The sequence below is a fragment of the Helicoverpa zea genome, chromosome 2 (genome assembly GCF_022581195.2).
Source record: "Helicoverpa zea isolate HzStark_Cry1AcR chromosome 2, ilHelZeax1.1, whole genome shotgun sequence".
In the NCBI taxonomy this organism is placed as follows: Eukaryota; Metazoa; Arthropoda; class Insecta; order Lepidoptera; family Noctuidae; genus Helicoverpa; species Helicoverpa zea.
In genome coordinates this window covers 3737792-3881970 of record NC_061453.1, presented here as the reverse complement: position 1 = coordinate 3881970, position 144179 = coordinate 3737792, and the positions used below count along the sequence as shown (strand labels likewise).

Here is a 144179-nt window from a genome sequence, read left to right as displayed (position 1 = left end):
TTTATTTGAAAACTTTGAAATACTCAAATCCTTGTATTCCAAGCAGTGCGTAATTTTAAATCATATTTCGAATGTACCCTGAGAAAATATAAGGAGAATAATTTATAACGTTTCAGCTGCGTATCCCTCCGTGCAAAAGGAAAAGACGGGGACATACGTTAGTATGTGACTTGGAAAACGTTCATGGAGTAACATTATTTTAAAATGAATGCAGCTATAGAATCTCTTTGTTTGGTATATGACATCAGCTTCATTGAACCAAGGATTTGTTTACGGTGTAGTAAAATTATGTACGACTCTACATATATTTCATGGGTCTCAATACATTACAGTCATCGGTTTAACCGTAAATCTGTAAAATATTGATTCATCTGTAAAGTACACTATGTCGATTTTTACATTGTGCACATCTTTAGTCCTAACCTTTTCCCTTCTATGTTGGTGTCTGCTTCCAGTCTAACCGGCTGTAGCTGAGTACCAGTGTTTTACATAGAACGACTTCCTCAGACCTCCTCATCTTAGCAACCTGAGCAATCCTCTACCCCCCCCCCCCCTTTTTTTTTAACGACGTCAAAAATCAGTGGTGAGGGAGTGTCAGACTGATAAACAACTGTCGTGTTCCGTCGTAGGCCTTTTATGTACCAGGGCCATGTGTACATTTATCACATTTCCTAACATAATCGTAACTTCATAACAAGCGTAGACAGAATGAAAATAGCTGACTTCTTTCAATATTTTGCCAGTCACCCTACACTTAAACCCACAGTTTTACCATTTTCAGAATGTTCTAATTATATACTACCTACTACAGGCAATCATATCTCAGATCTAGATTTTGAACAGCTACGAAGAAACACTTCAAAATTAAAATAACCTTTCACTCTAACTTTCACCACATGCACCTTCGTACTCACTAAGGGAGTGTCGAGTAACATGTAAACAAATAATTCTTGAGCTAGTTACACACATACTGAAACACCACTTTCAGCTTAGTCCCGCAGTGTAACCCAGCGGAGCCACGAGCCACGTGTAAGATGATTAGATTGCACTAAACAGAGATGAGAAGGCAAACAATGTCACCTAACTTTGTAAACTTGAGTTGAATATTATCTGCTGATATACAGACATCTAGAATATTTACTGTTACATGTACTATTTAGTTTGTTACATTGTTTTTATTTGAAGTTCTTTTTTGGTGTATAAGACGGTTCCGTTGTGTGAACATGGCACGATTTATAGATGCTGTAGTTCTTTACCTTCTTATAACACCGAATTTTTTTAATAACGGCCAGTATCTTTGAAAAATTGTCATATTGAAAAGAGTGACTTTTTCAGACTGCAAATTAGAAGAATGATGATGGTGGGTGCTTTTTTGCAATTTCTAATTTATTTAGCTTTTATTTATTTATTATACTTTTTGCATATATTTTACAATGTACAAAGGCGGACTTAACGAATTTTTCATGATTACTTTTTCGATACACACATTACAGTACATTTTGGAAATATCTTCGATCCAAAGGCATTATCTCCCAAAGCTATCAAGAAAGAAGTAATTGTTTAATTCAAAGACTTGAATGCTATTATGTGTGTGAGTGTGTGCTTTATACTTTCCAGAAACTCCTAATACCTTCAGCTTAGCGAAAGACACGCAATTTTGAGTCACACTGAATCATCCAGATTTTATTCGACATTTAGCTCAACAGCTCTTTCTTGGAAGCAATTTAATTTTCATTGTTCGTAGAAGAAAGCTTTATAAATATTGTGCTATGTATTACGTGACTAGAGCTAAATAATGGCCAATCTTTTCTTAGTAAAGAACATTTTGCGCCAAATAACTTTGCTTTTCTGAAGTTAGCCATCTCACGCATGAGTTTTGCTCATAGTTTTTAGTGGACACAGGCCATTTTTTTTACAAAGAAAGCTTCTTGACAGGATCTGTGTGAACAAATGCACAAGGAGTCATGGGTAACTTCAGAAATGCCAAATAAGTTGGCGCGAACTATAGTCAATTGACTTGATTTTAGGATTTCCCATAGTGGGGTTGCATTTCGAAGACAATCCCTCAGTCTGTTAGAATAGCCAAGGATTATGGATCTACATAAAATAAGGTCCTTAAACATGTACGTCTGGTCTGCATCCATTCTGTTTACTTACATACAATCTTCTTATCAAAATGTTAGGAACTCACTCCAAAAGTATTCCGCCATAAAATATAGAAAATCACTAGAATTACATAACATGGCAAAGCACACAGAAATGGGGAAATGCAATGATTTTTCGAGATAATTCTACCGTGAGATATTGTAAGCGTGCGCCGCTTAAAAATAACAAGATAAGCAGAATATGGTAGCGGTGAATCCGACTGTGTAGACTTCAAAAATATAGGTCAAAAGGTTCTCGTTTTAGCTGGAACTGCGTAATATGAAACTATTATTTTGTTATAAAACATTTTTAAGTACCTGAAAAACTATGGAACTGCTTTTAATCGCTACTGAAATACACACAGAAAATGCACTCCCTATCATTAAAGCAATCAATCATGTTACAATATAGGAGTACCAGCACTCTATGCCATTGATAAGATAACCCTCGATATCCTGCACAGACGTCGTATATGAGATGATGAGGTGCTCGGTAACTAGGAGGAAGGAAATCCTGCATCGCATTGTGTCAGATAGAATCTGTTTGGGTTAGCACACTCCAGCGAAGTCGTAAAATTTTGACGACGTGGCGACGAAGTGTCTCGCTGCAAAAGAATTGGATTCAGACACCGACACCTAGCGCCATACCTACCTATAGTACCTACTCGCACTTAGAGGGTGTTTTGTTGATGATGAATAACCGTTTAATGTAGCCTGTAATAGGGTCAATGTTACTAAAATAAGAAAATAATAAAGCACTCCGAATTGGACCATGACTTGAGGCCAATAACACGAATAATGAAGAGCCACGTCGTTACGTCAATCAGTCTGCGTGTCGGGTTTATCTAGTTGTCAATCTGTCTCCGAGTGAGGGTGCACAGTGACGACCTTTCGTAAGGTGCAGAATCCAAGTGTACAATCGATAGGTAGCGTGTGTTGTGTTGCGTGGGCGGTGTGCGGTGTGGTGCCGGTGCACGCGGCTGCAGGCTCGGCGGCGCGGTGCGGCCGGCGGCGGTGCGGGCGTGCGCGCGCAGCGGCGGTGGCGGCGGCGGGCGCGGGCGGTGCGCGGGTCAGTGGCGTGCAGCGCGCGCCGCGGACGCCCGCACCGCAGTGTCGAGCAGGAGCCCGCCATGCCCGGCCCGCGCCTATCCCGCGCCGCCTGACAGCATGGCCTACCCGACCGCCACCATCACACGCAGCCACGCTCTGACGACGGTACGCATCAGTGAACGCATTTTGCGAAACGTGACCCCCAGGCTCGCAGCGTAACTGCCGCCTCCTTCCACGCTCCACGCTATTCCCGATCAGTGACAGTGTTATCGGAGTCCGGCTAGCCAGTGAGGGTCGGTCAGCGCAAAGGTTTCGTCTCAATTCGATCGTCTGCAGACCGAAAGGAGTAGGCGCGAGTGGTCGCCGCGCGCCCCGCTAGATGGCGCCTGGAGTCGCTCCTGCGGCGAGCGCTCTCCGCCCGCGCCCCGCCGTCGCCGCCTTTTGTTTCGCGCCGTTCGTGTACATAAAATAATAATTGGCAGGCCGGTGGTGAGCACCGCCGCTCGGCGCCGAGCCGTCGCTGACGTCAGCGGAGCCCGGGCTCGCGCCCCAGCCGACGGGCCGGCTTCCCCGACCTTCCGCCACCGCCGTCTGCCACTCGCTCGACACACGACACTGACACGTCAGGCTCTACACTAACCCTCCGCCCCTCTTACGTGCCAAATCCAAAACTACACGTTCACATTAAACCGACTGAATTTTGAAGACGTTTACAAATTTTCAGTAATTTTAATACAATCGTGGCGTATCTGAAGGTCCGTGTCGGGTACGAGCGATATGATAGCTATGACGCACCGAAAATGTGTAGGTTTCATTCATGTAACCTACAAGGGTTGGCAATTGATCTGCACCTAGCAACAACGGCGGCGGCTAGGGTGATCGTCTTCTTAATTCTTTAGCTAAATGTTCGGTGGATTTATTAAGAAAATGGCGAGAATTGAAGCAGTAAATAGTCGTGGATTGATTTAGTTAAAGGAGTGCGGTGGGTGCTGAGTCGCGCCGCGCCCATGCCCCCAACTCTGGTGAGTGATACATTGTAAGGCTTCGTGGCGTGCCATTTTCGCGAGGAATACCGCGTAGGTGTTTTTATCACCCTAAGCCAATAACTTAGATGTTTCGAAACAACAGTGGATGAAGTGTACTTGTATTTACAATGTTGTCTGCGTCAATACGTAATGTTGTGTTTGTCGAGCTTGCCTTTGCTTTATGCCAACTCCGTAGTCATTATTGAAGCATTGAAAGTCTAATTAATTTAATCATAAACACCGTCTCATACTGTTCTACTTTATTTTAGCTAAAAATTCAAATATAGCCTTTTTCACGTTATTACGATAGGCTATCATTCTGGCACCTGCGACGTTATAGGTAATATACGACATAGTACTTTTTATATGAAGTATCTGTGTAATGTTGTTTTCGAAGAAATATTTCCCAACAAAATAATCAATAGCAATTGTGACAGTAACTAAAAACATAGCTTAAGATCAATCATGAGGTCAAATTAAGTAATTTCTATATTGGTAGACATTCTCTATTATCATTCCACATTAGAATATTAAAGATATATGTGTCTATATACCTTTAATAGTACTAATCTTTATTATAAAGGAGGGCTAACTTCACGCCACTCCGAAAAACGTTTCTAAGATTCGGCTAAAGATGGCGTTAGAATACGCTGCCAAAAGAGAACGGGCGACGACTCGATATGCTTTTATATACTAATACACCAGGTTTCAGTTTGTTTTCAGGCTAAATTACCAACTAAAATCAGGTTTTTCTGCGAATTTTTCACAAATATTGTGTACAAATATTAAACTCTGCCGTAATTACTTTAGTGATAAGTGATTATGTTTTTAGACTTCAGTTTTCACTTTTTCAGTTCGTTTGCGAGAAAAATCATTGCTTGTAGCATTAGTTCTGTTTGAAGTAGGTGATTGTAAGCCCACAAAACCTGTAAAATATCTAAAACAGGGTTTTGGTAAGGTTTGTAGACTATTTTCACCTCGAATTTTCTAATCAGAGGCAAAACAAAACTGTTCTAATCTAATCAAAGGTATTTCCTAGAAGTCAATGAACCATCTACTTTCTTTTAACTAGTGTTTCTTTTAACTTTCTTTTAACTAGTGTTTCTTTTAACTTTCTTTTAACTAGTGTTTCTTTCTTTTAACTGTGCAGGTCAAGTAACTTATGTAGGAACATCTTATTAGTTATTTTTGTCATGTATACAATGTATATGCTACAAATATTTATGTTATGTCTTACCTAGGGGAATTAGGTTCCCGGGTAACTGGGTTGAGGAGGTCAGATAGGCATTCGCTCCTTGTAAAACACTGGTACTCAGCTGCATCCAGATATACTGGATGCCGGCCCCAACATAGTTGGGAAAAGGCTTGGCAGATGATGGAGAAAATGCTGCATAAAGCAGGCTTTACAAACTTCATCTTTCTCAACTATGACTATTTCCTTTCTAGTACCATAACACCATTGTCATAATTTCATTGCTTAATGTATTTGCCTGAAACCTTCTTTGATAGACTGTTAAGTTCCACCCAGAGTGTATGATGTAGGGATCGTTAAATTGTATTTGTCTCTAGTTAGATATGTTAATTTTATTGTTTTCATAGTCTAACTATCAGTGTTGATGTCTTGCGACAATATAAAATGTGTGTCGTTACTTTCAGCACTACTAGTTGATGTTACATACCATACATACTTAAAAGAGGTATCTGATCTACAAATGAGCCATATTTTAGCCTCTTTCTTTATATTTAGGGAAACAAACTCTTAAAAGAGCATTTTTCTTGGAAAAGTCAAACATTAAAGCTTTGTATATAACATTAGACCACAGTTGATTGTTTCATCAAGCTTACTTACTGTTTTATTTGTCAAAAGCAATATCCAAAGTGTTTCTCTCAAATAAGTAAGATGCAGCATATTGTTACTTTCTAAAAGATTGCCTTTTCAGAAAAGGCACCGGATACCTAAGTTTTACATTCCCATAGAAGCATAAACTGTAGCAAAAACTAATATCAAAGTTATTTAGCCTCAAACTAAGCAGAGCTTGGACAATGGGTACTAGATAAATTATAAACGCACTTAAATACTTTTCTTTTGTAAATAGCATAGGAACACCCAGATTGCATCAAACACCCATTTTCCTACAAATGTTTGAGTTATGCGTGAATCGAATCTGTGGACTACAGCATAGCAGGCAGATTTATAAATCTACTACGCTATCTAGTCTCACTAGATTTTAAACAATTTAGATATTCAAACGGTGGCACTTAATAAATTCTTGTCAAAGAGCGATCTGATATTCAACTGGGAAGCAACTCAGTGGAGTCACATTTTAGCCCACAGCGGAATTAGGACAAGATGCAACCTTTACGAATTGGGTCAGTTAAATACGATATTGTCTGTAGACAAAGTTGAGATACGCTCGTTTAGCGGTTTATCGATTATGTTCTCGATTTTGCCATCGATAACTGATCAGTCTCACTATGGGGTACCGACTTTACGGAGTTGACATTACCGTTCATAGTTTGTATAGACGTGACTATAGTTCGGCCATTCAGAGAATGCGTTCCTGACACGTCGCGATTGAACTGACGACGTAACTTTGCAATGGCGTTGCAGTTACGATAAAAATATTTTTGCTGGTTGTTTACCGTTTTAACAATTGAGGAGCATTAAAACAACATTATTATATCAATAATCAATGAATGTTATAATTTTGTGCCAAACTGAGTGTCAAATAACTTGGTAAACAATATTTTTCTAAATCTATACTGCGCTATTACAAGGTTATGTCAGCGGTTTATATTTTGTAGTGCTGTGCTAAAAATAACAGGCAAGTATCGTAATCTGTTCTTATACAGTTATAATATAAAATAATACGTTTTGATTTTCTTTTTAAGAATTGGAAAATAATGGACTATAAGACTTAATTATAACTTTTATGAAATATAAAAATAAAACTATGACCAAACCGCATTTTTATACTTAGATTAAAAATGGTAACCCCAAATGGCGTTATGGGCCGCCATTTTGTGACGCTAAAACAGTCGTCCGTTGTCGTTTCGTGCGCATAGACCACGTTTTTCAAGTGTTTTCGATCTGTTTTTATTTGATTACCCGGCTTTTGTTAGACCGAGATATCAGGATTGATTCTGTTATTGATAATAATATAATTATACATGTAGGCGAAGATGATGATGAAGACACCACCTCCTCAAGCAAATCGGAGTCTGATTAATATTCTGTTCGCACATTCAATTCAATGTACTTGTAACAAAGAATAAATAAAACAATTTTATTATATGAATATTACCTTTTTTTGGTTTCCACTTAAATAACTAAAATATAAAACAAATGATTCCGCCAATTTAAAACGAAAATAATCTTAAAATAATGCGGCGGTTCATTTTGAAGGAACGGTAACGAACTCAGTGTTATGTTGTGCCCATCACTAGTCGTGACTAACTGATAGGTGTCAGGAACGCATTCTCTGAACGGCCGAAGTATAAATTATGACTGACAAGCTTATAAGAGTCAACAAAACGATGAGTGATTCTCGTGTGTGATCTCTATTATAACATCTTCCGATTAAAGAAACCAATATATTCCTTAAATAACTTTTTTATTCAAGCAAACAAATGCAAATATGTCTAAAGCTTCTCTATCTCTATGCAAGCAACCAAATCTAAACACGTCTAAAGTTACTTTATGTCTCTTTCATAAAAAATACAAAAGTCATAAACGGTCATAATGAATAACAAAAATAATTCTTTTAGACAAACCGAACTGCACACAAACCCAATGCACGAATTCATTAACTTTCACTGTCCATATAACCGCTACAAATACAAATACAAATAACAATAATGTTTTCAAAACAAACAATCATGGCTAATAACTTATTTCCCTATTGACCTGAATAATTTCGTCTGAACTCGTCCAATCCCCATTCAGTGGTGAAACAATAAATCACCTGTAACTACATTACAAACGAAAATCGTAATTAACTGCACGATGGCCACATTACTATTTTATATAATTAAGACCTGCACACTGCAAACTTTTAGTCAGCCAATAGTTTTTTTTTAGGCCCATAAATCAGTATGAAGATGATTGGTAGGCGCACATTACAAAGATCAAGTATTAAGCTATGTCAGACTGACTGCATACTTTGATTGGCATCGAGATTTTCTGAACAAAAAAAATGATCGCCGACCACCGGGTCAACTGCAGTGTGCGGGTACTTTAAATGTTTAATCGACTTTGTTTTACTTTTAACAGGAAATATTTAACAGCATTATTAATGGCGCTGTCGGAAATGTTATTGACAAAGCTTTGTTCAATAAAAGTGAGCCGTGACTTATCTGCAATCGTTAAATATTGTTAAAGGAACATTGAGACTGCTGTGGTGGCATTTTGGGGTAATACTCACTATTGAATTTCTTTTCCTTGTATCGATAATCACAACATAATCTTCCTCTGAGTTAAAGTTTTCACTCTTAAGTACCTATCTGATAGGTAATGTAAAATTTTATTGAAAAGCTTAAAGATCTGTGGCATGGTGGTTCTTAGGCTGCTGAGTAATGGAATAATTATTATACCTACTTCTGATTTCGGAGGTCCAACGCTTATCTCTTAAGCTGGATTGTCCACTGGTTTCCACGTAACACCGAATACTGACTGTATGACTGCTCTCCATATAACATATTACATTACACCTCATACCATGCATCGATCAGTTTCCTTACAAATTCTATGTGCGCCATTGAGCTTGTGACTCACCTACACGAACAAGGATGAATTGATACAAACACAGCCAGTATCTAGAACAAAATGTAAGGAGATAATGGTCGTGTAGTGACAATCAGGGTGAAAATAACGGGATGTGACCAATCATTGCGTATTCTACTGAGTGTGTATCCGTTATTGTCGGTCGCTTTGTTGTATTAGCAGCGCGTATATAGGACGAGTCAATTTTATAAGGGGAAGCTGGGGTCAGTTGAATCATGGGTCGTTTGTAACAGATATCAAAAGTAACTTATACGGAATGTAATATGGAAAGTATAAAAGTTACTAAACACGTTCCTTGGTATAAGAAAATCTTAGCACGATCGTTAGAGAAGGTCCATATATGTTGAGAAAGGACTAACTATTTCCTGAGAGGTTTGGTATCAGTATTTATTATATTTGACTCCAAGGTGCCATTTAGTGAATTTACTAATTTGAACTATTTTGACATTCCCAGTTTCTGGGTAGTTGTCATCAAAGTCAGAATTATATCCGTACAAATAAATGTGATTTGTTTAAGGATAAAGCTCTACAAAACATCCTGTATGTCAGAGTCGTAAATCACGGCTACTACCTATCGAAATGATATTCCTGTATTGATAGTTGTGTGCAACAGTGATCCTCCCGATAGCAAAGGTAACTTCTTTTATTTTATTTTTTGCAAACCTACATAATTTTTTGGATAAACTTAAATAAAACTACTTTTACGGATTTTATCGCGTTATATTAATATTATTTAATCCCGACGTTTCGGATCCTTTACAGCATCCATGGTCACGGGCAGACTGCCCGTATTATATATATATTAATATAACGCGATAAAATCCGTAAAAGTAGTTTTATTTAAATGTCTAATATTCGCGTAAGTGTCAGAAATCAATATGGATAAACTTAATCACAAACTGATTGATCATAGTTTTTATCATCTCTTGCTATCTTTCATGTGTGCAGAGTTTCTTAAATCTTGCAATAAATAAATAAGCAAATTGTTTATTAAACTACAATATTTTGTTAAGGTTAACAACTATACCAACTTTCCAAGACCGTCTGATGTTTGACAGATTGCTTACCAAGTGCACCGGGTCACCTAGCAGGGATACAATATGCGTGTATCTCAATCTGTGCTAGTTACAATAAATGCTAATATATTGTGCAATCATCCTGCTAGTTCAACCTGTGAGGTCATTCACCTATAACAATCATCAATGTATTCTTGAACTTACTATCGAACTTCAACTTTCAAAGTTAGCGTGCATTTACATCATTTTCGAAGATTTCATCCTTAACAATTGCAATATCGTGATAAATTGTAATAGAGGAATATTAGAACTTTGTTTTTTAGGTATAAAAATATAGTGATTGATTGCAATGAATTGTGTTGTAGAAATACTTCAAAACATCTATTTACTATAGGATCCTCAGAGATATCATAGTATATAGAAGCACATAGATGACCACAAGATCAGCTAAGCTAATAAATATGATGTTTTTGCAAAATGGTCAAAATTAGATCAAACGATTAAAATATTTATAATTTACTTTATTGTCTACACTGAATTTTTAAGGTATTCCCAAAAATAGAATTGAATAAATAAAGGTAGAATTTTTAACGATATATTAAACTCGTCTTAGCAGCGGTTTTATTCCCACGAGTACTTTTATATTAATTTTGGTGTAAGATACCATATGTTAAAAGACTCACGTTATCACCTATTTAAAATAATAAATATTATTTCGAAATCATATTGGTCATGGTCATATTATTTTAAAATATTTACAAGTTGTACACTTATGGCCAGTTTCTGCGCCAACTGGTTGATTTCAATCATTTATCGGCTGAGGGAAATGAGCGCATAAGCTACCCAGAAACCAGTCATTCATTGCATAGTCTATATACAAAAGAAACGCATTGCAAGGTAGGTATTGCATTTGTCTTTGATTATTATTTTAATGTTTCAGTTACCTATGACATAATGACGATGTACTGTAACATTATGATGATTATATCATTATGATATACTCGTAGATAAGTACTCTAACTGCTTGCGAAAAGCTACACTTATAAATGCAATAATAAGTGAAGTTACAAGCACAATTCCCAAACAATACAATTAAAAGCAAGCAAAAGCAACTTTTATCAAGAAAACATATCAAAACTTCTGAATAATAGTCGTTCTGAATAGAAAACACGAGGATATTTCCTATGCAACGATGATTCGCAAGCTACCCGCTTTTTTGCAATAAATGCTGGCCGGTTATTATACGGTGGCCTACTTCGAACTTGTTTGTTTTTCCGTGTAAACATGTATAGAATCGAAGAACGAGGATCATGGGATATTTGTTGCAGCGGTGTTTTTATAACAACGGTTGGAGCTTAAATAAATAATTTATAACTCTTGAAAAAGCAGTAGTTACGATTGTTTAAAGGAAATGATAAAATTGTAGTGGTAGTAGGACAGTAGTGGAGTGGAGTATTGTTTTTTAATTATGTCAATATTTTACTCACGTTTGATGCACGCATTAATTTTAGAAACGGACTACCCAGTAACAATAATTAATGACAAACTACGAACGTAAAATCAATTTACATCACCACACGAGTAGCCAGCACTAATTTCAAAACACGAACCGATTGACACACCTCCCAAACCCCATATTTTCAATACTAATTCGCCGTTAATAACCGCCGGCGCTCTAAAATCGAATGTACTAAAATCTATTCGGGTATTCTGTTTAGAGGTAATGGAGCGAGCAGACAATACGCCCGTAGCCTTTGCTCCAATTAGTCGGTAATGACGACTCTATAAGCCTGCAGTAATGGTATGTTGACGTTTGACGTTTCATTTATTGACCACTACTGATTTGCTTTGGCTTTGCCTGAGTAATGGCTCGATCGATAGTCGATAGTAAGCAACGCTTGGCGCGATTAGTCCATGGATTGGACCATTTTGTCATCAGTCTGTTTCTCCGTGTTTCGGGAATTCCTTTAACTTGATGAGTTCCGACTGACATGTAAACATTTTATTTACTTTTCCGCGTTTGTAAATTAAACAAATTGAACATCAATTTCATGCATCATAATTAAGGGCAAGTAAGATAAAAAAAACAGTTCTAAAAAGTACTTAATTTTATGTGTCAGAATATTTTTCTACAATTTCGTTTTATTGAAAAATATACCATAACCTGAAACCTTTAAAATTGCATTCTGCTTACATCACAACTGTAGCTGGCTGGCTACATAATCCGATAAAGCCGCAACACCGCCGATTGAGGACAATATTAACTGACCAATCGATTTACACTCGTGCGGTCCTCGGCGAACCAATGCACTGATTGTCGGTCACCAACTGGGAGTCAATTGATAAGCTACATTCGAACACTGGATATCGATATTGTTTGTGTGTAATTTAGGCTGTTAACGTTATTTAATCGATAACAGCTGAGTTTGTTTTTGTTGCAATTCTGAGCATTGCCTCTATCTCTTTCAAGAAAGTACGAAGTAGTGCCATAACTGATGAATGCGACATTTTTAAAAAGCCCCAGTATTATATATCCAGCTAGCAATTTTAACAATTGTTTTTGTTCATCGAAAAAAGGGCGGAAAACTAAATTCAAAACCTTTTATTTCACTATTTACAAATTATCACTAGTAACGTCAGCATTCTTCAGCTGAATTTAGTTCGCAAATACCCCATATTCTGCACGATTTGCACTCACTCACAGCCAATCTACGATTCAAAAATCCTCATTACCAGTCCCCTATTCTAATGTAAACAACTGACACTCGTAGAACAATTATCGAGCGATATCCGGGATTACATGACCCGGAGGAGTATTAAGTTAGCGGCTGATTCTATTTGCATAAATTGCGCTTTCAATTAAACTTGGATCCGCGACTGATGCAGCGAGAGAGAATACAGCGGGTGATCGGAATAGGGTCCGAGTGGAGTGGAGTTTTGGTTTATTTTAGTTTAGCGTGATATACTTGAGATTGTAAACAGTGTAAGTTCGTGTTTGAGTCGGTTATAAATGTTATAGGAGTCCATTCTTGGAGGAGTGATGGTCAACGAGACAAACTAAGTCCAATTTCCATTAAAACACGTTTTAATTTAGAGCTTTCAAATAAAAGGAATATCGGTGTGAAAATATAGGAGCTACATTTGACTGTAGATACGTATAGTTCCTATATTTTCATGGGATCATTATAAAATGCACTATTCAAAGCAGCAAAAAACATGAAACTAAACTTACCTTCATATTTTGCTCATTATCGTTCTGAAATTCTGATAAGCGAAAGCATAAAGTTCTAAAAGGTTGGAAAATAATAGTGTATATATGTAGCTGTGTACTACTGACTACTGACTCCAACTTGATCATTCGTATATACCTTTATACATTTTTACTATTCCTAAATTGAGTAGTTATAAGTGTTAGCAAGACGAATCGATTAATTTAAATGACTCAACTTTCAGCTGTTGAGGCTCGTTGCGTGGGTTTTAAAGAAGTTACTTATGGTATATTTATACCATTATGCCATTTCTAGTTGAATAGGTAGACAGTACATGTCTATAGTAAGTCCTAGTATGTGATACTTGGGACTATTTCATATTTTTGAAATAGAAATAGGTTCATGAAACACAACCAAGTTCAGAATTCGGTCTGAATTCGGTGTTGTTTTAACTAAAAGCTTATAAATTGCTTGGCTTATAAATAAAATTCTTATAGAAATATTCACGAACAATTTATCTATGTCTGTAAAGACTGGATAAAATCCAACTTAGTAGGTACACAAATCTTCTATTCTAGGTGTATGTCTGTTTAAAGCTCATACTTACTAAACATTCTTCGGTCTTGCTACTAGACTCACAGACCAAACCATTTTTTCCCCTAAATTCATGCTGCTTTGCACCCTTGATGACAGTTTAATCCGCTAATAACAGTAGCGTGCAGTGACATCTTGATTGCGCTAAGTAATTAAAGTCTGTTTGACAACAGCCTAGTTACACGTATCCACACGTATCTAACGGCCTAGCGTTACATCTGATACTGTCATGGAGTCACTTTAGAGTCGTGGAATAAGTCACTAGAGTTGTGGAAAGTAGTATGGTAAACATGGTTGACTGCTGACAGTCATTTGTTTTTCTTGTTTATAGGCTATAGGCTGATGCAAGTAAACATCATCATCTCCCGAGCCTTTTCCCAACTATGTTGGGGTCGGCTTCCAGTCTAACCGGATTCAGCTGAGTACCAGTGCTTTACAAGGAGCGACTGCGTATCTGACCTCCTCAACCCAGTTACGCAGGCAACCCGATACCTATAAATAAATATTAATAAAATGGTAGAAGCACTAGTTACTCGTATCTAACGGCCTACCGTTCTATCTGATACTGTCATGGCGTCAATCGCTGGAGAGTCGTGGAATGTGATGTGGAAAAATTGTTGATAGTCATTTGTTTTTCTTGTTTATAGGCCGCAAGTGAGTACATTAACAAAATGGCAGAAGCAGCGACACGAAATAAAAATGTATTTGATTCGCTTCTAAACATGATAATCCCGAAAGTATCGATATCTTAGCATTTATAGTTACTATAAAACTCGATTTGCACCGCATTTAGGTATTGGATCGTCAAAACATATTTCCATTAACTTCTTATGCAGTTTACTAAAGTTTCAGACTGAATTCGTTGCCTTTTATTAGGTACTGTTTATTACAAGCTATTCAAATAGGTTATTTTTTTTAAGCAAACCCTTGATAACAGTCATTAAATTTTTATACTAAAAACAACTACTTACTCCAAAGATCAAGCTCAATTCATCACGCAGTCAGCCGCATTTACCCCAAACTCGGCCGAACGTTTGATCAAATATTGTATCAAACATTTGTAGTTCGCCAATTCACTTCAGAGAGTTTCGTGCAATTGTTGCACTGGGACTATCGTAGACAGATATAGTACAAACATTGGACATGAATTGGGAGACTGCGGCTTGTAGTCAAATAACATAACAATACGCCAATATTGCTTAGCTTGTGTTCGGTGAATGAAATCGTATACCCGGTTGTGATAGGTTGGTTATGTTATAATTCTTGTGTGGTATGGTTTAGATATCTGACATTTCCATAAGCTATGGATGCTAGTTACAGATTTTGCTTTTAGAGTAAAATGAAAATTATTTGCACATTATCATGTATCACATTTACAAGCACTCAACAGTTGTAAAAGGTATTTTTCTGGTATTTGATTAGGTTCAGTAACGTTCCAATGATTTTCGGTCTTTCTTAATTTAGTGCTTAACTAATGAAGGATATTTAATTTTAAAAGTTGATGTAGGTACATTATATTCAAAAGGGTTTTATTATTTCAAAAACGTTATAAGCTCTGCCTTCGTGCATTTACAAAACCTCTACTATCTTTTCTATAAAAACAATTTGACAAAAGACAGCTACACCACGAACCAAAACACAAAAACTCAAAGCTCACAGCACGAAGGCCGTACTTACCTAATTATATTATGACGACCACACGCTGCAACGATTTAATTGTCCCACTGATGTCTTTGTCTATTCTGCAACAGCCTTCGCCTATTTATTGGCAAAGTATTGATCGCTGCTGTAACCTTCTATACTTTACCTACAACAGCCGGCAAATGTACTACAGAACGTCGACCTTTCCTACACTCTATAGTATAGACGGTCGACTGAGTTTTTGAACTGGGAACATCATGGCGGAACTAAGTCAAGAGTCAGTTTTAAATACATAATGAAAACAAATGAATTTCTATGTGGACCTATAGGTGAATGAAGCACATATAAAATATGTTTAATCTATATAAACTAATGTATACTATAATATACAATACCACGTGTTTTCTGATTTGTGATAACAATCTAGATCACACCGAAATCGTCATCATCATCCTCTTGCCACAAATGTATCTTGGATAGGCGCAGTATGTCTTCTTCTTTCATACCTACTACTCTATATGTCGTCTTTCTAAAAGTAACATTGTTTCTAGATACATACCTATCGACTTTTACACAGTCCATCTATCTCTTTGGTCATCCCCTTCCTATATATCCATCCACCTTCATACTCATGCCAGATCACCCAGACATAAAAACTTCATAGACAAACAAATTGCTATGAAAACTCCGCTCCTAAAAGGTCTTAATTTTACAACAGCATAAAACAGCCATACATTTTATTACCAGACCACTGACGTCGAAATAACCGTCATGTTCGCGTCAATATCTATTAATTAGTGCAGTTAGTACAATAAAGTGCGCTCCTATCGGTAGTGCTTGACGCAACTGCCCGTCAATTGTTTGTGCGAATTTATTTGTTTATGATTGACTAGCGACCCGCCCCGGCTTCGCACGGAATAACAGTATTTCCCCACTATTTAATGTATGTTAATATACATATAAACCTTCCTCTTTAATCACTCTATCTGTTGAAAAAAACCGCAACAAAATCTGTTGCGTAGATTTGAAGATTTAAGCGTACAAAGGGACATAGGGACAGAAAAAGCGACTTTGTTTTATACTATCTAGTGATGATGTCACATTTTTGTGATATATATATGTATATGTAGGGTAGCAAAAGTAAGCTTTGTAAGATTTGTTATTGGCGGTTTTATGATTTTAGAGTCCTTGTGAACATATCACTGTTCTAAAAAGAGTGTCTATGGAGTTTCTCCATGAGGCCAACTTTAGAACCGTGCAACTTGTGCGACATTTCAAAAGAGCCTGTAAAGGCCTTTTTGAAATAATTGAATTTGTGCTAATTTTGAATCGAGTTTTATTTTAAACATGATATATTCACGTTAATATCTATTAATTAGTGCAGTTATTACATAAAGTGCGCTCCTATCGGGAGTGCTTGACGCAACTGCCCGTCAATTGTTTGTGCGAATTCATTTGTTTATGATTGATGACGTCACGGTTTGTGATGTAGTTTGTATGTAGGTATATATGTTAGATATTGTGATGCAGGGGTTAAAAAATTAAGGTCTCATGTAAGATTTGTTATTTTCAGTCGAGATTTTTGATATTTTTATCAGCTCAAACTTCATTCTTCATTCACATAAGTAGTTGATGTGTATATCATATTAAGGACATTCTTTTTTAAAAACAGAGATTAATGTCGAAATTACGAAACTGAACCGAACTGAAGTAAAATATAATATAAGATACTAAAAATAAGCTACTAGTTGCTCAATTCTAAAGAACAGATCAGTCTAACTGAAATTCGGAAAGCAACTTATTTCATATAAGTATTTTATATTAGTACATTTCAATTATTTCATAACAAATTCTACGCTACACAACATTATGAAACAATTAATTTATTAAATAAATTAAAACTTAACTTAACAAAAAAAGCGTGGCAGGTCATAAAATATTGAGTTTTTTACACAATTACCCACAACTGCAATTTAATTATTTAAAGTGACTTTGTAGCGAGCATAACTACAACCCATGGGATTTTTAAATATACTGTGTTGTGTAATATTAGATTGTAATAAAGCCAGACATGGTTTTTGCGAACTATAAGTATAGTTTGCAAAATGTCAAAAATGGTTGCATTTTGTTGTATTTTTTTCTGTATTCATTCACAGTGAATTTCATTTCAAATTTCATTTCATTATTCGGCTGTCATTGAATATCCTTGGCAGTCGTTACGGGTAGTCAGAAACCAGTAAGTCTGACACCAGTCTAACCAAGGGTTATCGGGTTGCCCGAGTAACTGGGTTGAGGAGGTCAGACAGGCAGTCGCTTCTTGTAAAGCACTGGTACTCAGCTGTTAGACTGGAAGCCGACCCCAACATGATTGGGAAAAAGGCTCGGAGGATGATGATTCATAGTAAATTTCATAAAAACTGAATTTAAATTGAATTGGATTGTGGAGATTAAAATAAGTCTCAACTTCGTTCTGTAGCATAACGTTTTTGGGCGCATTCAAGATACTTGCTAGACGTTAATTTGTTGCAGACATGGTTTCTTCTAAAACCGGCGCGGGCTTTGCAATTGTTGAGCATATACAATTCCTCTAAGTCTGTACATTTCACTGGAAAACGTAACCTCAGTGAATAGCTTAATTCCCATTGTAGGTACTTTGCCAGTCCCTGCATCGCATACGCTTTGAAGTTTACATTCTAAGTTTTTCTTCTAACCAAAGCTATACTACGGTGACCGGGAATTCGCTATTGTAATTTTATTAGTCTGCAATTTTACGAGTTCAGTCGCAATAAAAAAGAATCCTCAAATAAGTCCATATCATGCCAAAACTGAAACTTGGACCACCATTTCCCTAATTCACTTTACACCTGACAAAACACTGAACGTGCCTCGTTATCCGATATTTTCATATTTTTAATGCCCAAATATTGAAGTAGCTTTCCGTCATGCGATTGCGTGTACTTCATATTTTTATTCACGAAAACGAGGAAATCGTTGTATAAACATTGCTCATTTAAACCTCCCCTGTCTTGAGAAAGCTTTCTAAGTTGGGTGAGCACGCACAATGTTGTAAATAGTGTACTGTAGAAATTGGCACCTTAAAATAAAGGAGTTTTTTTCTATAATTAGTACTATCAGTTTCCTATAGTTCCACTTGGGTCCTGAAGGAATTACTTCCTGCACCCGGATAAAATGAATAACAGTAGTTTTCTATCAATAAAAGCATTTTCAAAATCTCCATTAGGTTTATATATACCTATTTGTATTAATTCTATTCCATTTGATTACCATTTGTAATGAAGAGTTCAAAGTTCACACGAAACTGTAAAACTACCAGATTTCTGACACCAGAGTGTCCTATCATTATGTTCTTCAGTAGAAACTATATAACGCTAGATTAACTGACCTGGTGTGAACCACCAATATTACACCACCTAGTGTAATTTTACTGGTATGATGACACGTGTATTTAAAAATAATACTATATTACATTTCACGATGACTAACTGATATTTATTGAATGAAAACTAATAATAAATTCAGATATATTTTTAAACACTCACAACTTTGAAAATGAACTTCAACTTAAGCTTCAAATATAATTCATATGCATGACTGCTCCACACTAAAACACGACATCGAAGCGTGAACAGCAGTAAGCAGCATTTTCACAAAAAAAAAAGTAAAAATTTCCACATGAGTGGCCAACACTTAACAATATTCGAGCCAGTAAAATTACAGAATAACATCGCCTATAATATTAACACGGGCCAATTAAAATGCGTGCGGGGCGCCCTCTAGCGTACTTTAGAAGGTTTACCGGTCCGGACCGGACGCGGTTAAAAATTAAACTTATGGCATAATCTCTATTTTGTGTATGTATCATGAATGTGCTAAGTCGATTGTATGGGTAATTTCTTAAATGGGTCAGTGTGAGATGTAGATAGCTCGCTTTGCATCCAATAAATGAAAAAATAAAATTATGTGTGTCAATCTCCTTGAACATCTTTATTTTTTTAGAAAAAACCATCAATTTATCAAGTGTAGAAGAAAATATTTAATAGATCTGGAATGGATTTTCTAATCTAAGCTGTTAAACAAAAAATATTTTGTAAGTCTTATGTCAAAATTTTTGCACTTTTAATTCTGATCTGTATGAAAAGACTGATGAGACTGTGCCTACGTAATTTGCAAAAATACGAAGATATGCAATCGTGGTTATGTTATTTAAGATGTAATTTCGATAAATTAATTCCTGTTTCCTTGCACAATGCACTTCTAACAAACAAATTGCCCATCAAAAGTTTACTGCAGATTCCTTGCATCTACTATAATTAAATTGCTTAACTACTTTCCTGTATCTCATTTCCGAAGCGTACAATACAAAAGAAAGCTTACGACCTTGTCATACCATTAAACTACCTACTATCGTATGCTAGATGACCCAAATGACGTAATGACGAAGCCTTCGCTTTCTATAACGGTCATGGATTCGATTCCCATACAGAAACATACAAAATATACTACAGTTTGGTCTACATTTTATATTTTTACCTCCAACAAGTTAATTTTCCTCAGCGAGATGCGTTGAAAACTAAAGTTTTATTATTTGCTATTTTCTACATGAAAGTGAAACGCTACGCCGTAGCTCGTAGCTCGTAGTTCGTAGACTGTCTACGAGTTCGTAGCGTACAAATTAATCATCGAGCCATTAATTCATTTATGTTGGGTTATTTTCATCGATTCACTTTCGTTGGCAACTTACAGCTTGCTTGGTAATAAAATTGGTTTCATTATGTTGTTACAAGGCTTAATGGTTTTTTTTATTTTCAATATGGTTCTATTAAGGAAGATGGTTTCTTAGAACCGTTTTGTGGATACTTCTGCTGATTTGATACAAAACCTCTTGCTGTACTATTCCTTCGTATATTTCAGTTTTCCATATCTTTCAGTGAGATAATGCTCACGCAACAACATGTTTACTTTACCGACATTATATATTTTCAACTACCAAGTACACAATAGGACATTTCCCATAATACAACCATTATCATATCGAACAGTTAATGGCGTTCTATACAAAAATACACAGTGTGACAATTCTTTGAACAGAGTCAAAGATGACGAGACGACCGCGTGACGTCACTCGCGGCACTCTGCGGCTGCGGCTATCGATCGGATAAGCTCGTGTCATCTCGCTCTCTCCCGTCATCCCATCTCGGGCTATCTCGCTCGCACTCACGTGCCTCCGCCTCGGTAGAAAGCTGCGTTCCAAAATACGCTACTAATATTTATTTTAACGCAACCACCCGGGCTACACGTGGTGGCTTGCTACCTGAAATTTCACTGATTTTACATTGAAATTGTAAAATGTATTTAGATTTTCATTTTACATACTTCCTGACACACATACTCAGGCTCACATTTTCTCTCTTAGATAATTGCAAAAGCTTACATTACTGTATGAATTAGAAAAATAATGATTTCTTGTCCAAAGGTTCGGAGTCGTTTATTACCGCATTTTGCACTGTCGTTTTCGATTCCAAACTGGATACAGTTTTAATGTGACGGATAATGACCTGCGTTGGTGGCCTTGAATTCTGTACACCCACACATACATATACAGGTGTACTATATATACACGTCTATGTATTTACTACATGGTCTTATTTACTGGATAACATGTTTAATAGCTATAGTGATTATGGTATTTGCGTTAACTATAAAAAGCATAAATACAGAAGTGACTTACCCTTATTTTTTCTTCTTTCTTAATTTGTTTATACAATTTTTTTTAAAGAGTTCTTTGAATTTATCAGATAGTTCTAAAAATTGGTTCAGTAGTCTAAAGTTCGAAACAAATCACTCTGCCATCCAAAATTAGCTACTTCTACTAATGATGGTCAAAATATAGGAAAAAATACTACAGCTCTCATCAAATACCTTCATTTGATGCATAGCACATGCGCAATAATGTTTTGCTCATAAATACTGTTTTTCAGTGACCAACTTAGTAGCCAACTTTACAATAGGTTACAAGTTTATGAACAAGGTGGAAGCGCAAAATTACTGACATACAAACACACCTAGCCAATGAGATACATAACACCTTTTCCTTTAACCGGGTAAAAAGTAAGGCATTTATCCATTCCTGTCTGAGATCAGAGCGCCACAAATGCAAAGTTGCATATTTTTAAGTTATTCTATCTTGTGTTACTGGGCCGAGTGCCAATGTTCGCTATTCGACTTAGTTTCTACTCTATTTGATTCCAAGCAGTAAATTGTCTTACCAATACTCTATGACTTATTTTGTTTGAAGCATCTTGTCTACCTCTGTATTAGTCCTTCTCTAGTGAGTATATGTTTGTGACATTTTTACCGCAAAATGGCTGAACCTGTTAAAATAATACATGCTATATACCAAAAGATTTTACCTAGCTAAGCAGTTAAGCTACAGGATTTTTACATTCAGAAATTTTCTATACTTAAATATTGTACTATAATCTCTATTAGTCACAAATAATGCTTCCGTCTAATGCATTGAACGGAATGTAAAATCAAACACTCGAGTTTAAAAAAATACAAACCCATCATTACTTGAAGCTAAAAGAGAAGTTATTAATAACTTCCCTGTTCTATGTGATAAACACCGACCGTCTTACCACAAAAACTTTTAAACGTCAGTTTATGCCTTGTCTAAAAAAATGTCAAATTATGACGTTGACATATGGTTCATTTTGCAGCCAAAATTTTATTAGACAAGTGTAAAACAGGGTTTAAAGTTTTTGTAGTAAGGCCACGATTGTTTAACTATTGTGCCTGTAACTACACTACTAACTTTTACCAACAGGTTACAAAAAAACAAAGACTACAATAAGTCAAGTCTATGAATGATTGGCACTTTAATATATGTTTTGATACTCAGAAAATGTCACTAGTAACACCATTAAGGATAACTACATAACCGAAGAGTTACCACTTCGAAATGTCACAAGAAACGTGAACTTTCACATTTAAAGGTAATTTTTCGCCGGTTAGATATCTGGTTTATCACCTTAATATGGATTCGAATCTAATGTATGATTTTTTATTTAGTTATAGGTTTTTGTATTTGACATTTGAGAATTCTGATCGTTAGACTTCGAGCAAAAAGACAAAATTTAGCTGTTTCCCGCAGTTACAGCAATGTCTTGAAAGATTACTTCCAAAACCTGGACGAAACGTACTCTCTGTCCCTTTTCAAACTCTAGGTAATCCGTGTATCTCATTTCAAACGATTCAGGGGTTTTGGTGGGAAAGCGGGACTAACAGTTATTTGTTTATAACTATTATATTAGTGAGGATTAAAACGAAAACTTAAAAAAAAATCTGAAACCAACATTGTGTAATAATTTTTCTTCTAATAATTTTCTTGTCTTTCCATGCGCTGAAATGCCTCCAATACTTTTTGCCATTGAAAACCAAAATACCTCTTGCTCAGACTCTCATCCAACCCATCATAGATTACGCTGATGCCTGTTATCTGGATGCCACAGAGGAGCTTTTAAATAAACTTGAGCGCTTGCAAAATCTTTGTATACGTTTTGTTTTTAATCTTAAAAAGTATGATCATGTTTCACACTTTCGCAAGGAACTCAAGTGGCTCCCAATCCGTCTTCGCAGGAACACTCGCATTTTATGTCTTCTTTTTAATATCCTCTTTAATCCTAAATCTCCAACCTACCTGCGGGAACGTTTCTCCTTTCTCCGCTCACCTGATGCGTCCTGCAGGACTCATCTCAAATCCCTTCTTAAAATCCCTTCCCACTCCACTGACTTCTACTCCTATTCTTTCACCGTGCACGCTGTACGGCTGTGGAATAAGTTGCCGCCTGAGGTGAGGAGCTGCCAGACTGTTGCTGCGTTTAAACGCAAGTTGAAAGAACACTATCTTTCCTCTCTGTCATAGTTGCATATAGTATTTATTGTATGTATATTTATATATATGTATTTAAGTAGTTTATGTTAGTGATTATATATTGGTTATATCTTCTTTCTTTTTACACTGTCTATCTGTACCTATCTCTTTTTATTCTAACTCTCCCACAACGGGCCTGCTGGAAGAAATTTCTTTAGAGATAAGCTGTGCCCTTGTACTATTGTTCCTATTATTTATTCTTCTTTGTGTTTTATGTGTACAAAACCATTAAATAAATAAATAAATAAATTGTGTAATAATCAAAATCCGGTTTCGTCTGGTCATTGAACTATAGACACGTGGATACAAACTCTGATATTGTATTGCGGTTTCATATTAATTTATTAGGTTAATGTAATTTATCGAAAATAAATTAATTTAACATTTATGTAAGCACTAGCTTCTATCAGCAGTTTCATCGTGATGTGGGAACAACTCCACGCACCCGCATAAAAGTAGCCTATATGTAGATATATAGAACCTTCTGCGGTAAACACACTATATAACATAAAGGAAAATTTTTAAATCGGAACAGTAGATTTATGATATTAGTATATAAATTTATTTTATTTATTTAATAGTTTATGTACATACACAGAATACAGACAAGAATAAAAAAATAGAACACATAGTACCTCTACATAGGCACAGCTAGGAAGAAGGTACCTATATATTTTGGGAGATGAGATCGTCAGAAAATCAAAGACACAACTAGGAAGAAGGTACCTATATATTTTGGGAGATGAGATCGTCAGAAAATCAAAGACAGGACTCTTTGATTTGACTTTCTTACATTTCCTTCTACGGATTACTCAAGTTGCTGTTGAGCAGTCTGTAGTCAATATTTTTATAGAATGGTGATATATCAAGGTATACTCCTAATGCAAAAATGGCATTGTTTACACCACCCTTTCATACTCCACAGTTACCGGTGCACAACTGTAGCCACACAGTGCAGCCCACGCCTTCTCTATGTTACCTAGCAAGTAATGGCTTGAACTCGTGACACCCGCCCTATTTACCGCTCTATATACTGACCCGATGTCACTGTACATCAGTTTATATTTAGTTTATTTTTTGCAAGGTTATATGAAAATAGTATGTTTATTTTTTGTTTATGTAGTTGTATTTCTTAATTGATATTTTCCTCAACTCATCCGGGATTTCAGTCAATATTTTCTAGCATCTGCTGTTATAACTAAGCATTGACTTTCACAGTTTAATTCTTGTGCATTTAAAATTAAAAATACGTGTGGCTCAGATCCTCTTTTGCAGTCAGATCTTAGTAAAGTAATATTTACGCACACAGTGTATCCATACCTGATTTCATTGCAGTTCCTTCATAAATGACCTGAAAGAAAGTCCGTCGGTACCTACAACCTCTTTAAAAATTACCTACTTTCAAAAGACTTTTATATTTATTTAACAGCACTGGAGTATTCCCTGGGTTATTAGAACTACAAATTGTGCAGTACACGTGGATGCCACTGAAAAGGTTAAGTATCAATGCACTTAACTTCTATTTAAAGGTCAGTAGTCAAAGGCTCTTAAAAGCTGCTGCAGTTACGGAAATTATAAAATATATTTTTAACGTAATTAAATAGTCTCACAATTTTGTCCCACAGCTAGTCTATTAATTTATTGGTAGAATATTTAGTGCATACAGAAGCAGTAAGCTTAATCATAATTATTAACAAAACATTAATTGGAATAGAACGTAGATTTTTTAGTGCAGTTTTATGCAGCACATATTTTTTTTTAATCACCGTCATCACCATCCTCCTGGCCTAATCCCAATTTTATTTGTGGTCGGTGCAGCAGGATTTCTTCTTCTATACTCTTCTACCTAGGCCGTCATCTCACAAATAAGAAAAAGTGAATAACATAAGATTTTTTTGTTATGAAAATAGTTACAAATAATAAGGGAATCGAAACTGAACGCGTCATAATATCAGCAATGACCAAATACATTGTTTTCCATACCAAAGAAATGTAAAATCAACTATACACACGTCGACTCGTATAATTTAGTACAGGGTCATTCATGAAGTAACGTGACTGTACCTACGTAGTATATTTAGTTCACATTACAAAGTCAGGCGATACTTGAATCAGCTGCAGTATTTGTTCTTCTTAGAGTTAAAATTTAGAATATTCCTATCCACTTACGTTAAGGGTACACAAAATTAATGGCTCATTTCCAAAGGAAGAAGTTTACACAAGCTAATTTACAGATTTTGGTATTTTATTTTTATCGATGTCCGATGTCAGATATCCGAGAGAAACTGCACATTCTGCTGCCGTTTGGATCCAAAACGGTTTCATGTAAATACGTACAAACCAGTAGTGCAGCTTTTTTTTTTAACGACGTCAAAAATCATCAAATGACCCCTCCCGCTGTGGATTAGCAGCGGTGAGGGTGTGTCAGACTCTTACTGACTAAAAACCATCGTGTTCCGTCATAGGCCTTTTATGTGCCAGGGCCGCGGTATCTCTTTCGAACAACCCGCAGACCAGTAGTGCAGCTGCCTTCGACTTCACGCAGTCGCGGCATGTACGGTCTTCAGCAAGTATTAAAAACGTACCTTATTAAGTGTTTGGTCATAAAACAAATGAAAGTTACGTCATCAAGACTATAAACTACTATGACGTTGTAGTCCTTGAATGTCCTCAAACTGCACTGTACAATGGCATACACAAGTATTATTAAGTTGAGAGTAAATATCCCGCATGACGTACATACATGGACACTCGATTGCGCTGAGCACTGTAATCCACCGAACAGGGATCTATCAGGAAATACCGATTTCTATGGCAATGTTCTTATACTCTTGTTACAGTAGGTACTTTTTTTCTTATGACAAGTCAGTGTTGGTCATATAACAAATGAAAGCTACGTAATTTTATTGAACAGTAATTCAGACTTACAATGAAGTACTGTGACGTTGTAGTCCTTGAATGTCCTCAAACTACACCACTGTACAATGGCATACACAAGTATTATTAAGTTGAGAGTAAATATGGTCATAAAAAAATGAAAGCTACGTCATCGAACTACAATTTAAAGACTGCAAAGTACTATGACGTTGTAAAGTCCTTGAATGTCCTCAAACTGCACTGTACAATGGCATACACAAGTATTATTAAGTTGAGAGTAAATATCCCGCATGACGTACATACATGGACACTCGACTCCGCTGAGCACTGTAATCCACTTTGCGTCGTCTGACACTTGGCGCTGTGACGCGCGAACAGCTGATGGTCTGAAGCGCCACTAAAGGGTTAAATCGTATTTGTTGTTGCATAGAAACGGGTTTATAGGTCGGTAGGTTTGTGAAACCGTAGGAGTTTGGTTTAATTGTTGGTGGCTCTTTTGCTATTGTAGTGTTGCTGTAGTGTTCTGTAAGTTTTGAATTCATTGATGAATAGTACCTACTCTTTTATACATGCCAAAATAAATGCATAAAAACTTTTTTATTGTAATATGTACGAAAGGAAAGTAGTTAAGTAAGTGGTGCAAGAGCAAATAACAATTCGCTACATTTTACTGATTACTTAGAAGTTTGTAAGTAGTCACACAAAATGCAATCACTGCAATTTGACCCAGTTTTAGTTATCAAGTCACAAAATAAGAAAAGTAGGACAAAATTAAAAATGGAATATAGAAAGACCGACCAACATCGCCATTCTCATCTTCGTTCCAAATTCGAAATGTAAATAAAGAATTGCGATTCTATAATCCGCCATCCGACAGGCCCGCTGTCATTGGTGGTTCCCTTACCTGACGGTATCGTTGGCAGCTCTGTAGCGGTCATTTTTGGCGGGAAATTGCCCCATATCCGACGATCGTCGATACCTCGTCGCGACTCGTTTTGTCCATCAAACCTGTTTGTATGGACAGTGTGTCTATGAATTTTTCGTCCAGTGATTGACGTGTTTGTTAGTGGTGTTTTTTTTTTGTTTTTAGCGAGAGTATTTTGAATTTTCGAACGTTGCTTTTATGCTGTTGACTAGTGCACTGTGATGAATGTGGGTCAACTTATTTGCACCAAATTTTTTAGAAGATTAATGACACAAGGTTTTAAGTAGTAACAAATGTTTTAACGTTTTATTCATTTGTTTTGATAAGAAAGCCAGAGAAACTTTTAGGATGTTACTTAAAAACTGTAATGATGGGACTTTGGATACAATAGATGATTTTTTTTCGTAAATAATTTATATAACGATCAAAGCTGAAGGTCAGACAGGTTATTTTCTACCTAACATATTTCATCCAATTTCAAAATCAGTAACTCAGTTCCGAATCGCATTCCTATTTTACAAAAAAAAAGTACTTAATCCCTGACTATTCTGACAGTCGCGTTTCGATTCGCGCAGTGAATCCAATGCTAGTTAGCATTGTAGATGCTGTTGCCTACATGTCGATGTGTTTACAAGCCTGACTGGCGTGCCAACCGCCAGTAAGTCGACTGGCAATGCCAGGCCATTCACTAATGGAAACTTAACGTAAAACTAACGACGTTTTATGTTAAATATAGAATATAGATAATATAAGTTTCTGTCTTCAGTCTATGGCCTACAGTTTTTTGGAAATAGCTATAAATTGTTCTTGTAGGAAATCTTTTTCGACAACGATTGTTGTATGAATTACATGCTTTTAGTATATATTTTTTTAAATACTTTAGTTAGACATTTTACAAATTAACGTCGATGATAATTACCGCAATCAAAAAAAGAAACACGTTTAATTTTTCACACATTCGAAATTCAAACGAGTTCGTTTTTATCAAAAACTACGAAAGAGTTTCTAAACCACTTTTAGTGCAACCAGCCAGCATCACTACAGTTAAGAACTAATCAAAACAACCTAACTTTTTAAACATCGAACACGGTTTGCTTGCAATAGAACCTACACGGTGGAAAACAAAACGTTTATCTGTGGTTAGTGTAGCGGGGTTAATGCGAAGTCGATGCAAACGATGGCGATGCCTCACAGTCTAGACTGAGCTTAGACTGCATTACCTGGGCTAGTTATGTTATAATTGTACGTGATTAATATTGTGTTTGAAGATTAGGTGGGTTTGTATGATGAAGCGGGCTTTTAGTTTTGTATAAAGAATATTACGAGAAATTGTAATTTTAGAAGTCTATCATGTGTTTTTTTCATAGTTACTTCTTACCATCAAATTGTACTAAATAACATCATTATAAAATACATTCGTGAACAAACTATTTTTTTAAAGGCCTACGCTAAAGAAGCGTAGCCGCTACGCAGTCTTCATATGCCTACGCCAAGCGTCGTAGCACTTTTAGCTGTGATATTTCAGTCAATTTTACCATTGAATTTTTATCAATACATCAAAATATTTTATTGTTTTGTTTAGAGGTACATACCTACAATTGTGAATAAGAACCGCATCATTTTTGTGATCGTATTTTTTTTCATAATCGTCTACATGTTTTGTCCAAAATGTCATCTCTTCTTAATGTCAATACTCTTTGTTTGTTAAGAACATACTCATTATCAACTTGTTCAGCTACAAAAGCGTAGTGCTAAAACAAACTAGATCTTGGCTGTCGCATATTATCGAGCTGTTTCACCCAGTTGGCGCCGTGTAGTCTTTCGCTCCGCGTTGGGTAAGCGGTCACTGACCCCGGTTTCAGAAACGCCTCATATACTCTGGCCTTCAATTCTAAGACTTCTTTGGATAATTATTTTTAGTATAACCGGGTATAAGCTGTATTAAGATAGGATTTTTTTGCATATTTGTGAAAATTAATGTTGACTATTATTTTATTTATTAGTGCCACATTTTCATCGTCATTTTTGTTTTTTTTTTATCAATTGACTGCATTTGTGTTTCGTATTATATTTTAGCGCTGATCGAGTTCTTAATTACCTACCTGGGTTATAAAAGTCACTTGATCTTCTGCATGAATGGACTTCATAAAGCTATCGCGATACAGCAAGCTATCTCAAAAATATATCAATACGAATCAAAGTTGGTTTTACAAGCTTTTATTTAACTTGCAATGTACATATGTTTATGTGTTCGGGTGGAAATTTACAACTCAATTTTTCAGCATTAAATAGCTAAACTGCTACACTTTTTACATACAAACATAGCACACAAATGCTAGAAAAATCTTTATAATTTCAATGAAGATATTTGCATGTTTCATATGAACTCAAACTAGCAACTTTTAATCAATCACAAACTTTATAAAAACCTATAAATAAACAGAAGTTGAAAACAACTTACAACATAAAGTGAGAATACAATATAAATTCAAACAAAAGCTAGGTACCTGCCCCATAACGTTACAACGTGAATGCAAATCGTAACTCAGATTAAAAATAGACTAACTACATAAATTAACATAGTAATTCTAGGTTAAGACCGCCATCCGATTTGTATGTACTAGTGTACAAACGTTAACATCTTACATTAGAACCTTATTCTGTTGCAATATAACTACGTTTGATAAATCATATTGCCATGATTGATTCACAACACAAGCCAGTTAAACTTCAATTATAAAATAAATAAATCTATTGGTTTAGCTATAGTTAACACAAATGACTCTGAAGAAATAATTCATCGTCAGCTCATCAGCAGCCTTTTTTATCATCCCACTGCTGGGCACATGCCTCCTCTCACACGGAAAAGGATTAAGCGTGAAGAAATAAGTACTAAGTGTAAAAAAATAGCAATTGAACTGAATATTTTTTCTGCTCAAATGTTATTTGTACACGACAGAAAGAAACAAAACACCCTGTAATAAAAGCATGTTTATTAATCACGAGGCTTATTACAAATAATGGGTTCATAATTATTACCCATAATCACAAATTACCTACACATACCGCATTAATCCTCTGAACGATTCGATAACCCAACATGTATCAGGCTTTATTTAAAACGCCTCGCTCCCCGAGTCTATAAATACATCGTGAAACCCGGTTAACCATGGTAAGTGAGTTACTTACGCCTAACTGGTTAACGCTTCATAGTCACCTCTGTGTATCAATGCGGTTGTGAAGCTCAATGCACATCGGATTGCCTTGTAATTTTGTAACACAATGAGTTAATTGGGTATGTGATTCGGTGTGGGCAGTTGTGCGATTGAAATGGGAAACTAAACTAATGTTAGAGGCTCGGAATGTGCTTCGTTACGTATAAAGATTTTGTTACATAAAATATGATAACTGAAGAACGATTTTGGTGCAAACTTTACATAAACCACCTACTAAACAAAGCCGCGAACCAAGCCTTAACATTTAGTTTGGACAAGTGAGCCCGATCTTGAGGTATAAAATTTCAATGAAGAGTGACTATTATAAACCCATAGAATTTTTTTGTTGTAAACACGATAATCTCAGAACGAAAAAAAGGTATTACGTGTTAGAGCTCATTCATCGGAGAAAGCTATAGGCTACTTTTTATCAGGGTTCATGTAGAAGTTCCCACGGGACGCGGGCGAAACCGCTAGCAGAAGTTAGTTTCCAATAAAAAGAAATCAAATGCGAATCGCTGTGTGGAACACTTTTTAGTTTTGTGTCGTTGTTAATTAAGCGATTTTATACGTTTGAGAGTTTTTCAATAATAGTTTTAATTGAGATTAGTTTGATTTTATGCGAGCAGTGCTAACCTGTTTTATTTGTGGTTTTGTTTTGATACATTGCGATAAAACCATTTATCGTTCCGATATTCACCTCGTTGTTAGCCAGTAGTTTTAGTTAGTTAATTAAACTTTTTACACTAGACGGTTATGCATTAAACCTTTGGTGTTTGTTGCTTGAAAAATATTCGAGCTGCTTTGATAAGCCACGGTCTGTTTTGATTTAAAGTACCTACATGTCACGTATTAATAATTACAAGCAAAGATAAACATGTAAAACTTTTCCTTGCTACTGAGGTCTGTAACAAATGTGGCTCATACATTACGAGTTCGACTGTTATCATTGTGCTCAAAGCCTTTTAAAACGAATACTGACAATTCTTGTCCTACACGCCACTTAGCTTCTACCATCCAGAAAACACACAAAAAAATTATCTCATACAAAAACGTCAATAAAAGTTTCCTTTATTCACATCAAAATCAGACTTCCATGAATCAAACTACAACCATCCGCAGAGCCAAAACGCCAACTCAATCCCACGCTTTCCCGCATTAGTAGATACTCGAATGCGGTACCTATCCCGGGAATGGGGGGTGACCTCGAAACCGCCGTAACGCCATGGCGCCGCGCCGTCGCCATCTCCCAAGGACCGAAGGACGACTGGCTAGGTTCCAGACAGTGATAGCTGTGACGTCACCACTGTCCTATTGGTCCTGCCTGTTTTGATTCGCGTAGGATAAAGCTAGTTGATTGTTGCGTAATGTAGTAATGTGGGAGTAAATGGAATTGGTTAGTATGTAATGTAACTGTATTAATGTTAGTATAGTTAGTATTAATTGGTTAGTATTAATGTAACTGTGAATTATGTGGGTGTTTGGAAGTTAAATATGGTTTATAGGAAAATTAAAGTTACCTTAGTAAGGAGGGCAATACCTGTGAAGAAAAAAAGTCACATTCATCTGTCTAGCCTTTTCCTAACTCTGTTGGGGTTCGTTTCCAATCTTACTGGATGCAATATATTGATGCAACTGTAGTAAGTAAACTAGTATATTTTTACTAAATTAATTTAGATGTTTAGTGAAGCTTTAAAAAGACTTTCACTCTCTACTAAGTGACAAAAATAAAGTTATATTGAAAGAATAACGTCATCGTCTCCTCGCAATGACACGACTTGAGCTTCCGCATTTCATAGTGCCCTAGTACACTCATTAATACTGATAGTGAGTTACAGTTGCTATATGATAGTGCGGCTGCACTTCATTTACGTTCTGTTTTTCACATAAAATCATGTCATGAGTCATGGAGTTCTAGCCATTCCTTGCGGTTCCATCCGCATCTTAAGGACTTCTTCCCATCCTTTTCTGTGTACCAATCATTTAAATCGCTACAATATTTTTGTTTTGAAAGTGAAACAAAGTTTTATAATGTTAATTAGAATTTTCATTAAAAGCCTGTAACATGTCCTGATCAATATATTACATTGTAAAACTACAAATAGCATTATTAGCAAAAGTTTACAGTTCAAGTTACACATTTGACCGTCTCCTATCAGACTGTGATGTGTCGCAACGCGACGCCCACGCCACAACCACTTCTAGGAAACAAGTTCGCTGTTTCTACGAATGTATTCATTTATATGTATGTATATCCGATATCGTAAATTCGTTTTATAGTCTCATTCTTTCAGCTGGATACGTTAATAGCAGTTTTCAAAAATATATATATCTTTTTATTTTATAGCAGTCAGGAAAAGAGCAACTATCACAACATATGAATTTGTAATTTACCGAATTAATACGTCGGTGATATAATTTGTAATTTAAAAACCGCAACCCAATTTTGAATTTCAATATTTTAATACGTTAAGCTTTAATTAACACTGTGTTCAATTAATATTTACACTCTTAATGATTTTTACCCATCTCGACTACAACAAATAATGTAAAGATAAAGTAAAGACCGGACAGAACTGGCAAGTTAAATATTTGTATTATGATTCTTTTCCTAACAAGTAATCCCGCTAATCCTACGAATAAAATATCAAATCTACGCATGGATGACATTTTTGAAAATCCTCGAGAAGGGTCGAAAGATCATTACAGGGGAATTTTGGTTGTTTTTGAATCGTTATTACTGTTTTTTAGAAAAAAATCAACACTAAAACAGTACATTATTACGCCCTGGCTAGCTAGTAACACTCCCATGGTCCAAAGGAGTGTCATTAGAGAGATGGCTGTACTTTGACGGTGTGCAGGTGGATTGTTAAATACTAATAAACACTGATCATTTCAGTAAAATCCAAATGTTTATTGCCATTTATTAAGTGTAACGTATTGATACACAATAAAGTAATTTAATTACGTCCACCACTAATACGCATCACTCAATTAATATCGACATCACACGTTATTCGAGCAATTGAACAACCAATTAAACGTCGATGCTATACATTAATTAATAGAATGAATACTGCAGTTCACAACCCGATTCGATTTAAATGATTCTCGATATGAAATATTTTAAAATATTTCGGTGAACAATCGAAAAATGAACATCTTTTTTTAAATAAACACGTGGACTCTTTTGTGACTTTAAAATGTAAACCAATCGGTGATCTTTTGAGTGTAAATCATACCCACTTTTATATCAATAAGTAAAAAGTAAAGTCCTTTACTTTTATCTGACTAACACCACTAGTATTCTTGTGAATAGAATACTAGGTATTCCGATTCATAGAACTATATCCCTTTTATCTAATATTGCATCTGTGTCACCCACTCCATAATCTTGCATTATATTATATCTGAATTCGGTTCACAACCATTTACAAAGTTCAACTTCAACGAACGGGTTCAACCGTTCTCTAGCCAAAATGAAACAGGGTTTCAAGCTCCGGTTCGGGGGAGGTGGCCCGGTTCGCGTCGGCGCCCGGGCGTCGGACAGGGGCGCCGTCTCGTCTGTCCCATCTCCGAAAAAACCAGATATACCGGCGCCTTGGAAGACTCCCAGATTTTTTGCTTATAGATGTAGGCCTCGAGGTCACCCGCTTGTTATGTTAATGGGGGCTGGGAAAACCCTATGGTGTAGGAAATATTATAATTTGTCAGTGTCGCTGCGTGATAGGTCATTTTTCTCGAGTTAAAGACGTTTTTTGTTTGTTGTTGTCATCATCGTTTAGTTTGCTGCGCCGCTTAGCTCCATGGCGCGAAAGTTAATCGCGTTTCCTTAGATGTAAACATAATATAACTGAAGTGAATGCTGTTTTTGCATTTTCCTCTTCCCTTTTTAAAGCATTACATTTTTCACCTGACTGCTAAGAAGGTTTACCTTTTTTCTTATTTGACAGCATTTGCATTATAACGTCTCGCTCCGTGGGAACTCACTGCGCAAGTCAATAAAAAGGAAACTACGTCCTTTTTCAGGCTCTGTGTATGTACCAAATTCGGTTAAGGTACATCGGTGAATTAGTCTTGGTGTGAAAGATACAATTTTAACAACTGTCAGACAGTATGTACTTTTCGTCACAAAATCCTACACATTTACGCAGCTGCCTAGCTGTAGCGTACTAAATATTATAGCAGTGAACAACAACTTTAATTCATACAGTTGCATTTAATCTCAGAACAATATTTTGCCTTGCTTCCGCGTCCCGAGTAAATTGAAAATTCCTCAACCACGTACTTTTGAAAATGTGTTCCGAAAGCATAAAATCTTGTACTCTAGAGCTTTCTTTATTTTCATTTGTGTTTTATTATAAGACCCTCGGTACATAAGAGTGTTTATCATACTAACATATTGTACGAGTGTTGTAAAATATTTTGAATACTTGAAACAAAGCAGTTATGTTTTTCATCTTCATTCTGGGCCTGATTGCTGTCTCATCGGACTATGAGAGTACATTGTCTCTGTATGTAGTTATACCATGTGTAGCTGACTGATCACCTTTCAAAAAAGGTTTTACCCATTCATCTAGTGATAATATCCATTGCCATCTGTAGACCAACTAAATAGGAAAATAGGTTTATAAACATGTTGATTTCGATTTTTGAGATTTTCGCATGCTACGTAAAGTAGCCATTTCATAGACAAACAAATTAATCCTAATTTACATGTTCTTAATACCTGTATCCTTAATACGTTCCTTTACTCGCAATGTATTTGTTACCAAGAAACATTGTTTTATTGAAAGTTCACCAGCTTAACTCAGTTCATTGACCCCGCTGTGAAATTTACTTACAAGATTGATTACTTGTGTAACTGGTGCCGGTATTGGTGCGAAAATACTTACTTTGTATGATACTCGTGGTTGGTACAAATGTCTGTGACTAAATAATTTAGATTCGAATTTACTCCTTTATTACTTATCAAGAAAGAATGTAAGCTTCATTTTTGTTTCGAACTTGAACTATTAGTTAGGTTAATGGAACTTCCTTTGATCGCCATTTTTGTTGCTAATATTTATTTTTTAACAGTTACACTTACTGGCGAATCAGGCACCTTATATTTGATTTTAAACTAACATTAGCTGGCAGAATGCATTTTTAGTCTAGCGCATGTCTAGTCCAGACTTTTAACGTGGTCCTTGACATCAAAATATTTGTGTTATGTTTCAGTAAACACTACATAAACTAAATCAGTATTCGAAGCACGCTTGAGTCTGATATAAGCTTCGACAATGACTTAACAAAAGATAAGTAAAATAATAAAGCACTGTTGTAATACTGTTTGTATACATAATCAATATTTCATGATCAATGTTCATCATATTATGTAGACATTTATTAGGTACTAGAACATTGAATGTATTTTACACATTTGTACACTTCTATTTGTACATCCCCCTGCCTCGATCATAATTTTGATTTGAATTCCATCCAGCGTGTTTTCTTTTTTCTATACATTTACCTATGTATATTTTTCATATCACGATTTACATCCTTTCCAGCCATATCGTCTAGTCTCCAGACGAGACAGCTCTAAAACCAGTGTTTCTCGACTATAGATGGAGGAATTTCCACAACAACTACAAACGTAAACATTATTTTTGCCAAAAGAGCACTTCTAAATTTTATCTGGAAGATTTAACATCTGGTGCACACGGTGAAGACAAAACTTGAAGTCAAACAGGTAGTCATAGTCATGGGAGATTGTATGTCATATATTATGTACCACCTAAAATAGAATGCCCAAGGAGGGTTGACGTCAGGCCGCTCGTAAAACTTTGTCAGACCCCTTGCAGCATGGTTAGTGAAATAGACATGCTGTGATGACCCCAAGCAATTTAGTTGTATGTGGAATTTTAATAGTAGATCAAATGCTTGAATAATTAATTGATAAATCTAATGTTGTAGACTTCTTGTCAAAGTGCATCGGGTTGCCCGGCAACAGTAAAAGGCTAAGCAGATGATGATTATGCTAGTGTTGTAGACTAACAGCTAGTTTCTTCATCAAAAGTTAAAGCCAAAGTAAAAGTCAAAGTAATGTCTAAAGTAAAAGTAACGGTCAAATTCAATTTTTCTATTAGTTTTGCTGTCACTTTAACCTTGAAAAAACGTATTTGACCGTTACTTTTACTTTAGACATTAATTTAACTTTAACTTTTGATGAAGAAACTGGCCGTTAAAGGATAACATAAGCGTCCAAAAGCTTTAAGTTAGTTAAAAAGTTTCCCTTTTGCCCCAGGATGTAAAAAAAATATATAGGTGTACTATATATCTATACCTCCAACAATACCCATAAACTATCTCTGTCCTGGAAATCCTCCAATTTCTAAGTCCTTGCGATTACATCAGACGTACTTGAAACACTTGAACACACAACGAGACAGTTCGAATTTATGTGTTGTCTATGATATTTTTGAGAGCGAAGGGCACAGACAAGGGCTTTTTTGAATGTTGAGCGTGAATGTACAGCGTTTAAACAAATATGACGGTTTTGTCACACTGTGTGGATTTGTGTTTCTGGAATATTCTATGTAAAAGAAGTTATTAAATCTAGGAGAACTGCCTCGATGTAATTACTGGAATCAGCCAGAATCAGCCACTGGAACCAGCCAGCTAATGCACTCGATTCGATTTCTGAAATTCGTGGTTATTATTTGTTGCCTTCTGCCACCTGGGGCCCGATTCTCCTAATTTTACTTAAGACCGCACCGCGGATTTTTTGATTTTAGATAGCTCCGCCCACTACACTTCCGCGTCTATCGCGTCGCGCAAGCTATACTCTTCACTCAATGTGTAAAATTTGAATTTCGCGCCAATCGCACACGCCGAGGTCAGCGCGGGGTCAGGAGAACCGAACAGGGAAGATAGGGAGCCGCAACTTACCTAAGTTTTTTTATTTTTTGATCGGATTTTTTTTTTGTTGTACTTACAAAAATTATTTGTAATGAAAACTTTTTATGAAGAGTAATATGATAATTTGGACGCGTATGGTTGTGTGTATGTATGTGTGGTGTGTCGTGTATGTGTGTTTGTATATCCAGAACGGATGAATCGATATGTATTTAGGTTTTTTTGTTTGAAATGAAATTAATCGGGAGTGTTCCTAGCTTTATTTGGTGAATATCGGCCCAAGATGGCCGCCGCCACAAAATGGCGAATAACATATTTTTTTTACAATTCCTTCAGTATGGATATCAAATGAAAGGGCTTGATTAGTATGTAGAATCATGTATAATATTATTTAAAGTCCAAGATAGCCACCGCCAGAAAATGCTGAATTGCATTGTTTTTTTATAGCTCTCTCAATATGGGTATCAAATGAAAGCGTTTGACCAGTGTTAAATAATTTATACTAATGTTATAAAGAGGGAAGATTTGATTGTTTGTTTCTGTGGATTGTATAAGCTCTGAAACTGCTTAACTGATTTGATTTGCTTTCACAATTAGAGATTTACACTATCCCCAGTGAATGTAGGCCATATTTTATCCGGGCACAGGAAGAAGTTCCCCGGGAATGCGGCTAAAATCGCGTTAAACAGCTAGTAAAAATTAAGTGGTTAAGGAATAAAAGCGTCGCAGATCTTGTGTGTTATGTATGCTATAAATGTATGTAGTGAAGCTGTAAGGTATCAAAGAAGTAATGAAGCTAAGTAATTCATTTTTAAACATATTTATTAAAACTGAAATATAAATAATAATATAATGTAAAAAAAAAAGAATTTATAGTATAACACGGTCTCCATAGATTTTTTGTTCTCAGAGTGCTTATAGTAAGTTCAACTCAGTCTTGCGCGCGGTTATGTGTGGGTAACCCTTGTACATATACAGTGACTTTGTGTGCGTGACAAGAGGTACAGTCGGGTACAAATACAGTTATTTAGGGGTTACGGCTGTTTAAGGAAAAACAGTTATTACGTAATTTAATGTTTATTTATCTGTGTAAATATCTATTGAAATTATTAAGTTAGTTTTTGATTTGTTTAATACCCAATAAAAATATTTATTTATTTATAATGATTCTGAATCGCTACTTGAAAAATCAAGTCCACACTTTTATTTATTGTCCTCGTACCCCGAGCTAGAAAATATGTAAGGAGTATTTAATTCATCTTAGATATTTCACCTCATTTATTTCTTAGATACTGTCAATGTCAATTTGAAAAAACTTATGAGAAAATAATGAAAAACTGTAAGATGTAATAATAAAAAGCTTTGGATGTTGTTTCATTTTTTGAAACGCTACCTGACTCCTTAAACATTTTCTTCGTGAACAACTAGACATTTTTGTAAACGACTGTACCCATAACAAAAAGCGATAAGAACACGTCATGCTCGGACGACGTCACTGTCACACGAGCGAAAGTTGTATATTTACAAGCCGACGCACACATAGGGCCGCGCGCAAATCTGAGTTATCGTCACAAATTATTTATACCTACGGCCGGAGCGACAACATGCGCAGGTCCGACCTCGACGAGGGCTATCGCCGGACTGGCTCGTCTCCGTACACATTGTGTATCAATCGCTAGAGCACGGACATAAGGTACAGAATTGCGTAGCGTCTATCATGATCGCTGCCGCTCAAAAAATCCAATATCTTAAAACTTTAATTAAAAATGTTTGGTAATAGTTATGGAAAAATGACTTTGACAGAACGTTAATATTGATGTTAAGAATATATTAGAGTAATTTTGAAACATAAAGATAGTGTAACTTCCTTGTAATTTCAAAAATAGTACTTTTTTAGACGTGTTTTCGGAATTAATTATGATCGAGTAAAATTATCAGTATCGTGTTTTCGTTCTGGCAGAATCTAGATAAAGATATCAATTTACCTATATCAAAATTTCAGATCCATTGGTAAGCGGGTAGTCCTATAATTTGGCATGGCAAACGGCTATCAAAATCACGGTGGCGTCTTAAGCGACATACGATTCACGTTCGACTCGATTCGACTGAAATTCAATCCCGACTCGATTACGATTGAAGCGGATGTGGCATTTCGCTATTTTTTCTTTGATATAAATGTTTTATCCTTTTCTGTCATTCAATAATGAATCATTTTGTCTGCAAATTATTTACGATTGCAAAATGATTGTACAGCAAACTACCGTATAGACCAAAATTACCAAAATAGCAGACCAATCGCACACCAATTAAATGTCAATCGAATACGATTGGTCTTTTATTAGTAGCAGAATGCCCGATATGGTTAAAACTGCTATTGCGATTCGATTTCTATTCGATTTTGACATTATTAACTTAGGAGAATCGGGCCCCTGATAGCTAGATGCTTGTCCAATTTAGCTCGATACCTATATGAATTGTTAGAATAGTTAGTAGAACTAAAAAGACTGTTTAATTTGACAACAATGAAAAATCTACTCGTATTACCTATTAGAATATATTTAACGCAAAATATGATATCTAGTAACAAAATCACGCATTATATTTAATTCAGGATTGTATGCAAACATTGTTTATCCAAATATACATTTCGATATTATATGACATCGAACTGACAATCTGACATGCTGTCCAAATTGTAAAATGCAACATTATTTTATATTGTAATTACAAATAGGTACGCATTATTACACTCTGAATGCATATTGTTAATCATGTTTATCTAGTTGGAAGTTAAATATAAAAAACTATAATCACTAAAATTCTTCCTATACCTATTATGCATAATACTACAAAACAAAAAAAAATTTAACGTTCACTAGGCATAGCACTTACCTACTACAAATATTCGTTCAATGTGACTCTGCGCTAAACTTTCTTTTCTCTTTTGTAAGATAGAGAAAACTAAACTAAAAATGATACGCAATGGTGCAAACACTATTTCTTTGTACATAAATACGTACAAATCCACCAGCTAAATAAACGAAAACCCACAAAATAACTCAATAAGCACATTGACCGATTCTCTTACTGTCCAATGCGGTTACAACATAAATTATTCAATTACATGAAGTGACCGACTTGCCAAAATGTAACGTTGCCGCGTTTCGGTCAAAATGGAAAGTGGCCAAATATATCTCATTGTAAATCCTTGAATAAACGAAACTTGGCGATACCATGGCTGCTGTTTGCCATAACCAAGTATTATCTTTAATATTGTGTACAACTTGGCACAGAAACCCATGTGTTAACATTACTTAGGGACATTATATAGGTATCTGGGATACGAGACTGACCTCGATTTATGAAGAAATTATTGTAACTACATATTTTTATGACAGATGATGTATTTATACGCAATGCTGTATTTATCTATTGAGGCTTACGTATTAGAAATATGTAGGTGGTATGTTCTCAATAATTTTTCCGTTTTGGTTTCGAAGATCAGCCTATTCCCAAGCTATAAAGTAACGCCATCTAGTGAGCTCGCAACTTCAAGACCAACTTAACAAAAAAATATGCTTCAAAAGCCAGTTTTTTTTTTTTTCAAAAAGATACATGGATGAGATAATACATACAAAAGTGGGTAAGGTATATTCGTTTTCAATATTAAAATAAAAAAAAAAACGCATGTCTAAATGTTTTTTTTTTATATATTCTCATTTTTATAAATGCAGGTAGTTCACAATAAATATTGCTTTAGTTGAAGCCCCGGGTAGTTGACAGTTAGTATTCGTTAGTTAAGTGACCGAGACTTTGTGACACTCCGTATCGGCAGTAAATAATAATATTAGAAGATTAGAAAAAAGTAAACAACGCTTTAGTTTTAGATAAGTGCTAGTTATCAGATGAACGTGCAGACGACATGTCGTAAGTTCTATTGTTGTTATTTTATTAAGTGTTAACAAATGTTGTTTGGTTTTACGGAAACCGATGGATTTTGTATGGTTTGTTCATTATAAAATTCTGATAATTTCAAGCTTATGATTTATATCGTTATGATTCATGTGTAAGCTGCAGTCCCGAGATCTTAAAGTATGTGGTGTCTCGTTTTTAAACCCCGTCTCAATAAGAGGGCTGTTATAAGTTTGACAGCTATGAAATGTGTGTCTGTGTTTGTGATACCTGTATAGTAGTTTTTCATCGCATGCACCTATTTGGATGCAGTTCTTTTTAGGTGAATGCTGGTGCTTAGTAGTAGTAGTTGGGGGGCTTACTAAAGATAAATTAACACCATAATGTCAATAGCGATCTATTGAAGTTTCTTTCTTGTAGGTAATGGTTTGCCGTTATCTTTATACTAATTAAGTAACATGTGATATTTCGTTTTGTTTCTTATTTTTGTTTGACCATTCGAGGATTTGTTATCTGAGGTCTTGGCCTCGTTAAGACGTGCCAAACATTGCATATAGGGTACCAAATTTCTTGCCTAGCAATATGTCACATTTTTGAGCCTGATAAATTGAATTAAGACAAAAATAAATTCTCAAGGTCTGATGCTCATAGTGAATTTTAATATTCTAATTAGTACCCAAACAAAAAATTCCATACTTTCTCAACCTCTATCAAACATTTTATTACGAGTCCAAGTTTCCTCACTTCGTTCATAAAACTGTCATCTTCAAACAAAGACGTTCAAAAGCAAGCAAAAAGGCAAGCACACACTTTACCGCTGTGCTAACACGACGGCGGCCCAGTAACATAAGACCTACATCCCCCCTTCTCATATCCAGACGACAATAACTCTAGTGGTCTAGCTAATGAGGCGAGCGAAGGGCAAGATGCGCCGATGTCCTTAGCCGCGGCCGATCACTCGACCTCTCCTCCCAACCCTCTCCTATCTCCCCTTACGCCCTCCTTCCCCCTCTCTCGTCTCTGCCTTTCTATTGTGTTCATAAGGTTTTTGGGTGCCGCCAGTTCTTTCATCAAAATTGTGTTAAGTTTTCATAATGTTAAGTACGAATGAGTGTGATTTATCTTTTACCTTTACATTTTTAATGCCTTTGGTATTAAAATTGTTTGAAGTATTTTACGTTTATGTAGCGTTTAAGATGAGCTTGTTACATAGCGGGCAAGGTTAAAGTTTGCTTTCTGCGGCCTCTCTGTGGATGGGGCTTACTTTTACTTTAAATACTTTTTTATTGAAACTAAAATACTTACTTAAAATCACAAACTGCATAAAGCAATGCATATGCTAGGAATGTAGTACATCAGATATTAAAACCAAAATATTATATTAACTAGCACATAAAACAGCAGTGTAAATTCACATAATGCACTATAATTAATTTATTCAAATCTTTTCCTACGTTATCACACACGATTTGTTATTCCAATTAAAAATGTCTAAGTAGGTGGCAAAGTATATGGTATTAGGTGAACTTATGGTTTACTTGGAATCCATTAATTACTGACTCTATGTTATTCAAATGAAAATACTAATTACTAGTTGTGGTACGTACTATGTTTTTCCGATTGGCTCATTATTGTATTTTTTCGTGATATCTATTATTTTTAAAGAAATTCTACAGACGTACATAATACAACTACATATTTACCTGTGAATGTGTTTGTAATTACTGCTCAGTATCACACGTGTTTTATAAAGATTATGTATTTTAACTATGCCACCATTCTTCACTTCTTGTGTTATTAATTTGGGAATATACATACTATTTTTTTACTACATACTTTACTGCTTTTCCTTAACTTTATCTTCATGATTTATGATGTTTTTCCACAACTTTGTGCCTCTGCTAATATGATTGACGAATGAATAGTATCAGTTGACGAGCTGTACATATTGAATAACTTACAAAATTGATGATTTCTTATTTTGAACCCGACTTCTAAATACAGTTATTCATTATGCAGAATAAGTCCTTTATATACTGAACAGTTATTTATTGAAAATCAGACGTAAATAAAATCACTTTCTTATAGTTCGGCCGTTCAGAGAATGCGTTCCTGACACATCGCGATTGAACTGACGACGTAACTTTGTAATGGCGTTGCAGTTACGATAAAAATTTTTTGCTGATTGTTTACCGTTTTAACAATTGATGAAATAAATTTAAAACAACATTATTATATCAATAATCAATGAATGTTATAATTTTGGTCCAAACTGAGTGTCAAATAACTTGGTAAACAATATTTTTCTAAATCTATACTGCGCAATTACAAGGTTATGTCAGCGCTTTATATTTGTAGTGCTGTGCTAAAAATAACAGGCAAGTATCGTAATCAGTTCTTTTACAGTTATACTTATATTATAAAATAAAAGATTTGTTTTTCTTTTTTAAAATTTGAAAATAATGGACTATAAGATAACTTTTATGAATTTAATACAGCTAATTTCAGCTAATTATTAAAAGCTTATATTAGTATCTTAAGGTAACAAACTGCGTAAGTTAAAACTTCAATACCAATCTGTGTTTAATAATCTTAGCAAATTCGGATTTGTCTCACATAGCTTAATCTCATAGACACCAATAAGTAAGTAGTATAATATGTGCGCAGTCCTGTTTACTATATTATGTCTATGGTTTTTATTTGATTATCCGGCTTATGTTTAATGGACTTGTAGCGACATGAAACGCATACAACCTTTTCGACTCGCAACCTTCAATAGTCATGAAGAAAAATACAATGAAGTTCAAATGTCAAATTCAAAATTTTAAATTTTCAAAATCAGATTTTCGTTGTCGCAGGCGTACACATATAAATAGGGCGCCGCCCGTATAAATAAATTAGTCGACATAAATTCTTCGTGCGTAACTCATCTCCTTAAGACTGTTTCTGCTTTTCAAACTGACATCGGCGCTAAATAGGACTTCGATTGTGTTTTTTATTGCGTTCTTTTTACTTTTGGTGCATAATAATGCCTAAACGTGGACAAACATTGAAAAGTGGAGCCCGTGAGTTAATCATCAAGCTGCAAGATTACTTTGAGCGGGAGCGGCAAAATTGCGGACCCCTGATACCTGTCGAACAAGTACAAGAACGCGTCTCTCAGGCGCTTGGAGTTAGCAAACGAACGATAACAAATATTAATAAAGAAAAGTTCGGCTCGACTGGCATGGAAGATAATATTTTACGTACTCCGAAGAAGAAACGTAGAACTAAACCCGTGACAGATATTGACACCTTTGACGCCGATGCAATCAGAAATCATATATATGGTTACTATTCCAGAAATGAATATCTCAACAGGAAGAAGCTTTTGGCATCCTTAAGAGAAGCTGGACTGTTTAGGGGGGGTAAAACTGCTTTAACCAAAATCTTAAAAGATATAGGTTTTTCGTATAAAAAAACAGACAAAAGAAAAATTTTATTAGAACGATACGACGTAATTTTAAAAAGGATAAGTTTTTTGAGGGAAGCAAAAAAAATTGATAACTGGGATAATGTCGTGTTCATTGACGAGACATGGCTAAACGCCAATCACACGGTTTCCCGTTCCTGGACGGATGATACACAAGCGTCAACGTCAAAAGTACCAATGGGTAAGGGGGCCCGTCTGATAATATGCCACGCAGGTTCTGCAAAATACGGCTTTGTGGAGAACGCGTTACTGGCATTTCAATCAAAAACCACAAATGACTACCACGAGGAAATGAATGCCACTACATTTAAAGAGTGGTTCCAGAACGTGCTTTTGCCCAGCCTAGCAGAGCCTTCTGTAATATTCATGGATAATGCCTCCTATCACTCGGTTCAAATACAGAAACCCCCTACCCAAGCTAATAAAAAAGAAGAAATGGTGGCTTGGTTACAAGCAAAAGGCATTGACGCAAATATGCAGATGCTAAAAGCAGAGCTAATTAAATTAGTTAAAGAAAATAAAGCGGCAAATGTGCGATACGAAATCGATGAACTGGCTCTGGAGTACGGTCATCGCGTTCTAAGAATTCCACCGTATCATTGCCAATATAACGCGATCGAGCTAATCTGGGCTCAAATAAAAGGTTACGCCGCCCGCCACAATACTTCCCCGCCATTCAGCACGAAAAAGATGATGACCCTATTAAAAGAAGCCTGCGGGGAAGTCACAAGAGATGACTGGGCAAGGGTTGTTGAGAAGACTAAAAACCTGATTTTGGAACATTTTGACCGAGATATCAGGATTGATTCTGTTATTGATAATAATATAATTATACATGTAGGGGAAGATGATGATGAAGACACCACCTCCTCAAGCGAATCGGAGTCTGATTAATATTCTGTACGCACATTCAATTCAATGTACTTACTTTATTGCATAGAAATTGTAACTTTGTAACAAAGAATAAATAAAACAATTTTATTATATGAATATTACCTTTTTTTGGTTTCCACTTAAATAACTAAAATAAAAATTTAAATGATTCCGCCAATTTAAAACGAAAATAATCTTAAAATAATTTGGCGGTTCATTTTGGAGGAACGGTAACGAACTCAGTGTTATGTTGTGCCCATCACTATATAATAAGTATACCTATCGAGAAGTTACCTACTCACATCTGCTGGGTCCTTGGCACTCCCACTTTCGGGAACGATAGAAACAAATCGGGAACTGTATAGAGAATGGAGTTTCTATTCAATATTATTAAATTAGGACGCTTACCTGAAAACATTGATTAAATGTTTCATAAGATTTGTTATGGTAGTCAGTCTTTCCTAGTTGCGTTATGCGTACAAAATTTATTATGTTTTAACTATGCACCGTAAAAATATAAAGGTAATTATATACTATTAGTTACTTAACTTTATGACCAACTGATTCATCTGGCTGTTATTTAGGCACGAGCTCTTGTAACAAACTTATTCACAGGCAAAAAAATAAATCTTTCAACGTACTACACAGAGTATAACGACACTCCATCTAATGTAAAAGGTTGAACTACCTTACTATCTATCATTGTTTATTTTCCTCCCCAACTTAGATGGTAGCCCTGATAACAGTCGAAAACTAGCGTATTAATTAATCTAATGTAGTGAAACATCCCCTTTCTGCCGTCACGTGTATACATATATACATGTATGTATGTATGTATGTATATACATACTGACCTAGATTTTGCATGTCTACTCGCCACACGTAACATATTATGTGTCAGTACAAGTCGTAATACAATTACTATTGCAAAGAATATGTTGCTGTTTCCGCGATTTTAGCTTATTTAGCTTTTCTTTTTAATTTTCTAACTATGATTATTATTTTATCATGATACAAAATAATAATCAACATACGTTAATAACATAGTTTAGATGCAGATACCTGCATCTGCTGCATCTTATTAACGTATGTTGACTTCCTCAATTAAACAGCTATTTGATACTGAAAGCTATTTTCAAATTGGACCACTTATTCCTTACAAACTTTCCAGCTTCAAAATATGAGTACCAATAGATAGAATTTTTAAACATTTTTTTTAGATTATAGGTAGCTTTATCTAACTGCTCTTATGGCGAACGTGATTTGTATTGCTCACCACATGAAGTCCAAGTAACAAACCGTCAAAAAAACGTATGAAAACCCAACAATAAATATTAAAAACTCCACCAACAAAAACAGTAAATTATTATCAAAGAAACGTCCAAACATTCGTAAAGCGTAGCGATTAATTTTGTAATTTAACATAGTTTCATATTTTAGCGCGACATTGGAGTTTAATTGATAATGATATCATTAACCGCTCGAGCCTTCCTAGTCATGCACAGAACTGTTTAATGATATTGTATCACGCTATTGTACCAAATTATAATTATACTAGCCTATGCTGGCCTAGTACATCTAGCTTCTTGATTAAATTATTCGGTTGGCTTGGAAGTAAACTTTACTTCCTTGGTGCTGTGTTTATCGTGTTACACAGCCTACTTATCTACCTATTATTTACAATGTAGGTATTGTATGTTTACTATGTTTAATGCCAATTTTTTTGCGAACTGGAATACATATACGGAATTTGATCTTTACTCGAAGAACGCGGACGAAAAAACGCCCTATGCTATACCCATTACACCTATTATAGTACCAATCTAAAGTATGCACTTTGAAGCAGGTGCCAGTAGAATGCCAGTAGGGTTGCATTTCTTTTTCAACCATACCACTTAACTAGAAACCATGAGCGCATATTTCGAAGCCCTTAGGCTCGTACCGGTGCTGTTCTTATCACAAAAATGACTCCGTTTTTTTTTTCAACAAGAACCGCCGTCCACCTCACCTACCAGGAGTGCACATATCAAAAGAGGTACAAATACTATCAGTTGTGTTAGCACCCATAACACAAGTTAATAAATAACTTACCATGGGGCTAACCGACCGTGTGTGAAAAGGTGTCCAGACATTATATTTATTTATTTATACTTATGTTCTATCATCACGTTCCAGGTTGGCGGCAGCGCAGGAGGCGGCGGGGGCGCAGGCTCGCGCGGCGCCAGCTGATACCATGGGCGGCGCGCACCAGCCCGCTACTCCAGGGCCCAGCTCACTCTTTATATTTGCCGACGAAAATCCTATTCGGAGGTTTGTGTTCTAATTTTTTGTTATGTACATCAAGTCATATTATGTGTTTCAAGACGGTCTGTCATCAGACGACCTTCGTTTTCATCAAACCTTGATGCTCTGCGCTTTTATATATTTCCCGTCAGTGGGTCGTCTTAGGGGTTTCAAATTAAATCTAACTTACGAGTTATTATATGAAAGCCTGTGGCTGCATAGGTCAGAACAGAAACAATGAAAAAAGGTATTCAAAATAATGTAGGAGAGGATGATAATGATTTGAATTCTGGCCTCAGTCTTGAGTGTTTGTTTTAGGTAGCTAAATTAGCTATTCTTGCGTTGTAATAAGTTATTGCAGTGCAATATGGCAATACTGGACTAACACAAATACGGACTAGGTACACCTGTGTACATAGCACATGAGGAGAGTAATTAGTTCAATATTTGCGAGCTTCCTGTAGCTAATCCTCGAAGTACGAACAATTTCTATTACAGTCACCATTATCGTCATCAAAGCAACTATTTATTTCCCTACTCTCTTCTACTCTTTTCCTACATATAATACACATTCTACATCTACACTGTTATCTACATCAACTGCATTCCATCATAGAATGTTTCGCACAACGATGCATGTAAATAAATAAAAAAATGTTATTTTAAAACCGTCACGTACACGGAAAACAAGGGTGAAAATGAAAAAAGTTTTTCAACTTTTTTTATAGGTATGTAGGCGTTGATAATTGGGTGTCATTCAACGGGACTAGTTTGGCGTTCGATATGCGTGGCGCGCTTTCCATGCGGAACGCAAATAAATACATTCGGAAACTTTTTGTGACGCGACCGCGTTCATTTAGTTTTGTTTGTTAGCAGTGTTATTTACTTTTCTATAATGATAATCTTGTTCAATTTATATTATTTTAATAACAGTTTGGGTTAAGAATGAATCTTGATGTTGAACGTATGATGGTAATGAAACGAAATTTTAGTTAGAAACCCCAGGAAAATGATACTTACTCACTGGCAGAGATATTAGTCAAAACAGTAAATAAGAAACACCATATCTTCTTCACAATACACAATGACATAATTTTAAATCCAAAATTCAACTTTATGTACTAAGAAAAACTTAAATCAACCCGCAAACATTCACTATCGTGTTCATATTACGACTTAACCCTGCGTAACATCTGGCCAGAAGTTAGCATATAGCAGCAGGGAGAGGGTTGCTATTGCCTCCACTTGTACATATTAAACGCACACCTTATTCGCCCCCTTATGCATTTTGTACTAGAGCCTTACGCTAGGTACCTGTAATTTGATAACGAAAAGAGATTGTATTGCGGGCTCTGCTTGTTTTTTGTATGGTTCGCCCGTTCTTGACAGACAAATAAACGGTGTATTTTATCAATGACTTAGTAAAATAAAAACTCTATAAATAATTTCTATAAAAAGGTCTTATGCTACAATGATGTAGGCCAGGTCACTTAAAATAATTGTTGCATAACGGTATATGTACTCCTTGTCTATATTAGGCACGTGTTTTGTTGAATCAGTTATTAGAAGATTAGATACAATTAATAAGAGGTTTCCTACAAGAAAACCTCAGGCTACCACTGGCACATTTTTAGGACAAATCAATCTGCACAACTACAATTCTATATTTTTTGCTCAAAAACAGCACAAAGTTCCATAAATAAAAGGAAATAAAGCATCAACAACAAAGAATCGATTTAATTCCATTAAAGGCATTCAACCTCAAAAACATCAGTCATTTAATTTTGAAACCAACCGCGTTCGAAATATTTCCGTGTCGTCACGAAATTCATGATCGAAACTTTAAATTATGTATATAGGACAAGGGAACCAGTATATATTTATATGTAACTTAATTAGGGTGAAAAGTCGTTCCTTGTTATTTGGTTTCAATGTTATTAGACGTTAATAAAATGACAGGAGTTTTATAAGTAAAACTAGGTGGTGAAGTAACTAAGCATTAACAGCAGGTGTGATACAATTCTTTATTAAAATATATTTTTTATTCCATTAAATAAAATATATTTAATTTACCTATCATTCGTTGTTCATTTTTACCTAGATACACCTACTTTCAAAATAATGAAACAAACAAAAAATAAACATCATTATAGTTTCATATTTACTTTCATGAAAGATCAAGTTCGACGGACGACACGAAAAGCGTGTCCATTTTATACGATATTGAAGGAAACCTTTTAAAGTATTGTAACTTGTCACACCTCACCATGCTTATTATGTTCATCGTTCACGGCAGCCGTCGAAAACGTAGTACAGATTCAGTTTTAATTATAGTCCATATATTAAACTTATAAGTGTTTGTGTAGTTTGAGAAACGGATTCAAGACTTTGAAGGTTCTTTACCAAAAGTAAATTAAACGTTAACATAGGAGCACCAGGCACTGATAATAATTTTAAGTATATTGAAAACGCTTCTCAAAAACCTCAAACAATAAAAAAACTGTCGCCCTATAAAATATAGTGAACAATTTTACGTCCCATCACACCATTAAGTTGGAACGTTCATACTTAACTGCATTCTCTAATGATCGCATACTAGTCGATCGGCGCTTATTATCGTGTCTAATCGGACGGTAATACGATCATATTTTGTATTATAACGCCGGCGCCGGCTCCTTGCTTACGAGAGGAAATTATTTACGTGTCATTAGTTAAAGCTTCTTTGGTAATTTTGTAATATTATGTTGTCGTTGTAGGGAGTATGTTGTACGTTGTTTAACTCTCTGTATGCGTAAATTGTGCGCGAGACTCAATTGATTTTCATTCGTCTTATAAATACCACCAAACGAGCGATTACACGAATCGAAATCAGTGCATGAAAATGAATAGGTAGATTTGCCTCTCGTTATGGAATCTAATTAAAGTGTCCTTCCACCACGGTATATGTATATTATTCTAGCTATTATTCAAAAAATCGGCTAAGAGGACGTCATATAAAACCTATTCTTCAAATTAATCAATTAATTTAGACGTGCCTTTGTTTATTTTTCGAATCACTATAACATTAATTGACCGTGACCCACAGTCTATAAAATTCTAATCCTAATTAAATCTGAACTTTATTTCCAGGTACACAAAGTTCATCATCGAGTGGCCGCCCTTCGAGTACGCGGTGCTGCTTACCATCATCGCCAACTGCGTGGTGCTGGCGCTGGAGGAGCATTTGCCTAACGGCGATAAGACCATCTTAGCACAGAATCTGGTAATTTCAACCTTATTCTTATAGTCGTAGGATATATTTTCATTTGTTTACTATCATGAATTCTTTCCTACGCTGAACTACAGAACCTTACTTCTTAAAAAACCTGTTTGACTTACTAGGTATATGAATACCCTAAAGACTATTGTGACTAATGTGTTTGATAAATGCTGCGCGATTTTTTTTATATTGTACTTATCTAAATTAATTTTAAACCTATCGGGTATTATATGGGCTAATTTTGATTTATTCTTTGTATCTGTTAAGCAATACCCCCTACTATAACCTTCGAATTCTGCATAATTGCAATAACGTATGTAAAATGCAAAGAAAATACCATCTGCACCTCTTGAGATAACCGCAAAATGATCTGTAAGAAGTATTAAATACACAACATAACAGACATTAACAGGGCCATACGATCATTGCAATTATCATAAGAACCCTTACTCAAACATGCTTAACCAGGGAATTAAACATAACGATGTCTATAAGCTGTCGATCCAGTTCCTATGAAAACAACACAGTTCCTAAAAGCAACAATTAGTTTTACTTCTTTTTTTACATAAACTTTCCAAGTTCAAGTATTTTCCGTTGTTTTGTATCTGCTAGATTTTCTTCCAATTACGTCACTACATTCAAGTTCTCCAATCAAGTAGCCAATAGCTAGACTGCTGATTCTAGATGCTAATTTTAATGTACCTAATACTGAACATTGCTTTCTCTTGTTACAGGAAAAGACCGAGGCGTACTTTTTAGGAATATTTTGTGTAGAAGCCTCGTTAAAAATCTTAGCCTTAGGTTTTGTTTTACACAGGGGATCGTATCTTAGGAACGTTTGGAACATCATGGATTTTTTCGTTGTAGTAACTGGGTGAGTCCACTTTTTTTACTTTTGTCATTCGAATTAGAGTTAATTTTACTCGTTAAGACGTATTTTTGGAGTTATGTAAATAAATGTCTAGTCTAGGTGAAGAAACTTCTCAAATGGCTGCATAGTCAGGGTTATGTTTTTACCTTAATCGAATACAATTATATCTTTGAATTCAGTTCAATGTAAAAAAGGAAATAAAGGTATAAGAAAAGTATTCAATGTGCCTTGTAGTTAAGTTGTAGGTATTTTACAATAGTCAAAACATTCTGTTTTTAAGGAACCTACAAACAAAAAAGTAAAAGCCAAAATGTTACACTGAGCTATTAGCAAAATTCAGTTTTTGGAAGCCTTGATCTCTTACAAATAAGAGTCCGAACATTATTTACATAACTTCTATTTCGTCACATTACTTTTCACTCTAAAAAGCATCCTCGATTGCTCAAAATATAACTAGCAGAACCATTTGGAGCATCGACGCTGCTTTGAGTGAATCCACAAACTACTCTAAATTCTACAAATTACCATTGACAAACTATTAGGCCACACAATTGGTTGACACTGTAACGTAGGACACTAGGTTCTGTCGAACACAAAGAAGGGTTGACATTATTGAATATTCGATAACAAAAACTAGGTCGATGACGATATTCGCCGAATACAACGTGGACGTTGACCTGCGGATGCTGCGCTCGTTCAGAGTGCTCCGACCGCTCAAGCTCGTCTCGCGGATACCAAGTAATTCACAGTAATTGGCGAAAAGTTCACATAATACCTCTACCTTATTTGTTATAGACGTTACTCGCTAGATGTTTTCGAATTTTGAAACTTTTTTGAATGTAGAACTACAGCTAGTTATGGACAATAGAATTTTTGATATTATTAGTAAAAATACGTAGCGTCGTATTCTCGAACTGTTTATTGACATACTTAACATAGATTAGAAAATGTGTGAATTTTAATTAATATGTGATTTATTGAAAATGTTTAATGTTTTAAAGCTACGTGTTGCATAATAGTAAAGATTTGCTATACATTTTGTGTATTGTGTAGGTTTACATCAAATATAAAAGCTAATACGTAAGAAATTAGATAAAGAAATGGTCTTAGGTGTGAATAAATATGGTGTATTTAGATTAAAATGCGTAACATTAACATGATTACTTAGCAAATAACAATCTAACTAATTAGATACACGATATTTAGATTGTAGTTATTTTTACATAAAAGGAAGGCTGTGCTTTGACACACTTTATTTTAGTTCATTTATTTTCAAACGAAATTGATATATAACGTAATTAAGATAACACAGTTTCAATTTAAAGACAATCAACTGTAATTTTTCTGTTCATCCTTTATACCAAGAAACAATCCATTGTAAACAGACCTACTTTAGGAACTGTCTATGGGCTCTTGGAAAATAAATTGACGGTCAGGAAAAATACTCGCATCTACTGCAATTGTATCTGTGTTATCCAGTAATCAGATTTTATTTTAACATCACGGTTTATTATACTTTTGTTTTTAAAAGCACAGTCTTCAGTAGTAATTTATTACTCAGCTAGTTGCTAGTTCAAGCTATAGTATCGAGTGATATGTGTTTGGCAGTATCATCACGCAGCTGCCGATCGCGCCAGCCGACGTCGACTTCAGGACCTTGCGTGCCATTAGGGTGCTGAGGCCCCTTAAATTAGTATCGGGCGTTCCTAGTGAGTTCTAGAACATTCATAGATTAGTTAATCGTATTGTAGTTCCACTAGACCCACTTTTGCATCATTTTATTTACTAAAAATAATGGCTGAATAAGACCACACCAACCTCTTTCGTTGGCTGAATTAAAATGGCACGTCACTGGCCGCTTAGAAAAAAAAAGTCGTTCCCGCCATTTTGAAATAAAATGATGCAACAATTCTATCATTGTGCACGATAAGTTTTTGATTTTATATTGTGTTACCATTGTTACGATGTCTCTTTTCAATAATTAGTTAATGATTTTCATCTCTAGATATATGGCATTTAGTCAGAAAATCTATTTCTTGTTGTCTTTATCTTTGTTAAAACTTTCTTCTAATGTTATCATCGATAAAAATAGCAACTAACGTCGAGAAATAAACGACAATTTGGTAATTATCTCTTGTTTTATCTAATTTGATTTAATTGACATCAGTCAAAGATTAAAAGTAATTCTATAAAAAAGCTATCAGAACCTTTACTTCAAAATTTCATTTTAAAAACCTATCATGTTTTTGCCCTGTAATTTATAAACGTATATTTCGGTAATAGTCCTAATCATTACTTTCGTCTTCTTTTTCATTAATTGTAAAATTGATATTTTTCTTCCTAAAACTGATACTAATTTAAAAATTACTTACTTTTATTTCTTACTTATATCATACAGGTTATCACCTACTCAGTAACATAACAGCTTATTTTGTTTTAACATTATTTCTATCAGATATATTTTTGTTTTCTAACAAGGAACTGACATTCCTATTCCCTAAATTTTCAAATCTATTCATGCATGTCATGCTTATTCTCAATTCAAATTGACATTCAAAAGTCTTCTTACAACTAAAAGGTTATAAATTACAGGGCAAGCCATGCAATAATGAGTCTTATTGTTGTTACAATAAATGCCATTTCCGTGTAGGTCTGCAAGTGGTACTGAAGTCCATCATAAAGGCGATGGCGCCGTTGCTGCAGATCGGCCTCTTGGTGCTTTTCGCGATAGTCATCTTCGCTATTATCGGCCTCGAGTTCTACTCAGGGGCGCTGCATAAGACTTGTTATAATTTAGAAGATATTAGTGAGTATATTTTTAACACACTTTTTTTCTTAATTAATTGCCATTTACTTTATGAAACTCCACATCGTCATGATCGCGAAGCACTGATTATGAGATAAGTACAAAATCAAATGTCGGCCCCGAAACAGACAATATTTCATTCTTGGTGGTTAATGTTTCCTCTTGATTCTGTTGTACTTGAAATAAAAGAATCTGTTCAAGTATCTGATCCATGTAAATGTCGCAGGGATATGATAAAAACGGGGATTTGATCAATTCCCTAAGGGATTTGATCAATTCCCTAAGGGATTTGATCAAATCACGGAGGATGTTAAAATAACAACACGATTTTATCTTTTCTCTAAACAAATCTAGTGAATTGAACAAATCCCTAAATTAGTTCAGTGAAATGACAAAAATAATTTTGCTTTAATATTTTAAAGGTTTATTTGGTAAGATAGGTATACCTATATTATATAATTATGATAATCAGGTGTGTGTAATACAAGGAAATATTGATAGGTATAAAAAATCACCATTAATCACCATTTGTGGCATCGTGAATTACATAAAGGAATTTCTTACAGGCACAAGACAAAAACTGACATGTTTTTTATCATTTCACTGAACCAATTTAGGGATTTGTTCAATTCACTAGATTTGTTTAGAGAAAAGATAAAATCGTGTTGTTATTTTAACATCCTACGTGATTTGATCAAATCCCTTAGGGAATTGATCAAATCCCCGTTTTTATCATATCCCTGCGACATAAATAATCAGCGGAAACAAGCTCACTGAAATCTTGGTATCAAGCCATACTTGTTTCAATGTAGAGGTACATTGTCTTTATATTATTCTAAAACATCTAAGCCGAGACAATAAATACATGTAAATACATGTCGCCATAAATAGGAGCAACCCAGTTCAAGTAACGCAAAGTTTCTAACACTAATATGCAGTCAGTAACTCACGAACAGGCGACACCATTGCATGTGAAAATTTAAATTAACGACCAAACTTCAAAATGTAATATAGCAGTTGGAAAGTTTTCCAACGTTTTAATTATTGACTATAAAAGTTAATTACAACTGCCTTCGGAAACTAGACTTTACGTTGCATTTTAAGAATGTAGGCTAGTTGATTTTATCGTAGATTTTATCAAGTTTACGAGTGAAATGACGTAGTTTTTGTTTATTAATGAAAATAATAATATAGCTACTTTTCTATGATACTTGACTATATAAGTTTAAATCGTTATGAAATCAATTATTTATTTAACACACTAGGTATGGAACACTTATAGTTATAAAAAACTTAACAATAGAAAGAAGTCATAGACGACAGAGAGCCGAATTGGAAGTCTTCGCTTATAAAGTGTTGTACAGCCGGTGGTCTGGGGTTGTAATATGATCATAAAGGTATGATTTAGATACCTCTGTAAGGTTCAATTTATTAATATAATTTGTATTTTTCCAATATCCCAGGTGAAATAGTAAATGAAGGCGATAGTGCGACGCCGTGTAACGCGGACAACGTGAGTTTAGCACCATTTGGCGCGAACGTGTGTGATTATGAGAAGAGCACGTGCTTAGAGAAGTGGGAAGGGCCGAACAGGGGCATTACGTCCTTCGACAACATCGGCTTCGCTATGCTCACCGTCTTCCAGTGCATTACCATGGAGGGCTGGACCGCAATCCTCTATTGGGTATGACTCTTCCCCTCTTGCTCTTCATCTTCTCCTATCTGTCCCATTCCCAATTGCATTTGTTTTTCACTTATATTCTACCCTGTCACTCGTCATAATGATATTCACTCCCTTTTTATTCATGCCATTATTCAGACTATCTATATATCTTTTCTTTAGTCTTTCTCTCTCCATCCACGTAAAGTCACTTAACATATTCTTTATTTTAGGTATGTCCTTTATTTCTCGTCATTACATGTCCATACCATAACAACCGCTATCCTCTCATCTTTTCTGTAACTAGTACTACTTTAAGACTTCCTCTAATGTAATAATTCAACTTAATTCTTCACTTTATCCATTCCTGTCACACCACACACCTGTATATACTACTTTTAACTACAAGTTCATGTTTGTTACAGACAAATGACGCTCTAGGTAGTGCGTTCAACTGGATTTACTTTGTGCCTCTCATAGTATTGGGTTCATTCTTTATGCTCAACTTAGTTCTCGGTGTCCTTAGCGGGTAAGTCTCAACACTTCTGTATATTCCCACCAACAGCATACATTTCTATATTATTTTCATTTCGTTTAATATTTTTGTCATCATCAATATTATTATTCAGAGAGTTCTCTAATGAAAGAGGACGCGTTGAACGAAGGGCTCAGTTCGTAAAAGAAAGAGCTCGACAAATGTTCAATGCTGACTTCAATGCGTATCTCAACTGGATAACTGAAGCAGGTCTTTTGAGTATTGTTAACAGTTTGTGCTCAAGTAATGCTAGAAAAAATAAATACATATTGTAATAGACGATTCAGATGCTATTGGTACGAAAGTAATCATGTTTAAAGCTAAAAGTAATAAATATATACAAACTTATATGAAGTTCTTGCTATATGTACTTTACTAGTCTGCAGTAATTTTAAACATTGTATTGTATATTGTATTTATTGTAATTATGCTATTTCCAATCATTTTTGTTCATCAATGAGTGAAATATTCCAGAAATAACTACTGCATATCATTATTTTAAACTTTAATGTATCATTAGTGCTAGAGTAGTTCAATATACACGTAATATGTTTGCAGTGAGTTCGCTAAAGAAAGAGAGAAAGTAGAAAATAGACAAGAATTTCTTAAATTAAGAAGACAGCAGCAACTTGAGAGAGAACTCAATGGTTACGTTGAGTGGATTTGTAAAGCAGGTAAGGTTGAACCACATACATGAAAAGCTGAACTAATAATAAAAGACAAGACAATGTAACTACAGATGACGATCATCAAGCCGAATGAGAAATTAATAAATTGATCTTGATTACAGAGGAAGTAATATTAGCAGAAGAGAGAACAACAGAGGAAGAAAAAATGCACATAATAGAAGGTAAGCACATACATGACTGTGTATTTCAATTACCCATCTATTTGTAGATTTGGTTACTAGAACTAGGATTTTGACATTGGTCCAATACAGGTATGCCAAATTCCTGTCTCAAGTAAGCAAATCGAGATAGTTTGGTTATTCAAAGGTGACCTTGGTACATAAATAAGGTGAATGAAGTGTTATTGAATCAAATCCTAATGAATTTTGTTCTGTAGCACGGAGAAGAGCAGCGGCCAAAAAGAAGTTAAAAAACCTTGGTAAAAGTAAAAGCACAGATACAGAAGAGGAAGAACAAGATGAAGACTGCGGTGATGACGGTCAGTACACCTTCTCATCATATGAATGTTACATAATGTGTGTGTCGTGTTGTGTGTATACCTACTACAGATTAACATTGTATCAGATTTTCAACTTACTTAAATCTTACAGATTTGTCATTTGTTTTCAATTCGAACAGCAGTCAAATTTTAGCAGCATGTCCTCATTTTCTTTATATTGGTTTACTTTTACCTCTTTATACTGTTACATATATACAGTGTGGTTAGGTATCTTTTAAATTTCCGTACATTAGTCACATTTGTAACCATTAAAATTGTTATTCTATTCTTTTCACGTAACTATTGTAAATTCATGAATGTTGCATGATATTTTTGTCAATAACAAACTCTTTTATTTCACTTTCATCCATTATCATTGCGTATTCGTACTCTATTTGTGTGTTGGTTGTTTACAGTTCCAAAGAAAAAGCAAGGTATGGGATCAAACGTGATGCTGGTAGAATATTCCTTTTCATCTTCTACAGTAGTCAAAATAGACTAGTCTTAGATTTAGGAATAGTAACCCTACCCGTAATACATGACAACGTTTGTACGTGTTTCTCAAAATTTTCTAATGGTGCAATTTTTATGATTGCGTTGTCTTATTTGAAATTATCTTTTGACCGTACAGACGTCAGAGTACCCCTTTTATCCCTCCCCCTTGCTATCTCTTCTACCTCTACCTCTAGGTCCGCTATTTCCAAACCCCTGCCCAGAGCTTGTACAACGTGAGCTTCACCAAAAAGTTACCATAGAACGTAACATATATTTCTGGAGATATCGTGACAGTTATCTCAGAAGAGGGTGGTTACTGATTTATACGAGCAAAGTATCGGATGGCGACCCCGATCGAATTTCGATGCCGTTTCCATACGGTTCAATTACTGCGTGTTATAAAACTTAACGATCAATAACAAGCTTATGAACCTCATGAGCATCTGTGTCGTGAATTTGTGACACTACATCAGTAGGACTGCTATCGTTATGTGCGTAATGGCTAGACTTGATAAACAATTAGCTGAATGTTAAACCCGAATCCTTTAGTTTAATGAAAATGCCGTTGGTCACGCAATAAATAATTCTCTAATGTGTTGTAATCAATAATATTATAAATACTCAAAGTGATGACAAAAAATTTAATTTAGAGTATTGTAACATTGCAAGATCAACGGTAACTTCGACAATTGTACTTTTACTAACAAATATGAAATTACAACAGGTTTTCTAAAAAGCAAAGCTCGGTCAGCCGGGAGGTTTGCGGACTTCTGGCGGGCTGAGAAGAGGTTTCGGTTTTGGATCAGGCACACAGTGAAGACCCAGTGGTTCTACTGGTTCGTCATTGTCTTGGTGCTCTTCAACACGATATGCGTCGCTGTAGAGCATTATAGACAACCCAAGTGGCTGACTTCGTTTTTATGTAAGTTTTGTATCAAATACTGTCACTTGATTAATTTTATTTACTATTTTCTTTTGTCAGTTTCACAACATAAATAATATGAATTTGTTGGTGTTAATGATGCCTTAAGTAAAGTCCTACAAGTCGTTTCAGGTTGTCTCGCAAGGTCTTGGCAATATAATGATATTAATTAAACTCATCAACTTTTTGTCGTGCACAGACTATGCCGAATTTGTGTTCCTGGGGTTGTTCATGATGGAAATGTGGGTGAAGATGTATGCGCTTGGGCCGCGAATCTACTTCGAGTCGTCCTTCAACCGGTTCGACTGCGTGGTCATCTCCGGCTCCATCTTCGAGGTCGTGTGGTCAGAAGTCAAGGGAGGCTCCTTCGGTCTATCTGTCCTGAGAGCTCTAAGACTGCTGAGGATATTCAAGGTATGTAAATCATTTAATAAACATCACTACTAGACAGAATCTCAAAAATTATCACAAATATGTTACTGTTTCCAAAGTAAATTAGTTGAAGAAGTGGCGTACAAAATAAGTCTTAATTGTAGGTCAAGAAAATCCCTGAGAGATGTTGAACTCGTCGACTTATTACAATGCTACAGATTGCAAAAAACTACATTGTAAATTGCGTATTAATTCCAGGTCACCAAGTACTGGTCATCGCTTCGGAACCTGGTGATCTCTCTCCTCAACTCAATGAGATCCATCATCTCGCTGCTGTTCCTGCTCTTCCTGTTCATCCTCATCTTCGCGCTGCTTGGCATGCAGCTGTTTGGGGGACAGTTCAACTTCGAGGACGGCACGCCGCCGACCAACTTCAACACCTTTCCTATCGCGTTGTTAACTGTCTTCCAGGTAATTACTTAGTCTTAACTTTTCTATCAACAGTAGAAAGTATGTCATTATATATTTTTATATACTGTTAAATGTAATGTACTGTTAAATGTTCAATGTAGAAAGTATGATACTGTACATATATGTTATTAGTCAGGACATCAAAAAAGGTCAACACTTATTTTATATCTTGACTACAAGACAAATCTGAATATTTGTTTTCCCGTTTTAGATCTGTTGAGTTCGATAACATTTTAGACCAAATGAATACACACCCCTACACACATAGTACAAAATTAAAATCCACTCATCTTCTCAATTCCAGATCCTAACAGGTGAAGATTGGAACGAAGTGATGTATGATGGCATCCAATCTCAGGGCGGTATCCAGAGGGGCATGATCTACTCTCTGTACTTTGTCATCCTCGTCTTGTTTGGCAACTACACGCTACTGAACGTGTTCCTTGCCATCGCTGTCGACAACTTGGCTAACGCCCAGGTGCGTTTGTGTAACTGTTCTATGTTCTACGTTACTTGATCTTCCACCACCATCATCATCTCTATAAGTAATCACAGTCAATCGTGAACTTATCTGTTTATATATTCCCACATCAAGATCAAATAACGCAGAATTATTTGAATGTTTGTCACAAAGGAGGTTTTCGCCGATTTGATGTATGTTGACGTCATCGCGCTCTTGTAAATCTGACGCCGCTTTTCGTGTAAATGTTGCAACTCTGTATTTACAGGAATTGACAGCGGCAGAAGAGGAACAAGTCGAGGAGGACAAGGAGAAACAGCTCCAAGTAAGCACTCGCTTCTATTTGTTCTAGTACCTAGTATTCATCCTCTGATGCTTTGGAGTTTAGTTGATAGTATCACAGTTTCAAAGCCATAGCATGTTCAACCACTCTTCCACAAGCATTTACTTTCAAGCGGTTGTCCTAATTGGTTAAGCTGTTGATTGGAACGAAATTTGTACATATTTCATACATTATTCCGGATAATTAGGAATTGGAGAAAGAGATGGGTGCATTACACGCGGTGGACGGCTCTCCACCGGGAGTAGATCTAAGTCCCTCTTCGCCGACGAGTAGGAAGGTAAAACGAACTCGGCATTGGCAAAGCTATGCTTCAAATTGTATTGGTGTTGACGACTTAAAATATTGTTGATATTTTGATACCTTCACTGTTCTCATTGAATTCTTCTAAAGTCTCATTCTGCAGCTTCTCTTAACACTGCATGATTTTGCACGCTGTCTGATGTGTTGTTGTTTCCTATGTGTGTTCGTTCATAACCTCAATATCAACAACATTTTAAGTACGCTAGACGGGTCGATGTCGCTTATGTGAGCAGAATGTCATCATAGGTGTTTTTATCAAATCTTTATGATCTTTATCTATAGATGGCTAATTGTTGTCAACATCAACTTGACTTTTTACGTTAACTTCAACTAGGTGGCTACTCGATTCATAAAAAACCACATACTGATTCATTGATTTCAATACATGATTACTTTCTGGCTTGGGGATCACTTCTTCCTTTCACTTTAAGATATTTAATTTCTGTTCAATCTAATTGATTTCACACGCACGTTTTACCACGACATTCATCAGTAATGGCTTAAGTATTAGTTTTTACTTTTAATCTTAATGTGAAACTTCTAGTGTGAATTATTTATCAATGTCATCTTATAAATATACTTGTACATTGAATAGATCATGATAAAGATCATTAATATGCTAAATAAAAAAAACATCATCATATAACAACATCATAAAATCGTTAACAAAACTAGTGTAGTTTTACTTCGATATTTTTGGAGAACTCTCATAGACCCAGAGTAAGAGACATAGAAAGTAGTGTAAATCATGTAGATGGAAAAGGCTTATGTGATCATATAGTAATATATGTAATTGTAATATTTCAGAACAAAAAGAAAGAAGAGGCCAAAAAAGAAGATGAAGATGAGGTACCAGATGGACCAAAACCAATGCTGCCATATTCGTCCATGTTTATTTTGTCACCTACTAATCCGTAAGTTGACGACATTATAAGCGTTCTATTCCCAACGCAAATTCTATAAATTTATGCAAAGCTATCGGAAAATCAAATAGTGATATTGTAATGGTGAACTTGTTTGTTTTACAGAATTAGGCGAGGCGCACACTGGGTTGTAAATTTAAGATATTTTGATTTTTTTATCATGGTAGTTATATGTATGAGTTCTGCGGCTTTAGCGGCTGAAGACCCCGTAGTGGAAGAGAGTGATAGGTACGTTCTTCGCTATCATTTGCTATTCTGTTTCTATTGAACTATCATTTTATTTCATTGAATAATTCATCAAGAAAACTGACTTAGCTTCATTAAGATCATATTTGATGAGTCCCACGATAATTTTGAACCGAATTTTCTTTACTTGTGTCATCATTCTTTTTACGTTTTCTGTCTTTGTAGGATTTTATGCCAAATGCCATCCTGGTATCCAACACTCCCAATTCTCCTAATCTTTTATGTTTTTTATCCCCAGGAACAAAATCCTGAACTACTTCGATTACGCGTTCACGGGAGTGTTCACGGTGGAGATGCTGCTGAAGATCGTGGACCTCGGCATCCTGTTCCACCCCGGCGCCTACCTGCGCGACTTGTGGAACATCATGGATGCCGCCGTCGTTATATGCGCTCTTGTCAGCTTCGGATTTGAGATCGGGTATGCCATCAACTATGGATTTTACTCTTTCATTATCATCATCATAACAAAATCTAAGATGAACCATTGTAATATTTGTGCTATTATTCCTAATCTTAACCTCTTGTATACCGGGTGTGCGGATCCACGCGGGATACAATTGATTTTCATATTTGTTCTCTAATTAGCGGTATACAATCAGTTTAGTCAAATGCATTTATTTTCTATCCGTAACTAGGTGCTTTATCTTCTGTCTCCAACCTTTGAAAGATCGACTGTGTCTTTAGATGCTTCGATTAAGCTATGTCAGAAACTTCTTCATTGTTTTAATCGGCTACTAGATTACTACTAGATTTAAGTTTTCATAATGACTGATTGTTATATTTCCTTGTTACAGAGGCGTGAAAAAGGGCGCGGGGCAGAATCTGTCCACAATAAAATCGTTAAGAGTGTTACGAGTGCTCAGACCTTTAAAAACTATAAAACGAGTTCCAAAGTTAAAAGCAGTGTTTGACTGTGTTGTGAACTCTTTGAAAAACGTCATCAACATTCTCATTGTGTACATATTGTTTCAATTCATATTCGCTGTAATTGCAGTTCAACTTTTTAATGGTAAATTTTTTCACTGCAACGATATCAGTAAGAATACTTTTGAAGACTGCCAGTGAGTATTGAGTTTTATTATTACCATTATTTTTGAGTATTTCGTGGTCCTTTCATATATTCATGTCATCTCGTACCTATGTATTCACATCTAAATCATATCCATTATTGATTACTTTGAAAATAGTTTATAATGACTTAACAGCCTTGAAAAATGTATCTGCCCTCATAATTTATCACTTTCGTTACATGACACACTCTTTAAATTACCATTCTAATATGAGTCTTATCGTGTTACCAGAGGGTCGTATTTCGTGTACGAGTCAAACAGCTTGCTGCCGAAAGTCAACCAGCGCACGTGGACGACGCAATCCTTCCATTACGACAACGTCGCCGTGGCCATGCTTACGCTGTTCGCTGTGCAGACCGGAGAGGGGTGGCCACAGTGAGTTTCTTTCATTAAATTTGTTATAAAATATATCACAATTTTGTTTAAAAATGTTCAAAAGAAAATGTTCAAAGACCACAGCATAAATAAATTAAGATATAACCGCTTATAAGGGCTCTAATGACTGATTGCACTATAGTTAGCTGATTAATTGAAGTAGCCCAACAACCCATGCTAAATATAATGCTAACTGATTTAGATAGTGTACCCCAATCACATAGATTTATAACTAAAAGTTAAGTATCTACAAGTGTATTCGTTTTGGCACTTTCATTAGTAAGAATATACAATAATCCAACTAGAAGTGGTTAAAAAGGCTTAATAAAGTCTAACAAGAATCTTCCATTTTCTGACTAGACATCTCTAACCAGAATTTGAGTTGGTCATTACTTTTGGCTAATTGGAAAACTGAATACTAATACAATCTTTTGTTTTCAGAGTATTACAAAATTCAATGGCCGCCACCTACGAAGACAGGGGACCCATACAAAATTTTCGAATAGAAATGTCCATATTTTATATCGTTTACTTCGTGGTGTTTCCTTTCTTCTTTGTTAACATATTCGTAGCTCTGATAATTATCACATTTCAAGAGCAGGGCGAAGCTGAGCTCCAGGATGGTGAAATTGATAAGAATCAGGTGAGCGTAACAATAAAACTTGTAATTAATGTAATACTATCAGTTATTGGCCTTGTTTTATTCGATCGTCTTTTTCTTCAAAACAAATATGATCGCTAAGTTCTAAAGTATTAAGAATTGTTATAAGGTTCCAAACTTTTTTGCCACAAGCGCCACTAAGTTTAAAAAATATCTTAAGTATAAGGAAGGGCTTCAAAGTAGAGTACACTTGCCTACCATACACTACCAAAATTCAGTAGGAATGAATTACTTTTGTCCACAGAAATCGTGTATAGACTTCACGATAGAAGCGCGACCTCTCGAGAGGTATATGCCAAGCAAAAGGGCGAGTTTTAAGTACAAAGTGTGGAGAATAGTTGTCTCTACGCCCTTCGAGTACTTCATCATGACGCTCATCGTCCTCAACACATTGTTGCTCATGATGAAGGTATGTATCCGACGCTTCTCAATGTCCTAGCATAAGTTATATAAGATCTAATACTAATAATCTTAAAGAATGTAACAATATATTTAAGTACAAAACACTATCAAAAAGTGATCATACAAAAACATACGTAACAAAAGAAGCACTAAATGTGAAAAGTAGACAATGATCACTTAATTAAGGTAGTTGCTGAAGAACCTAGCCTGATTCACGAGGCACTGAAAGTGACGACATAGATTAGCAACCAATCCTTCCCGAGTTCACTGAAGCCTGCACATACCATTCTAGAGGGCTCATCATAAGTCAAGCTCTCTAGTTTGGCTAAATATACTAAGACATAACCTTGTCGTTAAGCGTCTAATATTTGTTGGCACCTGATAGATCCTTAGTTATTAATTTGTTAGTTGTGAAACGTCTGTCTTAAGTGTTAAACAATCGTAACTATACCTGGATGACGTCATGATACAACTACATCATTGGCACAACATTAGTACTGCCTACTAGTTTAGGAAGATCAAAAACCACAACACACACATACACACAACATACAAAGTGTTTACGATATCACTGTACTTATTCGGCGTCAGTATACACTGCATCGGAATGCGCCGTATTTAAAATTATTACCGAGCCTATCCCGTCAAATGTACCTACTGCCAAATATCATTTTATTTTGTCCTGTGTTTCGTTGGATAATCCTTTGTTACTCCTCGCTTGCTATTAATTAAATATGTATGTATCGGTGTTTACTGCACGATATACCTGTCCTTCCAGCACATTTATGGCACAGATACACCAAACATTTTATTCGGTTATTCGTGCTTGTGAATGCACAACAATCTCTGGGTACAGATAGGACGTGGCATGGGCCATATATGTTGTTCGTGTTGCATGATCTTATTTAAGACCTATTCCTAATTGTCTTTATGTGGATATTGTGCATGCTTGGTGGAATGGCCTACTGCCAGGCGTGATCTGTTGGTGGCTATGGGCTGCTTTGTATATTTATTGGAAAATTGACAAAATTGATCATTTTTCTAATTGAGACAAAATTTTTATAAAGATACTGAGGTTATATTACGTGGTCTAAATTATAACACTATTTTTTATTTATTCTACCCAACTTAGTTATATTATTTTTTGTTATATTTTGTTCTAAAATATTGTTTTGGTTAAATATTTTTAAACTGTTATTATTAGCTTTAATTTCACTATGACCCTTTCTAACTTTATGTTTATCCAGTTTTCTATGATCTTTGCACATATCCTCACAAAACTCTTGTCACTTATCCCCTTGATATATTTATCCTTCTATATCTAACTATTGACCGTTACATGAACCGTAACATAACTTATCTAACAACTTACATTGATTCCATACAATGTTGTACATCACAGAATACTAATTCTTGCTTGAAATGAGGTAATTTATAAAGTAACAATTATGTATTTTCATTGCCATGGGTTTATCCATAACGTCCGGCACTTCATCACAATATGGCAGTACTATAATCAAAATGACATCTACGCGGATGTCCTCAAGTATTCGAATATGGGGTTTACTGGAATGTTTTCTGTGGAAACCGTGTTGAAAATCATCGCTTATGGTGTCAAAGTAAGTACACAAACACTAAGTATCGACCGACACATAGTACAACTACATAAATGGAATATAAATAAATACGATATAGGTACAAATGTACTCTTTCTGCTATTAATTTGATTGTTTTATCTATTTACATGACTGTATGGGATTATTTCCAGCCGTGTAATTATTATCCCTTCCCAAGTATCCAGTACTAGTTTCTCTCTGACGACGATGATGATTGTAAAGGTTTATTTGCAATAATTGTATAGCATGGCTTCTTCTCCTGCTGCATGTGGCACTAATGTATGTGAATACACGCGTTCTAATGTTGTCTTTCTCCCGAACTTACTAACAATACTTGCCGATCGGTACCTTGAGGTAAGTACCTACTATTTTACTTTGGCGGAGATCTGCGGTTTCGGAGGTCAGTATAATCTTTGTACGATATTTTCCTGTACTAAATGTTGTCCGTCATAACACCTGATCGCATGTATGTACATTGGGAACAGCATGAAGCACGTGCACCCTCTCTGCCACATGTTTCGCAACTACATCTCAAGAACATGATACTCATCAACAATAAAGAAACATAACACAAATACTGACACACTCACGTCTACATGAAAAGATGTTACATAACAGAACATTATTTTATTAGATGATAATATCGGCTAGATAAAAATATTTTTAATCATTCAAAGCTAAATGCTAGAAATTGTGAACTTTACGAGTAGAACATGTTGGTGAAAAGAATTTACATTTTAATTTTGAGTAGGTTTATACGTCTAGCATTTAGCTTTCACTAAATTGATAATGTTTTGAGTTAAGGTTTAAAAAAATGGTATTGATTTTGTGGTAGTTTCACGAGGCTCCACCACTACTCATGGACATATTAACATTCATGAACCTCGTCTTTACGACCTTCTTCCTTCTCGAGACCGTATTGAAGCTGATCGCCTTCGGGTGTACGGTAAGAATTTGACACACTTTCAATTTTTATATTAACTAATTAATCTAAAACTTGTTTTATCATTTGATAAGATGATAGCTTTATTTCTATTAATATGCTAGAAGCCATGGGTATGTAATGATAATAATTGTAGGTGAAAATGAGCAACTAATGTACTTATAATCATGTAAGATTATTGTATAACTTTGTGCTGTATTGAAATAATACGAATGCATTATGGAATGTGCAATATAATCGTGTGCGCCTAACACAATACACTATCATTATTTTATAAATATTTAGCCTAGCTATTAATATTCAATATTGACTTGAATATACGTATTTCAATTTAGAATTCATTTTTATAGAGAATTTAAGAGATTACGCTTTTTTAATATGACATAGGTTTTTTAAATGCATTAACTTTTCTTAGATTTATGAATAACATATTTTTATGTATTTGCATAGATTAAAAAAAATCAAGAGAGATATCCTGATTCCTTTCCTTATTCATAAAGTCCTTTGATCTTAAAACAGTCTCAGAATGGAAAGTGTACATTTGTATACTAATTTCCCTTTTGTATTCTTTGATTGAATTTTGTTAGAACTTCTACAGGATTGATGCTCACATGTTGATCTGTTTCCAGAATTTTTTCAAAGACCCTTGGAATACATTCGATTTCATTACGGTCATTGGAAGTATTATTGACGCCCTCATTATGGAGTTTGGCGTAAGTATTATCAACGCGTGAACTGTCTTTAATATCTTTCTCAGCTTCTATACTTACACTTACTAATTTCATTTTGCCTACTGAATCCTTCTTTGCTGCTGGCAATTTTTGTATTTTTTTGATTTGATGAAAGTGAAGATAAAGGATCTATCCTGATTACAGACCGACCTTGCTGAAAACTGTGCTGACATATCCTGTCAGCAGGTAACATATCAACTATTTGATTGCTAGGAATCTTAGATTTTTGTAACGGTTTGGTCGATGGTTTAGACAAGTGTGTACATTCATTGGACAGTGGTCCAATATCTGTAGTGCTAGACAATATTCTTAGAACATTAGGATTTATAGAAGTTTTGTAGTTACAACTTACGTACCGTTGTTCGCTAGGGACCAATTGTTTTTGGGGTTGTTTTAGATATTATGACAATAATTCATTTTATGTAGGTACATTTTGTGTGTTAATTTTCATAAAACCTTAGATAATTTGGATTTTTCTCGTTTATACTGCTAGAATTTTCATGTTTATTATATTGCGAAAAGTATTGAATTTAATTCAAAACTTTACAAAAACGTAGCTTACAAAATTATTATATTCATTACATTCATATTTTTGTACTCTTCATTATATTTATATACAGATTATTTTCCTTGTTTTCGTGTTTATCTAGCTAACTTATATCATGGACTAGATTTTATTTTGAATACTTAAAGTTGTCTTTAGTTTTAAATTAAACCTAACATACATACACTAGTTCGAGTATGCCTGGCTGAAACTATCAGCTTGTACCGACATGTTTTGGAATACCAATTCATTTTGATTGTGTGATGTTATTGATTGAATACTTATGCGTGTAACAATGTAGGGGTATGTTTGTATATGTGTGTGTGTGTCGTTTACAGGAGAACACATTCAACGTCGGTTTCCTTCGCCTGTTCCGAGCCGCGCGACTGATCAAGCTGCTCCGACAGGGCTACACTATTCGGATACTGCTCTGGACCTTCGTGCAGAGTTTCAAAGCCTTACCCTACGTGTGCCTTCTCATCGCGATGCTATTCTTCATCTACGCCATCATTGGGATGCAGGTCTGTTGCGAATCCTCCTGATCCTTCACTTGAAATTCCTTAATCTTTATCAATTAATTGTGATCTTAAATAATGATTCTAATTTTAAATCTTAACAGGAATAATTGTGAAATAATAAAATGTGTTGGATAGGTACTTTTGGGGGTATTACAGTATTTTACTTGAAAATAGATTTTTATAGATTTTATTAACAGTACGTAATAAAATTTTGTGAATCTAGTTTTGATCATGATACAGTTTTATAGTTATTTTTCATATAGTTAGTAGAGTTAGGGTCAGATAGCCATAGGTATTGGTAATATTAGCGTAAATGCTAGAAGATGGACTCCCGATTAAGAGGTCGCAAGTCCTTTCCTTTGTGTTAATGTTGTCTTTCCACCCCTGATATAGAATAGAATAATTTTATAAGGGGCTAGTACAATATCAGTTTAGTATCAAATAATTGTTAGCATTCCTCTTTTTACATACCTAGAAGAACATAGTCAAGTTTAGAGTAAATTAGTCCATTTAATAATCTTAGTTATAAATAAATAGTTAAACATTACAATAATTCTAGATACTCCGAGTATTGTCAACCTTATGCCTAAATCCAAATGTTCCAAAATGTAATCGTATCTAGTACTGTAGAACAATTTCTCAAATTCAAAATTACTTACGATAAGCCAGTCTAAAATGAATTAACAAAATTCATCTTAGACAGACTCATAATATTTATGAGTAGTGAGTACATTATAAGATTGGATTAAGAACAAAAATAGAAAACAGTATTGATAAGTTTCTAATGACAGGTTTTCGGAAACATACAATATGATCCAGATGATGCCATCAACAGGCATAACAACTTCCAATCTTTCGTGGCGGCACTCTTGCTACTATTTCGGTGAGAGTACAAAGACGTAGCTGTTACTCAGTCTTGCGGCCACTGCCGAAAATCTGTCTCTACTATCAGTGTTACATATGTACTGACTATCATTTCATTGGCAATACTAACATCATCAATATGTATATTCATAAATTCAGAACGTAGATTTAGAAGATCCTTAGTGGTGACAATATCCTGATTGATGTCCTTGACTTTGACATTGCTTCTTATGTTTGTATCTCTAGATAGTTTGGTACCCTTGTTTGATATCGTTTGTCGTATCCCTAGTGCTAGTAATAGATAGACACGTCATTAGGTAGAGTGTTTATTTTTGTGGGAAAGCATAGGACTCGGGCTACTGTTATTATTTGCATACAAAGCTGACCTTCTGTGTTGTATCTGCTTGGACACAGGTGTTTGGCAATATAGAATTAACACCAGAGTCTGACATGAACAGACACAACAATTTTCGAAGCTTCATTCAAGCACTCATGCTACTGTTCAGGTAAGGAACATTGAATACAAGTTACTCCAGCCTGAGGATATACCACCGTAAACATACCCAAACATAGGAAAATACAAACATCAAAACACCATTTAGACTGCTCCAATTAATTGAAATCAAAAGCAATCTAGTTACAATAATAAAACCCGTAGAGTCACAAATACGCTTCTCAATGGAGTTCTGGGAGTATTTTAGAACAGTTTCATTTGTCTATCATCAGCACGTCTCATGCATGCACTTTCAACTTTCAAGAGTTACTTCATCACTTACATTCTCACTGTTAGTTGTGGAAACGTGTAGAACAGTTTGTTGCAAATCGAATGTTTTGTTTTCCAATAAATTGATCAATACAAAATCAACTAATACTACTAATTCTGGAAATGCTGTTCTTTCTATAGTATTCTTCATTGCATTTATAAGATTTTTCTAATTGGTTGTCGAACGTGACACGGTTTCTGTGAGCCACTGTATGTTTAGATGCGCAACGGGCGAGTCGTGGCCCAACATAATGTTGGCTTGCCGCAAACCCGCCAAGTGCGACATAGCAGCTGGAAAGGCCTCCAACGAAGAATGTGGAAGTACGCTCGCCTACGCCTACTTCGTATCTTTTATATTCTTCTGTTCGTTTCTTGTGAGTACCAACCATTTACTTAATACTGTCTCACATAGTCCTGATATGTCTTTGAACTTGTGATTCGTTTTCAGATGTTGAATTTGTTCGTTGCCGTTATTATGGATAACTTTGACTATCTAACGAGGGACTCGTCCATCCTCGGCGCACATCATCTTGATGAATTTGTTAGAATATGGGCAGAATACGACCCAAACGCCACGTCAGTATACTTTTTCAAAAGCTGTGAATAACAATACAAATATGTTGGCTTATATTACTGAGGACTCTTTTTCATATTTCAGGGGCAAGATCCATTATACAGAAATGTATGATATGTTGAAGAATATGGATCCGCCTCTGGGGTTTGGTAACAAATGTCCAAATAGACTAGCATATAAGAAGCTTATTAGAATGAATATGCCGCTAGACGATGAGGGGAAAGTTAATTTTACAACAACACTATTTGCCTTAATACGAGAAAACTTAAACATCAAAATGAGATCTCGTAAGTATTACTACCAAAAACATATTTTCATTGTATCTCCTTACTGACAAGAAGCCAGCACCACAATATACGAACCGAATTAGCGAGAGTCGTGTCATGTTAAAGCAAAGCAAAAAACGTTATGCTAAAATGCTTTTTCCTATTGTAGCCGAGGAAATGGACCAAGCAGATGAGGAATTAAGGGAAACAATAACCCACATTTGGCCATTACAAGCGAAGAAGATGCTCGACTTGCTGGTGCCTCGAAACGATGTACTCAACGCTGGAAAACTGACCGTCGGGAAGATATACGCTGGTCTTCTTATCCTCGAGAGTTGGAGATCTACAAGGTTCAAGCAGAACGGTGTGCCGGTAAGTACAACCACCACTGTAACGCACCTCTGAGTAAATTTGTTTTCAACACTTGTATTTATGTATAATAATGAAAATTTTGATGAATATATAACTATAGTAACTTTAGTAGATCCAAATGAAGCCAGAGTAAATTCGTGTGGCTTGTGCCAGTATGTATATATGTACACTTTGAGCCAAATGTAACTATTAAGTGGGTAGGTACTACACGTTAACAAGTAGTGTTTGTTGATGGCCCCCTATAATTCCCCACATTAGATTACAATTTGGAACATTATAGTTAGATCAATAGAGTTGGTTGTGTTGTCTACCTGTGGTTGTATTGTTGTGAACATTTACAGAACCAGATAAAAAAACTTTTCGATTGTATCGGTAACCTTCTGTTCCTGTGTTCAGTACATAACTTGTGATTGGCTCCCATACAAACAGATATCTGTATAACAAAGAGTACAACAATACAGAAACACTTTAGTTGAAATCGACTCTTAACGAGTCGACTACATTGGTGGTTTACTTTTCAGGCATTCAACGAGAATAGCCCTACGGCCATTCAGCCGGTAGTATTAAAATATTTTACGGAACGAAACTTTGAATACTTTTTTCTTGCACTATTCTAGATATTTTTCTTTATCATAAATTTCTTCTCGCATTGTGTTTAAATAAATTTACATATTTTAATACAGAACATTAAATAATTCACGATGGCCTATAGACTAAATGGATGGTCAAGAAATAAACAAAAAAATAAAAACTGTAGTTTAGAGATTGAAATAATTAAAGAATTTAGAATTAGTACTAGTGACGCACTTGATAACACATTAGTTTGGCAAACCTGTGCAAATGTGGCACGTTTGTCTGTCAAGTGTCCGTCAGGGCTTTGTAAACCACAACATGAACCTGTCCTATAGTTGCAAAATATGTAGTAGTGTAACGAATGTGTGTGTTACAATGTTTGATACCGTGTCTCGTAGATAGAATATCCTCTGTTCGTAGTCTGTTTGTCTTACCAATGTGTGTCATATCGTCCCCTTTGCCTCTCGCTACATCCTATAAACAAATATTAAATATATTCACATTGTATTTTAGTCTACTGTGATCCATTTATTTTATACAGTTTTCGGTAGCCTGCATGGTGAACTGTTTCAAACTATTCGACAGATATTTATTTCATTCTTCGCTTTTGATATCGTAAGATTTTCGATTACATTTTGGCTCAATCGATATTTACCATCTTAGCAGCCTGGTGATATAAGAAACGTTAAAATATTGCGCTTTCTTGCTACCTACGCTCTTATTTGCCTCCTGTAATTTTTATACTATAGCATAAGAATTTGTTCGTATAAAAATCATTATTCTCAAGTCTGCGCATGCTGGAGAACAAAATATACTTAGTCATTCGACTATTGTATCGTTTTTCTGAAATATAAAATGCAAACGTGAACTCGCAACCTCTGCCTCTGGCTTCAACTTTGTCGCACATGATTTTATATATAGCACCCGTATATCCAAACAAGATGCTTTGTAATTTCAGCTCTTTCACGGTTTACCGACATGGACTGAACAAAATTTACTCTAACAAATACAACTAACGTGTGATAGTTGTTTTCTCAGATACCTGTAGCCGAATACCTCACTTACACTACAATATATACATTCTCAATTCGGTTGTATGTCCATTCGTTGGATCTCTTACACAGACGATACACACATGACACTATTAAAGAGAACTCCAGCATGGACATGATGTATGGGATGTTTGCGCAAACTCATGTAGGCTTTAGCCGTTAGTGACTATTGAGTCCTATGCGCTTGTCGCTGTGTGACATGAGCATGCGCAAGTGTGCGTATGTGGGGGGGATGCGTGACGTGGGGTGCGTGTGTAGAAGGCGTCACTGTTTAACTGCTTGATGGACGTGGCGGCGGGGCTGGGGCCCGGCTCGCGGGCCGGCTCGCTCAGCCACGAAGGGCCCGTCAACGCTGACGGCCATCCGGACGACCCGCACCTGCTGGCCAACCTCGCCAGACGCGGCAACCGAAAATCGCTCAAGTGAGTTTTTGTTACTTAGTTACTTCATAACAGTCAGAATTAATTCCCAAAAAATCGGCTTCATCCTAACAAAAAGTGATTTCATTCAATCTTAGTACCTAATTATAAAATATCTGGTCCCCTGTCAAATAAAGTAGTTCATTTTTGCTTTAGAAAATCCTCAGTCACGGAAAGAGGGGAAGTCAAAATTTTACTACGATCCTTCGTTATCATCATGATCTTGATGTTCCAGATCATAGTAAATTTCAGAATTGAATATTTTCCATTTCCAATTAAAGCTATCTTGAGCCTTCGTGAAACTAAATTAAAAAAGGTTGTAGGTGTTACTTACCAAATATCACCTAATCTTTATCACGATTCTCTTTTGTTACAGGAACAATAAAAAGGTGAATACCTTATGTGAAACGGTGATTATATTGACTCGATCATTACTGTTGTAAACCTGATCAGCCAGAGCCATGATAGCCATTGTCTAGTGCAATCGATGTTCCCACCAATATCATTATCACAAACCAAAATTTTTGTAACGATTTATGATTAAAGTGACAATTGGACTTATACCCAGACGTGATGTTGGTCGAAAATGTGATGTTATATGTGTATCCGCTAAACGGGAACCCCCCTTTTAGTACAACTATACATCGATGCATTTTCTTATGTCATAGATAGTCGATGTTGTAATTTTATGTTGAGAGCTTTGTTTTGGGTGTTTACTAACATGATAATAACCATACGATAATAATGTTTGTTGTTACAAATTAGCCATTAATATTAACTGTTTTTCTAGGTATTATTGTCGTAACAAAGTAACTTAGGGCCTTAGGCTCATAGTTAATCAATTTATGTGATGTACATTCGAAAGTATTAATCGTACTATTTAAAGTTTACAGATGGTTGTTGATGTTTAGGTAAACGATTTCAGTAATAGATGATTGTTTTATGTCGATCTTGTAGTACTTTTGTCTTTTCTATTTCTTCGAAATTCATAGGGAATGGTTTTTAACGACTCTCCTTTTATTAGGGATGACTATTACAAAGTTTTCTTAGACATAGCACTTTCACTATCAATACATGAACATACATAACAGTCATAATATCTAACATGACACCAGGACATGTCGTTTCTCTTGTCGGATTACATTCTGCATGCATTACTGAACCTAGCATGTTTCTAGATATAATATAACTAGATTTAAAAATTACGGGTAAGTAGAGTAAAGTATAATATTGCACAAGCACGGACTGTTGCATGGAATGCAAAGTTTATCACATTTGTGTGCATGCATTGATATTTTGTAACAATCAGAAAATTTTGTAAATATGGGACAGTAAGTCTAACAATACGTAAATTAAATTAGCTTGAAGATTGAATGCTTGTTTATTTCACTTGTATGGATTTTGATGGAGTATTTATTGTAGGTACTGGAACTACAAGGATCACACCATGCCTCAATGGAGTCGTTGGACGAGGGGCGGTTACAAGCTCCTCACACATACCAGAATGGTCACCACCACGGGAGATCATCCAGTTTAAGGTACATAAACACCAACATCTTATGTTATTTTTTGTTTATTTTACTGTTCAGTTTGTTATTTCCTTTTTATGTTTATAGTGTCATCGAAGAAGAGTCCATTGATCTCAAAGTTATCGTAGTGAACAATGGTATGTGCTATCATACGCATATTCTACTAACCGAATGTACATTCTTCAGGACTAACCACTTCACTCCCCGATTTCTCGGTGTTGCATGAGTAACATGCATGGGTAACCTGTCATTATTGAATGTACTTTGCTAATTGGTTGCTATTTCACAGACGAACGCCCAGTCCAAGAAGACGAGGCCACTACGGAGGTTATCATCACGATATCGGATTCTCAGACACCGTCAGCAACGTCGTCGAGATAGTAAAGCATGAACACCAGAGACACGGGCGAACGCACAGAGCTCCCCACTACTACCACCCACATGGTAAGCGATCATTCCAGTATTCCGCTACACAAGCCCCTGTAACCTACTTATTCTTACAGACCTGTGTATGTAATGCAGGCAAATCTGGTGATACACCTTCAAGTGTTTTATATAATTAGATAACTTAGCTATTTAGATGATCATTTTAGTTAACATTGTGTGTTTATATACTTATTTGGTAGCATATCAACAGATTTGCCATCGCCAACTATTTATGCCTTAACGCTATCGCAATCTTAAGGTAAATTCGGCGTTTAACAAATATTTATCATATTACCTACTTGTATAATTATTCAGCATTCAAACGAGCTACATTATGCTATTAACTATTTATTCTTATGTTCCTCCTGTAGTATTATTTATTCATACAAAAACATTTAACGTTAATATCCAAATATATTTTTATTTAGCTTCAATTAATCGATTGAAACAGTTTTGCAAACATTTTTCTTCTCATGAAGGTACTCTGAAAGTTTTGTGAGAAGATGGGAAGTCTAGCTTAAACAGTAGTTGTAGTTAATCATGTTTTTGTAGTTGTAGTTATAAGATATCAGCGAGCAGTTACACTGCCAATTGATAAGTTCATGAAATTAGATAATTAGATTGTAAAATCTAGCTATATATTCTCACAAGGCTAGTGTTGTAACATTATATCTGTAGCTAATTAGCTATGATTTAATAACTGCTCTTTATTATGCTCATAACTAAGTGTTAGTGGTATTATTAATATTTTATCCACCAGGCCATAATATTAGATGTAAGTACATTACAGATTGGCATTAGATTGAGCCGCCACGTACACTAATGAAACATTATATAATGTTAAATTTAAATAAATTGGCCTGTATAAAAATGACGATTGAAACTAATTTGCCTGCTGCATGCTAAAATATTGGTGCCCAACCAAAACATATTTGCTCCTTGCACATAAACTGCTTTGATCATGGCCGCCCCGCAGTGGAGGCGCCGGACGCATGCACTCAATGATATCACGAATCATGCAGCATGCAAAGGCTTAAACAATGGTTTTGTATTTATTTTTGTATTCTCTGCAGTAGCGTGCTATAGTCACATCAAAGAGGTTTCTCTCATATTGTAATGAACAACTTTACCTATTGTATCAAAGTATTATGCTATAGTCTCCTACAACTGTAGTTAACAACTTTGGACACACAGCTAATCAACCTAGCAACCTATCCTTGTCTATCCAAGTCCGTGTCCATTCTACCTTTACATTTTTGAACCACGTTTGACAGACACCCAAAACTTTTAGAGTCACCTTTGTGAGTAAGGAAATAAGGTCGGTAGTCCGACGGGCTTAGGGTAAACCGTGGTGGAAGGTACATGAAGGTATTCCTGACAGCAGGGAAGGAGTGGAGGGCGCCGCACCCCACGACCAGCCTGAGCCAGCCCTCGCGGTCGCCCAGCCCGCCACACCACACCTACGGTGAGAGCCACTCGCCACACTCGCGACCTCACACCACACACTAACATCACCTATCAGTACCGCGAGTACCGACATACACTACTTAGGCATAAGAACAGCGTCACGGTAATGCTACCTTATATCAATAAGCTCTTAACTCGACTGAAATTGTTAACATTACAAGACTAGCTTCACCAATTAGGAGATATAGGCAACATCTATTCAAACTCGAAAATGGAAAACAGTACAGAATATCAACATTCTACTTTAACTGTTTTCAAAATTTTCAGTCTTACGCAATATTTATATTCAATGTTATCGATTGTAAAGCAAAGGGTCTGAATCAAAATTCCTATTGGCTTACACTGAAAATTGTTAGACCCATAAGACCCTTTGCTGGCATAGCAATGTGTCAAAATTTAGTTAATTGGTGTTGATGCGATCCGGCTTTGCACGTCTGTAGATGTATGAAAGCGGCGCGAGTGTAGACGGAGAGCATGGTGGAAATCCACGAGAAAATTGTTTGCACATCTGTTTATTCATCTGAATAGGTATATACTTTGATTATGACCCCTGTTATTTTCCTTAATTTGATTCGAACGTCCTGTTATTTTGGATTGTATTTATGATTATTTGTAATTGGTCTTTGATGGGGATGAAGAATGCCAAATGATTCAGAGAGCAGTTTGGGCCCCGATAGGTGAGCGGGAGCGGGACCGCGAGTGGCGGGAGTGGCGCGACCGGTCGTGGGAGCGCGAGGGCGCGCGGCGCGGCCGCGGCCGGCAGCTGCCCCCCACGCCCACCAAGCCGTCCACGCTACAGGTCAAGCAGCAGCCACCCTTCACCAGAATCAGCCACAGCCCCTCACACGTGAGTACATTGTCATCAATGTTTCGGACTCTAATGGCAATATGATCTACAAGTATTCTGCCCATTGGTGGGTTGAATATGTAACTGGGGGAAGGATATACATTACCAAAGGTACTCTTAACAGTTAATTACATAGGAGGTGGTGTGATTGTTCCAGTTATCGCTAAGGCACACCGTCAGAGAACCGGTGGAGCCCCAACACGATGAGTACGAGTACGGCCGAGAAGTTGAAAGACTGATACACCGAGATTATAGATCTAGAGAAAGGTACGTATTTTGAAATAACCCGGAGGAAATATCTGACTACCTGAAAAGTGGAGATGAGTCTATAGGAGGTGAAACGAGGTCCACAGATATTTTTGCCAGTTATGAGCAGTTATTTAAAGCGCCAGCCAAACACAATACTTGTTTCTCTGCTATGTTGCTTGAATTTTTATTAGTTAATTACAGTAAATTGATTAGTTCTGCTACTAATGCTAGATGGCGCATTTCGACAGACTCAATGACCTTGATGATTTAGAATTACTAAAGATATGTTGCCAAATAATTTAAAATAACAGCTATTTCGCATTACCCCTAGCCAGCAACCAGTGGCATCACAGTTGCTCAGTTGCATTGTTACTTGATTTCGCAGACCGATTGATCTAGGCAATAAGTACCTGGAATTTGCCACTAGCTCGCAGGTAAGGGTGATGTAGAGACTAACTGAGTAGGTACTTAGCGCTTCCCGCTTACGCTAATAAATTTTCAGTAAATTGTAGTTGTTTTGTTTTGACTGTATTGTGGCGTCCCCGCATGCAATATAGCATCGAAACAAGTGCTGTGTGAGGATGGCTTAACGCTGGGCGTGTGCAGACGCGGGCGCGGCTACGACGCGGAGTGGGGCCCGGCGCCGCTGAGCTACGAGGCGGCGCTGGCGCTGGGCCGCGGGGCGCGCGCGCTGCCGTCGCCGGCGCCGCGCCTGCCCAACGGCTACAAGCCGCGCGCGCGCCACTCGGACTCGGACGAGGACGACTGGTGCTGACGCTCGCCCCGCCTGCCCTCCGCGCACTCCTTCTGACGCGCCCGCGAGCGCCCCGCGCCTCGAACGATCTCGTTTTATACTCGGCGACCGTGTGTACATAGACGACTCCCGTTGCTCAGCGGTTCGGACGTCGCTCCCGGCCCGCCGCGGCCCGCCTCCGAATTCTAGTATTTACGAAGTTTTGGAAAATTTAATTTTTAATTCGCTAAAATTTTACTCCTTGATTTGTATTACGGTTAGGGCGATCGAGGTATGAGACGGTGCCGGACGACTCGTTTGCGCTAGGATTTTTACATAAAATGAAATTACTAGTCTGTATTGTAAAAGTAAACTTTCTATATTAAATTTGCACTACGTGTTGTCTACGTTATATCGCGTGGTGAGAGGGCGGGCCGCCGCGGCCCGACCCCGCCCGACGCCGTTTCGTATTCAACTTACACGGTGGGAGAACACTAGCGATTCATCGTCAGAAAAATTAATACTAGTATTGTATAAAATATTTACATAGCGAATAATTTTTACTTAGTTAATATATACTAAATAAATAATTAAACATTTTTTTATTGAATTTGCTGTCCTTCCCCCAAGTGCTTTATACCTACGTTATTTAAATTTAAATACGATTAAACTAAATAAAGATGAATTGTGTGTAAACTTTGAAAATATATTTCTGCATTAAATGATTACCCAAATTGTTAAATCGTGTACTGAGTATTGTTTAAAGATTTTGTCGCCTGGTTAGTAAGCTTTACGACGGGACACTAGAGCTACGCACTCGCATCGTATCGAGTATCGACGCGCAGTTTTGTACCCAGGGGGAGTATCCTATTGCTTTGTGAGTTAACTCTCGAATATACCTCAAAGTAACATTTAGGATGTAAATTAAACACGAGCCAAAGTTTTGTTGACTATAATTATTATTATACTAAGGAAAAACAGGATACTCCCACTGAGAAATGATACAGTCATCGACATTTTGATGAATTGCCTTTAACTTTAGCGATATTAAAGTAGGTTATGAGTTATAACTAAGTAAGTCTCAACAGTTCAAATATGAGTGACTTTCAATTAAAGAGTTAAAAGTAGGTTATTCATCTATTAAAATATTCATTGAGAAACACATGACACGGCATAAGCGGTCCCTAATAAGTTTAAGGAATCTCTTGTCGATGGCCGGTTATTTCGAGCGAAACAAAACACTGTCACCAGGCACAAAATCGAAATATATTTTGTACACTCTACATCAGAATTGGTTTACAACTTTAGTGTACACACATTATAAATAAACAGTAACTAATGCTAAGAAAACGATTTGACTTGTTAAGTATCATGTTCATTTGATCAACACCTATGCAAAAGCGGTGAAACCAATTCTGCCGACGACTGTACCTTATATTATAAATCCGATATTCGTCCTAATCCCACTGTCTTAATACTACTTCATGCCATTGTCATACTAGTCACTTGTTAGCTGTAATCTTTGCTGCGACTGTTGTACTTGAAACATCGAAAAAAATATAAAAATACACAACGGTGTATTTACAATTAGAAAACACAATTCGACAACTCTTTTAATACGGTTCAAATACTTTAAAATTCACTTTAAAAGGCTTGTGACGCCGTCACAGATAAACAGTACAACAGTGGTGGCAGAGAGAAAATCGTTCAACACCATCAAACACATTTGTTGCAAAGCATGATGTAGGATACTTTAGTACGACAAAATTGTAAATACATGATTTTCTGTGATAACATGAGGTTAAAATGAGAATTATTATTAGAACTGTGTGATTGCATAGGGGTGTTGTTCATTTCTCTAAGGGACGACGCGTGTTTGGCATAAACAGTTTATTGTTAAGGATAGTCGGTTTAGAAGGATTAGCGCGACATTTAATAATAGTGTTTACATAATAAATGGAATATTAAAAAGCAAGCATAAAATAATATTCTAAAGTTTTTCAGTTTTGTTAGTGATAGTACTTTTGCACTTAACCACAGTTGTCTTGTGTTTCTACCCAATGTTGGAATGTTAATAAGGCAATGTTGAAGACGGGACAAGCAAGTTGTTTCCAAACACGCGGCACGTCTGACAGTAGATACCTTTAGTCGAATCGGATATTACTACCCTCAATATTTTGATCGTTGTTGTTTGTTGCGAAGGGCAGGAACGGGTTATAAGATAGCTTTTATATTTTACCTCTGTTAAAGTTACTAGTACAAAGTGTCTACGCTGGTACGCGGAATCGTGTCATTTTTGTGCAGTATTGTCCATTATTATAGTATACCTATACTTTGTTAATAAATACGCCTGTTTTCATAATTCCGTTTAAAACTACACATATATATGTGAATCGATCGTTTGAACAATTGATATTATTAATGTTATAATTACAATGCTAATCTAGTTGTAATAAAACAAATAAATAAATAAAAATTGTTTTTTAAAAGTGTTCGCGAAGAATGCGTGTCTCACAAAATATAAACTTGTTGCCCTCGATTTCAGAGTGTTAGATTTCTTCTATGTAGTTTTATTATTTGACAAGATTGACTCATGAGAAATATTTATATTGTTATTGTATAGACGTATGGGTATTTTCGTTTTGTCATTTGTAATCGGGGTGTTAGGATGATATCTACAATAAGCCGATGGACTTTCGATGACTGAGTGGTATTTAGTACCGAGTGCGTCCCGCTTTGGTGTTTGTGACTCCCTCGTATTTCTACGACGATGTTACACTAACATACATGTATAAGATGTGTAAATATTGTAAAATATAACGCGACCGTTGTGTAGAGGTCGCCTGTGAAAATGTCTAGTGATATGTTACTAGTTAATGTTAGCTAGGTAATCTCGTCCCCAACTGTCCTTGAATTTAAGTTGGGTGTTTCACTGCCTTAAAGTAATAATGAGAATATTCGATGTAATACTTACTAAACTACTACAAATAAGTGGCATTTCGATTGTTCTAATGGGTTCCATTGTTCCGTGTTCACGACTAGTTCAATGACAAACACTGCGGTTTACGTTCAAACTAATTAGCATAACGAATAGAGACAAATAATTTACGAACTAACATGACAGCAGCAGCTATAATAAACAAAGTGTAATAAAATTGTTAATAAATAAATTGTAACTATATAATATAAACACTCTCTTAGCTCACTTCCTCGCGTAGGCCGTGACAGACGAGCCGTCATTTGCAATATTACGTGTTGAGCCTGGACGGAATATTATTACTTGATAAGCTCGTGTGCGCGTTGCCTATATTTATCGAATAATTCAACTACTGAAGTGAGATGAGAAAGTCTGAGCCAAGATGTCATGCCTGCCTTGTATCTGTGTAATCGCTTCACGAACATCATGTTTTATATTAAAAGTTATAATTATAATTGTATATTTAGCATAGAAAGTTCATCGGCGTCGAGAGAAGCACCATAGAATGTTTTTGGTACGTTCCAATAACTTTACAGGATAGTGCAATCCTAATGATATTGTATTAATAAAGAACCAAACTTAAATTAGTATTTAAGTAATTTATTATCCTAAAACTAAAAAACTATACGCATGTTTTCACTATACTGGTAAAATGGTTATGTACAATATGAAAGAGCTACTGTTTTATATATGAATTCTTGCTCGCCTGTAAAATTTTGCAGAATGAATCATATTATAAGATTGTACAATATGAATAAATGCAAAAAAGACATTTCCTCGATTATGTGTGTTTTACTAGTGGGACTTTAGAATTTATTTGCCTCTGAAATACTTTTCTAAAGTCTAACTTAACCATCCTTCATAATTTCAGAAAATATAATTGAGTTACACTTCCAAATTCCATGATAAACTGCCAAATTATTGATAAAAAAAATAACTTTTATTGTGCAAGTTGTAATATAACTTTTCTAAACATGCCTTTGCTACGCCGTAGCACTGACTACGCAGTAGCACTGATGCTACGTTCATAGCGCGTAGCGACTACGTGAACGCATTCGCGCGCTGTTAGCACATTTGCTGTCGTTCCTTCATCATCCTCCGAGCCTTTTCCCAAACTATGTTGGGGCGGCTTCCAGTCTAACCGGATTCAGCTGAGTACCAGTGCTTTACAAGAAGCGACTGCCTATCTGACCTCCTCAACCCAGTTACCCGGGCAACCCGATACCCCTGGCTAGACTGGTGTCAGACTTACTGGCTTCTGACTACCCGTAACGACTGCCAAGGATGTTCAATGACAGCCGGGACCTACAGTTTAACGTGCCATCCGAAACACAGTCATTGGTGTCTAAGGTATATTTAGAAAGTACATACAAACTTAGAAAAGTTGCATTGGTACTTGCCTGACCTGGAATCGAACCCGCGCCCTTTTACTCGAGAGGTTGGTTCTTTGCCCACTAGGCCACCACGACTTTGCTGTCGTTCCTTAGTATGCAGTAATAAATTTTTTGAGTATTATATTCTTCAATTAACTTCTCATAACAAGCTATCAATGAAAGCCCCATCGAAACCTGTCCAACAGTTGTTAAATGCATAGGCCGGACTTTTTACAATAAATTGTTGTGATTTGATATGATTTCATTACACTGTACTCAAAAATCTTGAAATTTATAATATTTGCAACTACTGCACAGATCAATAAGAATTTTTTATCATACATTTTTGTTCTCACACAACTTAGTTATAAAAAAAAAAACTAATAAATATAAACACATACAGAGTTTACAAATAATTTATTAGAGCACCAATATCTACAACGCGCCGAGGCGGCAATTTCAACTATAATTTCCGTGATGACGTAAAATTTCGGCCGTTGCCTCAAAATGAACCAGTACCACTAACTTTCAAGTCATTTCCCTACACACTGTACCAGAATTCGCACGTGCTAACTGTGCAAAATGATTCGAAACATGGTCATAGAATAAATTCAATAAAAAAGAGAATTTTGTTGAGGTGACTTTCTAACAGGCTTCGAACTTCCAATAAATAAGGCTAACTTTCTCTGACCCAGTCCAAACCATCTTGCCCAAAACCCGATCCAGATAATCTCTTACCATCTGAACTAGGGTTGTTCTACGTAGCGATGTCATACAGTGTAAGGAGTTCAGTTATCAGAGGAGTCCGGGACGTCCGTATCGATGGAGCTCACATCTGCGTCTACATCACTAGCGCCGTTCCTTGTTCTTGTCCGGACTTCGCGTGTGGGGATTAACGTCCCGGTGTCTTCTGAAAGAGATGTCAAATTTAGAATCAACCATCTTTTTATTATTCCGACGACATTGGAACAAAATAAAACGCAATATATTTGTTTTAAACTTTGCCATAATGAAGAACAAAAATACTACGCTACCAAACAGTGTAAATATGTAGATACATCTTGAATATAAACATAGTAGATACATCGGCAATCATGTGATTTGAGCGAAGTTAAATACATCAATTTAGTATTTTTAATGTGTAAGTAAATGTGCTGCTCTCCTCAAATTAAAATCAGTATTTATGGTGTTTTTATAATGACCATTGAACGTTAAAAACTTTTTTCAAAATATCGCAGATTTTATTGTTACTTGCATTTGGGGGTCAGTGGGTCGTCTTAGGGGCAGGCCTGTAGTGTTCGTTTTTTGGATTCCGTATAGTATATTTATCGCGCATTTGGTAATCTATCAAACGGTAGTGGGACCCTTATTCTACAGTTATTATAATGCGAATATCGAATAAAGTCAAAAATAACTTTACCATCAATTCTGTAATGGGTATGCGAGTGAGCCGAGTGGTGAGCTTCATCTTGTACTATCGCAGAACTGGCCATAGGGTCCCCAAGCAATTCGAACTGGGCCGTGAACGCCGAAGGGTCGATCAATATAGCCTGTCCACAGAAATAAAAAAGAAGAACATATTATACTTACTTGAAAATCTTAACACTAGTTGCGTATCCGATTTTTATCCTCCTACGAAAATTACGGGTTGTATTTGTCGTATACAAACACGGGTGTTTGGCATCATAGCTTCCATAACGATGAATAGATTCTTGTTTGACAAATGAATTTTATTTTTTTATAAATTATATAAATCTACTCGCAGTGATTTCTTTCCCACTCAACAATTTCTTAAATTCTAGCTAGTCTAACTGTCAATAGTCCAGGGAGCACACGGTACGAACAATAAAGTTAATTGCACTCAGCCATATATATTTTGTACATACACAAGCAAGAAGAAAGTCAGAAGGAGAAATGCAACACAGAGATATAGGCACAGAACATAGGCACTAGCGCAGCGAACGAAAGCCGACAGGCCTTGTCCCGCGGTAGCCCCAATAGTAGTGGTTTAAACGGTCGCTCGTCGCGAGCACATTAGCGCCCTCGCTAGCTCCTAATGAGTATTCTTCACAAATATCAAATTAAATAGGTCTGTCCGGCTGAAATTTTGTATGTCGACTTGATATAATATAATATTAAATTAAATGAGAAAAGTGAATATAATAATAATTGATGAATTTAAATTGAGAAACGAAATTGGACACTAATAATATAAAAGGTAGGTTACTACACAGCTAATCTAGGCCGTTATAAAATACAGGAAACGTGTTACTTACGCTGACCTCACTCTGCGGTCCCGATGACGTGTCACTGGAACTTAGCGATGTGCCTCTTCCCGAACTATCCTGAGAGTGGTCACTGTGTATGCCCCGGCCGTCTCCTGCGCCGGCGCCGACACCAATAATGGACGGCTCTATGATGTTTCCATTCGCATCATATATCGGTTCATCGGGCGGCGCGGCTCCAGGCCCAAGGATCGGCGAATCTTCCTCCACCTAATTAAAGCTAAAAAATGTAGTGTACAGTGCACTCGTGGCACCGCCAAGTGCATTAATAATACAAAGTATCAAAATATGATAGGACCGAGACTGATGTCGCCAAGACGCTATAGATTTCGCTATGCTTAATGGAGTACCTAAAAAAAAACGAGGACGTTCTAGGCGCTCCATTCAGCATGAAATTTTAAAGGGACAGATGGAGGTAAAAATAGCTTTATAGTTCGGCCATTCAGAGAATGCGTTCCTGACACGTCGCGATTGAACTGACGACGTAACTTTGCAATGGCGTTGCAGTTACGATAAAAATATTTTTGCTGGTTGTTTACCGTTTTAACAATTGAGGAGCATTAAAACAACATTATTATATCAATAATCAATGAATGTAGTTACGTCGTCAGTTCAATCGCGACGTGTCAGGAACGCATTCTCTGAATGGCCGAACTATAACTTATTTGATAAGAATACATACCGACTGTTGCTGACTGATAAGTTGAAATAACCAATTAGGTACAACGGCATCATCATCTATGAGACAGGACTCATAACTGTCAGATGATCTACCAGATATAAATAATTCTTCTGATGTCTGAAACGGATATTTAATAAAAAGGCATGCAGGCAGGCTTTTTATTTCACTTGCAGGCCGGAGTGCGTTGAAAATACTTACGGCTTGTCTATTTATATCCAGACAAAGACTACCGGTCTCAGAGTCGATCAGAGCTACTGGGTCTGGTTGATCGCCAGCCACAGGCTCAACGTCAAGCGAAAACCCACTGAACGCTTGTACAGCAAGTGCACCAGCAATAGTCTGCGAATCAGCACAGCATTTTATATACTGCAATACTACTAAAAACTAAGAAATATTGCCACATCATACCTGAGTCAAATGCTGTTCCTTCCGTTCAAAAATATCCCGTACTGAAGTAGAGTTTTGCGGTTGCAATTCCTCTACTGATGGAGAGGTATTGAATTCGTTATCAGCCAAATAGTATTCAGAAAACTTTGACACGGATGTGACAGACTTGAATGAAAGTAAATCCAAATCTGTAACTGTCCTCCTAGTGTCTTTTAAACTGATCATGGACTCGTCGCCAAGGATATTATCGAAGGTACGATTCAAAGCATTTTCTATGTCGTTCTCCAGAAAACTTCTGTTCAAAGTTTCGACAGTTTTCCCTGCTGCTTTACCTTCTAGTATTGCAATTTGCTCCAGATGAGCTCTATGAATATCATTTCTACTTAAAATCACTGTTTTGGAATCTATACGTCGCGTGTCACTTTCATGCGGACTGACAACGAGATCTACCGTGTCTTCTAGTATCTGCCTCATGGAATTAATAAGACTGCTAGCATGACTGTGTAAACTCGAACTTTTTGCCCGCTCAGCCTTAACAGTTTTATCGCTTGTCATAGTGCACTCAGTGGATAATATTTGAGAGACGTGTTGTGTTCCAACAAGATCTTCACTATTTTGCTGAGGTTCCAGTACTAGAACCAAATTAGTAGAATCCAAACTATCGTAGGATTGTGCTAAGCTTTGGTTAAGATATTCATGAGCTAAAGACGTGTTAGATTTCAACGACTTCTTCTTCGAGACTGTTGGACTACTTGTTCTTCGCCTCTCCTCTCCGTCTTTCCGGACAGAAATCTTGACATTAGATTTGTTGGGTACTTGTGACTTTCGGGAGAAAGCGCTTTGTGGTGACGAACATTCAGTTTTAATTTCTGCTATATAGGCACTTTTGTGCCTACCTAAGAACGGTGACTTACATAATTTGTCTTTAACTCTACTAATAAAGTTTTTTGTTGTCTCTGGAATATTTTCTTTATTGTCTACATCTTTGTTTTCAGACTTTTTCACAGTTTTACATCTTTTGATAATTTTCTTAGTCTTGGTAGGTGTGGGGTTGTCTGACTCACTATTAGTCATATTGCTTTTAAAAGATGATGATGCAGAGTGCCTCCTATTAGACAGGTTTTTAGATCGTGTGGAGGCTGCCCTGACAGTAGCAATACTGTTTGGAGAAGAGCAAGTAGAACTGTTTAAAGACTGAGGACTACGTGAACGTCTAGGAATGTCTATCGGCTTAGATGTACTTTTAGTATGGTCTCTGTTTTCTCTGGGCTGTTCACTAGGAGTTCCAATTTTATTTTCATTAGGTGTCCCGATCTTATTTTCTAAATCATTACGAAAAACCACATAACTTATATTCTCGCGCACTTCATCGCTAAATTTTAGTAAATCCTTTCTAATCTCTTCTGTTTTGGATCTTACTAGAGGAGCAATTTTACTAGGAATATTTTTTATACCAGCTTTAACAGCTTCTGAAGCGGAATCTAAGCTTTTGTTCAGTTTGTCTTTTTCTATCTGTGAATTCTTCTTTAAATAAAGAGGTATATAACTTTTCTTTACTTTAGGAGGTTTATCGTGATCCTTTTTTGTTGTAATATTAGGTATTATTACCGGTTTTTTTACCGTATACGTTGATTTTACATTTTTCGAACTAAAAAAAAAAGATTTTTTTTGCATTATTTGTTACTTTTAAAAGACACACGAATAAGGAGACATATTACCTCATTACGATTTTTGATGAGACCTGTAACATTTCAAAACAGTTGATCAGGAATTATAACACTGCTTACATAAATATTGTGGTCGTTAATTACCTTAGTGACTGTTTTAATTGGCCTAGGTATACGCATAGCATTGTTTTCAATGTTGATCGCATTATAAGAATGTGGTTTCTTCATTTGCTCCACATTTTTCTCTAATTTTACTTTATAAGGCTTAGTAGTTTGCGTTTCTGTAGAGTCTGAGTCAATTTGTTTATCTTGTCTTTTTTTGAAAATCTTTTCTTTGGATGAAACTCTTTTCTCCTTTGAATTCACTATAACTTTTCTGATAGCTGCTTCATTGGCTTTCCTTACCGACGCAAAATTATAACTCTTCTTTCGTGTAAAAGCCTTAGGCCTATGTCGCTGCCACTCTCCTTGATAGACAATATCCTCTGATACTTGTTTATCTCTAAAACTATGAACATGAACGCCTCCGCAGCACAGTTTGGGCCGAACACATTTAGCAGATTTACTCGGAGCAGTATTCATTTTATCAGTCACGAGTTTCTTGCTGGTAGAAGTTTCCAATAAAACATCGTTTTTAGATGTAGTCACGAAATGTGAAAGCGTTTTTGACGAGCTGGCGAGACTTGGCATGTACAATTCTGACCCAGAATCTTCCATTTTCAAAGTACTCGATATCGGCTTTAATAGTTTCGTTTCAGGAGATGACACAAAACTGTTCACAGCTGAGCTGCAACTATTCTCTGGTGTTGGGGTAGCAGTACGGGACGCTAGGGGCGCGGGCTCTGTAGCAGTCATCGTAGAACATTCTGTTTGACTGCAAATATTGACGTCAGAATCTTTTATCTTGATCCCAACAGATCTTAATCTGGGTGTTAAAGTTATAACGTTATTGTTATCTTGTGTGGAAGTGCCAAAATCTGTTCCTTGTACTTTTGTTTCAGCGCCCACATCATGTATTTTAATGCCTGTTGAAAATACCTGAGGCATCTTAACTAAAGATGTAGAGGCAGACAGCATTGGATAAGCAACAAGAGTATCGGGACCGCATTGTACATCAGTGCTCATGTTGTGACGAATTCCTTTTGATGTACTGGGTTCATTAATATCTAAAGAATAAAGTTTGTAATAGTTTAGAACTGTCTGGAATACAAAGGCAAGTACAAAGTTATTTAATACTAGCTTTTGCCAGCGACTTCGTTCGCGTTAGAGTCGGACTTTGTGCAAAGAGAGGAAGAAATAATAAACACCAGCCCCTCCAATTATCTAAATCTATGCGTACTTACTGCTTCTTTAAGTAATAAAATGTAAACTATTAATAATTTGTAATTTGAACGAATATTTAAACACAAAAATAACTAATAGATACCAACCTATTTTATAAAATAACAACAAAAGAAAGTTAAAAATAAATTATTTAAAACCTAAAAATCGCGCAATAAGGTTGAACGCTCTGAACGTCTATTCGCATCAATCGCACCAACAGCCAAATATTGTATGAAGCTCGCGCAGCCACCGCGCCGCGAGTCGCGTCGAGCGCGGCGACCGTTGCACAAAAATGATCCTTATAGCGTGCGTGATTCAGTATTCACGCGCGGTGGCTTATTACCGTTTTTCATGTATAACTTTGGTGTTTCTTTACCGATTTAAATCATTCTTTTTTTAGTTAATAGATAATACTGTTAACTATGTTTAATTAGTGTGAGTGAGAGTGTTATAAACGAAATAGTAGACAAATATAATCAGAAAGCTCCGAGCTGCTAAGTTACCGAGAGTTTTACGTGTTATTGTGAGTCAACCATAAAAGATAGACATATGCTCCCATGGGATATTTTTTACATAATTTTATGAAGAATATTTCCGTCGTACATGGTTTCTGTGTAGCTGTAACCATTAAGGCTGCACACGCGACGGAAGCTTAAAAAATGGAGTAACTTCTCCTGTTTTCCCAACATTTACCTTCACTGCTCTGCTCCTATTGATCGTAGCGTGATGGAAAGTATCCTATAACCTGCCCAGGAGTATGAAGAATATTTGTGCCAAGTTTCATTAAAATCCGTCCAGTAGTTTTTGTTTCCATAACGAACATACAGACAGACAGACAGACAGACAGACAGACAGACAGACAGACAGACAAAAATTTTACTGATTGCATTTTTGGCATCAGTATCGATCACTAATCACCCCCTAATAGTTATTTTGGAAATATATTCAATGTACAGAATTGACCTCTCTACAGATTTATTATAAGTATAGATAAATTGTAGGTACCGTTAAGAAAAATTGTTTGCGACTGCACATTTTCCGTGCTGACTTGATGTTTCGTAAATAAGTTTACGTCAAGTTCGTTACTCAGAGTATCAAGTTTACTATATATGATATTTTCTGGGGTGTCTTCTGCGTCGGTTCCTATAGTTCTACGCAGAGCTATAGTTTCCTCAAAGTCTTGCATGACGATGTCGACAAGGAAACTCTCCTCAGTCGCGGATATATTGCAACTAGGTATGGTAGATACTATAACATTGTCTGACTCAGGACTAGTTACTTGTGACGGCTCGATACATTTCTCCGCTTTTAACTCCGGATGACAGAGTTCTATTAAACTTTTGGGAATCTAAAATTACAAAACATTATTACGTACGGTAAAAGGGATGTATAAAGGGAAGTGTAAAGCTAGCTAAAACTCTGCTCAGGTCCATACTAAAAGCTTTTAAAGTCCGCAACGGTTACCGGTTTAGATGCCGTCACATTGAAGGAGTTTTGCTCCTTATTCCTTTTCGGACCAACATAGTTATCGCAGTCTGCTGATGAATATTTAATGCCAGTATTTTTAGCCAGACTGTTAAAACTAGGTTTCTTCTTCGGCAGTTTTTTCGTTACTCGAGTGTTAGAATTTTTCTTCTTTTTATCATCACCTTTAATTTTAAGCTTATTCGAAGTTTTGCTTAGAGTTTTCTTGAATATATCTGATTCTTTGCTATCTTTGTTTATGTTCTTTTTGTGTTTCTTGCCAGATTTCTTGTGTTTGTGTCTTGCGTTGGCAACGCTATGGTCCGTGTCTCCAGAACTAATGTGCTCGTAATTCACTTCGTGTTTGGAGTATGGAACCTCTTCAACCTCCTCGTTTAGCCATGCTTTTGTTCTTTCCAATGGGTTTTCGTCTACTGGCGGTTCTGCATTTTGGAAATCCTCTGTACTCAGTACAGGTTGGGGAATTACTAAACTCGGTGAAACTCTTTCCACTAATTCGTAATCTAGAAAATATTACTAAAATGAATAACCAAGTAACATTTTCAGTGCCGAAATTTTGTTTGATTTTACGTGCCTTTCAAAAACTCGTTACTGGTGGTACTCAAGAATTCATCTTCCATGTCCACATCTGTCAGTGGACCGTTAGTCTCTTCAGTGTTCGTCGTTTTCTCTGGCAAAATAATCATCACTCAATAATTTTAATACTACTTCAAATATCAAATTACGTATACAATAAAAACACAAAGAGCTTATGGGTATAACAAATTCTTATACTCACCCATTGGCTGAATAAGATGAAGATATTTTCCAACAATTTCGTTTCTGGAAATAGAAAAATACACTTGTATACTACATTGTAATACCTACTAAAGCTCCGTTACCTAACAATTTTATAATGAAATAACAAAATTTTGCACAAATAATTAGTTAGAATCAAGACTCACACTCTACTGTCTTGTTCAAGCTGAATGCTTTGGGATTTGCTATCTGAAAACAAAGCACAATACATAAAATATACACTTCTGTGTACTCTGCAGGATTAACCACCAAATCTGTGGTACATACCAAACTTAATAGCCTTCACAGGGTTGCTCTCAATAATACTCTTCTTCCGTCGTCCAATGGCCTTCTCAGTAAGGGTAAGTAAGTCTAACAGTTTGCACTGCATCCATCGAGTAGGGGGGGCAGACTGACGCCCCCTACTCGACTGTAAGGCCAATCTCATGAGCCGGCACACAACTCTGTCCAGCTCTGTAGTAATGTCTTCATCGCCTGATATCATTGTGCGCAAGTGACGAACTTTTTGGTCGAGAGCTCGGCGTAGACAACGACCTTTGGGTTGCAAAGACGCTTTGGTTCAGTGGCGAAAATCGGTAGTAAGTAGATTACTTTGAATGTTTAAGATTACTTAATTTCTCACATACTTTAGTAAACAAAAATGAATATTATGTGAAGTGAAAATATTTTGATAATCGACTCTAACGTTACCTACATGAAATTCCTTTTGCCAAATGTAGGATTTCGAAAAACCGATTCATATTTATGTTCGATTCAATTTGTATAATACAGAATACTATTAAATGATATCAACAATAAAATACTTACGAATGATTCTGGAATAACGAAATACTGTCTAAAACTGAAATTAACATTGAAATACAAAATACAATTCAAACCAGGAATATCCGGTACGACTGTGCTGCCTTCTGACATTGACGTGGAATGAACTTCTGTGTTATCCCACTGTAAATGGAAAATACAAGCTTATACATACAAAGCAATGAACCAGTGTAAAATAAGATAATGATTTGACATCGAAATAATAAACAGAAAGTTGACCCTAACGCAAATATTCGAGCGATTTTTTTGGGATGTGAGATTAATAAAAAGCTGGAATGAATATACTTGGTTTAATATATAACGTAGGTATGTTTACAACCTAAAGTAATTAAGTAACATCTAAACAGACTTATCTACTAAACATTAAGTGTATTCTTAAGAATTGAGATATTAACGAAACTAAAACTAATCAATAATAGGTAAATGCAAAATCAACATTTTAAAAATTATAAGCTCTTAATCATATATTAATTTGATAAACTAATTAGACTTACAACGATAAATGACATCAACTTAAAACATTTTTTTAAGGTGGGTTTATAAGAAGAAAAGAATTGGAATCACATTCCACATACATTATTGAGAAAAGCAAAGGCTGAATTGGAATAAAATTCCAGTATAAATTGAATATATCAAAGTACATCAAAACAATACTTAGGGTCCGTTCAGACAGACCGGCTCGGAGAGAAAGCAAATTCTTAACACGTTGAAAATCGAGTACTTAGTATTTGTAGTAAAGTATATTTTTGGATGTGCATTGCTTTTGTCATTAAGAATGCTCGAAGGCGCTCGGTGTGAAATAATGAGCGGTGCCGACCGGCTCCGATCGCGTACTTTTTTCTTGACGTTTGGCTCCGATTGCATGCTCTTTAATGCTCGCGCAGCCGATCGGCTCCGGTCTGTGTGAAAAGAAAAATACGCGCCGTTGCTCTCCGACCCGGTCTGTTTGAACGGCCCCTTATGCAGTGACAAACAGTCTCATGGTTCTACAATGTAAGTCTGTAGAACCAATGAAAGGCCAACACACAATATGAGACTAAAATGGCAGATGCAGAGTTCAATCAGGTTCATTTACATCAGAGAAGGCGGTGTCGTTGTCCTGCCAGTCCTCGTCGTGTGTGACGACGGAGGTAGTGTCGACCACGAGGCGGGAGTGTATCACCACGTCATTCACTATCTCGTAGCCGTTCCACTCGAGGAGGTCACTGGAAATAAGGTTTAGTTTAATAGATTTTCAACTTTATCTCTAAAGTATAAGGTTCAATGTTGACTGAGAGCATTTTGCGGAATGGAGTACGTTTGTTGTCTGCTGTTTCACCTTAAATGAGAAATACTTCCCGGCACCACGAAACACATATCTTGTTCTAAGGGGATAATATAGTTCTCGCCAAACTCTTTGTCGTCAACGAAAATTGCAATAATCACAGAATTTTTTTTTAGATATTGATACCTAAAAATGGTTTCTGTGATTTTTGGGTGGCCGAAGTGCGGGTTAAGCCGGTTGTCCGGAATACGGTTGCAAACACTGACTATTGCGAAAACAGTACGAACGCTAGTCAGTAAATAAAATTCCAAGTTCTAACATTCGTTAGAACAAAAGTAAATCAAGTAATACTATATCGATACTTACCGAACCTTATCGACATCGTCAGTGATGTGCTGCACAACGTTCATGAGATGCGACATCGGTATCTCAAGCCGGTTGACGTCTACTGAGAACTCCTCGTCATACTGCGTGTCGATCATACGGTTGATCTCCTCCGATATCAAGTCAAGAATGCGGACCTCTTCGGATTTTGTCTGCAAAGAGGTTTAGCGGTTCTATTGTCGATGTTTTTGCCAGCAACATTTTAAAACGTTTTTATCGATTTATATTATTTCATTTATTCAATAGTTTCTTCTACGCTATCATATCATCGTCGGGTGTACGACGAGAGTCCAAAAGATTTAACAAGGAGTGTGTAAATTAAAAGACATAGCTTATTTATTCCCGTATTTGTATCTCTCCTGTGTAGAGAGGTCAAGCGAAACTTGCAATTTTAAATTGTAAATTACGAGTTCAAAATTTCCAGAAAATGATGGCGTAAAAAGCTTTCCTCCTCGTTGTAAAAATAAAACTGTTCATAACTGTTATAACATAGTTATAAAGTGATTTGTATAATTACCTCAAAAGGATAGATATACTCTCTTACAGTCTTGTAATACTCGTTCCAATATGGCGCGTTATCTCCCCAATTAATGTTACACCATAGATTAGACCCATCCTCCGCTTGGCTGAACTTACTGAAGTTCAATGCCTTGGTGAGGTGACGGATCTCATTCACCACTTCCCGGGTGTGGACCAAAGAGTCGAACCTGTTCTTGGCCATTAAATTTTGTGTGGTCTTTGAGAATTTTTTGATATGCATCGTTGAGCAGTTTAACCTGGAACATAGGTTTGGCGTTAATTGGGTTTGATGGGGAGTTTGTTTCACCATTTCTTGTTCCAAACAAAAACGGTGTAGGGCGAGCGTCTTTTGGCCGTGTTTTGACATTCGAAAAATTATGATTTTTGAGTTGTGTACCAAAAGTTATTGCTAAGGCTGAAATACAGTTATTGAGGATGTTCGTGAATTCTGTGCACTGAGAAAACCTATTTTACTGCGTACCTGCTCTAATTTTATGTAGGTATATGATGAACAGATGAGAACATAATCGTATTGGCGATAAAAAACACACAATATACAGATGAACTCAACATAGACTCTACAATCGGTTAAAAAAAATCTACACTCCATCTCAAATTACACTACCCATGACAAAATACTGGAACAAAATCAGTCAGAACCTGCTACAAACGTCTTCGATATCATACACCTTATGACAGACTCGTCTTCTTGGCACCAACACATCATAATAATTTTCATGATCGAACATCATGAAACTCTTCCCCATCTCTGTATCGAGGTTGCATTGCAGAGTCTGATCACGGGAAGTGTAGGAGTCCACAGAGTATGTAGGCTCGGAATACGGCATAGAGTTGGATAGAGTAGACGATATTACTAACGTCAAGTGGGATCGCTTTTCAGGGTATATGATCTCGGTCAGGGATTGGGCACTGGAACTTTTTGAAAGGAATTACTCTCTGTCTACCTGATGTCTAAGTATTTATTTTGAATTCATTAGAAAAATACTTCTAATTTATGTATAAAAGGAGAATGGCATCGAAATTTGTTCTTCATGACCTAATTGTACCTTGGGAATAGGCCTGTGTATTGAAAAATAGCACTTACTCATTCGGTGGCATTGGATCCGTTCCACAGTCAACATCATGTCGTGTCGATTCCGAGCTTTCCCAGCTGCCAAACACTTCACTGAAGTTGTTTGGACTTGGTGTAGGAGCTGTAAACAAAAAGGATTTTTTTTTTTCATCAACTTGATAGGTATGATGATATTGTTGAAATTATTAATTACTAGCGACCCGCTTCAGCTTCGCACTACTTAAGAGTTTGTTTTATACTATGTAGTGATTACTTATATAGCTTTCGTTTACGGTTTATCCGCATCCTGAGGGAGCTTATGCTTACTTACCGCACGCAGATAAAAAGTATCTAAACATTTGTAGACAATACCATATATTTTAATATTTTGACTATTGGTGCATCAGGCACATCTGACCTTCATCATAAGTTGATTTCATATACTCACTAGTAACCAAAGCCAAGCTGTTAAGATGTAAATCAGCCTGCTTCAGGTAATTCTTGGATATGAACAGCGAAAGCTGGCTGCAGCAGCCGTAGTGCTTGGTCCCAGGTGGGCCGGGACCCACACCCTGACATGTCACGGTGTAGTTAGGATACCTCACTACTATGTTGCTGCACCTGTGGATACAAATAAAGGCTTGTGTTCATGGTAAACAGTTACAGAGTTGCAACAGTTGATCAACATTTATGTAATTGTTGCACTGGTAAGAGCATGTCAAATGCCATTATCAACTGTGCAATATGCAGATGCAACTTTGTTTCTAAAAATTGTTTTGACTTTGTAAAAAAGTTTTAGGTAAGTGTACTTTGCCTGTAATACAATACTCTGCTATGCTGCTAGTGTTATGTCAACAATATTACAAAGGAACTGTTGACACATACCATAGAGGACTTTTGAGTTCAAGACAATCATAGAATGTATTCTCATAAACAAGATAGATAATATTGTTATTCAGAACTAGTAAAAAAATATTACCAATCATGAAACTGTTCCCTAGTCCACTCAAACAGATGGTCCCAACGTCTTAGTCCGTTCTTCTCCAATGCTTTAAACAGGACATTGAAATCAGCATTGGGTGTAGTGAACACAACAATCCAGGGTTTTATGAAGCCAAATACAGTGTGGACGAGTCTATCGAGGTCATGAGGAAGCATGTGTTCTATCATCTCGATGGCAATCACTGCATCACAGCCGATGAGCCTGTAGTCTGGGTCAGCTGCGTTTCCTTGGAACAACTGGAATTGGAAATAAACTTATTTTTTTTTTACTCAGATTTCATTAAAAAGCTACTTACATAAAGCAGCTATGAATTGCTCAAAAAAACGGTTGTCTGTAAAGTCGGTTTACTGACGATAGTCGAACGTGACAACGTCATAAGAAATTGATCATCAGATGTCGAACGCTGCCGAAAGCGGAGGCCGATCGTGCCTCTTTGTCACTCGTTGCGTGCTCTCTCTTGCACTTCAAGCCTTAAACGGAACGCCTCAGAGCGAGGTAATGCCGCATGAGTCATGTTTTTTCGTGCGTGCAGCCGGCTCCATCGATTTATAAGACGTTGTCACGTCAAAAAACAACTGGAAATATAATTTCAACAATATACATACTGAAAGTGACCAATATTGTTACTTTAAATAAGATAAAACTCTCACATTATTAAAAAATATAGTATTACAAAGAGACATGAGACTGGCCTAATTACATTGAACTCTATTTTTTGGAATTGACATTTTAAATTCTGAGTCAAATAATAATCAGTCTGTAATAAAAAATGTCATCTTTAATAAAAAATATCTTACAGTAACTTGTAATGGACTTTCCCTCTTTGGAGAATACTCATCACTTCCGAGCAGATCGGAGGAGCATCTAAGGGGAATGGTCTCAATATCTACTCCAAGAATGCAGCGAATGCCAGGCACCTCCTTCAGGTACTTGATGAAGCTCATGTCATGGTGCCCAAAGTCCACTACCTGGAAACAAATTTTTTTTATGGCCCTGTATAACTGCCAGTTTAGATAAACAAAAGCAGCAAATTAAAAAATATATGAAGTACATGCTAGGCTATATAAGGTCCCTTCACAAAGTTACGATTTTGGGAAAAAACCCTAAAACTATTTATATTGTCGGTAGATAAGATCTTACTTAAGCCCTAAGACAACCCATTGCCCAAGTGTATAAACGCAGTAACTGTACCCAGTTCTAGTAAAACATGAATGACTGGGAAACTTCTTCAAGCATAAAAGGTGCTCTGTATTCCCTATAATTTAATCTTAATTTTACTGCGAACAGAACAGCGAAATAGACCTTTAAAAGGACAGCAGTAAAAGAAAAGCCGGTGATACCTTCTCAAGCCGTCCACACCACCGTTCGTCCATGAGACAATCGCTTACAGCGGCGTACCGCTGTGCGTACATCGGCGGGAAAAATGTAACTCCCTTCTCCTCATCGAACTCCGCAAACACCTGGTCATCACCATCCTCATCTTCCTCGCCATTCCCACTTCCAGTAAAGGCATAAGTAAAGTGCTTATAATAAGGCCGAAATATACGGTCTAAAGCAGTCAGCAACGATTCACGGAAAAAAACCAAAGTCTGAAGAGCTACTATCATGATTCACGGTTAGGACTGGAGATTTCAAAATGTTGTGACTTAAGTATTTATCTCCCAACGAAAGTGGCCGACAATGCCATGATGTTCACATGTTTATTTTCTTTTTTCTTGTTTTGACTTTGGATGACAGTTATTTTGACGTTTATCTTCGGAGGTCTTCGGAAAATTCATAGACATTCATAGACTTTTTGATTAGGTGTTGCCCTGAATTACCCAAACTGGTGACTGAGTTCGTACATTGAGTTCGTAGGTCAGTCGAAAACCTCAAAAATATAAAAAAATATAACAAAACATCAACACAATGCTAGCAACTGCATGTTGTAGAGTTGATAATAAAGGTCGGAGTACCTATCAATTTCCAGCAACATTTTTATTGCTTAACCATCATCAATGTTGTCTAGCAAAGTTTACCATGAATATGGGGCGGAGATGGGGCGTTACAGCAAATTCTAAGCGTCATTCAATACCTTACTTCCAAAATAAAATACAAAACAAAATTCATTTTCCCAAGACGAAAGGAACATTTTTATTCAAGCACCAATAAGGCTGCGTTGCGTGCCTACATAACAAAATTCCACAACAAACAGTGGGATCAAGACACATGTGTGTTCGTCTGTTTTTCTTTAAATACATTATTATCTGCAATGTTGCGGAACATGTTGAGGAGTTGCATTGCCATGTTACGCAACAGAATAATATTATCTTTTGGAGGCTTTCTTCGAATATAAAAGTTCTAATTTCTTTTTATATAATTCATGCTTTCACAGTTAAGCATAAAAAATCTCGCTGTAACCAAATTCAAATACCTAGGTCTTGCCATTGCTATGTATGATTTCTGTTATCGCATCACCTAACCTACATAAATAAACGTGTTACGTAAATAATGTTACATATGGTATGTTAGCACACAAATCATAATTCATACAATAAGATTCTAAAAAACTTCGTGCATACCAACTCTACCTCCGTTTTTATAGTTTTTTTATATTTTTGTATTCAATATTCAAATTATTGGCATTCTCATGCACGTCAAGTGTTGTCAAGCCCATGTCAATCCAATCAAAGTCATCATTCGCGTCTCTTTCATTTTCATGTCTGATGTCAAAAAATATTGATGAAAAGCAAAAGTGCGTGAAAGAAAACACTGTGATTGTGTACTAGATTAAGTTTGCATTTAAATTACATTTGTATTTTGTATTATACAACTATAGGAAAAGCAGTCAATGGTATTGACTTTTTTCGGGTAGGTGTCGGGCGTGGACATACGCAGTTTATCTTGGGAGCAAAAGTAACCTTTCCAATTCCACAAATCGTTTGATCACAATCGTTTCTTATTTATTTGTTATTGGCGGTTATAGTAGTTGTTTATTGTTTACAAAATAGTATTTTTACGACATGTATTTTCTAAACGGAATCGTATCTTGCGGCCTTGGCCATCTTAATTTCTAATGCACGCTAGATGTTTCAAGTACCTACCAAATTAGTATTCAGTGTTTAGTTTTTCTAGTTAATGGGTTATGATAAACATTTTAACTAAGTTTCTTGTTATTTGATGATCCTGCAGATGCTGTCGCGATGAATGTGGATTTTATTGAGGGAGGGAATTATACAGCTGCCGAAAATACTTTTGTCCTTGAGAAACCTGTCACCAGGTAATTATCATTATAATATAAATATACATGTAAAGTACCAGTTATAATGGGTAAGAACGTTCAATGGAAGGCAAAGTTAAGTCTTAACTGATGCATACTGGAATGTGGTTGTAAAAATGGCTGATTTATTTCACAACTAGCTGTTGCCCGCAACTTCGTCTGCGTGGGCAATATAGAATCGTCAAAATACTACTTATCCAGTAGGTGCATTCTTTCACGTGACAGTATAATTAGGATTAGCACTTAGCAGTCGCATAGATTCATTGATCAAGGTTGTGTTGTGGATGTGACCATTTATCTAAACAAAAGGAGTAAAGTTTGTGTCGTTATTGAGCCAATTTGGAAAATTATTACGTATGGTGCGTAAGTAATTTTCACAGGAAACAGCTATAATCTATGTCTACATGCTTTGAGTCTGACAAAGCTGTCATTTGTACATTTTCTGCAGCTGCTGCGACTAATCAGAAGCCAGAAAGTCTGTCAGTCTTACCATAATATGGATATCGTCTTGTGTAGTTGACTGGATTGTAGATAGGTAGTCGCTCCAAGCAAAATATTGGTACTCAAACAGATTCGGTGACTGGAAGCCAACACCAACATAGTTGGGGAATAGCTGGATGGATGATAAAATGAGTCATCATCATCAGCAGGCGCATAGGGTAGGATAGTTTCACTTACTCATGGTAAGGCTGACCCCAGATTAGGCGTGCGCGATCCTCGGGCGTGTGAGTAGCGCGGGCGTCGCGAGCGCGCTGCGTGAACGTCGCGTTTTGCTGCCCTGCGGCATGTGTGAAGAGTGCAAGCGACGCGCTCGCGGCGAGCACGCGGCGCTCGAGTTGCGTTCTTACCCCTTCGCCTGCTAACCCCGCCGCCCGCTAAACGCCTTAGCAGTTAAACGTCAAGGAGAGCGGCGCGTGCGCGCCGCGAGCGCGCTGCAAATGCCGCAGGGCAGCAAAACGCGACGCTCACGCAACGCGCTCGCGACGCACGCGCGGCGCCCGCGCTACTCACACGCCCGAGGATCGCGCACGCCTAATGTGGGGGAGGCCTAAGCCGGGACTCCACCGAAATGTTTGCATTAGTTCACGAATAGGCAAAATGTACGTATCTGTGAGAGTCCACTTCATGTGTTCGTACTTGAAACCTGTAGTTTTGCCAAGATTTTCAGAATGTACGCTCGCAATTTGTCATTTCTTGGTGGAGCCAGCAAATCAAAAGAAACATAAGTGTTGTATACTGTGCGTCACTACCGCACACCGGAAAAATTTCGCTCTTGCGGAAGACGTTTATATACCATATTTTGTGTCACACGTAAACAGGACGACAGTAAGTATCCACCGAAACACTTTCAAAGATCTGATGAACGAACAAATCAGACCTGACTTGGTCACCTGGGGCCAATCAGAGCTCTATGAAGCGATAATACGCTTTGGCTCCTACTGTTATTGTGGTTTCTGAAAATTTATTCACCTCATTCAACGATGAATGTAATTCTGATGGTACTATTAAGAACACTTGCTTAGCGCAGAAGCTGACGTTGGCAGGTCAACTCTTTTGACTTCTCGAATAGGATACCATTGGTTTTTGTGCAATGCACACCTGCAATGCATTCTGGATTAGGATAGGATATAGGTGGATAGGATTTGCAACAGAGAACAATTCTGTCTTTGTGATTAAATGACATCAAACGTAGTTTTATATAAAAGGTGTTTTTTAGGGTTTTTAGACTTGGCTCGGGTCTTACTGAGACTGTTCGTAATCGTGAACAGTGTATTTGCGATCAGAAGTTGAAAGTAAGCATGTCTCTGGTATGCGGCGCATAATTTGTACGTTTTCAGACGCATAAAGCATTTTACGTGTGTATGGTATTAAATAGAGAGAGCTCCCATTTCTTATCTGCACTTTGTATCTGGGCTTGTTTTTAAAGCTACAGAATCCTACATTACCTTCCTCACGCTTAGCAGCGCTTGCTAGAGATAGATCCTCATTTCTTCTAGGATTAAGTTTACATATTTTGTATCAGAAAAAATAATTAAGGTCTACTTAATACTACTCACTCAAAGTAATTTGTTTTAAGGCCACCACATTAGTGGAAGATAAGCTAAACTATGTTTATGAAAAAATCCTGATATGAACTCCATCTGTAACTTTAAATGATAATTAATTGTTCCACTAAAGTCATCATTTTTGACATAATGTTCAAAAAATAATTTAGATGGCACCGTTTTAAATTTGGCTGAGAACTATTAATTTTCTTTTCATCAAGGTAATAATTATAGTTGGATTTTGATGTGCAGGGCAAACTGACAAACACTATTGAAATGTCTATCGAAAAATTACACTTCGTGTTAAAATATGGTGAATTACGGAAAATACACAACTTTATCTGTTGAAATAATAATCCTCTATAAAGAATGTATGGTAATATTGTCATTTACCACCTCGCTCCTTTGACAAATTGATGATGTATTTTATTTACCACAGATGGAGCTACTTTAACCTTGGCTAAACAAAATTTTCATTTTTTTTTTCTTCCGAAGTTACTTATAAAGGTGTGATTTTCTGTGTAAATATTAATAATAGGCCGATCAACTAATATAAGTACAACATTCAAATGTACAGTTTTGACAAATAGATTGCGTGTCGTAATATTTTACATCTTGAATTCACAAAATTAATCATATCTTTTGATAGAGTGAATCGATTTCGATGAAACAAAAACTAAGTAATACCCCAAGTTACGTAGAATTTTTGTATATAAGCATTGTCTGCATTTAATTCGTAGATTTTACGTGAATCCCGAACAAACAAACAGATAAACAGACAAACAGACAAAAATGACAAAAATGATGGAAATGGGTTCTGTTAGTTATCCTTTAACATGCTGGCTATTTTTTTTGTCAATTTCTTCAATGTACAAAAATTACTTTTCTACAGATTTATTATATGTATAGAAGTCAGATTTATACGTTGTATTTTCTTAAACTGTTTATGAAGTTATTAATTAGAACTGAATCTCTAAAAAAAAACTTTCTAGTCCAATGTGCGTTGTTTTGTTTTTGCTATAACAAGGGTATGGAATAATTTATAAAATTAACACCTAAACTGTGATTTCTCCACCACCCAAAGGTAGACTGTGAGAAAACCCCTAAGGCGTTAAGTCTGTAATTCTACAAAATGTGCAAAGTATTAAAAAATAAAATTAAAAAATTATAAAGAATCTACTGGGCACAGAGTTGTGCATTTTGTTAGTTTTTATAACATCAAGAATTTGAATTGGTGTAGTTTTCTAATAGGACTTATTTTGTTTTCAGATTTTTAGAAATGTCGGGGTCCTCCAATAGCAGTAGTTTTAGATGTTATGAAGACTCTTCAAAAACTCATTCTAAGAAAGGTAATTATTACTTACAATGGAATTTTGGGATCAAAGTGTATTATACATATTAAATAAACTCTATGTCTTCATTTTCCAGCAGTAGTATTTCTACCGTACAGTGAGTATTGTACGGACCACAAAGATTTATTTTTACACGAAGATGATAAACTAGTGAAGCCAGGTGACAAGTTTAAATCTCATGACGATTTTGTTCAGTACTTGAACGAGCACGCAAAGAGATGGTGTTTCTACTACAGATGTACGGATTCACGCAGGCCCAATACGGATCAGGAATCTTATACGTACAATTGTGTTTACTTAAGAAATAAGGAGAAGTATAAGAAGAAGGGTTTGAGAAAGAGGTTTGTTTACCAGTATTTTGTATTTTTTATAATTTAGTTATGGATCCACAGTTAAAATTGAATCAATACATCACAAATTGCTAGAAACTATATAAAATCTCTTAAGTGCTTTCTGGTAACTGTAAGACAGTAGAAAATCAATATAAAATTGTTACCAATACTCAGTTTAATAGTCCAAATCGCATCCAAATTTTGCATAAAAATTAATGAAACATGTTTAACTACATTTCTTTATTTCTAGAAACAGCAATAACATGAAGACTGATTGCCCTTGCAAAATAAAATTAAGGCACCTTCCCAATGAGGATGAACTTACTGTAGTCTATGTATGTAATCATCATGATCATGAATTGTCTTTAGACAATTTCTACAAGCTTCAGCATGGTCGTCGGTTACCACCATACGTGAAGGAAGAGGTAATTTATATTTAAGAACCTTTATGACCTGTTTCTGTATGTGTCGGAAAAAAAAATACCACCAAATTCATTAATGAAAATAATGTAATTTGTTTCATCAGTTTTCATCACAAATAATCTTAGGCCCAAGTTCACCGACAACTTTTCCGTTCAATTTTCAAAGTAAACAGTTATTTGAAGAGAAAAAAATGTTCATGTCAGTGAACTTAGGCCTAAGATTACTGGTTTTAGGTCCAGCCACACCGTTTGACCCTCAAATGCCAGTAGTAATGCTTTTATCTTGCATTCATGCTTATTTATCAGTTTCATACATTTATTGTTCTTCAGATAAAAGATTTCCTTCAACTAAAAGTCGACATAATGAAGATCAGATCGTACGTCGAAATGGAGACAGGTTTCACGATGAGTCGCCCGTTTTTCTATACTTTAGAAAAGAACCTGAAGAGTAGAAATATAAAGAGACATATTTCCGAACAGAGGTTGAATATGTTGAAACAAAAGATTGCAGGTAAGACTAATTACTTATGGATCAATTTTGGATTATTTTAATATATTTTTTTTTATCAATAATTTTTTTTTGCAGCTGTTGACGAAATGTATGGCTATAATGAGGAGTATATTGAAGAAGAAGATAGTAAGTAATATGCAATTTAATTTCGTAAAACTTTTATATTACCTTTAACCTAAAGGTGCACTTTGGCCACAAGTAGTTAGACTCTGTTAGAAGTATACCTTAAGAATAATACATATTTTGGATGAATAAAATAAGCTGTTGTAGTTTTTAAAGTTATCAAATTTTAATATCTTAATTTGAATTATAATCTCAGATGGAGAGGACGAAATGGGAACAAGCAAGAAAAAGCATCAATTACTGTTAAAGAACGCAGAAAAGGCTATGCGTACTCCATCATTAAAAAGGCGTAAGTGACAGCACAATTAGATTTTCCTCAAAACCAATGTGTAAAACATTCACAAAGAAAACATTGTATTGTGCTTCTCTATATGTATTGTATACTGTGCTTTTTCCCGCGGTTACACTCGGGGTCTCAGGGGAACTTCTTCCCGAAACCCAGTTAAAATACAGCCTATGCTCACCAGGGAAAACGAAGCTTCCAAGAATTTGTGACAGAATTTTTCAAATTGGTCAAGTAGTTAGGGGCACCTATTCATGTAAAAAAAAAACAATCAAATCTTTCCTCTTCATAATATTAGTATAGATTAATAATATACTTTTTTGCTAAATTGCAGGATCAAAAACAAATGAAGATAAATCTAAAAGGATTAAAACAGAAGAACATTCGGACAGTAATGAAACAATGGAGAGTGTAAAGCATTTGCAGGAATCTGTTGAAGAAGAAGAAAGCACCTGGATTGCAGATCAATGCGTACCTAACAGGTATAGAGAAAATATAAAAATAATCTCCGGTCTGAAATTGGCTACTAGTAGTGCAACAGTCAAAACGTATGGTCAAAACACTATTATATTGCGTATGCGTAAAGCATGTAGTGGCTAAATTCGGACCGGCAACATTATTTGACAAGAACTGTACCTAAACTCGTTTAAAACAATGTCTATTATTTTCTTGTTGTTTAATCAGCAGGACTGAAACTGAAGAAACTATGCACATTGAAGCAATAGAGAATTTACCAGAAGACGCGCTATTACTGGTACAAAGTGATAACGAAAATTATAGTTATACTATAGAATATTTCCCAGACGAAAGTAACAATGAAGAAGTCGTTACTAATGAGTTCGGCGAAGGTATTGACGACAGCCAAGTGACTGAAGTCCATGAAAATGATATTGATAACATTGCTTATGAAACAGTTGTTTCTGATGCGGTAGAAGAAAGTCAGTCTGAAGTGCCTGAGTATTTAGAAGACGAACAAACTATGGAGGAATTTACTGAAATGCAAATAATAGCTCAGGAACATGCTGTAGAAGACGAAAGTCAAGTTCATGATGGTGAATTAGAAAATCAAGTACAGTATATTGCTGGAGTTGTAGAAAATAATGAAAATGTACAATATGTGTCTGGTGAAGTAAATGATGATGGTACTCAGAATATTACAGTGCAAGCAGCAGAGAATTCTGGAACTACTCATTCACTGCTACCGGTTTTCGATGTGTATATGAAAGATGGTAATGTTACGGGTTTTCTTGTCAATGATAATTTGATTGCTGGACTTAAAGAAGGCGTGCATAAAGAAATTCAAACTTCTGCGGAAGAGTTGGCTAGGTAAGTTGAAAATACATACATTTTGATTGTATTTCCTACAATAATAACTGAAACATACTTTACGAAGTCTACTTTATTTTTGTTGCAGTAACTCACAAGAAGCCGGTAAAGCTGATGGCGAAGGCCAAGTTATCCCAGATCTTACTCAAACTAAATCCGGTGACATATACACCAAACACGAATACGTACATAAATACAACATAGACAAATACATGGTGCAGCCCCACTTCCCAAAATACATTGAAACCCTTGCAAAAGAAACCTACATGGACGTACTACAAATGTTCACGAACATATATAACGAGAAAGCAATGTTTAAAATTACTACGACACAGAAAGGTAAAGAAGGGAACACAAGAATATGGTACATAAAAGATACGCATCGAACAAAGAAACAAAGACAAGACGAAACTCATAAAGAGAAGTTGGGACAGAATCTGCAATGTATATTTTTATTGAAGGAAAAGTTACGATACCTGAAGAAAAAGAACAGTGAATTAATAATAAAGAATAAGCAATTAGAAGAAGTAGCTTTAAGGCTGGTGCGGGACGATGTTGTTAGTTATGCTTCTGTCAGAGATTAATTAATAGCTAGAATATTGTTACCTTATATTTTTACATTCGAGAGGACTTTAATATTATAAGAGTTACTCAAATGTTGTTCTATTCCTTGTCGGGTTGGGTTGCAATGCAATATATCAAACCTTATACTTAAATAGAGTAGAGCTGTTCTCTGGACAAAAAAATGCCTTAAAATGGTTCTTGGGCCAAGCACACAACCCTGTGGCATACCTCTTTAAGAAAACAGTCTGATACAATCTTGCTCCACTCCCACCGCCAATTTAAGCTTCTAAGCAATATTTGCCTCCTACATAAGCGAAGTTGGTTGAAAGACAATCATTTGCACTTGTTTTTTTTTCTTATTCCGTGCCATCATGAGTCATGTTTTACACAATCGAAGGCTTTATTAAAAACACAAATAGGTATGTAAGTTACTATAAAGTAGTGTATTTTAGAAATTATAGGTACTTATTTCGTGAAATCAAAACTGCCAGAATTAGGTTAGGGCCACTTCTCTTTTATGTGGACGTGGAATGTCTAAAATATACCTACACTTGCTGAAAAGATGAGGCATGCAAGCAAAAGAAACATTTTGCTGTCTTCAAAATATCGCTCTGCCTACTTTATTCGTTACTTTTACTCCACGGCGCGAGTTGAAGGTATGTATTTGGAGATGGTTGGTATCTCTAATAAATAAATAAAAGATAGAATGTTAATAAATAAGTGGACTTGAACAAACTGAGAACTGGATCGTAGAGTATCGAGTATCCAATGGATCAAACCAGAAATGAAAAGTACAAATTTTTTAACCAAATGGGAACAGATAAGTCGATGTTGTTTTTAAACTTCTTGTGCAATGTTGCGATGCTTACAGAGTTTTAATTTTACAGAATCTTATAATAAAAATAATACTAGAGAATTTTAAAGCGTTGTTTGTTTAATTTTTATCGCCATTTCGTGCGACTCCCGCGCTTGCTGTGACCTTTCGGTAATCGTCTCCGTCGATGTTATGCGTGGTTATGCAACGACTCTAGACTCATCTGCGTTTGGTACCTAAATTGCAGACTTGCTAGAATTAGTAATTAGACATTCTCTTTGGATATTTTATAAAGGAAGTATAGAGCTTTATCCTTTTTTCGATTTTTTTATTATAGCATTGTGTACTCGTCAAGGAAGGGTCGAAATATGCACCTATTGCCTGTATACCGATAAACTAGAATAACATGCAAATCAATTTTCATTGCCCAGATCAGATTATATACCGCACCTCAATAGTGCAGGCAATACCTACTCACGTATTCTTGAGTCAGGAATTCTAAGATGGGCACATACAGCCTACGTCCTGTACCTACGCGAGACTAACGTGTAATTATTCGATTGCACTGCTATGCCACTATGATACGTCACAATGTGAAAGTTTAAAACTATTGTCTGTCACTCGTATTGTCTGAGATCTATCTCGCGATCTGCGTGTCGAACGACCGGTTTCGTTTATGCAAATAAGTTGTGCTGATGAAATTATCAATCTGGATTGTCGACATTGCTTGTTCCGTATTAGTTCGAGCTGTGATATCTGGAATATGTCAATGGTATGGCCTGTATTGTGTGTGTCACCAGGGTTAATTGTTAGCAGAAATTCCAGCGTAATTGTCGTTTCTTGTACGTGATTAGGAACTATGGATTATACCTAATAGGTATCTATCTATTTATCATTAAAAGGTAATTATGGTGTACTGGTTATGTCATAATATTTTAGAATTCCATTTTCGTCGGTGGTAAAATTGTAGTCTTTTTTAAAATACATAGGAGCTACCTAAGATAAATATCACTGCTTGTCTGGTTTTATTCTCAGAAAAAATCGACCTGTTACCTAACCGAGTGGCACCGGTTCATAAAATAATAGATGGATAGGTATCGATTAATATTCAGTAGATAGGTTTAAACTATCACGATAACTTAGCATTAGATCGGTCAAATCGTCTAATTTAAATAAGGCATGGTCATAATCGAAAGCGATTCAAATTGTTGTATTGTATAATAAGACAACACGGTAAATGAATGAATTGTCTCGCCTTTGCTCTGGTGGATTTTAATTAAAAAATAAATCGTAAATCCTTTCTTGCGTCTCCATCTTCCGTTAACGGAACTTTTAATAATATTTTAGTATACTGTCTAAGGAAAATATTGACGAGTAGGTAATCTAGACGATACTATTCTTGTATATTAAGGAAGGAAGCTACCATAAAACAAGAAGAAGAGATAGCAAAAAAACATGAAGGATTTGTCTCATGTCAATCGTTAGTAGAATCACGCAGCTGCAAGTCATTTCCCCACTCCCCCTACTTAAGTCGAGTAAAACAAGCTCCGATCACTTATCACCTCATGATCGGAACAAGCTGATAGCAAAAATCTAGCATTACGAGGTCACGCGATCTTCTAGGACCGTGTCGGAGATTGTGCGAAAGTGCGCGCACGCATACAAGCCACTGTTTTTGCTCACAGAGCGCGTAACGTGGGCCATTTCGATTATGTAGCTGGCTGTAGGTATCTGTTGCCGATTATCTTGACTACGATAGTTCCCGGATGTTTCTAACGTCTTAATTATTTAGTAACGTTTTAGTGGACGGATGGACACGAAAATAAACGGGTGTTGGTTATGTAAGCGGACACTAAAGAAGTGTTTTTTAATGTTTCCTGCTATTATGTTAATTTGTTAGACGACTACTACAATAATGTAATAGGTAAGGGCTGCACCTATTCGTATGTATAAGTTTGGCGGGTCAATATGAAATCTAGTACGTATTTGTTATTTTTCAAGCGCGAAGATATAAAGGTATTGATTAGTGTTGTTTCAGTCAATATTTAAGTTGTGAATGTTCAACATTAATATTAGGTACCTACTTAATTACTTAAACAGACAAGTCTTTCAAAAGATTTGAAGATGGTGTTGACGAAAGGCTTTACGAACATTGTATATTTTTTTATGGAATATCTTTAAACAAGTACCTCCCTACTTTGTAGAGAAACGCAATTAGAAGTTAGAAACCGAAAGCCTATCGAAAAAGATTATTTATGTTTTGTCTGATAATGAACCTGCAGCATAAAAGTCAGCTGCATTATGTAATGATTTTAGCCACGTGAATTAATAACCAGGCAAATATTTTTAGACTTTCGCCTTGTAGCATGTCTACTGAACGATTTTGTAATCATTGATTGATACAAAGAAGCCTAACTACTTATCATAAAGTAGGTATACCTAATGTAGACACAGTCTTTGGTTATCTTGGCATATTTGTAGTTATGCTTCATTCGTAAGTAATGATAGACCCAAGTTTAAATAGGAAATGTTCTAACACCTTGCTCTGGATGAGATTTTCATCAAAACGTAAAATAAAGACAGATTCACATTCACAGTCTAATATGTGAACCTAATATTTGATAACATTCCTTTTTATGCGGTATTTGTACAAACAAAATAACACTGTAATGTAGGTATGTACATCTATACCAATATGCCAACATTGCAATCACGCTTAGCTGATTCAGTTGAAGATTTATGCAAGTTTTCTCTTCACATCTCTTAAGATTCCAAATACAACTCCATTTCTATCCACAGATTTTCTCTTTTATAATACTGACAGAAGAATGTACGTCTTTACTTTAAAACGCATACGCAACTTGCATACGTCAATAAATTAGGGTAACGTATTGAAATGCGTGTCGTATCAACATGCAGAATGATTTTTGGCTTGAACAGTTACTTGCCGAAAGGCGCTCCAGTTCTTTCGAATTACTTTATATATTAATTATGTTCCTGTATGGCGTAAGTGGTACGAAGTATTGCAAAGAATAATGTATTTATTGATACTTTTATGCTGCGTGTATATGATAGTATGGTAAAATATCGGTGTGCTGGCGAATTTGCAACGGATTTGATGTTGTGCATGCTTCCCTGTAAAGGTCTGTTAGGTAACCGGGTCAACTGCTTTCGTGTCATTAATTTCTCAAAGACTACACACCTTTGGTTTGAAGATAAGATTTCGATCAAGATGAAGTAGGTATAATGAAATGGTATATCTAGTAGGTATGGATCGGAGTTGTAAAGGGGCGCGTCATTCCAGCTTAAGACGAGCTTTAAGTTATTTTAGTTGATTTGATAACATTTGGTTATTTTGTAAGAATAGATACTTAATCCTCAGCTTCATCACATAATGGCCTACACCTCAGATAGCAACCATGAATATTAAATCTGCCTAACTAGACCTCGTAAATATCATGTAACTTCACAGGTGGTGATGACGTGGTGGTTTTAATAATAAAATTACGAGTACAAACAATATCAGACTACCAAAACATGGGTTACCTACGAGCTGAATAGTAATGCAGACTAAATAGCGGCTTACTTTGAACTGTTTTAGTTAGGTGATTGATGCATTCGAATCAGTTGGTTTCGTTTTACCAAGGATGTCTTGGTAAAATGTGGAACACAAAAAAGACCGTTAGGATCCAGGATTATGTTGTTTCTTAGAGTAAGTGCTTATGGTGCTCACCTTTTTTTAAGACCTATGTGAAACCGGATTGTTTTTTTTTTTAAGAAATCCTAAAGGAAACTTCAAAAAACCTTGCACAAAATCTCAACATTAAAATGCACAGTAAGTTATATTTGTGTGCCTACCTATGGATACCTACGTAAATAAGGTTTTCGATATCGTTAACCTAAAGTTTATATCACGAGGTTAAACCTCAGACCTGAGGACATTGGTTCTATTTTGTAATTTACGATTACGCATAGCAAACAATAAAGCATTGTATAAAGGACTGAGTCATTCCAGCCAGGCTACTCGCAGTGTATAGCTACATTTACATAAACGCAGACTTATCTAACTGATAGCAAATGAAAGCTTATAGGTATTTTGCCGATGGCGGTTATTGAAACATTGCTTTTATTATTATAACATTAATGTCGGGACATAATGTCGGGACACCTTTTTCACACACGGTCGGTTAGCCCCATGGTAAGTTATTTATTAACTTACCGTGTTATGGGTGCTAACACAACTGATAAACTACATATAGCTACATATATACATATTTATAAATACATATTGTAACACCCAGACCACGGCCAACAAGCATGCTCATCACACAAATGTTGACCGAACCGGGAATCGAACCCGGGACCTCAGGTTCGGCGGTCCGGCATGATGACCATTGCGCCATCAAGGTCGTCCAACATTGATTATACCTACATGTTAATTTTAATATGTAAAGGGTTTAGGTTTACTTTATTCTCGTTTGTTGGTAGTTGAAAGCGTCTGATCCTTAACCTGACCTAATGGCTCAATTAAAACTTCAAATCAAGAAAAGGTAACATATCCAGTAAAACAATAGATTCATATGGGAGGATATCTAAAAGATACTTATACTTAATGTCATTGTGACCTTATCACTAAGTGATTAAAAAGTAAAATGATGATCTGAGGCAAGATTAAAATAGTTAAATCATAAAAATATATTATTTAAACTTTATTTACTATATCGATGAAAGATCTGAAGGTTACGTAGGGGACAAAATAAGGAAAACGCACAGTTAAATGTTCTGCCAAATGATTCAGAGAGCTTACAACACTTTATCTCGATTAACACATCAAATTCATGCGCATTAAAAATATATCAACATTTCTAAAACCATTGAACCAAGAATTTACCATACCCGAAATACTAGGTACCATAGGTATTAGTAAAAATACAATACTCGGGGAATAACTGACGCTGAAATATAGAGTTATGCATAGTCCTGTCAGCAAATAATTCCACAAAAATTACTTCTCATATCTCCATCAATCGATATCTGAATACTAAATTTATTTTCTTGGAACAGATAGAAATGAACAAATAATTAATTTATTCAATAAAGCAAGTATTTAGCATACATAATAAGTTTCTGATTAATAGGTGTACACCAATATCTGCTCGAGACCTTGAATTCAGACATGCACCCAGTCCTTTTACGGTTTTATATACATTTCAAAGGCTTCTTTGGAATTTAAAAGGAGCGAAAAAGTAAGAAGTGTGCATTCAAGGACTCTTTTCAAGCAGCGAGAAAAAAGAAATAATTATTAAAGTGCCAGGCTTTATCGAGTTGCACCATTGCAATTCCGTAGATTCCATAGGTCTCATCGGGAATTAAGTCAACATAATCAGCTGATGATGGGGCTATGCAACCGCGTAATGCTATAACAAATTATTATTGTTTCACTAATAGAAGAATTTGTTAAATCACGCCTAAGTCTTACCGGTTCCATGCGCGTGAGCACGCGAAGAAAAGGCGCGCGCGACGCCCGAGTTCGTCAGTCTCGCCAGGGTCGCCGCTAGGGTCGGACCACAATCTAGTCATTAAAAACTTTTTTTTATAATTGTATTTTTATAATTTTGTAATCAAAAGGCCATCATGAAAGTGTTCATCGTACTAACAGCAGTCACCGCGCTAGCGAGTAAGTATAGTAGATATAAGTTTTAAATATATGTGACAATATGTTGACTTTGCAGGATATTCATTGGGGAAGAAAAAATATTAATTTACTTCAGTGAAAAAAGTAACATTTATTTTATTATATTTTTTAGAAATTGCACTCTTGATTGATTATGCATATGTGACAAAAATTAGTGAATATTCTATTTAAATCAATTTCCATATCTATTATTCGATTGATTTATTGATATGTACTTAACACAATCCTAATGCCACGTAGTAAAGGCAAAAAAGCTTTGTAAAACTATTTCGCTTTCAATCCATACAAAAGACATCAACGACTGCACATTTCGTGAGACCCACTATTTTTATTATTTTTCGACATTATATTCTACGGCAAATAATTATTTCTTTTTTAGCAGTTTATTGCATCCTATTCACAAGCTTACAAACAATTTTTCAGTGCAATTAGAAATGAAATAGCGATCTCTATCAGTAGTTTCTTAACCGTAATTACAGCGGCGCTCCCTACATTTACTAGAACTTAATTTTCTATTATTATCGGCATGGTAACAGTAGTTTTAATTAAGGTCCCTTGTGTACGTAACAATACTAAGTAAAGCTATGTAACTATTGCATTGATATTACTCAATAGCTGTTGACCCGGCTAATTGTAAGCGTTATTATGTTACTGAAATCTTTTTGCCATTCAGTGTATTGTGAAAAGAGTATGTATGGGTATAAAAAGTTCGTTATCAGATTGGGTCAGAGAGATATTTTTTTATTTATATTATAAGATTATTTTATAAACCTATGTGCATTCAATATTTTTTAAAAGACTTCCAAAAATATTTTACTAACATAGTTGGGAAAAAGGCTCTGAGGATGGCTTCCAAAAATATTTTGTTAGTCTATTGGACACGTATCAACGAAAAACTTTCTTGAATCTTGAATCCAGTAATTCTGTGAGAATGCAAATCTTAAAGATCACGTAGAATTTAAAACTGGCCTTTAAATACCAATAAAAGCCTCTGAACATTATTATTCTACGCATCAAAAACCAAATCCATAATAAGAACCCACAAGACCCATTAAAATTAAAATATTCAAATACATTCCCATCACGTAATTTCGGGTTCACTATTCGTCTAGCCGTTTAGTTATACCGCTAGCCGAACCGCCTGCATTCATAAGATATGTGCAACCAATTAGTAAGTCGTCCGTTAAGGCTTTGCAATCACTTACACGTTGATATTAATTGCTATTTCTCCTTATTGGTAATGAGGGCGAATTTCCACGACCTTGAAATAGTTATAAATGTTAGATATTGTTTGGTTTGTCGTAGTGTTTTCATTTCATATACCTACTTTGAGTGAATATAAATATTTTCCAAAAATTAAGTGGGGTTGTATTTTATGTATCTTAGATAATATCGCAGGTAATAGATACAATTTTGGTGACGTTGCAATTTTTTTTTAATGGTGATTGCATTGACTTGATGTTAGACGATCTTGTAAAGGCAAAGAAAACTTTTGTTGTCCTCAAATGTAATGAAAATGCTAGACAATAGCAGAAACTACTTAAAAGCGCTACAAAGTTATTTTAGTCCTAACTACAATAACTTAAGTCACAATTTTCAGTATCACCGTTTGAATAAGTATCAACAATATAACCTCGAAGTCAAAGAAAACTCAACAAAAATAAGAAAACGAAACAAAAATAAACACAAAATTGCGTTAACTAACTATTCAATGGTTTCGTGTCTGACATTGACATTCACTTCATTTAACCGACTTCAAAAAAGTCGTGATGTAAAAATAAGTTTATGCGAAATTTCCACAAAGTATTGCATGGAATTGTGTTGACACCGGAGATATTAAAATTTACGCAAATATCGAGTTTTGTAACCGACATTGCGGAGAGAGTGCGGATTTATGTTTCAATTTATAAATATGAGTATACTGACACTTTTTATGTTTTAATAACTTTTGTTAGTCAGGTATATTGTTAAAATATATAGCTGGTTGAAAGTTGGTTATACGTTTAAATGTACCTTGTATACATAGTTTACGTATTATAGTAGGTATAGAGTAGCAAATAAGTGTTAGCCAATTTTACGCATCTTTAAATCTATTAATGAATAATGAGGGCTTTATTGAATCGCCTATCAAATTATAGAACCATGAATCTAATGCCTATTGCCAATTTTATTAGCGAATGAATATTGTAATAAATCAAATAAATGATAGTGAATGCAAATTATTCAGGTATTTAATTAACACACATGATTAATAATAATGACAATATTTCGGAACTGACTTCATTATGACAATGATTTGTAGTCAAATATTGATTTAATTGTGTCATTATCATCGTTTAACATTAAGCACTAGTGTCATTTCTAATGAGATTGTGCAAAACTAATTTTGATATTTTAAATTATAAAGCCAATTCATTTAAAAAAGTCCATTTAAGAAAGTAAAAATGGCAGGAGAATATTATGCTTAACTACTTATCTCCTATCTTGATGCTAATCTAAAGTTCAAAAGTAAATTCAACATCACCGACGAAAATTCACCCAGTAAAATACTGACTTGGAAAAGCAAAGATTAATAAAAATCAATGGAAACGGCCATAAAGCAAGAGCAAATAAAAGTCAAACCTGTTCCACGGAATGTCTTTATAATACCACTTTTGTAGGTACATATTATAAGCCTCAAGTTATTTTCGTATGCCTGTCACTTCTCGTGAAAAACGTGATTCCGTACGTCCGTGTTTCAATTTTAAATATATTTTCGCTCATTTTTTTTTCTTATTGGATAACAAATCATTTATATTCGTGGTTAGGTCTCGCGATGTAATCTGAACCTGTTTTTTAGATTTATTATGTTTTCCTTTTGCTCTTTTACTTTCGGATCTTCGAAGTCATATAATTAACTGTAGGGTTTCATGAATTATGGTACTTGGCCTTTCTGTTTATTTGTTTGGATTGTTATTTCATTTAATATTAAAAAAATAGTTGGCATAGCAACAGATACAATAAATAATTTTAAATGAATGGATAGGTATGGAAAACTTGTTTCGATACTTCTGTAATCTTATCAAATGTCAGTTGTTTAGTTGTTGTACAAGTAGGCAACTTTTAGTGTGTATTTTCCTATTCAGACTTTAGCTATCTTTATAATAAAATATTAATATTTTACTTTCTATTTGGGTCAAGTGCAAAAGCATATATTCAGCTGCAATGAAACTGCCATCATTTTACATTCTCACATATTAAGTATATGCAACCTCACGTACCTACATATGCAAGGTTTTTAAAGAAGGCTTCAGACTTTGATACTTAATCTAAACTCGAAATAAAGTCGCAGTAAACATACTTTTACTGCGACTTTATTTCTCTTCTACTTAACATAATCAGAATCATGTGCGAACAAAAATAAAAATAACTAAACATACTACTATTTAGGAACTCGGTTAAAACCAACATCGTATCTATGACAGCACAAAATCATCACCATCAGGTCAGTATGAAGGCGACCCCGCTGCATCACTCGCTGCAGCTATGTCGTAAGTCGCGGCTGACTTTCACTCGTTGCGTCAGCCGCGGCCGATAATCATGTGTTACATTACGCGAGCTTTTGTTCGTGTATTGATAGATTGAACGCCATTTTGTTTGATAAAGGTTAGCGTAAGATTGCTTTGTTGTAGTGGAAGGGTTTAAAGAGATGAAGTACTTCATAATTGAACCACTTTTGTAGTTATTCTTTGAAGCATGTTGCGTAGTCTGTACCACCGCTGAGGCACGTAAATAAGACATGTTTAACTCATACTGCAGAAAGACAATTTTTATCTAACTAATGAAAATTTTAAAGTTTATGCGAAAGGTTATCTAGTTGTAGACTTCGAAATTGGCAAATATAAATTTTGTCTTAGTTCTGTCTCGTGTGTGACGTAAATTCGTTGTCTCAATTAGTGATGCCCACGTCATAAAATATTTTCCCTTTTTCTCTTACATCGTTTTAAATGGGTCATACAGTAACTCTATTACCACTAATTAAAGACGAGTTTTGCATCCCGTGCTTAGTTTACCCATGTAAGTATGCAATTACTTACATTGCGTCGTGTACGTTACATGATAGCGGGTCGTGGAGGCTGTTATAAAATACCCAAGACGTGGGTCACTTGGTGACACACTTATTGGTACATGCTGTAAAAGCAGGGAGAAAGAGATAGTACCTTTAAGAAAAAAATATGTAATTCAGTTTGAGAATCATTTACACGTGGCCTGGTGGTGGTGTATTGATCAACTAGTACAGACAGATTGATCATCTCTTCTGTTTTGAAAATGAAAAGTGTGTGGAAAAAAGGTTTCAAGGGTTGTCCAAAAATAATAATAACTTTCTTCATTTGATAAGACTACAGTGCTAACGTAAAATGATTAAAAACTTATGGAAATAGGTACGATGTGATCTGCCGAGTCTACACTAGATCTAAATGTCAATTCTAATTTCAGCTTAGTTACCATAAATTCATTGCCTCCATTTTTCGGTGACCTAGACACATTCTCTTGAATTAGTAATTTATTTAATTTTTATAAAATAGTACCAATAAAACTATTCAAAATTACAACTTATGTTAATGTAACACGGCCTTGACCATTCAGTTAATTTAAATTGCAAAAAACTTGATATTCCTAAAATGTCAATCTTAATGTTTTTCTAGTTAGTGATGTGAAATCGTTGCTCATCCTTTGATTTGTTTAAGCATCATTTTTTCTGAGTTAGTTTCCATAAACTCGAATTGTATCATACTGACGTAATTTTTGAAATTAAAGTCTTATAAAAGTCACTTGCTGAACAGTTAATTCATTGCATTTCACAACTCTTCGCACAAGTATTCGCTAACATTATAACAAATGAAAGTGGCTAGAAAAAACATCGATACACCTCCGCAAAAAGGTTTTGCTCAACACTAGCGAGAAACCAATCACAACACTAGCCGTTACATATCGACCAAGTGTCGAGAACACTCGAATGTGTGTCACGTCTTATATAACATTGTATACCTACTTATTACATAAGTAGTAAAAAAATCGATCTGTATCTCTTGAGAAGAAAAACATGTTTTTTACCTAAATCGGCTTTCACTGATAAAGTAGTCCGTTTTTCGGCAAAACCGGTCGAACCGGATCGATTGATCGATTTGGCCGAACGATTCTGTAACTAATGCAGTTAAGCAGCTAATGAGTATGAATTTATTGCTTCGAGTAATATATTAATAGTGATGGACGTAGTAATTTTTAATTGTTCTGGGTCAACGGTTTTTTCTGATGAAATTTTCACGTTTCGTGGACACATAAATGTTTTGTTATAACTAGGTTTATTTGGAATATTAAACACATTTAGTAGCTAGTAACTTACTTAATAACAGTTACATTACTGTTTGAGTAATTCATAAGTAAATTAATTAATCACGCCTGATATCAGAGTAACTACATTTTTTAAAATAAATGAAATATCTTTGCTCGAGCAATGCTCAATCCTTCTCCGTGTGAGAGGAGGCCTGTGCCCAGCAGTGGGACGATTAAAAGGCTGTAACTGTAACTGAAATATCTTTGCTTATACTAAACCTGTTAAAAATTAATATTTTTTCTTCCACAAAAAAAACAATTGAACATCTACTTATCCAGCCACGATTTTCAACCCACTAATTCCCACCTTCTCTTCAGGTGCACAATTTAAATGTCCCAACAAGGACGGACAATATGAGGACCCTACTCAGTGCGACAAGTTCTACGAGTGCGTCGACGGCGTGGCCACCACCAAGCTGTGTCCCGACGGCCTCGTGTTCGACCCCACTATCAGGAAGATCAACAAGTGTGACCAGCCCTTCAATGTAGACTGTGGTGATAGGACTGAGCTGCGTAAGTTATCTTTATATTTCGTAGGACCATAAGAAATCGTTGTTTATAGGTAAAACTCGTTAATATTTCCGTAAATCATCATCACACTCCTTACTTCGCCTATATCAGAATGTCATCGTCCAATATCTCTGACTGGCGTCATCGTACAAGTAACATAACTTTTCTAAAGTAGCTAGCGAGTACATACAAACTAGGTTTAGGGTTTAGGTAAGTTTTCCAAGACACTATTTACTGACCGGTCTGGGTTTTCCTACATAAACGTAGCATGTATTTAAAAGTTCCTTCATATTCTGCATTCATAGAAGTCCGCAACACCAATATTCTCGGAACCTATATTATAAATATTCTAGGAAATCAATCACAAAAGCCACAGAGTGAAAAAATGACAACGTGAACCAACTGCATGTTAGATCAAATGTCAGTAAGAGGTCACTTGCGACAATTCTCATGAAGTGAAGGTACCTGTCTACCTTTGACCGGGTAGGTCGTGGCGACACGCCGCTGACTTTCTAGGCCAACTGGTAGACTATTCTAGACATTCATATGTCTGTGGTATGAGGCAATAGCTCCGGGTTTGATAAGAAGGTATTTCAATATCATGTGCTGGTTTATTGGCAGTTATTTATTATATTAGTGACATTATATTATGTACCTTCCGTAGTGTAAATAATTGGTAGGTACATTTGTTCAAAAACTTATTGATATGAAAATGGATAAAACTCTTTTTTAGAAATTGTCAATATGGGATATCTGAAGTTTTTACTTTGGTAACTAGAAAGCACAAACTCCTTGTGCACTAGAACATGGTTATTCTTTAAAATTCTTAAGAAACATCTGACTGATTTTCCACATATTCTAAGTAATAACATTTACATAGGAATGTGTTTTAAAGTTCACTCAAATGTGTGGAATGCAACTTACACGTCCGTGACTGTCATGTTAAGTAGCTTTGGCAACCGAGTGTTATTCTTATGAACATTAGACTAAACTTTAGTTATATTATCTTCTTACAAATACAAATTACGAAGAAAGAAAGTACCTAAAATATCGAATCTGAGATTTCGTCAATTATGATAAAATTGCGACAGTCAACAATTAAAGTACGTCTAAAATAATTGTGAAAGTAGACTTCATTATTGCTATCCATGACAAATTATTTAGATTAAGGCAGCTCAATTTCCTTAAGAGAACTTCTAACTAGAGAATGACAAACCGCTAAAAAACCCTAGAATCAATTTGAAAAGATGATTCGAAAACAGAGCTCAAGAAAGTTGTAGGTACTATAAATAAATAATCACGAGATAAAGTGTCACCAGCAAAAAAAAAACCTAAACATTTAATCCGTACCTAACTCCGATAATAAGCGTAAATAATTAAAAATAGCTGCAAACGGTAGAACTCTTGACATAACGAGTGAAAGACCAAAACCAATTGACTTCCTGACTGCGTAATGCGATTGTCATTTCCTAGGTTAAATGACCATTTTATTATGAACTCAAGGCCGACGCTTTGACGTTTACTAGGTAATGAGCTGACATATTTTCTGAAGAGATATAGGTACAATAGGTTTGTAGTATGCAAGGGATTTTCAGTAGTTCATCCTCCGAGCCTTTTCCCAACTATGTTGGGGTCGGCTTCCAGTCTAACCGGATTCAGCTGAGTACCAGTGCTTTACAAGAAGCGACTGCCTATCTGACCTCCTCAACCCAGTTACCCGGGCAACCCGATACCCCTTGGTTAGACTGGTGTCAGACTTACTGGCTTCTGACTACCCGTAACGACTGCCAAGGATGTTCAATGACAGCCGGGACCTACAGTTATTATTCACACACACACAGTTATTTCCAGTTTACAGTTATTTTCAGTAGTTAAGTTTTTGAAATATCCACAAGATTTTTGAGACAGGAGTAATAAATAACTTGAAAATTTATCAATTTTCTTAGGGGATGTTACTCTGCAGATCACAAAATTCACTAATTTGTAGAGCGTCATCAACAAGTTATTTAAATTATTCGAATTTCAAAAAGTAGTTAACATTGGGATTGAGCAACCTGTCTGCATCTTTCTTAATTTATGTTTTGGATGTGCAACTAGGATTTATTGCTGAATTTGTTAAAATGCAATAGGTCACATGAAATGACTGCCTTCAGCACTTATTCTATTTCTTTTAGGTTAACTGCTATTTGAGGACCAATTTTTCTCAAGCTCTTATGGTTCAAGAAATAGGTTTTATGAGCGAGAACCCTCTTGAAACTTCAGGAGCTAATTTTGCACTATATCATTTAGTCTGAAAGACACAGATTTTTTTCATACTCATCCTCCTTTCTCAAATATTCTCATACTCATCCCCTTTTCTCATTACAGAACCCGCCAAGCCCAACAGCCAGTGCCCCCGCCGCAACGGTTTCTTCGCTCACCCCGACCCCTCCGTGTGCAACATCTTCTTCAACTGCATCGAGGGTGAAGCCACTGAGGTCAAGTGCACCGCTGGTCTGCACTTCGATGAGTACTCCGGCACCTGCGTGTGGCCTGACTCTGCTGGCAGGCAAGGATGCCAAGAGCAGGAGAGTGAGTATTCTGGTTCAAATGTTCTAGAACATTTTTTTGGGTGTATGTAGGTGTAGTGTGAGAATAGTTGGAGAAAATTATGATATTGTTGTCGGGAGATAAAAATATATTGTTGGAGATGGTTTGCTCCTTTTGGCTGCGTGATCAAAATTAAATGTTCAGCACTGTATGCTCAAAGATAACTTTCTACTGATTTATCAAAAATGATCTTTTTCTCAGAACTCTCCATCTTTCTTTCTAGTCTTTTGGATCTACATAAGCATACCAATAACTTACATATTTGTGATTCGTCTACCAGTCCATAGAACCGCTAGTAAAACCAGTCAGAAAAGACCAAAATGTCTTATCAATCCAAATTCTAACACACTCCAATTCCTTTACAGAGAAGACCAAGGACGGTTTCCAATGCCCCGTCCAGCAGCAAGTAGACGCTCAAGGCCAGGCCGTCGCCCACCCCAAGTTCCCCCACCCTACCGACTGCCAGAGGTTCTACGTGTGCCTGAACGGCGTGGAGCCCCGTGACCTTGGCTGCCAGACCGGAGAGGTCTACAATGAGGAGTCGCAGAAGTGTGACGCGCCTGAGAACGTGCGCGGATGGTGAGTTGACTGTCTTTTGTTTTTCTGGTGGTGACTTGTTTTTGAGGCTGAGTGTTAGTATCATTGATTAGTTTATTCTCCACCTTTTTTATTATGGTGGTATCATATTTTAATAATCTAGACGTATTCCTATAATTACGTAACTCAAATGAAATTGGAAAGACTATTATGTTTTGTAGTTCCATTTTCCAGAGTCATTCAGATTATGCGTCGCTGAAGTCGATTATTTGTTTCTTTTAAGCCTTTTACAAGTAGTTGTTGTCATAGTTTGACATTTGGACCATTTTAGCAGAAAGGAAGGTTCATTATTGCAAATACCTTTATTAACCAACTTCAAAAAAAAAGGAGGTTCTCAGTTTGACCTGTTTGTATGTATGTATGTTTGTCCGCGATTATTTATGTGTATCTGACTCTAATGTATTTTGTTTGTCAACAGCGAGGACTGGTACAAGGACTCCGAGGAAGCGCCCGCACCCAAAGCGAGATCTTAAGAACTAGTGATATCCTAATATAGTTGTATGTTAAGACTTAATAAGTTAAATACATTTTAAGTAAAACTATTGGATTTTATTTTTCATCCACCCTGAAATAATTTTAATTAACTATCTTCGGATAAGTACTTGCGAAGTCAACGAACTGATACGCTATATGTAAAACTATACACTACGTATGTCTGGATGCACTACAACCTGGCATGGTCGTTAAGGACGCCCCTATGATAAATATATGTAGATAAGATATGACCTAGTGGATATATGACCTATATGGTCTAGGTTCAGCTCCTATTTTAAGAGGCATATTAGTGATACAATTTGTACATTGGAATTAAACCTAAAAGTGACTAGAAATAAGCAAAATGATAAAAGCTGAACTTGGAAAAATTATGGCTTGCGGCATTCCCAATGAAATAGATATTCTTACAGTTGATTTCTTACAGTATTTAATTTACAATTCTTACAGTACATAAAGGTATCATCCACAATAATCCTATCCTCTGCATGTACCAAGAAGCACTTTGTTAATGAGACAATTCGAAGTTCAATAACCTTTCAAAGGGCGATCGACTTGCATGCAAATTTTGACCCTTAAGAGCGCAATGATGGCGAATAATCTTTTCCTGTTCATATCACACAGGTGCGTGGAATGAGTAATTTCTTTTCCGACAAGATGTAAATTGCCAATTGCAAATGATTTAGTATTCTCCAATAGCGATATTCTGCCACGCTTCAAGAGGGCACCTAAAGTATGTAGCTCTAGCCTAAAGTAAGTATATCCTGAGAAAAGTAAAATACCTTACGACGTACTTAAGACACCTACCTATTCAGATTAAAGGCATTCGTATTCTATCGAGGTTCTATCTCAATCAAATCTGTTCGATATCGAGGTAGCTCCTTTCCTGTTAATTATATCCGCCGCTTAAAAATCTAATTCCTTACATAATAATACCTAATAAAGAAAAATGCATTCACACGGTCGTCAACGGGTCACCTTCCCTTGACGACTCCAATGTAAACACTTCATCGTTTGATAACAACGACATTCAGCTGAAGGCTGATAACTAGCTGTAAATATGTCTAGTCTAATAAGTCTAGAACTTTCGAAGCTAAGACTGCGTCACACCTATGTGCGGCTATAACTCCATGTGTTTGTTTCAATGACAGTATTGATTAAACTGATTATGATTGCGTATAATGAGGCGTTCGTGGCCTTATGGGTCGATCATAAAGTAAAGCAACGCTTGGTGCGGTCAGTCTGTGAATGAGTGCATTACATAGTGACCATCTTATCAAGTGCTAAGTTCCTCCGTGTTTCGGAAGGTACGATAACTACACTCCCATACATTGTACATGATGCTTATGCTGATTGTTGAAGATTTGGGTGCCACTGCAAACTGCAGACTTAACTTTCAGACAACTACCCAGTTGACTCTAGGACGTTAGTTTATGTGTCAGTTTAAGTAGTACCTAACTGAAAACAAAAATGCGCTACAGCTGCATTCGAGGTATGGAAAGTAAAAAAACTATTTAAATACATAATAGCTAATTAGTGCCTAAGCAAGACTATTTTATGAGTAGGCACGGGAAAAAATTAGTCATTCTTCGTTATGATTACATAACCTCACGCATACAATGACAAAGAGAAAACAAAATCCTAATTAACTAGCATACATCTAATTTAAATGCATCATAATATGTTACTAGATAATTATTAAATTAGTCACAGTCCCATCCTCTCACTAGTTTTGAACTAACTTGGAACTGTGTCAAACTTGGAACAATGAACTTTCAAAAATTAGTTCTCATTGCACGTAGGAAATATAATGTAATGTACTAAACACAATGTGTATGTGAGTATGTGTCGCGTATTACGGGGAACTGGCCACCCTACTTGTAACGAGGTGAGAAAGAATTGTGTATGTGTAGAATAGAATAGAATAGAATAGAATAGAATAGAATATTTTTATTTAGCGCGTAATGAAGTTAGGCCTACGGTGAATATGTTAGTTGGAATAACGTTATGCTGGATTTTTTACTAATGTAGAATTTGTATCGTTTGACATAGCTGGGGTCAAAATTGAAACAATTTTATACGAAGCACTTGTTTTTCATAATGTTAAAGATTAACATGCTATTAGGTTCACAATTTACTTTATTGACAGTAAACCATCGTATTATGAGTAGATCGTCTACTCGGAGTTAGTGTATAGACAACAGATGAACGAGTTTATCGATCAAAGGTTAAATTGCGCTTAGCGCAGTCGCTCCATGACCTATTATATCGATCAAATTTATCCGTGATTCGGAGAGCACTATGTCAATTAACTGGTTGATCTACGATTGACCTAGGTAATCAAAAACCTAAACGGGCCGTCTTCTTTCCCACCAAGTAGCCGACTGTCAACTGTCAATCCACGACACAAATTATAAAAGCAAACCTATACTGCTTAAAATTTCCATACTTGGTATTAAATTACCATGATATTCGTTATTTCTTCACTCTAAGGAAGAGTATAGTTGGCATTTGACATGCGTGTCTTCTCATGCATTTGACTCTCATCTGACATTTACATGACCTTTAGCTATCGTCAACGTGAATGCGTTTATGTAAAAGTAGTTATGTGTAAAGGTAATTTGGTTTCTATCGGAACAGGCACCACGGCATCTTTAGTAATAGATATGCTTTAAAGGATAAAATAGCTCGCGAATAGACCTATAAGTAATAAACTCTTTTAAAAATAACTCTTTTTGACATGTAGGTAAAATATTTTGATTTTACAAAAAAACGAGTTTGTCTTCAGAGTATATTTTTTTTTAAATTCTAAGGGACTTAATAAACAAGTCTGTTTTTTTAAGATCCTCAAAAATGAGATGAGAGCTTTATTTTATGAATTCCAAGACAAATGAACGGGATAAATACGCCAAGATTCCAAGTAATTCATTGATCAATACTAAAAAAAAAAACACAACTTCTGAAGTTCCCTTTCATATCCTTTAACGCTGTTTAAAAGGTCGACAACCGCAGTAAAATGTTCCAATCTAAACTCAGGTATTTCTTTTTTGTGACCTCCAAAACACTTACCTTGTAAACTGGAAGACCTCTGGTTACTGCGTTTTACAGATGGGGTTCTCTGCAAAAGTAATAAAACCTATAGCTAGCAGGTATTAAATAGACCGACACACAGTCTAACAAAGGGGTATTATGTTACTAAGGTAATTTGGTTGAAGAGGTCAGATAAACATTTACTCTATGTATGTATGTATAACGATGGCACGGTTCCCACTTTAGGACTGCTTACAATGGAAATCGATCATATTACAATATGATCTGAGTATCCTTCAGTCGAGTATAAGGAGAAAGTTAAATAGGTGATAATAAGCTAAAGCTTTGTTTTGATGATATTCTAATTTTTCTAAGTAGCTGGAAAATTATACGATTAATTTTGGAAACTTCAGATAATGATATTAAAATGTATATGACTTAAACTAAAATATATTTTAATAAACGGAACCCACTCATTGAACATTCATTTATTAATACAGTACCTACTTCTTTTATTTGTTTTGAATAAAGAGTTCAGTCTCGATGAGAATTTAATGATAATATCAACTTCAAACTGCTTTATCTAAACAGTAATTAAAGTCTACGCCCTGTAATGTTTAGATAGACATGGTAGATTAATACCTAGATTACTACACAGTGAAAACAATGAGGTATTTGTAGTTTAATTTTAACTAAATTTTTATTTAAATGGTTTAATTTCCTGAAATATTAAAGGATTATTGATTAAAAAAAACATTAAATAAAATAATATTTATTACTTTATTCATATAGGTACTACAGGAAACAATCCCTTAACACCGTATATGGGGATTCCAGTTTCTCTGAAGAATGTCAACAAATATATTTTACTTATTGGTTCCCGATAGCAACCAGTAACCGCAACTTGGGTTTATTTTAAGAATACCAAAAAAAAATGGATTTCACTTAATTAAGATTTATAGTGGATTCGTAACGCTTAAGTGGAGAGCTTTTAAAATTATTGTGGATGTGAGTTATTTCAGTAATACTGTAAATAGATACGTTTGTTGGATTTTTTAATCTGGTTTCAAATAATAAATCATGCTTTTAGTAATAATAAAACACAGCATTGTTAATACTACCTACGTATGACTTCAAACTTGATTCTACCCAGTCTATAATTAGTAGGTAGCCCAATAATTAAAACATACTTATAATTACATTATGTAAATAATTCTGCAGAGTTTGTAAATCCAAATATGTAACAACAACAAAAAAAAAAAAACAGGATAAGAAAAAACTTGGATAAGATGCATTTGAAAACTCGACACAAAAATACATACTCGAACGCTGAAAGTCAATTAGACCAAACAATTTTAAATGTACAAACAAAATCGCGTGCTGAAATTAAAAATTCAATCCTTATGAAATGTCCAAATGCTGTAACACTTACTGAACTTTCTGTTTTTATAACAGCTATAAGTTATTTATTTATTTATCGTGTAAGTGTGGCAAATTGCTTGCAAGCGTGTTGTGCAAGTATGTACTGGAGTTGCAGTCTAGCTCAGGCGACTTACAAAATGTCTAACAATTAAATTCTTTAACAGTTTTTGAAGGTGTGTTATGTAATGAAATGTTAGATTGAAATTTGTATAATATGTTATTAACAAGAAAGAATAAAATAATAATGTTGACACAATCGATTCATAAAATGCTTATCGAATCATGGAATAGATTCAATAAACTCCCAGCAACGTATAAAGGTATGACTACTTAGAGATTTATAAGATGAGTTCATAAGAGAGTACATAAGGGAAATATATGTATAAGAGGAGAATATGTACACAAGGGAGTTCATAAGATGAGGAGTACATATGTACTACTCAAAATATGCTGCGTCTATGGACAAAAATTTGAAGCTCGTGAAAAGAGAAATTACATGCAAACATCTGTAGACATGCTACTAGCTTCCACCCGCGGCTTCGCCCGCGTATAGTTCGGTTATATAGCGTTTCCAAGAGAATTCTTTAAAAGTCCGGGATAAAAACTATCCTATGTTCTTTCTCAAGGTCAAGTGGTTGGTTTAGACGTGAAAGCGCAACAGACAGACAGAGTTACTTTCGCATTTATAATATTATTAGCGATTTAGTAGTCAGTCATATGTATATGACATGTTTCGATGAAGTGCTATAGTTCAGTGAAAGGACGTCGGAAGTCAGCTCATCAGACGCGTGATTGATGCTCAGTGTTTCAACACGCAGACGTTGTATTACTATCATTATATCATTTTATTGCTCGACTTCTATTTCAGTTTGAAGACACATCGAATTGTGTTAATGTATTTTTAGTTAAGCTTTAGACTTATTTTAACATAAAATGAAAATTGCCTTTGATGATATTATTTAATACAGAAGTAACATTTCATAAAAAAAATTCATAACTTCTCTCAATAACTTATAATGATTTAGTATTTATGAATGCTAATATAAGCAATTTTCTGAAATTTTGTTGGTTTGGTTGGTACCGAGGGAACTTCTTCCCAATCCGGATAAAAAGTGGTTCTATGTCCTTTCTCAGGCTGTAGACTATCTGCGTACCTACCAGATTTAATTTCGATCGGTAAGCACGGAGTAGCTAATCACGAAGCTAGACAGACATCATCATCCTCCGAGCCTTTTTCCCAACTATGTTGGGGTCGGCTTCCAGTCTAACCGGATTCAGCTGAGTACCAGTGCTTCACAAGGAGCGACTGCCTTATCTGACCCCCTCAACCCAGTTACCCGGGTAACCCAATACCCCTTGGTTAGACTGGTGTCAGACTTACTGGCTTCTGACTACCCGTAACGACTGCCAGGAATTTATAGTATAAATAAGGATTTGAAGTTAACAACTAGAGAAAAGGTCACATGCTTCGTTTAGCAACACCATAAATTACTTAACAGTACCATGAATTATTCAGTTATATTTAGAGCGTGATAAACTCCCGTAAACTCGGATTAGGCCTAGCACTATGGGTTGTAAACGTAAGGTCAAACTTTCCAATTAAGAAACACTGTTTAGAAATCTGTTCAATGGCTGTTGACTGTAAAAAAACAAATGTAGGCAATTGAGGCTAATTATAACTAGTATGTACTAGAATTATTTCACAGTCAACCAGTTTGATTATCGTCAATCTAAGTTAGGGCTTGTGCAGACATTTTTATACGGTGTCAATTACTTCTAGAATATTGGCGTGACTAGCACGAGTAAGACAGAGGGTTCTGCCTAATAAATATAGATATTAATTATCTATTTTAGACGCGTACGACTTTAAAGACTGAAAATATATAATACATTTTTAGAAATTAAGCATACTCCTAAGTGAAGGATTAATTTTAATAAAAAGTGTTAGACATTTTCAATGTTATTTACCTAACGGTATGCGGAAGCTATTTCTAGTAACTATTCAATAAAAGCTTATTTCTATTAGTAACGAGTATATCTGAAACCTTTTAGATTACAACATAGTTGAATTATCTCACCTATGCGTGTGATGCAAGCGTTTGACAACCAGCCATCGTGTGTTGGCGCCGATAAGGCTGATTCTATATACTGAAGTCACGAATTCTTCAAAGTAAATCGGTTTGATATAATTGAAAACAATAATTATTATTTCTTTACTTCCTTACAAACTTATTAATGCCAGAATAATAGATAATTTCTTTTAGTATTTGATTGTATAACTGATTTGAAGACATTTTCTACATTATTTTCCCATTCCAAATATATCACTTCTTCCAATTTTCACACAATTTTAATTATTCCTCTATTCGAATATATTTTATTATGCCATTGCGTCGATTTACTGCTTGGTACATCCTTGCTATCCTTACGCATATTAATGTTTCCACATCCAGTCGTGGTCACGATTACCATGTTTCCGCAAACATTTCTTTCTTTTATATAGAAAGCCCCGGTATACTTTGCTCCCTGACGAAAGGCCAAGGACTCATCATCTGCAACACAAGCTTTCTGTAACCTGTAGTATGCCTATTCCAAACAATCTTCACAACCCAGGTATTAACATGATATTCACTTTTTCAGAGTATGACAAAAAAATTAAACCGACTTCCCAAAACACTAAAAAGCCAAAAAAAATAATTTTAGGTGCATCGGCCTAGAAGTCGGTGTCTTATGGATGTTCCTAAGTTAATTTTGCCACCGACTTCTAGGCCGATGCACCTAAAATTATTCTTGTTGGCTTTTTAGTGTTTTGGGAAGTCGGTTTAATTTTTTTGTAAAAAAGTTTTTTATTTACAGATTTTCAGTGATACGAATAGTTGTCACTATCCGTATAAGTGGAAAGTTCTCATCAATACAAATAATTTAAGCCCAAATACGAGGTATTTTACATATTCAGTTGTTGAGTTCCTTCGACCTTCTCTGGTCTTCATCATCAGGTCAGCTCCAAACTTTCACTGTTGCAAAGGTCTCGTCAATACAAATAATATAAGCCCAAACACGAGGTTGTTTACATATTCAGTTGTCGAGTTCCCTCGACCCTCTCTGGTCTCCATCATTAGGTCAGCTCCAAACCTTCACTGTTGGATAGTGCTCTGAGGCATACACCTGAGTGTCAAGTTTTTACCCTATGTATGCCTACAACTTTCGAAGGTTGCCCTCGATTTTTTAGGGTTTCCATCATCAGATCCATGACCTGATGACTATGGGACCAACTGGCAACTATTCCGCGTCGAACAAAAAAAGAATCACGTAAATCGGTCTATAAACCTCGGCGTAATCGATGTACATACATAGAAAAAAAAAACATACCGGCCGAATTGAGAACCTCCTCTTTTTTGGGAAGTCGGTTAAAAAGTAGGAAGTTACAATTACTTTCAAAGACAGTCTTGTTATCCTATACTTTAAGACTACCCTCCAAATATGTACAAATGACTGCTCACGCGGCTTTTATAGTTTTACTTACAGAATATGGGATAAATTACTCGTTTAGATTCTTAACTAACAATCCTCCTAAATCTTTTATTTGCCCATTGCGTTCAAAAACTTAGTGATCTCTCTACAGTGATTCTTTCAAAAGTTCTCAAACATTGTGTCCGCAGCCTAAATGGCGATCGTGAACATGAGCACGCAACTCACCCCGTGTCTAGTACACAATGCCTAGACCAGTTTGCTGTAACATAGGCATGTTACAAAACTGATTGTGCTAATATTGCCTGTATCGGTTTATCAGTTTAATTGTATCTGTATGTTATGTAAAATAAATTGTGGTTAGATGATTTGGTTGGAAAGAATGTCATTTGTAAGTAAAGTTAAGTATCGAATATGAAGACATGCTGCGTCGCTCTCAATTATAATTGGTATAAGGGCAGGAGGATGATAAAAAGGCATAGTGGTCAACAACTAACAGATTTTTATATTAGGCGTAGTCTGCCATTGTACATCGTGCAAAAAAGTACAAATAAATAAATGTTATGTATGATTACAACAAAATTACACTTAGCAAAGTTATTAGAATACAGGCTACATATGTATGTAATGCAATAAGCAATAAATCTTTGTGATGTATTGTAACGTTAATTAAAACTTCAATTATGAAGTTACTTTATTATATTTTAGAGATATATATCCGTACCTTTTGACAATAACTAACGAATATACAGTTAGAAGTAAGGCTTGCTACAAACTAGTTTGCAGTACCGGCAGCCATTTCTATTCCTTAGGGCATATTATAGCATCGCCTAATAGATTTGCTCAGGTATTCACTTTCACTGATTAATGGAAGTGATTAAACTTATTATGAAGATTGTTGGTAGTAAGTCTTCAGTAAAACATGCTCTATATTCTAGACTACAGCGTGTTGATCACAGACCTATGTAATGTTTTATGGCTGTCAGATAATTTAGACTTTATAACACCATTACAGTTTTTAATTTGAAATCACATAAAACACAATTAGGTTTTTATTTGGCAGCTGGGAAAGTACGAAGATATCAAAACACCTGCCAAAGTCACAGCTGCCAAATAAAAACCTAATTGTGGCAAATACTTGTAGATTGGTGGTTATCTGTCTAGAGAAAGCCTGGTTTTGAAAAAAACCCTCTAGAATCCCGCAGCCCCGGCAATTTTTTATCGAGAAACTGCTCTGCAATCAAAGGAGCTTTTTATTTTAATATTTATGAAGTAAATGTCACACCCTTTTACAATAGTTGAAGTGAATAATACTGGTCAGTCATAAATGTATGTGGTCACATACCTTAAATCTAATTTGTAACAAGTTTATGGGTTGATTTATATTAGGCCGGGACGTGTCCGGGGCGTGCCGTGTACGTGGCTCGAACGGGGCACTCACGTGAAACGTTACATACATTTTGTATGAAGTAAAAGCCCGGCCGTGGCCCGTCCGGGCCACAAACGACGCTCGACATACAAAATGTATGTAACGTTTCACGTCCATGCCCCGTTCGAGCCACGGACACGGCACGCCACGGACACGTCCCGGCCTAATATAAATCATCCCTATTTCTATTTAATCGCCGTAATTTATTTCACTTGAACTTAAAGTAAATATGAGCGAGCCAAACCTACAATACCTATAAAAGGGTCTCAAAGAGTGAATGGCCTACGAAAGAATGTTCATTCTGTACTTTTAAAACCTTGAAAAATACGTTAAGTTTGTATTTTTTTGCAACAATTTGCAAGGTCGTGTCACCACAGTTGTTTCTGCTAGAGATACAAAAGGAAAGTTGGTTGAAAGTGCTCTAATATGCTAATAGAAGTTACTATATTTCTTCACTATGGTAATAGTTTAAATGAAAGTATTGTAACTTTAACATTTTATCCCTGCAAAAGCTAGTTTAAAAGGTAAAAATTGCACAAATTTGATGTTTGTGAAATCATTACAGTTCTCTGTAAAGTAGTTATTATCATAGCACACAAAAGGCTTTTCAGAAAAAAATGCTTTTTCTGAATAACCAATATGAGTAACCAAAATATCATAGTATTTTATTCTTTCGAATCGAAACAGATGCCTAAACTATATTTCACTTTAATATAAATATACTCAATTACAAAAAACGATAACTTAATACTTTATGCACATGGAACTTTATTTTATGAGTAGTCTTTACGGCGACAGAAGACTTAAATAGTATCGTTTAAAATCGTCAATTATCGATATAATCGAGATATTTAAACGATATGTGAGACCTTCATGTTAAAACAAGATAATCAAAATTAACGTTATTTTTTGCCGGTCATTGCATTTAAAAAATATTTACTTTAAGTTTTGTTTTCATGGATGCTGAATTTCCTGCTTTAGGATCGATTAAACTTTAGATTACTTTATTTCATACTTCTATTTATTCACTGAAAGAAATTAGGAATATTTTTGGGGTGTCTTTTGTTAACAAATACATACACATTTATTTACTACAAAACCTTTATTAGAAAATGCCAGTGACGAAATTCGCGAACAATTTATTACACTTTAGCTATGTGATATTATAGTTAATTCAATACCAGTTACTCATATTTAATTGAGACCAACCATTACCATAGACAGTTTGGGACAAAATTATCTACCACAACTGCCTTCAATTTATCGAAAACCACGTCTGGAATGTACCTATGCTATTTTTGTAACCCCGCGTGTTAAAAGCCCATTTATGAAAACCCTTTATAATTGACACCGACTCAAAATTTACTACCAAGCATGCCTATAACTATGCAGCCAATAAAATTGAAGTACCAGCCGTACCCAAAAGCAGGATACTACCATCATACATATAAATGCATGTTACTTATAAATGGTACTATTACATTATGACCCAAACGGCATTTAATTCCATGAAATTGGCCGTGACGTGGTCATTTTCGAGGCTACCGTCTTTAGACCTCGACAATGCGACTATACCATAGAGAACAAAATGACTAGTGGAGGTGCCATAACCGAAAATCTTCTAAGAAAGTAGTGCGCCAAAATGTGGGTGTGCGGAGGACGAGGAATTCTAGCATACATATGTATTTTGATGATTCCATCCAAATATCGTTGACAGATGTTTCGAAAAACCCAAACGTCTCATTAGGTAACTTGTAACTGATCCTTTTGGTCATATCCACCGTACCTATTTGACCTAGAAGAAGACGCCTGACCTAGGTACCTTCCTTGTGGCATCTCCGGTCATCTTTAGTTACTCTGTGGTACGTACATATGCATATATTATGTATGTATTTATGCATAACTATAAGTAAGTGTCGTGACTTTTCTTGGCGACTTGATACACTCACTGTAATGAGAGTCCGTGCACTAAATTAGGGTGCGGCATATAGTTAAATTATTTATTTACTTTGAAATACTAATATGAATGTATGAATTGTAGACTCTTTCTATAATATAATTTTTATTTTGGATGTTAAAGTGCAATTTCCGAAATTATGCTCAAAATGTTACGTAATCATAAAACCTTTCTTCTCCTAAGAATCTGAATCCGAAACAAAATCTGAAGTTTATTTTTATAAAACGTGAAACATTCATCAAGTTACAATTATCTGTAGTATTTTTTTTTTACATTAAATATTTTATTACCTAGAAAATGAAATATATCCTTCTCTATACTCAATACTCAATAACTTTATTGCATTCCATAATGTGTACAGGCTGGTGGGTAAAATTAAAAGAAACAATTATGGACGATGTCGGGCACAGCAAAGTTAGTTTTTAGAGGAGAGGACGAAGAGCGCTTTTTAAAAATAATAATATTGAATTAAATGTAGAAAATCTTATATTTAGATATTTGAGTAGGTATTATTTCTGTGTAGATTTATTTACTTATTTATTAAATTTATATTCGTTTATTTATATATTATTAGCTCTCTAGCTAATTGCGAAGAGTTTAATTTCCAAGCACAGGCACACTTGCTATGTCCACACATGTTGCAATACCTGGTAGTTCTACATGCAATAGCCAAATAATTTGGTCAGCAATAAATTACGAACATGATACTCTTCTAATAACCTGTCAAAATATAACATGTAATAGAATTTCTACATTCAATAACAAAACTAATAAAGTAATGACAACCAACCGTAAATTATATGAAGATTAATTACTACTCATATCTCAACATGATATGTTAAGTAACAAAAAAAAATAAAGATTTATATCTATAAGTACGATACAAAACAATGCTTCTAAAATTACATCGCCCATCCATCTATCAAAAATCATTATTCTCTGTTCTTTTTTTTAAACTTTCATTCACTTTCTTCGCAGCCATTACCGTCGTGCGTGGTGTAGTAAGCTGCGCTTGCGCCGGCCACAATAGTCCCCGCTCGCAATACAGAGCAACCTTCGAAAGGAAACGCACGTACGAACAGTTTAATTCTAATTTTAAATTTCTACCTCAAAAAAATAAATTAAATAAAAACATAAAAATGAAAAGTTTACTCTTTGTCGTCGGTTTTGTGTGCGCGTTAGGTAAGTGTTGTATATTTTTTTGCCATTAAGTTTATTGTTGTAAGTTTAAATTAAGTTAAGTGTACGTTAACCCGATATTGTTAGGTGTGTTCGATTGAGAAATTGGGTGATTAGACTTTACAGTTTTCTGTGTAGCGTGGACTTTATGATTTTTTTATTAAATATTTATAGAATTCATAATTTGTTTAATAAGCAAGAGTTTTTTCTTTAATATTGTAAAAAGTGAAGCGCAAAATTCTGTTAAAGTTCAATGACATTGCTGATTAATAAGTTTTAAATGCTTTATTTGACCACCTTTGCATATAAAATGTTCCATATCATTCTGAAGAAATAACAGGGGTATTCGGGACTGACAAAAAGTGACTACTCTTTTCAAATCAATCAATGTAGGTATACCAATATTCAATGAATAGTATAAGGTACCTATTATAGTCATTTCGTAAGCCGCTATGACTCAATCGGAACTGCACTACAAAAGTAGAATAATTGAATCAATCAATTGGCTATACTTTATTATATTTGTGACAGTTCACATCAGATTATCTGGCCACTTTTTGTTCTAAATTCAATTAAGTTTTAAATATAGAAGTGGTCAATGTGCCTTATCTGTCTAACGGTTCCAATATTCTACCTATGTACTGTTTTGCTTACTACAGATAGGAGATTGACATTACTTGTGTGGGGCTAGTGTCAACATTCTATCTTCAGTCAGCGACATAGATTGAATATTGGGATCGGCCGTAAGTTGACACTGCATGCATAATAATATGCATTATTGGGTCATGTCGGGTAACCATTTTTGGTACAATTGGAATAGGTACTTGGAATATCAAGGCATATAGTGTTGTACCGTTAATTGTAGCGGTCATTGCCCAATGCCCATAGGTGTGAACTTTCATTGTGTTTGTTGTAATTATTTAAGGATAAGTATTATTCATGTCAATTATCCTTTGCACAGATTTACATGTCAGGACATTTTAAGTTGCACGGGTATTTTTAAATGACTTAAAAAAAAGGAGAAGGTTCTCAACTCGTCGGAATCTTTTATAATTTGTATATTAAAAAGAAAAACTTTATTTAAATTATTTACTACTGTCTACATGTGTCTTCCAGACCTCTGGACGACAGAGTCAAGGATTTTTGGCAGGCAAACGTGGGGCCGAAGCCGACACGCTGAAGACCTTTTGAGACAACTTTAATGTGACACGAAACTTATCTACATGTTATTATTATTAGAATGACGTCATCTAAAGGCTTGTCAAAGTCTTGCAATAGTTGTGTGAAACTAGAACTCTTGTTTATTAGTCATTTTGTTACGTATTTAGGTTTCCTAGTACAATTACTGGTTCAATAGAAATGTATTGTGCATATTATTGACAATTAAGTACTATCTAGGTCGGCGTTAGATATATTAGTATGTTACTAGGTAGTAGCAGTTTTTTGGGTAACAGGAAAATGTTTTCTGTTATTAAATTACGAAAATAGTTCAAAACATGCTAAGATATTCTCGTAGATATGTACGTTAGTCTTCTATATTATCGTGTCCTAATAACTGTAATTTTTCAAGATTTTGGTGTTGCACTTAAAAACCCATACACAGAAATTTAGAGTCAGTTTGATGTTCTACGAATTTCATCATCCTCATCCTCCGAGCCCTTTTCCCAACTATGTTGGGGTCGGCTTCCAGTCTAACTGGATGTAGCTGAGTACCAGTGCTTTACAAGAAGCGACTGCCTATCTGACCCCTCAACCCAGTCTCTCCTATCCCATTCTCCCATTCTCTTGCCCCTATACCAATTTTTTATTTAAGGTTAGCCCAGCATGTCTTCTTCTTCCATACCTGTCTGGCTTACGCCTCTCCCATACTCCCAATAGACTCCCATTCATTTCTTCTGTGGCCCAACGTTCTGATCGATATGCTAAGCTATAGTTATGTTAACTTAAGCAACAGTAAAACATATTACCTAGCTACCTGTCTGCATATTAAGCAAGCTTTGCGTTAACACTCGGATATCCTTATTTTCATGCGCCCTTCTAAATTATATAATTGAAAACCAATTACATAAAAGAGGAACTATTAAAATTCCTTCAATATTTAATTACTCTTATTACATTGTAAAACGGCTTATATATTGTTTTCCGATTCTCATTATATTTACTAATTGGTACTCTGATGCAAGGTAAATTCATTATGTCTACTGATTTCGTTTAAGTGTGCCTTGATTTGTAATTAATTTCTAATTTCGTAAATCTATAATTCTTTAATTAACTAAGAAACAATATACTTCATTATTAAAATTACTATTATAAATTAATAGGTTACCCACCGCTTAATGAGCTACCTGACACTGAAAAGTTTTCTCAAATTGGGCCAGTAGCTCCTTAAATAATCGCGTTCAAATAGATAAAATCTTTAGCTTTATAAGCAAAATCTAGATAAAAGTGGCCAAATATAACTCTAGTTGGTTACAGTTTATATTCTTTTAGAAGTACTAGGTATACTTAATGTTACATTTTAGTTCAAACGTTACGCATTAACGTTTATAAATCGATGTAGTGCATGTTCGTCCTCCTTTCACCTCAATTGGCGTTGCTCTACTGTCTATGGACCTAGCACACGTGTTGCAAGGGCATGGCAACTTAAGGCTTTTCGAAACATTCGTCACGAACGCCTTCATTGATTGGTAATTTTGTTAAGTACTGCTTTACTTTTTTGGGGAATTGATTCTTTGGAGGTAATGTAAAATAGCTCTGATTGGGTAATAGAATCAGATTTTTATATGGATGCTTTATCTATTTTCATAATTTATACCTACATCATTGTCAACCGTTGCTGGTAGTCAGAGAAGCCCGAAAGTCTGACAACCAGTCTTACCAAGGAGTATTTTTAGGTTGTAGTAGAAGTATTTATTTAGCTAGATTGGAAGCCGGCCTCTGTCTAAAATAAAGATGTAAAAGCTCCGCTATAGTCTAAATCGAAAAAATAATAATATAAACTAATCGTCTTAGTATTTTCTACTTCTTACTACATATAAACAGCGATACAGTCAGTCGATCTGAACGTGATCAGACCTCGAAGCCTTTTGGCCATGTTTGTTTAAAATGATAACCGGTACAACCTTAAAATTCCGGTGTCCGCAATTATCCGGTGTTCCTGAGTAAAAGAAGTAAGCGTATTGAAGGTCAATGCTAAAAATAATTTGGTTTCATCTCTCTTTTGGTAAACAAGGCCAGTAATTAAATTATAGGTACTTAAATTACACGAAGATGACGCTAGTACGCTATGTAGTATATATAGGTAATCTTATGTAGCTTTTTTGTTATTTATTGAATTATTAAATTCCATGTTTTTATCCATACATTTTCTTTACTTGCATCTTCATAGAATTACTTCATGTACCCGTAATGTCTTTCTTGTTGAATGTTTATTTTATACCACAGAAGGACAGCATAAAAGTTTATATTCCAATGACTGACAGATCTTCAAAATGAACTGAATAAACTCATTCAAATTTCGTGATACAAATAAATAAGAAATCAAATAAATACTGCCTACGCATGTTACAATTTAGGTTCTGTAATTTATTAATAACTTTGCTTTAAAAGTATGACATGTCAGTTGTACAGCCTAAAATGTATGTCTGTAGCCTAATTTCGAAATGTTTTTGAGTTTGGTAATAGTGACAGCTGTAATAAAGTGCTGAATTGGTCCACTTACACGTGTTATAAAACAAAGCACTCTGTCTTGTCGCGATTAACTCAAAACCACTGAACAATTTTCATCGATAGACAGGTTCAAGAGGGTTTCAATTTTATCTCCGTTCTAAGCCGGGGCGGGTCGCCAATATATAAAACATATTAAGAATTGAAAGTAAGACGGACTACCTACAGGTTTTTTTTTTATGATCTGCCAAACTTTTACTGAACGCTATTCATATATAACAAACCCCAAAAATTATACCATGTAACAAGACTTAATCAGTGTAAATTTACCACTTACACTTTACTTTTAAGCACTTTCTACTCTCACTTCGATACTGATCAAGTAAATGATGCAATAACTAGATTGATTGCCAAATGACAAGGCGAACATATCTGTCACTTCAAACCTTAACTAAAGGTAGTTGACAATTGCCGGGGTCAACAACTTCTAGAATGCAATAGAAGCTTTGTGCATACGGTAACATGCCCACTATATCTTAACCCGCTCTTCTATGTAAGTAGTTCTCTAAGCGGGTTCACCTTATGTTGGTTACGTACAATTTTCTCATTACCACAGCAATTTTGTCCAAGGTCCGTCTAGGACATTAAAGACTGGCCAAAGTTTTCGATGCAGGTAATTTAAAGTGGTCTAGTTTTTGTGTTATAATGAAACTGATGATGTTATTGAGATTTTAAATTAGGAGTGCTCTGGAGATATCGTGGGAGTTTGTGTAAAATGACAATCCTTACTAATAATTTAGATACGAATTAAATGACTGTCTGTCAGTCTGACGAACTTTTATGCCAAAAATACTTAACTGTTTTTTTTTCATACGCTAGAGTCTGAGAACGGACATAATAACATGCTCCTTTTTTACCTGGCTGCAGAAATTATTTCTCTCGGTACTTGGATGAAACAGAGCTACATACACAGAACAGAAGTTACAAATATCTGTCATCTCACAAAACCACTAAAATATTCTATCAACTCCTACACAAAGACATTACACAGGAAACAATACACCCACAGACAGAGTCATCGGCGAAAGCTAGCCAGACATTTTTATACCACCCAGTTCAGACTGAATTATACGAGTATACAATAGATAGCGACAAAGGAACGTTGAGCAATGTCTGGGCTATTGTGCTTTGTTTCAGAAGTGTAGCCTGGGATAGTTCGCAACTTAGTTCTAGTTGTACTGATAAGGTTTATGTGGTACTGAAAGAGTAGTCTTTTTGAACGGGGTATTCTGCCTCCATGTAACTTTCTTGATGAACAGCGTTTTACCAGCGTACCGAGGGCACTGCTTCCAAAGTTGCTTATGTCTTTTCTTATACTCTTCTTGACTATCTGTGTATTATATCAACTATAGAAATATTTTTGGCGTGAAAGACTCAGGAGGCAAAGTTACTTCTGTATTTATGATAGGTATCCACTAGTGAAAAATCTGTCAGATTTTTTGTATTTTTTTGCAATTTGAGGGTCTCTCCTGAAGAAGTATGGCCTTACTACAAAAACTTTAACCCCTGTTTTACACTTGTCTAAAAAAATTTTGGCTGCAAAATGAACCATATGTCATCGTCATAATTTGACATTTTTTTAGACAAGTCTTAAACTGACGTTTAAAAGTTTTTGTGGTAAGACGGGTAATGTTTAGTAGACTTATGTATATTATGGATACGCACTATTGTTGATTGTATTTAAGTCTGATATCATCTTCCTTCCGTATGTTCATGAGATGGCCATTACCCGTTTCTCTTATAGTTTCCAGTCGTAATCATGCTGCTACCGGCTTTCCTTTCGACTCATAAATATTTGTATCATCTTTTTTCTATCTAATTGCACAGACATGTGTAATAAAATTTTTCCATTATTCCTTGTAAAGTACAGCAACAATATTTGGTACTCCACTGAAAAAAATATTAACATCCGAATTGAGAACCTTCTCATTTTTGGAAGATCTCAGTGTTGCTTCTTAAAGTGGTTGCTAGTCACATATCAATTACGGAATCATCTAGTTTCTAATATTTTACATGTTACGGTGTTTAAGAGAAATATAATTTACAATACTCAATAACATACATACAATTACCACGTGTTTCTACTTGAACTGTAGTAATAACTCACTCGGTTACTAGATTTGGTTCAAACTGAGCGGCCTTCGACTAGGCGTTAGGTTACTTGTTGTTTGGTAAGTATCGCTGGTTCACTATTGTGAACTTCGATTTTATTATATAGCTAGGTTTAAGGAATGCTTCCGTTCGAAATTTGAATTATTTTGGCGGTTGGAGGATTTTTCAGCTGTCTTTTGTTTATATGCAGGTTTTCTTGCTCTTTTTTGACTGGTCCATTACCCAATTCTCAATCGTTCATAATATCTTACAAAAAATAAGTTATTTAAGACGTAATGTACCCACCCTTTTTTTAGACGAATATTATTATTATAGCTAATTAACCTTTCAATTTCAGTTTCAGCACAAGAGTTTGACTGTCCTGAAAAGAGCGGCTTCTACCCGGATCCCTACCAGTGTGACCTTTACTACAAATGCAGCAAAGGTCAGTACAAAAGGTCACATATGCAATTGTGCAATGTATAATAGTACTATCTAATGACGTAAGGATGCAGGAGAGGTTTGCATTGAACAACCTTAATTTAATAATTCCGGGTTGCACTTAATGTAGGTATTTTATTTAATAGTTTGTTTGTTGATTTTTACGAGTTTTGTGTTAAGATAAAGTCTATATAGATTATACGTTTGATATGCAAGTATTTTTAATATAGGTATGTACCTACGTATAAAAAATTCTGTTGGTTAATTTTATAATATCAACATAAAGTCACTAACAAGCGGACTCTCTTTTAAATGTCCCTTCTAAATTCACAGCATTTTATCAGTGACTCAATCTCAAAACAAACAAACGTCAGCCATTTCTTTTAAGGCAACATTCATGTTCTAATTTATTGCCATTCAAGTTTAAAAATAGAATGATAACCGGTTTGACCATAAATAAATCTTACTCGGAAAGTATTTATATCTGCGTAATAAAATATATCAACAGCTATAAAACTTTCTACCGATATTAAATGTTATCCAAAACATAACATACGAAAACCGGCTAAGTTGTTTATTCCGTGAACAAAAAATAATCTATGTTCCCACCATTTCACATCATCATCAGCCTTTTTATCGTCCCAATGCTGAGCACAGGCCTCCTCTCAAACAGACCACCATTCGCCATTTCACATGGTTACTACAAATTCAATAACTGTGTACACAAAATGTGACATTACTACACAGATTGTCGTGACTGCTGGTATTTTTTGCCAACATTCGGCCACTCTCATTATTAAAGCAAGTAGAGTGTAAAAATTCCTAATATTTCCTCATTATTAAATAGCGAAATGTTACGAAGGCGACCATAACTGGGTAATAAAACTTCTTGCACGTTATTGCCCAAAATATGTATATATCAGCAATTATGTGCGCATGTACAGAATAGCTTTTTCATGTCTTACTTTTCGATAGCGATTCTAGACGCGCAGTTGAATCGAAGCTTCTAGAATAAGAAGCAATCCCAGTTTTTTTTACTGATGACTACTGAGGAAAATATGTTGTTTATCAGAGAAAATTTACAAATAGCTTTTGAGAAGCGTTAAATATATGTTAAGAACACATTAACGAAGCGTGTAAACTTGACAGTGGAAACTTTTTATCTAGACTACATAATATTTCGTAATAATATCATCAGTTTTGCAACAGATCTATTTATAAATCGGACCTTTTATTATTGAATTTATGTTGAAACAAGACCAATTAATATGGTCGGGATTGTAAACAGTTTACGAAGAAAATCGTGACCATCTTTTACTGCACGTACGTTGTTAAATATTGGTACTTTAACTACAATTGTTGATACTTATTCAAGATGGTTGCTACACATCCATTACCTGTTAGGTAATTG

At 35.7% G+C, this 144179-nt stretch overlaps 5 protein-coding genes across 15 annotated transcripts in view; 4 read left to right on the top strand and 1 right to left on the bottom strand.

Annotated features, from left to right (window-relative positions):
- Positions 1–47771: 47771 nt before the first annotated feature.
- Positions 47772–79876, top strand: LOC124637916 (voltage-dependent calcium channel type A subunit alpha-1). 5 transcript variants are annotated; one of them, XM_047174665.1, is made up of 39 exons: positions 47772–47900; positions 51003–51135; positions 51867–52006; positions 53612–53712; positions 54654–54809; positions 56273–56493; positions 56895–56998; positions 57563–57678; positions 57795–57854; positions 58070–58171; positions 59391–59588; positions 59788–60002; positions 60219–60431; positions 60736–60909; positions 61160–61216; positions 61422–61511; positions 62342–62448; positions 62563–62685; positions 62942–63121; positions 63498–63764; positions 64005–64148; positions 64590–64791; positions 65054–65218; positions 66720–66830; positions 68400–68483; positions 69384–69566; positions 70842–70933; positions 71411–71564; positions 71639–71766; positions 71849–72051; positions 72200–72402; positions 74286–74449; positions 74823–74856; positions 75869–75984; positions 76265–76419; positions 77786–77866; positions 78531–78715; positions 78873–78982; positions 79571–79876. In XM_047174665.1, exons 1-39 carry the CDS (start codon positions 47824–47826, stop codon positions 79737–79739), a joined length of 5517 nt encoding a protein of 1838 aa, XP_047030621.1. In that variant the 5' UTR covers positions 47772–47823; the 3' UTR covers positions 79740–79876. The 5 variants fall into 5 exon arrangements, 2 of the variants coding, with proteins under 2 accessions (XP_047030621.1, XP_047030613.1); XR_006985308.1 differs by lacking the exons at positions 66720–66830; positions 77786–77866; positions 78873–78982; positions 79571–79876 and adding exons at positions 67663–67773; positions 76063–76112 and having other exon boundaries at positions 74823–74835; positions 78546–78681; XR_006985305.1 differs by lacking the exons at positions 66720–66830; positions 77786–77866; positions 78873–78982; positions 79571–79876 and adding exons at positions 67663–67773; positions 76063–76112 and having other exon boundaries at positions 78546–78681.
- Positions 79877–84511: 4635 nt separating this feature from the next.
- Positions 84512–99517, bottom strand: LOC124643290. Its single transcript, XM_047182213.1, has 24 exons — positions 99079–99517; positions 98536–98706; positions 97715–97974; positions 97184–97356; positions 96769–96877; positions 96324–96599; positions 95662–95920; positions 95127–95296; positions 94572–94701; positions 93553–93619; positions 92942–93208; positions 92821–92863; positions 92655–92698; positions 92451–92546; positions 91856–92379; positions 91397–91739; positions 89213–90234; positions 89120–89142; positions 87423–89049; positions 87213–87353; positions 87015–87131; positions 86324–86542; positions 85468–85597; positions 84512–84957 (listed from the first exon to the last, which is right to left on the bottom strand). Exons 1-24 carry the CDS (start codon positions 99343–99345, stop codon positions 84836–84838), a joined length of 6600 nt encoding a protein of 2199 aa, XP_047038169.1. The 5' UTR covers positions 99346–99517; the 3' UTR covers positions 84512–84835.
- An 896-nt stretch (positions 99518–100413) lies between these two features.
- Positions 100414–108878, top strand: LOC124641487. 7 transcript variants are annotated; one of them, XM_047179594.1, is made up of 11 exons: positions 100414–100588; positions 100910–100997; positions 104312–104391; positions 104471–104735; positions 104977–105151; positions 105479–105659; positions 105735–105785; positions 105979–106071; positions 106400–106547; positions 106750–107391; positions 107480–108878. In XM_047179594.1, exons 2-11 carry the CDS (start codon positions 100921–100923, stop codon positions 107973–107975), a joined length of 2208 nt encoding a protein of 735 aa, XP_047035550.1. In that variant the 5' UTR covers positions 100414–100588; positions 100910–100920; the 3' UTR covers positions 107976–108878. The 7 variants fall into 7 exon arrangements, with proteins under 7 accessions (XP_047035550.1, XP_047035524.1, XP_047035541.1 ...); XM_047179568.1 differs by having other exon boundaries at positions 100445–100472; positions 104474–104735; XM_047179585.1 differs by having other exon boundaries at positions 100445–100472; positions 104983–105151.
- Positions 108879–114253: 5375 nt separating this feature from the next.
- Positions 114254–124072, top strand: LOC124643896 (protein obstructor-E-like). Its single transcript, XM_047183025.1, has 5 exons — positions 114254–114446; positions 120156–120350; positions 122715–122918; positions 123302–123515; positions 123952–124072. Exons 1-5 carry the CDS (start codon positions 114404–114406, stop codon positions 124004–124006), a joined length of 711 nt encoding a protein of 236 aa, XP_047038981.1. The 5' UTR covers positions 114254–114403; the 3' UTR covers positions 124007–124072.
- A 12310-nt stretch (positions 124073–136382) lies between these two features.
- Positions 136383–144179, top strand: part of LOC124643890 (protein obstructor-E-like) — a 10506-nt gene continuing 2709 nt past the window's right edge. Inside the window, exons 1-2 of the mRNA XM_047183018.1 lie at positions 136383–136513; positions 142686–142772. Of these exons, the coding sequence (XP_047038974.1) occupies positions 136471–136513; positions 142686–142772 (130 nt within the window). The 5' untranslated portion in view covers positions 136383–136470. The remainder of the gene's footprint in view (positions 136514–142685; positions 142773–144179) is intronic.

What these genes read in the sequence shown, in the direction of transcription:
- LOC124637916 (XM_047174665.1), top strand. Translation starts at nt 47,824, where the DNA reads ATGGGCGGCGCGCACCAGCCCGCTACTCCAGGGCCCAGCTCACTCTTT. An exon ending in CATTGTTGCTCATGATGAAG is followed by an intron (nt 65,219 to 66,719) that starts GTATGTATCCGA and finishes ACAATATGGCAG; the next exon opens with TACTATAATCAAAATGACAT. An exon ending in AAACATCAAAATGAGATCTC is followed by an intron (nt 72,052 to 72,199) that starts GTAAGTATTACT and finishes TTCCTATTGTAG; the next exon opens with CCGAGGAAATGGACCAAGCA.
- LOC124643290 (XM_047182213.1), bottom strand. Translation starts at nt 99,345, where the DNA reads ATGATAGTAGCTCTTCAGACTTTGGTTTTTTTCCGTGAATCGTTGCTG. An exon ending in AGTATATCTATCCTTTTGAG is followed by an intron (nt 95,297 to 95,661) that starts GTAATTATACAA and finishes ACCTCTTTGCAG; the next exon opens with ACAAAATCCGAAGAGGTCCG. An exon ending in GACCGCAGAGTGAGGTCAGC is followed by an intron (nt 85,598 to 86,323) that starts GTAAGTAACACG and finishes TTCTGTGGACAG; the next exon opens with GCTATATTGATCGACCCTTC.
- LOC124641487 (XM_047179559.1), top strand. An exon ending in AAAAACTCATTCTAAGAAAG is followed by an intron (nt 104,392 to 104,470) that starts GTAATTATTACT and finishes TTCATTTTCCAG; the next exon opens with CAGTAGTATTTCTACCGTAC. An exon ending in GTTGAAACAAAAGATTGCAG is followed by an intron (nt 105,660 to 105,734) that starts GTAAGACTAATT and finishes TTTTTTTTGCAG; the next exon opens with CTGTTGACGAAATGTATGGC.
- LOC124643896 (XM_047183025.1), top strand. Translation starts at nt 114,404, where the DNA reads ATGAAAGTGTTCATCGTACTAACAGCAGTCACCGCGCTAGCGA. An exon ending in TGGTGATAGGACTGAGCTGC is followed by an intron (nt 120,351 to 122,714) that starts GTAAGTTATCTT and finishes TTCTCATTACAG; the next exon opens with AACCCGCCAAGCCCAACAGC. An exon ending in CCTGAGAACGTGCGCGGATG is followed by an intron (nt 123,516 to 123,951) that starts GTGAGTTGACTG and finishes GTTTGTCAACAG; the next exon opens with CGAGGACTGGTACAAGGACT.